At 35.8% G+C, this 115,522-nt stretch overlaps 2 protein-coding genes across 9 annotated transcripts; one reads left to right on the forward strand and one right to left on the reverse strand.

Annotated features, from left to right (window-relative positions):
• Nucleotides 1-21,041: 21,041 nt before the first annotated feature.
• On the forward strand, nucleotides 21,042-31,123 carry LOC120329567 (lathosterol oxidase-like). Its single transcript, XM_039396220.2, has 6 exons — nucleotides 21,042-21,495; nucleotides 22,300-22,372; nucleotides 23,319-23,521; nucleotides 29,779-29,893; nucleotides 30,552-30,651; nucleotides 30,895-31,123. Exons 1-6 carry the CDS (start codon nucleotides 21,089-21,091, stop codon nucleotides 31,107-31,109), a joined length of 1,113 nt encoding a protein of 370 aa, XP_039252154.2. The 5' UTR covers nucleotides 21,042-21,088; the 3' UTR covers nucleotides 31,110-31,123.
• A 10,002-nt stretch (nucleotides 31,124-41,125) lies between these two features.
• Nucleotides 41,126-115,295, reverse strand: LOC120330485 (uncharacterized). Of its 8 annotated transcripts, none has more exons than XM_078118832.1 (28): nucleotides 115,138-115,295; nucleotides 114,214-114,329; nucleotides 94,121-94,268; nucleotides 91,725-91,890; nucleotides 90,169-90,240; nucleotides 89,559-89,693; nucleotides 88,732-89,360; nucleotides 87,761-87,858; nucleotides 86,680-87,049; nucleotides 86,415-86,511; nucleotides 85,246-85,409; nucleotides 76,601-76,733; nucleotides 75,825-75,945; nucleotides 74,355-74,553; nucleotides 74,156-74,233; nucleotides 73,202-73,513; nucleotides 62,299-62,376; nucleotides 60,722-60,871; nucleotides 59,928-60,052; nucleotides 58,059-58,155; nucleotides 57,392-57,497; nucleotides 56,385-56,533; nucleotides 54,358-54,480; nucleotides 52,459-52,556; nucleotides 50,853-50,958; nucleotides 47,918-47,995; nucleotides 46,419-46,598; nucleotides 41,126-45,736 (listed from the first exon to the last, which is right to left on the reverse strand). In XM_078118832.1, exons 2-28 carry the CDS (start codon nucleotides 114,312-114,314, stop codon nucleotides 45,578-45,580), a joined length of 4,272 nt encoding a protein of 1,423 aa, XP_077974958.1. In that variant the 5' UTR covers nucleotides 114,315-114,329; nucleotides 115,138-115,295; the 3' UTR covers nucleotides 41,126-45,577. The 8 variants fall into 8 exon arrangements, with proteins under 8 accessions (XP_077974958.1, XP_077974957.1, XP_077974959.1 ...); XM_078118831.1 differs by having other exon boundaries at nucleotides 59,895-60,052; XM_078118833.1 differs by lacking the exon at nucleotides 90,169-90,240 and having other exon boundaries at nucleotides 59,895-60,052.
• Nucleotides 115,296-115,522: the final 227 nt, after the last annotated feature.

A 115,522-nucleotide genomic window follows, 5' to 3' on the forward strand; every position in this document is an offset into this window, starting at 1 on the left:
CACCCAAGTTTGTTCAACTTAAGTGAAAAAATTACTGATAGAAGCGTTTTACTGAAATCTAAAAAATTATTTACATGTTTGCTTCCCAACTAATTCCCCGAGTACAATACAGACCTATTTTAGCAAAACAAATGAGGTCCGGACCCGACGACTAATAGCGGAAAAATACCAAGTTCTCGAGTATAAGAAGCGACAAAGTACTGACAGTCGAGTTGCAAGTTTGCCAGAGCTAGTAGAATAGTGAGAATTGAATATTGACGCGACAAAACAGCCTCCTCGTTGAAGGGCTATTATAAATATTGGGTTAGAAATAGGTATGTATATAGGTTCCATTACATTTGAACCCACGTACATTTATACCCGTGGCAATTGCACCTGCATATTATTGCACCTATGGATTTTTTTTGTTATACGAATATTTGAACCCATACCAAACCTAACCCATGGGTTTTAGCACCCGCATATAGATTGAACCCGCGGATATACACATGGGTTCAAATGTACGTTGGTTCAAATGTACGGTCACCATGTATATACGGTCCCATCTACCATTTCAATGGACTCTTTCGCAGAAAACTATTCTATATAAACAGCCAATCAAATACGTTCAATTGTTGAACTATTTTGACTAAACCAAATCAAATCGGTGGGACAAGGAACTTACAGTTAGGACTAGATTAGTAGTGAGAAGTATGGTACCTGTATATCTGAAAGCCTCATTTTACGTCCAGTGCTGGAGATTATGAATTTCGTAAGCTTGACAAGCGACGTCGATATCCGCTTTCCTGGGTTCATATCTCGCGGCACGAATTTTTACGTTCACGCGCCTTTTCTCAATTCCACGTCAGAAATGTTTATATCAACGTCCGGGTTATGAAAAATAATTGGTTTACTACGGTATAAGAGAAATTGGGCTCGTTTATAAAGCGTAAGGTATAGGTTTTTATTCTACAACATATGGAGCCAGACCTTATTTTGAGTTCGACATTCCCTTGTTGTGTATTTATTTAAGTACACTAGAGATATTCAGTCGACTTTTGGCGCAAAGCGATCTCTCAAGGACATAAATAACAATTATCGGAAAGCAGATATTTTTGATTGATTTTGGCGCAATATTATATTTTAGGATACAATAAAAGCATGTGTTTGAAAAGCATTTTTATTAGCTGCTCACACGCTTTGAGCAAGGCTATAGACAAGCAGATATTTTTTCGATAAAACACAGATATCGCAGATAAGAAATCTCGGATGTCCCCACCTTAACCGGGGTTTGATAAATTGAGTAGGCATGGCCTGGAGGGTTCTTCTCCTTCCAAATAAAAGAAACTCCTTACTTATCGTTGGATATGAGTGGCTGTGCAAGCCATATTACCTTGTTTTGAGCGAAAGGCGGCGTAAATAAAAAAAAAATCCTAAACTTGCCATCAAATCCAATTTTATCGTCTAAATGAACTCCGCTTTGAATTAACTTGGCGCGCAAAAGCGCTGTTAAAAGTAGCCAAAAACTAAAATTTATTTTAAATGTTCATAGCTGAGGCTGGGCTTTGAGAAGTGAGCAATTTACTGATAACAGGATATAGGCACGTTTAAGATTTATCTTAGAATTATTCGAACTACGGTACTCACGTAGTGCGTTTACCAGGTTAGGGTATATTTTAATTCCGATTTTCCTTATTTTAGTTCTATTACTAGTTCGCGGCCTGTCTGTGGTAGCCAAGTGAATTTACCCCCTGCCCATAGGTTTCATTCCCATTACCTAACTTGATGTAAAGTGGGCGGACAAAATTTTTCACCTCCTTATTGGTACACACACACTTCTGGATCGCCCAAACTACTACATATGACTACGCGTTTCTCGCGTAAATTTAATATTTAAAAACAAAGATATATCATGTGTAGACGAAATTTCGTTAAAAACATTCCTCACGCTTGAGTAGTTATCAGATTAGTCCAAGTTCTATGACGACACAATAAATTATAGCGTCACAATTCGTTGAAACAGTAATAATAGGTTTCAGCAGAAGATAAATAATCTCTGTCTCATGGTGTCAGAATTCGCGTATAACGCTGATGCATCTGAAAACAACTGGTTAACTGATCTCATACGCAACATGAATTGGAAACCGGACGAGAGACCGTGATTCGCCATACGATTCAACCGCACAATCAGCTTTCCTCTCCCACAGAATAAATATGTAAATCCTATCCTTTAGCCAGCAAAATAAGCCTTAATCTGATTCAACAGCTTTAAGCGCACTTGAATAGTTCCATCCATGACGTCAGAAATAAAAAAAAAATTTCCGAAACTATTCAACCTTGAAATAAAAACAATCAAAGACAATACAGGGTTGAAGCAAACTTATTTTTGCATTTTCGTTTAGCAGAAAAGCAGTTTCGATAACATGATGATAGTTCAAGATTAGCGAGTTGTATTGTAGAACATGCGCAATCGCTAAGACGCAAACGATATGGATTAGCCCACGTTTCAGGTGTCCATACTAGCCAGGAATTTTCAAAGAGGGAGGGGGGGGGGGGTTGAAATGTCCAATTTGTAGGTGCCAAGTTAGACCGCATCAGCTAGTGGAGAGTGCTGACGATCAAAAAAGCGTTTCAATCTACGAAAGATTGCTATTCATATTTCACAAAAAAGGGGGCTCCCGAAGTATGCGAACCAAGATGGCGGACATCGGAATGTAATATGTGTACTAGGTTAGGGTTAGGCCATAATTTTAGGTATAAATACTACGGGAGGCTCTTGGCTAGTCTTCGAACTGATAATAGGACTAGAATAAAAATTGGAAAAAAATGATCGCCTAACCCTAACCTGTTACCCATGTTACGTTCCGATGTCCGCCATCTTGGTTCGCATACTTCGGGAGCACCCATAAAAGTTTTATTAACCACGGAATATCCCAAGAAACGTACAGTTGACAGAGAGTGTCGAGCAGTTAACAAAGATTGGATACCGAAGTATTTTTTTGTAATAATCCGGCCCACCGAGGACTTCATTTTCTCACATCTCGCCCGCCGACTAGAGAAGTTGCCCACCCTTGTCTTTTTGTGATACTTGTACCAGTGCACAATAGCCTCGTCCGGTCAGCCTTGTCAGCTGGGCATGTTTTACCATAACACTTTCACTAGTGCGCAATAATAGCCTTTGGTGAACTTATCAAAATACTCTAAATTTTGCCGTTTCACGAGAAAGCGTGATACTTCTCAAGTTAGCATAATAGATATGTTTACAACATTGAGAGGGATGTGTTCCATATTATGTTTGTCGGAAAATAGGCGCTGTATAATGGTTATTTTCCGCATTAAAAAAAGGTGCTTACAGCAAAATAGTTTATAACAGTGGTTTCCAAACGGTGGGGCGCCCCCACAAGGGGGGCGTTTATTAAAAACAATAAATATTTGTTAGATTTGATTTTGCCCGCCTTATTTTAGATATTTACATTTCTATATTGTTTAGATACAGGTTGTAGAGAGCTGTTGTGCTTGTTGTTATTTCGGGGCTCCCGAAGTATGCGAACCAAGATGGCGGATATCGGAATGTAATATGTGTACTAGGTTAGGGATAGGCCATAATTTTAGGTATAAATACTACGGGAGGCTCTTGGCTAGTCTTCGAACTGATAATAGGACTAAAATAAGGAAAATTGGAAAAAAATTATCGCCTAACCCTAACCTGTTACCCATGTTACGTTCCGATGTCCGCCATCTTGGTTCGCATACTCCGGGAGCCACGTATAGTGTAATGTATAGAGCTGGCAACATTTATAATATCGGATCAGGTAAAGATTCTCTCTCCATAACGTACTTGGGGGAGGGGGATTGGTGTCGTGTGGAGAGTGAGGGAAGATATTCATACGACCCAATATTATATATTATATTCCAAAGTTCCTATTATAAGTTTTCAGAGAGTATACGAGATTGTAATGATTATATTTTTTGCATTATGGAAACGTGTTTCCAGCAAAATATTTTGTGATATTAGGAAGATTATACTACTGTTATGATACCGTTAGATATGTTCCCAATGAAGTTATCAAAAAATAGGCGCTGTATAATAGTTATTTTTGTGATGTTCACAATATCTAAAGAATTGTATTCGGTATTGAATATTGTCGACATATATGTATAGTGGGTGCTCCCGAAGTATGCGAACCAAGATGGCGGACATCGGAACGTAACATGGGTAACAGGTTAGGGTTAGGCGATAATTTTTTTCCAATTTTCCTTATTTTAGTCCTATTATCAGTTAGAAGACTAGCCAAGAGCCTCCCGTAGTATTTATACCCAAAATTATGGCCTAACCCTAACCTAGTACACATATTACATTCCGATGTCCGCCATCTTGGTTCGCTTACTCCGGGAGCCCCCTATAGTGTGATGTATAGAGCTGGCAATATTTATAATATCGGATCAGATAAAGATTCTCTCTTCATAACGTACTTGTGGGAAGGGGATTGGTGTCGTGTGGAGAGTGAGGGAGGATCTTCATATGACCCAATATTATAATCGCGTTGGGTATGCTTCGGGGGCGTGGGGTGAGGGAGTTCATATGATCCCTAATGGGGCAGGACCTTCATATGCTTTGAAAATGATTCTTTTTCTTGGAAGTTATGATATTATGATCACGCCTATCATAACATGTTTACAACTTCTAAAGTTTCCATTCCCCGGCGGGTAATCGCTGTGTAATTGTTATATTTTTATGCATTATGTAAATGTGTCTTCAGCAAAAGAATTTGTGATATTAGAAACCCTCCTACCTGACTATGATATTATAATCATGTTTGCATAACATGTTCACAGCATCTAACACTCTTACATCAAGGTTTTGGAGAGTATACGAAGTGAAATGGTCATATTTTTTGCATTATGGAAATGCGTTTCCAACAAAATAATTTGTGATATTAGGAACATTATACAACTGTTCTGATACAGCGATCACGCAATTTGTTGCAATTATTATTAAAGCTGATACTTGTTATCATGATTATCTTAGACAGGGGTGTGCTACCTTTAATACAAGAGCGCCATATATTAATAACTCGATGAAACCACGGGCCGCAAGCTGATACTCGTTATTATGGTTATCTAAGAGGTGGTATAATTTGAGGTTGTTAAACTTTCCGAATTTTTCCTACGTGTTGTATTGACGGAAATTAATTTTAATCTTGTGTTTGTCTTGTGTATTGTTATTTTTTTATCAATTTTATATAAGGCGGGGTCCAAAATATCTTTGTCGACGAAAAAAAAATTTTTTTTTCTTCTGGAAAGTGTGTGTCGTATGATACTATTCTCCAGCTTTTCATTTTAAAGTGTTCTCCAATTTTTGTTGATAGTTTGCGTTAAAAACTATTTGCAACACTGCTATTTCTAGATGTGGATTGTTGAATTCAACCACTATAACTTAAAATCATGTATAGGCATTGCGTTCAAATTAAATTTGCTTTAATCTTGACTTTGTACCTGCTAAAAAGTAATAAAAAGTAAAAAAGACTTCGTTTTCTATTACAAAATCTTAATTTTCAGTTATTTTCCTCATGTATATGCAGACCAGGGCCAGCGCAATCTGCATAGGGACCCGCAATGCTGGCAAAGGCCGGCGCTCGCAATAATATTTTACTTAGATTGAATGAGAATAGCGAAGTACGTTGTAGGATTAGCCGCGCAAAGCAAGCTTATTGATTTTGAAGTTTTGTTTACATTCAATGTCAGTCACTTTTACATCGGCATTTTTGCACTGTTAGAAAAAAGGTAAAGTTTATCTAAAAATTAGCGTATATCGGTAATTTCTTACGCATATCTCGCTAATATATTATCTAGTACTTCAGCATTGTCTACTTAGCATAAGCGTAATACAGCCATCTGCAGGGATGCTATTCAAATGACGGCCATATTTAAACTATATTATACTAATTTATTTGTTGTTCATTTGGGACATTAAAATTCAAGTTACTTTAGCATTTTTTATTACAGTAATATTAATTATGTACGAACGTGCCACACAGAAATCGGGCTATTGGAAAAATCGTTAAATATTTTGAATTTTGATGTACTTGTCGAATCACCTGAAATTCAATATACAGGGGGTACTCAGAGGGGTGGTTTTGTGGGTCGGAACCCTCCCCCTTCTGAAATGTAAAAAAATGAAAAAGCATTTTTCTGTATCATACATAGCTCCTGAAGTACGCGCACCAAGATGTCGCACAACCTGAACCCTAACCTGGTACACAACCTGAGTTCAGGTTGTGCGCCATCTTGGTGCGTATAGTTCAGGAGGTCCTAGCAATTTCCCGTAGCCTAAAACGCTGTTTAAATCCTCGAACCTCTTTAAACCCGCGTTTTTCGGACCCGCTAGGTGTTACGGCCTAGCTCACGTCTACGCGTCTTGGACGACAGTTCGCATACTTTGAAGGGCTCTATTACGTCACTGTGACGTCGTAGTGACGTAATTTTTGGATGGTGTAGTCAGGTGGGGGTTAGGATTGACACGTGAAAAAATTGTTATGCTACGCCTACTAGAAGTACGTTAGGTACGAAGCTACCTGAAACCCGAAATTCCAGTCCCCTTTTTTGAAAGGTCGACGCCCCTGTTCTTGTAGCGCGGGTCAGATTGTTTTCAGGTTGGTATTCGTGTAACCTGCATGTAGCCTTTTCTTGTAATAGTCGCGATATGGGTACTGCTAAATCGGATCTTTAGTACAAAGCCATCGTCACGTTCTGAAATAAAAAACTAGAATTCGGTTGGACTTATCGATCGGTTTAGACTTATCGATCGAAGGTTAGGGGATCCCCCAAAACAGTGGTCTTACTCCATAGTGACGCCGTGTGTCCCATCACTAATTAATAAATAACTCGCTAATTATACGACATAATCCATCCAAAATCAATGGGCTTCTGATCCGAGCTAAGATGGATGCACATGCAAAATTTGGAGCAGATTGAACCTCGCTTTCGTGAGATATCGCGTGCATTTAACACACAGACATACAGACAAATACCTATCAACATACTTACCGATCAAGATCGATAAGTAATTAGCAATTACGTTACATAAAAGTATTTGTGTTAGTGTGCAGCAAAACTCTTAAATCACTTGGGATACTAATATTTATCTATTCACTTACACATTAAGGCGATCTATTCAAAAACAAGGTAATAAAGAAAGATAGATTACACTCTCGAATAACTACAACATATAACGGAAAAGTTAATTTCACTGTTTTTTTAATATTAATTTTCCGTGTAATTACAAGGCACGTCAAAGCGTGTTCTACGAGCCTAAGTCTTAGATTGAAAAAAGTACAAGGACGAGGCTGTCAGTTTGCAGAAAGCTTGTAAACTGTTGCTGTAGGGGTCTGAAGCATCTGCATCAAGCAATTGTTAGGTGCGATTGTTATTTACAGACTAGGGCAGGAGTGGGCAACCTTTATCACAGGAGGGCCAGATAGAAATAACTGGATGAAACCGCGGGCCGCACTTTCATTTAACATAGGTTTTTAGTAGTAGCAAGCACAAACAATTTGGTTATTGATCTTACGACTAGGGATGGCGGAATCGAGTCCGGATTCGATTACAGAATCGATTCTTCGCGGAATCGACTAGAATCGAGTAAAGCGATCGGCAACTTTCAGGAATGATGCGTCGGACCACATTACAAAGTGTGGTTGGATACAGTCAGCGGGCCGGTCAAAATCTCGTCGCGGGCCGTATGTTGCCCACCCCGGCTTAGCGTCGTATGCCTTAGCGTTATTTGATCCGTATGCGTATATTGCAAGAGTGCTGTAACAAGAGTAAAGATGACTAATCTATTTGAATTGTCGATGATGCACACTAACCAAAATGTATATCTTTCTTTTCCTATAGTTGAGTTATGTTAGTGTTAGGAAGTCTAACTCAGTCCATACAATATGTTAGAGAAATACATTTGTATAATGTGTTCGGCTAGACTCTTGAATTGCTTAGACCAGGGGTTCTCAAACTTTTGGTGTTGAGGAGCCTTTGGAAAGGTTGACTATCATTCACGGAGCCCCAAAATAAACGTTAAAATTGTTAATTTCCGATTAATATTCCTGAGTAAGTTAAACGTACTTTACTCAATTGAAATACTAAACCCTTCCAATGGGGGTTAATACAAGTAATAAATAAATCTAAATTTCAAAGATAAATTGTATATATTAAGGCTGTAAATTAGGGGTCGAATCTTTTCTCTTCTTGACATTTTTGGAAGACTTAAAAGGTCTCTAATAACGTGAGCGATTGCATTTTGTTACAATCGCCGATTGTTTTCGACAGCATGGCGTGTTTTTAAACCTCAAACATCTTTACGCCGGTGTTTATTCTCCCTAAATCAAAAATTTCCCTCGGCATATACATGTATTGTTCCACAATGACGACGATAAATGCTTTTTCGTTCTCGTGGGGAATTATGAGTTCAATGTGAAAAACATGTTACCATAATATAATCATCGGCGACGAACTACTACAAAATAATAGTTAATAAAGAGGTAAATCCGCAATTCAAAGTTCTTGATTGAAAAGCGGCGTTCTAAAATATTAGAACTAAAACTTAAAATGGAAGATAACACTATAAGTTTTGTTGCAGCAGACTCACATCAGAATAAAAACGCTTTTATAGACATTGTAAATCACAAAATTTGGTGTTATGTTAGGTTTTCTTCAGTTATTCATCGTAGTGACTGCGAAATTGAAACACAGTCAATTAATTATGCGCACGATGTACCATTTTTCCATTCTAAAACTACCGACGGAGCCGCATGCACCAAAATTAATTTTGCCAAGACCTTGTGATTTTTCAAACGGCGATATCTTGCTTAAAAATAATCTCGAGTGCGAAAGAACAAATCAAATTTAACAAATCCCAAGATCGCAAAAATACGACTCCAATTTATTTATAGTTGGCAGTTTATCACGCAGTTTATGTTATTTTACAATAGTATTTTTTCATTTCAGTAATCTTAATAGTAGTCTCGAACGTGAGTAACGATGAGCACAATTAAATTATTGCGACAAGACACTTTAAATGGTCGCATCGGTCATGAATTTTACGCAACAGAAATCTCGTTATCCGTTTTTTTTTAATCGCAAAGAATGTTGCGCGGAAATTTCCGATTCCAATTGTGAATCTCCTCCCTCTTAAAAATTCTGGCTGCGCTCCTGCTTATAAATAATGTCATTTTAATTCCGCCACTTTGCCATATTTCGAGGCTATATTGTTGTCAAATTTTATCAAAGCTGTCACTGCTTCTTTGAACAGTTACAAAATTAGCCAAGTCAGTATTCTGAAAAGTAATCGAATAGTTCGCGGAGCCCCTGGTTTTCTCTCGCGGAGCCCTGGGGCTCCGTACGGAGCACTTTGAGAACCTATGGCTTAGACCACTAGTTCTCAACCAATGGGCCATGGCCCACTGCTGGGCCATAGAGGCATTTTAGAGTGGGCCACGAACGTATTATAATTACTGTAGTTATTGAAAAGTTTAGTTTCATTTGTGTCACTATAATCAAATTTTTATGGTAGTAGCAATAAATGATGCTGCCGCTTTTTATTTCTCCCTTGCATGAGAAAGTTAGTGGGCCAAGGAATTTTTATGCAACGAAAGTGGGCCATGAAAGAAAAAAGGTTGAGAACCACTGGAGCCTTGAGTACATTGAGTCTGGATATAATTTACCGAATTGTAGTAATTCAGATTTCACAAGGCCGCACAATAGCAATATATTTGTGTTAGTGTGCAGCAAAACTCATGAATTGAGGATAATTTATTAGACTCGTCTCGTCTCTCGTCTCGTCTATTAGTCTCGTGCCCCACCCTGAAAATAACTAGCTAACAATATGCTACGAATAACAGGTAGTAAGGCGAAAGTATGTTTTATTCAAAAAACACCCTGAAAATACGTGTACATAATAAAGAAATGTGAAAAATAAAGAAATGTAAATATCCGAAATAAGGCGAGCAAGATCGAAGCTATGGGTCTTTCCCCGAGCATCGACTTCCTTGTTTACTTCGTGACATTGGCCAATGAGCGAGATGCAAAAAGTGAAGTAACAATGCTCCCTTTCTGCATCCGCTCAGACACTTTTTTCACTCAGACAGATTTTCAAGCGTGGTCGTAAACATTATCTCGTTTTCGCGTTTTGAACTCTATTCGTTAGTTTGCTGTTGTGTTTCGGAAACTTAAATATAAATCAGATAATTCAATGATCACTCTGTCTTCCTAGGAGTTTTAATTCAATTGCAGTAATAAAAAATTGTTGTAGAAATAGCTGTGATAGACTAGGCTGAAATTCTTTACCGCTTCTTTTAAAAAACAGATTGTTGTATTCGATGAGTTATAATGATGGTTTGAAACACATACCCCATTTTACAGGCGCCAACTCGCAAAAGCACTTTTAAAATACGCCCGCAAATTTTGCAATGGTGAAGTATAGTATAGGAAGAATTTTTCGAGGGTCAAAGGTCGGGGAATGGTCCATCAAATATTTTTATTTTTAATTCACGCCCCCTCTAGAATTGCCCCCCCCCCCCCCCCTTGTGTGGCTCGCCCCACCGTTTGAAAACCAATCCTTGAGATGGAACGTTTTGCGCGCTTCGACGCCAATTACGTGTAGATTTGCCCTTTGACACACTTTCCTCAGATTTCCTTGTTTCCGCTGATCTGGTTTGACACATAGATAAAAAACGTAGCTTGAATGTTCGTTGTATACTATGCCCATGCGTGGCATGGTGTAACGTGAAACGGTATAATCAGGAAACAATTAAAGTGCAGATGCGGCATCTGGCAGTTCAGAAACGTTTAAAAGATAGCATCAATGTATTGATAAACGTTTCTACGTTATGTCGATTTGAAAGCCGCCTTTTTAGGATACAAAATGATGAATACTGTTTGAGTATTCTTCGTGCAGCAGGCGTCTCAGATTGAGACTTTTTGAGGTCCAAAATTAAGGAGAGTTGGCTGTTTTTATGCCTTAAAATACGATTGTACTGTTTGAGTGGAATCATTTTGGCAAGGATTTATATACAGAGGTGTTAGGACGCAGAATGGCGGACACTACTTGAGTATTCTTCATGAAGTTTGTTGTAGTTTTGTACCTTTTTGGACACAAAATGGAGAGTTGGTTGCGGCATTGTAAGACATAAAATGAGGGGCATTTTATGAGCATAGCATACTTATTTATCCATGTAAACGTTGTATATTTAGGTATTTTAGGAAAACGCGTACGGTATCGTTTGAGTATATTCATGTAGGGATTGTATAGGCAGAGCTTTATGCGCGTTTTCTAGCATGTCGCTCAGTACTTAATATCAATGATTCCAACTAATATAAAAGTTCTCAAGATGTAACCCGTGAAACGCTTGTTTAAAAAATGACATACTGCTCAAAGACACTCGTATGTCAGCGTTAATGAGTTTTATTTTTCATGTGGTATAGCCGGGCCAATCATGTCATTCCATTCAGACAATCGAAACAACGACTCGCCTATTTTGGCAAATAGAATTGAATTGTCATATTTATCAAGTCCATGCATCTGAAAACAAATAACTGGCTAACTAATCCCATACCCGACATTGACTGGTAACCGGACGAGAAAGAGGCTGTGGCTCGCCATATGGTTAAGCCGTCTTATCGGCCTCTTTTCCGGGATAAAATGTCAATCCTAATCCCAAGAGGCCCATAACACGGTTTAATGATATGGCCGACCAGTTATCAGTCCAAGGCGGGTATGCGAATAGGAATTGGTTTCAGTTGTATGGACGGTAAAGGAAGCTCCAACCTAGGGTTGCCATACCGTCCGGAAAATTCCGGACATGTCCGGAATTTAGGGTTAAATTTTGCGTCCGGGAAGAATTTAAAAAATGCTCAAATGTCTGGAATCCGTAATTTTACTCCATCTACAATCGTACTGTGCACACTGCTAATAAAGAACATTGTTATTTCGTACCGTGCGCATATTTTTTACTACGAGGTCATGAAAATAGTCATGAACTGTCCGGAATTTTGCTTTTTCAAATATGGTGACCCTACTCTAACCGACTAGAACTTACCCGAACTGCCAGCTATGGCGAGGAGTCCATCAATTCTCGCGCACTTAGTTACCCCTGTGAGTTTGCTTAGCAGACCATAGTAGTTAACTAGCTTACAGGACTTTGACGAATGAGGAACCCGTGACTTGTGATTACATAAACCAACCTAGAGCCATCAACTCTCTCGCGCATAATTATCTCCCGTAAGATTCGAACTAGCTAGCTATGCGACGTCGAGTTTTGGATTTTTTGTACGACCTCCCCCCCCCCCCAAAAAAAAAAAACGTTAACAAAAAACGTCAAGCAAATTAGTAATTATCGAGTTAGGGTGAGGAATACAGTTTGCGCGGGAAATTCAAATTAATTTTCAAATCCTCTGTAATCGAAACATAACTCTAACCTGATAATTATTAATGTTTTTAATGGCCTTTTTTTCCCAAATCCCGCCTCGTACAAAAGATCCCGAGCTCGTATTTAAAGCTTAGCATGCGCCGCCCACGAACCGAGACAAAGTTGGTGTAATCCCACGTAAGATTACCGCATTTTTTTTATCAGCATTCTATAATGCCCCTGGCGCACGATGAATGAGAAAGACGTGGCAGTCAATATATTATTTTAAATAATGCCAAAATCTAACAACCGGCGTTTAAGTTATTTTTGCGACTTTATAATTTGTCGTAACTAAAAATTAGATTTTGATAATTTTTTTTTTTGGTTGTTCATTGTATGCTTAGAAAATGATTACGGGCAAGGCGATTTATTTAGGTTAGAAATCCGGATGCACGTACAGATAACATAACAGTCTTTGTTGTTAATTCAATTTTAGTGATATTCAGTTTTCAGTTTGGGATGGTTATATGGCAAATAAACATGTTTCTCAATTTTTCCCAGCTTTCAGGCACTTAAGACTTTCGGAAACCGACGTTTCTTGCTTACACAATAGTATGTCTCATGATAATTTCGGTTGGGTCAGCGAATGCCAATCTATGTCCCAAAAATCTATTTCCTACAAGTCTACATTTAGAACTTGTTATAAAATTATCAGATTTATTAAAATTGACACTGAGATATAGAAGTGCAGCTGCCATGCTTTACGATAGTTGAGGCTTAGTAGTCGAAAGAATTGTACTTATTAAACACTATGATTTTTTTCATAATTGAAAGAGTAGTTCTTGCTGGTGAATTTGTGTTTTTAGTTAGGATAGATATAAAAACTTTGATCAAATTGTTGGAGCAGTATCCAAACTGCAGAAAAATGTACTTACAGAGCACTAAGATTTTTTTCTTTGTTAAATATACGTACTCTTATACTTTTCGATGTTGTTTGAATATAGTCTCACAGATTATCTGGGAAATGTTAAAGTTAGCTTAGTGGTTAAAATAATCGATTTCTATTTCACCCGGTGTTTGCGTTCAAGGTGTTACCTCGTCTAGACGGGCGGCGGCCTTTTGTTAGAAAACATGTTGAATTGAATGTCAGACTTTGAACTTGCTTAAAAACCTTGATCGGCGACATTCTTTTGATTTTGTTGGCGGGGAAGTGGTTAAACCATCCGACTTTGTTGAGTCGCGGTTTGAAAGTTTTGAATTTAAAATCCCATCAAAGACTTTATTTATATGTTGTTAGAAAAGTTGAATGAACATGTCGAATTGAATGTCAGATTTTGAACTTACTTAAAAACCTTGATCGGCGACATTCTTATGATTCTTTTGTTTTTTTGGTTAAAGCATTAGATTTAGTTGAATAGCAGGTTAAAAGATTTGAATTTAAAATCCCACAAGGGGGGATTAGTAGCCCTACTATGCGTGGCCTTACCTCAGTACTAATTAACGTACTTTAGCTAAGCAAACCCCAACCTAACTCCTTTAGTTAGATAGTAGTATAAGCACACGATAGATTGTAATATCAAATGTTCGTATATTGTGAAGTTGCACAATCGAATTAATCCAGATAACGAAATATACTTAAAACATTAACGCAAGTGTATGTAATGAAATTTTGTAATTTACCAAAAATGATAAAATATGACGAATTGAATGTCAGATTTTGAACTTGCTTAAGATTCTTGAGAACTTGATCGGCGACATTTCTTTGATTTTGTTGGAGGGGTGGCTTAACTAGTGGTTAAACCATCAGACTTTGTTGAGTCGCGGTTTAAAAGTTTGAGATTTGAAATTCGATCAAATTTGTAACTAGCTAAAATGATAAAACAAAGCGAGGGTGTGGAATATGTCATCAACTTTTTCAATTAAACGTTACATAAAAATATGCAGGGAAATGAAATCGGGATAAGATATAGCCGCAGGAGATAAAATAGAATCGTAATACTGTACCTCGCTTTTTAACCGACATCATAGGATTTTCATAGTTATCCCGGGAGAGAGGAAAGCCGAAAAGACGGCTTAATCATATGGCGAACCACAGCATCTTGCCCGATTACCAGTCCATGCCGAGTAAGGGATTAGTTAACCAGTTAATCGTTCCCAGATTTATGGACTTGGAGGTGGAGGAAGCCGTAGCCAGCCAGAGATTACGTGAAATACTCTACGACGGCGTGGAACCTAGTAATCTGAGGGATTCGAACCTTCGCAGGGTAATCAAAAATGCGGTATCGAAGATAGTCCCAACGCTTAGCACGATGCGTCACCGCCACTGAGCATAATTTTGCCCAGCACGCCAACTGCTACGTTCCGAGCATCTATAAACAATTCGAACACACAGACACGCTAACCGACCTCGTGCGGCCTTCCGATTATAAAACGTGTACTCTGACCGACTTTAGTCATCACATCCGGCAAAGGGAACATAGTAATATGACAAAGCTGTTTTATGCAGTATATACCAGAGGATTAGCTAGGGATAAATGTACATGAAAATATAGCGTGTGGATTTTAAAGTATAAACGGAAGGGAAAAGGTACTCCCGTATTATGTGTAACCAGGTTAGGGTTAGGCCATAATATTTTTCCGATTTTCCTTACTTTAGTTATATTACGAGTTCGATTACTGTCTGTGTTAGCGAAGTGAATATATACCCTGACCATAGGTTTCGGTCCCTTTACACAACTTAATGTAAAGTAGGCGAACAAAATTAGTTACCACTATATTGGTACGTACGCTTATGGAGCGCCGGAGAAACAACATAACGGCAAGAATAACTTCATAGGACAAAGTTATGTGTTAGTCAATCAATCTACGCTAAAATCGCGGATAAAGCGCAAGATGGTAAACTAACTTATTTTGTGATAAGGTACAGATTTATGGGGGTAGGGAAAAATCCGAGTGTTGACCACTCTAAATGGCTTGGCGGGCCGCGGGTCGTTGCAAGCGGCCCGCCCGTTGCACACCCCTTTTCTAGACGAACAGCTAGCTACTCTCATACGCACTATAAGCTATAATTTTCGAAAGCATTGGAATTTTTCAAGTCCGGAATTGCCCACGTAATTTTCCGCATATTGACTTTTGCTAACTAGAAGAATAGTTCTATCAATATATGTACAAAATAGCAAGATTGCTATTATGCTGTCGATGCCATCATATTTCAATCTAGCGCTTTCATTAATGTCCATTCTTTATGGCGGAAGCAATAATGCTAACAGCGAAAGGCTAGACTGCTGAGATGGGCCACATAAGTGTGGCGTGAAAAATTACATTTTATGAACAATATTTGCAAGGTTACAAAAGTGGAAAACAAGACTAAATTCGAATGTAAATCGTGTCAAGACTAACTTTAATCGCAATATCAGCATTTTGAGCTATTTTTCAGCTAAAACATCGAAATTTGGTTTTAGTTTAGTTGTAGCAGCATCAGGCGGGCCAGCTTGAATTACCCAACGGGCCGGATTTGGCCTGCGGGCCGTAGTTTGCTCATGTTAGGGCTAGGGCCTAGAGGGCAAGGACTGTTGAATTTTTTGGCATGACTGTAGTAGTGAAGTATTGGAATTTATACGATGTTAGTTTGTCCTTGTTTATCGTTATTTATTGCGGTACATATTCATCTGAGGGCTATGGTGGCCTGGCAATTTTGACACTTATGGCCTTGCCAATTATCCTTCACTTTTTCAACGAAATGTCACTTCAAATTACAAAATATGACTCATATGTATGAGGACGAATAGATCGCTTTTTCGATGCGCAACTTTGAAAAAATCGATCCCAGCTTTACGCCAATACTTGTCGAAACAATTACAACAGCCGTTTTAAATCGATATTTCAATATGATTGATCGGTCATTTGTATTGTTCAGTTTGTTTGAATTGATTCCGCATTCGAGAAGTTGCATTAGAGAAGAGCCGAGCTATTCTTCAGTCGAGTGTTTCTCTAACACAGGGTGGTCCAAATACAGGCCCGCGGGCCACATGTGGCCGGCCACTTCATTATCTGTGGCCCGCGTCACATTCGGAGAGAAATAAAAAAAATAGCATTTTGTGTTGTTTTGTAATAAAATTATTCAGAAAAAAATCTTTTCACTGATTGTTACATCACTAATGTCACTGAATTGACTAGTGTTATGGCTAGTTGAGGCAACTAGCAAAGTTGAATGATGTGCTTGACAGTCTAAATTATTATCTGGCTTTCTATCTTTTTGGTCGGGAATATATGCTAACAATAGAAAACTAAAAATATAATGCGGATTCTATTAGCCTTGGATGGCTATGTCTGATAACTATGTGTTTGCACAATGGAAGCGTTTGTTTTGTATTGCACTGTTTACCTATTCTTGGCACTATTGTGGCCCGCGGTGCTGACAACCTTGGACCACCCTGCTCTAACATATAGGCCGCAAAGAAAAAAGGTTGAGAACCACTAGTCTAGAAAGACGCTAGTTTGCGAGTAGGGCTGGATTTTTTTCGAATACTTGATGATTTCAGAATCAGTTCTAGTCACCGATTACTCAGTTCAGACCGATGGCTCCAAGATCAGTGGTTCATGACCAGCGGGCCATGTCCCACTACTGGGCCACATAAACGTTTTCAGATGGGCCATAAACCTGATTGCTAAAATTGTTAATACATTAAGTTAAATTAGATGGTAGTAATAAGGATTGATAATGCTGTTTTTTACAACAGGGAGGCAATTTTCATTCTAATTATCGAAGTGAAATTGTCTGTTTTTGGGGAATGAATATTTTGTTTTTCTTGTATTTTATCCATTATATGAAAAACCTAAGCCTAAGAGACCACAAAATTTTTGCGCAACGAAATTGGGCCACGTAAGAAAAAAGGTTGAGAACGACGGCTCTCGATTGTTCGCCGAATAAGTAAACAGTCTTGTTGAGATTTCTTCCCCACTTGCTAAATTCGGAAACAAGCTATTTTAGTGTCACAATATGCAAGATTATGCGTAATAATGAAAATTATTTTTCCTGATTGCTTGGTGCAGATGTAGGTAGTTCACTATCTTTATCCCAATGGATAAATACTATCTAAATTGCACATTTGACTGACAATTGTATAAATCAGGAATTTATACTTACAAACGTACTTTGTTTGACAACTAACGGATTGTGTGTTTAGCATTCTTTGTATTAGTGTCTGATAATATTGGATAAGCGCTTGGCTTCGACGACCTTGAAATGCTTCAGATTTAGATATTTATTTTTACGTGCTAGGGTTAGGCATTAATTTTATTCCGATTTTCCTTATTATTTCCTAGCCAAGTGAATATGCCCCCTGCCCATATAGGTTTCAGTCCTTTACACAACTTGATGTAAAATGGGCGAACAAAATTAGTTACCTCCATATTGGTACACATACTCCTGGAGCGCCGGAAATTGTACTTTCAAATATACTCTGTTCGGCGTTTGTGTATTTAACATTCTTTGTGTCAGCGTCGTATTTGCAGACACGCTCGAGGACACGGCGCAGATCAGCTGACGTGGATTCGCAGACATTGTGACGAGGATGAGTTCTTATTGGAAAATTTTTAAGTAAAGCCGTATCGTTTTAATATATTTGTATAAAGTAATCACCCTGAAATGTTCGTAGTCGTTAAAATACGTTTTTATTTGAGTTTATTTCTGAGAAATAAGACTTATCTTTGTGTATTTGAGTCTTTTTGATATGTTTAGTCGTGATCATTCTTAAAAAAAATTGCGGAAAAACTAAAATAGTATTGAAACATAGATGAAGCCGCCAAATGCGTTTTTTAATTACGTATTTGTTGTAATTATGAGAAACGAGCACTGTTCTATTCTATATTCTCGATGTTTTATTGAATCTGAAAAGAGTCGTACTAAAATATGTGCGGGGGAATCTGAATGGCAGTCGCTGAATGCTTTTTATAATTGTGTCTTTAGAAGTTTAGGTGAAAAATTGCCTATATATTTGTAAACCTAAATAGTCTAAAAGCATAATGGAAGCCGTCGAATGCGTTTTTGATTGGGTTTTTATTGCATTTGTGTGGAATGAGCATTATTCTTTCGTTTATTCGCGAAATTTCATTAAATTTGAAAAGAGCCGTACTAAAATATGTGTGGGGGAAACTGAATTGCAGTCGCTAAATGCTTTTTATAATTGTGTCTTTAGAAGTTTAGGTGAAAAATTGCCTATATATTTGTAAACCTAAATAGTCTAAAAGCATAATGGAAGCCGTCGAATGCGTTTTTGATTGGGTTTTTATTGCATTTGTGTGGAATGAGCATTATTCTTTCGTTTATTCGCGAAATTTCATTAAATTTGAAAAGAGCCGTACTAAAATATGTGTGGGGGAAACTGAATTGCAGTCGCTAAATGCTTTTTAGGATTGTGTCTTTAGTGGTTTTGGTGAGAAATCGCCCACAGAATGTTGCAGGAAGTCGGTCAGTGTAGTATATTTTTTACATACCGAAAATACGAAAGTCGCACAAAATGTGAGTTAAAATGAAAATATTGTATTTCGGCGTGAATGGAGACGCGATAGATAAAATATTCGAAAAGGTATTAGGCCAGTGGGTCCGAAAGTGGGGTGTGTGATGCACTTTCATGGACCGTGATGGCTTATAGATTGATAATACAGTAAGAAGTGCTTAAATTTGCAATTACACATTTGTCGCCATTTGCTGCTTCGCAATCACTGCTAGGGACACTGATTCCTCACTTTCTGTTTCGATCACGCTGCCCAATTGTGATGTCACAAGTTGTGGACCTGTGATATCACAGAGAGAGTTCAGTTCCTGTCATTACAAGTTAACTAACTGCAGAGGTGTAGCTGACGCTGTCTTTTTGCATGTTTGTTGGTATAGGGAAGAGTTACAGTAGGCAGTTTATAAAGTTATGCCAGTTCGCTTTTAAATACTTTCTTACAAGAAACAAGTGCACCCATGTCATTCAACTTCGTCATAATATATACCGTACTTCGTTTTAATGTTTTTCACTATACGGCGCATCGATATTTTGCTGTGATCTTTTAAAGTTTTGTTTTAGTGCACAAAGCCAAAAAAATTGCAAGGGCTCCGTCATAGAATTTTTTCAAAAAGTCTGGGACCCACTGTATAAGACAATGTTTGTATTAACATCTGATATATTTGTAGATGCTCTCAAGGACACGATGCTAACGCGCGTGGGTATGTAGGTAATAACGTGGGTACGGGCTTACAGACTTTGTGACGAAAAAAGGATGGGTCAGAATTTTACTCCCGAAGTGTTTGAACCAAGATGGTGGACACCTGGACGTTGTATGTGTACCAGGTTAGGCCATAATTTCAGGTACAAATACTACGGAGTCACTTGGCTAGTCGCCGAACTCGTAATATAACTCGTAATAAGGAAAATTGGAATAAAATTATGTCCTAACCCGAACTAGGTACACATACTACGTTCGGGTGTCCGCCATCTTGGTTCACATACTTTGGGGAGTACCGAATTTCCATATTTATCACGGGTAGAAGGAAGTCTTTAAGACAGCTCAACCATTTGGCTAACCACGGCCTCTTGTCCGATAACCAGTCGTGATTTCGTAACAAGGGTATTTAATCTGTTATGAAACCTATAACAAGCCCGGTGTGACGTGTCTCCTATCCAAAGTACATTCAGACATGTGATATAGATAACAGATCAGCTGACGTGGGTGCATGAAAAAGGTAAACAGAATAGAAAATTGTGTTTTACCTGTAATAAAATGGCGGTCAGCAAAGCCATATAAATTCGCGTGCGTTTGATGCATTTGTCTCTTCTGGTAACAGTTAGGAACGCGGATGAGTATGTGGTCCTAACCACCTGAATGACTTATGTTTATTTTAAAAATCGTTAAATCCGCGGCTTACTTTTATATGCGTGTTAACAGGCAGTTCGAGTTTTTCTTCAGGTCTTTTAATTTTATCTGCGGAATTTTACCGCATCTGCAATCGTACTGTGCACACCATTAATACAGAACATTGTTATTTCGTACCGTGCGCATATTTTTACTACGAGGTCATGAAAATAGTCATGCACTGTTCGGAATTTTGCTTCTACAAATATGGTGACCCCACTTTAGGGTCCAAAAAGCGTTCCAAGCTACGAAAATATGCTATAAATGATTCAGAAGAGGGCATTGTTTTACATTTCGAAATAACAGGGGGTACGATAGCATTTCCCTGTAGATAGCTATTGAATTTTGATATAGAACAGTGGTTCTCAACCTTCTTTTTTTCATGGCCCATTTTCGTTGCACAAAAATTTTGTGGCCCACTAACATTTTCATGCGGGGGAAAAACTTCAAAAAAAAAACATAGTTTTCTTTCTGCAAAAATCGACGAAAAATTACCACCCTGTAACAAAAGAATGCATCATCTACTACCATCAAATTTAACTAACTTTATTGACAACTCTAGCGATTTTTAATAGGGTTGTGGCCCACTTGAGAATGTTCCTGTGGGCCATGGCCCACTGGTTGAGAACCGGTGATATAGGCATACGGAACATAGTTTAAAGCCGATCCCGTCATAATTTACGTTTAAAGATGTAAAATCGTATTATAAATGCATAAGTTCATCATTTTCAGCATTTCAAAATAAAATTTTCAGTTTTACGTTACAGATGATACTGCGATAGAGTATATCAATTTTACCTAACAAAAAAATGGCGAATACCGGCAAAGATACCGAAGTGTTGTACAAACTCGGCACTTTCAAATGGAACATCCCAAGCTTAAATCCCAAATCTCTCGCTCTTATACTAAGTCCCTTAATTGTCGCCCTACTCGGGGCTTCATCCCGTGGCGATATTTTAGTATATTTCGTCCTCGCTTGGATGAATTGGGATAAGTTTTCGATCACTGGAAACAACACGGAGACGAACGTAACTGATTCGTCGTCAGATGGTTTATTACAAAACAATCAGAAGACGACAATTGAGTCTGACGTCATAAGAAGCCCGGTAGATGATTTTCTTCATCAGTACAAGTTGGATAACGTTTACTACGTCGTTCCAGCGGCAATTTTGTTGTCCTATGTCATATTTTTTGGACTGGGAGGATATTTACAATGGTAAGACATTAGTCTAAGTATTTAATTTAAATCCCATCTCATTATTATGCATTTTTTCACGAATTCGTTATGAAAAAAGCTCTAGCAGCAAACTATTCTGGCATGACCACGTCGTTAATTGTCTGTTCATTTTTCTTCGATTCTGTTTATCTAAGGTTTGTGAGATTCCTAATTACCAAGTTAGACGGTATCAGCTAATGGTTCCGGAAAACGTAGATTTTTGAGGGTCTTAAAACCGTTTCCAGTTACGATAATTGTCAATGCATGGTACTGAAGAATGCTTTTTCGTGTTTCGACCCTCAACCACCTCTAGTACGGAGCAATATATTTTCAGACGGATCGGCCTAGCTCACCTACCCAGTTTAATTACATAGTTGGTGTTTCGAGGGAAGCTAATGTTGGTTTGAGTATACTGCACCTATAAAATAATAACATTAGTTTTGTATTTTCATATGGGAATTCTTTGATGACTTTTTATGATGTGTGTTAATGCTTTCTCTCCGAACCCGACAATAGGCACTAATCTACAGCCAAATTATTTAATTAACCTTCAAGGCAACAGGGGCGTATCCTTTGGGATTGGGGGTCGTAACCCTCACTCCTCCCTCCCCGTTTTCAAAAGTAAATAAAGCATTTTCTTGTGTCATAGCCTTTTTTCGTAGTATGAAACGTTTTTTTAGACATCAAGATTCTTGAAAACCCATGTAAAACCCAAGTACATGCCGGACCCGCTAGCTGATAAAGTCTTGTTTGGCAAGAAAAACGACTCATGGTTTCGACTTCTTTAATTTCTTTCATTTACAGGTATTATTACATCCAACGTAGGGACATTCCAGAAACATGGAAATGCCAACCGAAGAGATTCCTCTCTAAAAAGGTTTGTGTTCATGGTTAACTGGGTGATTCAGGAACGCCATTGTATGGGCCACTACCTCAACTGTTTCATTGGAGGGTTCGCATATTCGAATCCCGCTGGAGCTGACTAATTGCGACGCGATTATTGGAATCCTGGCCGTCGTAGGTTGATTCACGTAACCGCTGTTCAGTTACAATATTCTCCACCACCAAGTCCACAAATAACAGGCTAACTAACAACATACCCGAGACTGGTAACCGGACAAGAGGACGTGGTTCATCAGATGGATAGGTTACATTGTCGACTTTCATCTTTTAAGGGAGAAATAGGAAAATCCTACTATCTTGTTCAAGTCCATTCATCTGATACCTCAAAATAGATAAATATAGTCCCATACCCCCACCCCTTGTAACCAGGCCAAAGACTGTAGTGCGTGTCATAATAATTGGCTAACTAATCCCATAACAGGACGAGAGGCCGTGGATTATCATAGAAATAAGCCGTCATATCGGCTTTCCTCTCCTCCAGGATAAATATGTAAATCTTATTTTGTAACTGCTGGTCAGTTTCTCCGCCATCAAGTTCATTCATCTGATACTTTAAAATAGATAAATATATGACGTTCCAGAAGTGTGTGTACCAATACGGAGGTAACTAATTTTGTTCGCCTCGTTTACATCAAGTTGTGTAAAGGGACTTAAACCTACGGGCAGGGATATTCACTTAGCTAACACAGACAGTCCCCGAACTCGTAATAGAACTAAAATAAGGAAAATCGGAAACAAAAATTATGACCTAACCTTGTACACACACTACAGTAGTACCAAATATATTACCACACACCGACCCTGACTGATGACTGGGCCAGAGGCAGTAGCTTGTCATATGTTCAAGTCTTCTTATCTCCCGGGGTAAATACAAAAAACATATTCTAACATACGAAAATTATTCTTATTTTCTCATCCAGGATGAAAGACATGAAATTCTTCTTGGTGCTAGCAATCTTGTTCTTGGGGCGACATTATCCGGATTTCTGGCAACCCTGATCACCAACGGAGCAAATATATCTACTTTATACTTCTCCATCGCTGAACATGGATGGATGTATTTCATCGTCTCGACCGCTCTGACTTTCCTATTTCAAGATGCCGCAGCGTATTATGTGCACAGGTAGGTGTAGTTGAATTCTAAACTGGGGGAACGTTACGGGTTACGACACGTTAAAACAATTTATGCTGGTAGTGGTAATTCCTCTAAATAAACGATTTTTTGTTGGATTTAGTACCGAGTATTTGATTTATGCTTCAAAAGACGATATTATCTTCAACTTTTCTCAATATTGGGGAGTATCTTTGTAATTATCCCCCTAACAAAACAAAATAACTGTTCTTGATCAATATTTGTTGAATGGTTTTATTTTTTACATGCAACGCCCATAGTGATAAAATAATCATTTATAAATTTGACATATCTCCCACATAGATGTAAATGGCGTGTGTTTACGATTATAAAACTGTTTTCATCCAAGCGTACCCAGTTTACGTCACCCAGATTAAGTATCTATCTATGAATCAGTTTTCCAAGCCAGGCTGTAGATTCCCATTAATGTGACCCATTTTATGCGTTTATCGTTTGAAATAGCATTTTTTATGTGAAATAGTGAAATTCCTTGCGATTTGCTAGATTTTGACACTCTTGATACGCCATCAATACGGGATATCTCTAAAAGTAACCAATATATACCATACCCAGCGCGCGTCATCAGTTCCCATCAATATGACCAATTGTATGCGTTTATTATTTGAAATAGCAGTTTTTTTGCGTATTTTTTTGCGATTTGCTAGATTTTGGTGACATCATCGATCGATACGGGATATCTCTAAAAGTAACCAACATAGGTATACCATACCCACTTTACGTCATCCTGTTTGACTATCTCTCTATGATTCAGTTTGTCAAGCCAGTCTGTAGGTTCTCATCAATATGATGATTTGCTAGGTTTTTGTGACACTCCTGATCGTCATCGTCAAGGCAAGATTCCCACCAATATGACCCATTTTAAGCTTTTATCGTTTAAAAAAAGCAATTTTTCGTGAAATTCTTTGTGATTGGCTAGATTTTGATGACACTCTTGATACGCCATCGATACGAGATATCTCTAAAAGTAACCAATATATACCATACCCACTTTACGTCATCCTGATTAACTACCTCTCTATGATTCAATTCGACAAGCCAGTCGGCTGTCAGTTCCTATCAATATGACCAATTGTATGCGTTTATTATTTGAAATATCATTTTTTGTGGATTTTTTTGCGATTTGCTAGAATTTGGTGACATCATCGACCGATACGGGATATCTCTAAAGGTAACCAACATATATGTACCACACCCACTTTACGTCATCCTGATTTGATATCTGTCTATGATTCAGTTTGCCGCGCCAGTCTGTAGGTTCTCATCAATAAAGCCCATTTTGTGCGTTTTTCGTTTGAGATATCAATTTTCCACAGATATTTTATTGTAAAACCTGGATGGTATATTGAACGCCTTCAGTTGTGTGTTTTAGGTAAATAACATTGTTTACAAAAACGTCATCCTAAATGAATATCTGTGATTAAATAAAAGTCAGACTGCATGTTTCCATCATAATCGTCGATTTCATTGATAGATATATATCATAATTAATTGTTTTAATCATTAAGAGTTACATTTATCAGACGAGCTGATTTGCTGGAATTTCTTGACACTCTGTAATACGTCATCGATAGAGGATATCTCTAAAAGGGGCGCAACCTATTTACGATAATAAAGTATTTACGTCACTGTAAACCGCTATCTGTCATATTTTACACATATGTTATATGCGGGTCCCAACCGCAACAACCTATTTTATGCGTGTGTAATTAAAATTTTCTTTACTTTACCACGATATTTTCATCGCGGAGATACGTTCTTGGGACAAGATTACTTGCCAGATTTCATGTAATTTTTTACGCATAAGTCAAGCTGCGGGTTCTCATCGTAAAGACTTATTTTATGCGCGTATCATTTTAAACATCTCCCATTTTTGTCACTGATATATACGTGCTTGGGACGAGATTTTTTTTTAGCCATTCAAGGCTAATTCAATTTTAACACACAATTTCTATTGAGTTATTGATGAAACATGTTTTATATTGTGTGTGAACGCTCTCGAAAACTGTCTGGGTGATTGATTCTATGTTTTCAGTAATTTATGACAATATTCAATCCATCACAACAAAAAAGTCACATATAATTGAACATCTTCCAAGTATTCGAGATTCGATTTGAAAATAATTTTCAAAAAAAAAAAAATGAATAAAATGGATAATCAGGCTTTCAAGAATGTCCCTATCTAACCACGACGTATTTGAGACACCGTCGTTTGTTTCCGTTTCTCCAATACTTCACTTTACTTGGAATACTTTTTGATGATTTCGATTTTGATTTGAACTAAGATGTTCAACATTCCTAGCAGTAATAACTAACGTTCCTTTTACCGTTAAATTCAGTTTGAAGTTGAATTCGGTTTACCGTTAAATTCGGTTTGAAGTTAAATTTGGTTTGAAGTTAAATTCGGTTTGACGTTCAATTCGGTTTACCGTTTAATTCGGTTTGACGTTGAATTCGGTTTGACGTTAAATTCGGTTTGATTTCAAATTCGGTTTGAAGTTAAATTCGGTTTACCGTTAAATTCGGTTTGACATTCCATTTTTGAACAACCTTTTCTTACGACTGCACAAGCTTTCAGTGTTGTGTTGTGTACAAATAGGACAAGTTATGAACAAGTGCAACACCACGTTTTGAGACGCCGTCGATTTCATAGGATTCCATTCTCTTTAATGCTGAAACTAATGCTTTACGACCCGCTGAAAACGACTTTCGGTATTCAAGGCAAACATTGTGGCTGCAAACGTGCTGAATTGCTTGTCAAGGATATTCTAAATGTTTTATCAAATTTTGATGACGCAGTTCGGGTCCTTGGGAAAATGTCTGTGTACACTGTAAAAAATATGCGGAAATTTAACTGGTATTTAGTGGTATTGTAAAAGACGGTTTCAGGCGACGTTGTGAGAAGCTAATTTCGTATGCAAGTTTGCTGGACATGAGCTACCGACTAAAAGTTAAGCGATTGACATTCCAATCGATAAATACATTTTTATAAATATCCACTCGAGGGAAGGTTCTGAACCATTACCTAAAAGTGGAAAGATTACTGATAGAGGAGATCCATGCTACATATGGCTCGTTATGATCTATATGTTTTTGTTTAAGTTGACTTAAAGCAATTTCCCAAGCCCTCAACTGACAGAGTACTGATAGAAGAGTTGCAAGTTTGCTCAAAGAATCGTCACCATTGGATTTAAATTCATGATAGGAGGGTTGTAGTCTGCCACTGGTACTCTAAAATGCATATGTAGGGTTTATCCTAATATATAAATTAGCTCTGCATTCGAATGCAATCTATTATGCGGAATTGATCGAACCCGTTTGTTTTATTGATCGTCTCAAATCAGTCGGCATTTGGTGTTGCGAAATGGGTGCTTAACTTTGCTCTCAGAGAAGAGTCTTATTTACTTCTGAGTAAGTTTTGAGTGATCCTACATCGAGCAAATAAACTCCTATGTGAGGTTACTTTAAGCAAACTCAATTTACCTGATCATTTTTAAAAGTGTATTCAATTGCGCCGTCGGTCTCAGTTTTATCATTTGGCCTTGTCCTAATATTTACCAAACTATAATAATCGCAAACACAACGATAAAATTGAGCAAACAATTCACAGATGTGGAACTTTAAGCTACTAACCTTTGTCTTACTTTTAGGCGGTTTTCACTGTTTTTGCTCGTTTTGGCAAGGTTTCTAGTACTTTTTGACGGTTTTTCACTGTCTTTGCACTTTTTGGCAAGGTTTTTAGTACTTTTTGACGGTTTTTACTGCTTTTTACTCATGGCCATATGTTTATCATTTCAGTGGTATTTATAGTGTTATTTTGTTTAGTAGATTTCAAATCACATTATGTTCAAACAATTCATGCTCAGCAAAGTGAAAACGCCCTGTGAATAACCTTTTTAAGAAATGAAACTGCGAAGAGGGTTAAAAAAGTAGAATCAGTTTTGCAGCTAGCTTTGTGGCCCCCTTAAACTGCTCTAGATGGCCCGCCGTTGATAAAGGCGCTAACATAAGTTTTTTTGGCGCTCCCGAAGTATGTGCACAAAGATGGCGCACAGCCTGAACACTAACCTGGTACACATACTATGTTCAGGTTAGATATGTGCACCAAGATGGCGCACAACCTGAATCCTAACCTGGTACACATACTATGTTCAGGTTAAGTATGTGCATCAAGATGACGCACAACCTGAACCCTAACCTGGTACTTATACTATGTTCAGGTTAAGTATGTGCACCAAGATGGCGCACAACCTGAACACTAACCTGGTACACATACTATGTTCAGGTTAGATATGTGCACCAAGATGGCGCACAACCTGAATCCTAACCTGGTACACATACTATGTTCAGGTTAAGTATGTGCACCAAGATGGCGCACAACCTAAACACTAACCTGGTACACATACTATGTTCAGGTTAGATATGTGCACCAAGATGGCGCACAACCTGAATCCTAACCTGGTACACATACTATGTTCAGGTTAAGTATGTGCACCAAGATGACGCACAACCTGAATTCTGACCTGGCACACATAATATGTTCAGGTTGTGCGCCATCTTGGTACACATACTTCTGAAGCTCCATTTTTTTTTGCTGCGAACAAGACACTTAAATTAAATAGAATATTCATCTTTATCCTTGCACAGCGGCCTTGCAATATACGCATGCGGATCCACTTGCGCAAAGGAATAGAGTACATAGTGATTTCCAACCGTAGGCCCGTGAAGGTAGTCCACCATGCTAGGCGCTGATCTTATTTTTACTAGAAAACTCCCCGTTCTTCTTAGTTTCATTGCGTAATAAGGTTTTTCTATAGGTTGTTACTTATCGATTTTAATCGGTAAGTATGTTGATAGGTATTTGGGTGCTCCCGAAGTATGCGAATCAAGATGGCGGACATCGGAACGTAACAGGTTAGGGTTAGGCGATAATTTTTTTCCAATTTTCCTTATTTTAGTCCTATTATCAGTTCGAAGACTAGCCAAGAGCCTCCCGTAGTATTTATACCTAAAATTATGGCCTAACCCTAACCTAGTACACATATTACATTCCGATGTCCGCCATCTTGGTTCGCATACTTCGGGAGCCCCGGTATTTGTCTGTTTGTCTGTCTGTCTGTTAGATGCACGTTATATCTCACGAAAGCGAGATTAAATCTGCTCCAGATTTTGCATATGCATTCATCATATGTCGGACCAGAAGCCTATTGATTTTGGACAAATTATGTCTTAGAGTTAGCGAGTTATTAATTAATTAGTGGTGGGACACAAGGTGTCACTATGGAGTAAGAGCGCTGTTTTGGGGGATCCCCTAACTTTCGATCGATAAGTCTTCGGTCTCTGACCAATATTCTCGTTTTCTCTTTGTTTTGGAATCTACAAATCAAATTAACACTATAAATACCACTGGAATGATATTAGGGCTGGGCATTTCGAATCGAATAGCAAATTATTCGAATCGGTTGAGAGCAAAATTCCGAATCGCCGCCATCTTGTTTTTTCTTTCCGCCATTGGTCGAGGTGAATTCCCCCAATTTTTTTTCCATTGAAGTCATATTTTTTTAACACAATTCTAACATATGACTATTTTCTGTAGTGAGTTATTGATAAAACGTATTTGTTATTGTGTGTGAACGCTCAGTAATCGATCTGAGTGATGTATTCTATGTCTTCAGTAATTCATTTGTTGAGAGGACCAATTACAATAAAAAAGTCGCTTACAATTATATATTTTCAAGTATTCGAGATTCGATTCGAAAAAAATATTCGATTTGATTCTGAAATCACAAGATATTCGAAAATGCCCAGCCCTAAATGATATACGAGAATACCGGTCGGAGACCGAAGACTTATCGATCGAAACTGCGGTTTCGATTTGTGACTCTATGGGGACACCGCGTCTCCCATCACTAATTAATTAATACCTCGCTAATTATACGACATAATTCATCCAAAATCAATAGGCTTCTGGTCCGAGATATGATGAATGCACATGCAAAATTTGGAGCAGATTCAACCACGCCTTCGTGAGATATCGCGTGCATCTAACAGCCAAACAGACAATTAATCACCTATCAACATACTTACCGATTTAAAGATCGATAAGTAACAAGGGGGGCATATCGGGTCACGGGATATAGAAGATTGGGAATACTGGAATAGAGCAAGGGACGGTCATTAACTGATAGTAATATTTCGTTGAATACCAAGTAAAAGCCTTTTCATTTCAGGACTCTTCACTGGCCTTATTTCTACAAGAAATTCCACAAGTATCATCACAGATATCATTCACCCACGGCCTTCAGTGCAGTAGCGATGCATCCTGTGGAATTCCTAACTCTTCAGGTATTTTAGTTTATTGGAAACGAAACGGACTTTTGGATCGGATCGTCTTTGTTAATTATTGTTTTCCATGCACTCAACGAATTAAAAAATTCTTACAATGCAAAATTATTTTAGTGCTCCGTTTTGTAAATTTGTTGTATTTTCGTTTTTCACGGCAACACCTACATGTCCGGTACACTTCTGCGTATGACATTCGGTAAAGGGCTATTCCTTCTTTTTTTTTACAAATTCCTGCCGAGTTCTACACGGCGCGATAATATGTCACCCAAATTTGTTGTATTTTTGTACCTACGGGAACACCTTTGAATGACATCCGGTACGCTTTTTCATGTGACTTTCGGCACAAATCTTTAAAAATAGCGTCCAGTTACCAATTTAAGTGAAGTATTGGGATTTTTTATTATTCCATGCAATGTGGAACTTTTTTAGGACAGCTGTTAAGACAATTTTTCTGCCCCATGTGCATGGAATTTTCCAAAGGATTTGCCCCGATCAATGCTTTTGGCTGTTTTAGTAGGAATTTTCAACTTATTTTGTAACTATGACTCTGATCCATCAAAAACATGGTAAACTCGGACTTCACGGTTCTCCTTTGGATTATGTAAAATCGTACACAGTAAGTGTATAATATTTTAATCTGCAAGAATTTTCTTTTCAGTTCTCACTCATTATACCGATGTTCACTGTTCCTGTCCATTTCGTTGGTTTCCTCGGATGCATTTTCTACAATTACTATTACGGGATGATAGACCATTCAGGTAATGAATTGGAATTTTGTTTTATGACGCTTGTTCACGTCTAGGGCATACCCCCCCCCTGAAAACAGAGAGTTTGAAGTTTAGATGAGATCACGAATAAAATGCGTGCTTACGTATTTTTCTATAATATTTCATTTCTTTTAGGTTTCAGGTTGTTTTAGGTTGATACCCTTTAGGAGTTTAGGTTCTATTTGATTTATGTAATATTCTGTGTAGTATAACAAAATCAAATTTCAATTTCAGGTATTGACTTCGAAGCAATCTGGCCTTGGCAACCACCAGTGCGTTTCCATGACGACCACCATCGATATTTTCACGTCAATTTCGGCTTCAACACTCTGATTTTTGATCGTTTCCATGACACCTTGAGAAAGAGGTCGAGAGCGTACTCCGAGTCTATTTTCGGCGGCAAAGGGCAAGAAAAGGGGACGGAGAGTAGCAGTAATAAAATCGATTGAAGGGATTTTGGGGGTTAGAGTCGGGGGGGGGGGGGGATGGGAGTGGTTGTGTGTGTTTATAAATGCGACATATAGATATGACTTGAGGATACTGATTGTCAAAATGTCGACGCGAAGATATTATGACGTATGTCTCAATGATTTATATGTTGCATTGTTCTTTGTATTATTACGTGTATTTTAGGCGTCACTGACTAGGGTATTGCGTCACAATGCAATTTATATTTCTCTTGGGGTAGAGAAATTTAAAGTCAATGCAGGGTCCCACTTTTTGGTACTCTCGTAGATGTGTACCAGGTTAGGGTTAGGCAATAATTTATTTTGCGATTTTCCTTATTTTAGTTCAATTATGAGTTCGGGGACTGTTTGTGTTAGAGAATTGAATACACCCCCTGTCCATAGGTTTCAGTCCCTTTACACAACTTGATGTAAAATGAGAAAACAAAATTAGTTACCTCCTTCTGGACGTACGCTTAGATAGACGTACGCTTAGAGAAGTAATTTTTGGCAAAATTTTTTTTTTTTAATAAATACTTGGTTAACGTGTAACACACAAATCCATAATTTTTTACTCTAATCGTATTGCTGTCGCATGCAACATGAAGGTGAATCAGTTATTCGCGCTAAACGTTTTTCCCAAAAAGCATTCGTTTCTCCAAAATCTCGTATAGATATGACTTGAGCATACTGAACGTCTTTCGCGTCAATGGTTCCAGAATGAGTTTCACGAATGTATCTTTCCATATTCCGGCAAGCAAATTAAAATGTCAAAATCAAATTTTTGAACAGCTAAAATTATTTCGAATTGGACTAAATTCTAATTTGAAGTTTGATTTGAGTAAATGCTTCTTTTTAGTTTATTTTGCACTTATTTGCTCATAATTAGGCTGTTGACAATCAAATTTGCCGAAATTCCATTCAGCGCCAAGATGTTATGACGTATGTCTCAATGATTTATATGTTTCATCGTTCTTTATATTTTATGTTTTTACGTATTTTATGCTTCACTGATTAAGTTATTGCGTAACAATGCAATTTGTATCCTATAGATCAAGTTTACTTTCGCAATTTTAATGATGTTCTCATAAGTTCCAGATGTAACAATATTGTGCAAATGCAGACAATAGGGACCTCCAGAGGTATGCGCACCAAGATGGCGCACAACCTGAACATAGTATGTGTGTACCGGTTAGGATTCAGGTTGTGCGACATCTTGATGCGCATACTTCTGGAGCACCGACAATAGTTTATCCCAGTGGGGCGCACAGACAATTTGAAGGCGCGTCGGGCTAATTGTTAAGTTTGATCTTGCCGCTTTGTTTTGGATATTACCATTCCTATATTTTGAATATTTACGTTCCATTCACTTTAAAAAAAAAAAAAATTTTCGCCGTACTAACTGTTATTTGTAGCTAGTTATTTTCGAGGTGGGGCACGAGACTTGACAAATTCTAAAAAAGGGGGCGCGGCTCAAAAAGTTTGAGAACAACTGTACTCTATCATATACAACCAACCGGTGTTTGTTGCAAAAAAGTGTATTTAATGAATTTTCCATTTAATTTATTTCAAATAGTTCATATTAAAATCGACATTTTTATCTCAATTTTTTATTGTTTGTTACGTCATCTATTTTGTAACAAAGGATAGCATTTTTTGAAATTATACAAGCAATCTGACATTTGAACGTTATTTGCAAAAAAGTTCAAATTTTAGTTGAAAAATCATATTTCCACCATAATTCGTAATCTTCTGTTACGTCATCTATTACGTAACAAAGGATAGCAATTTTTGAATTTATGCAATCAATCTGACTTGCGAACGTTTACTACCTTTAAAACTTGATAAACAGTTTTAAAGTTCTTGGACAATTGCCCACCTGTCCAAATTCTTATGATCTAATTTAGACTTTTTCTACACAAAACGAAAAATTTGACCAAGAAAACCAAAATTTGGCAAGTTTAACAAAGAACCGTGTTCATTGCGATAGAGTCCTCGCCTGACTTTCCGTCGTAAAATAGTAGGGTGTCCATAATTCCCTTCACGATATAAATTTTGTTATGAAGTCCGTTCTCAATACATCTTAACCAAGTTTTTTTTTTTTTATTCAGTAAATGTTTAGGTACTTTTACCTCATTTAATATATCTGTGAGGGCCAAGACAATATATGGTATCGATTAATTCCCTTTGCAATTTGTATTTTATTTAAAGACCTCATGGACACCCTATATTATTACGTCCCATTTCATGTCAATTTTTTTCTCCATATACTCCCGCGCGTATCTATACCCACTAATTGAGTTCTTCCCCACCTTGAACAAAATAATTTGCGCAGTTGGCTAAGACGCGAAATTTTGATCCGCCAACTTAAAGCAAATAACTAATAAAGATTTTATCAAAATATCTTATAATGACGACTGAGTAATTTACTACTCCCAACGGTTTTTGTGCAAAAAAAGATAATTGTTTTGAAGATTTTCCTAATTAATTACAAAAGTTCAAATCCAAGTTCAAAATGTCATTTTTACCCTAATTTTTCATTTTTTGCTACGTCATCTATTTCGTAACAAAGATGAGCATTTTTCAAAATTATAGAATCAATCTGACTTGCGAACGTTTACTACTTATGAAATTTCAAGCCATCAACAGTTTTGAAGTGCTCGCACAATTGCCCGCCCGTCCCAATTCTGGTATTCTAATTTTGACTCTTTCTAGAAAAAACAAAAAATCCGACCCAGAAAACCAAAATCTGACAAGTTTAACAAAGAACCGTATTCATTGCGAGAGAGTTCTTGCCTGACTTTCCGTCGTAAAATAGTAGGATATCCATAAACTCCCTTCACAATTTTGCTATGAAAACAGTTCTTAATATACCTCAACCAGGTTTGTTGTATTTTAATCAGTAAATGTTCAAGTATTTTTACTTCATTTAATACATCTTTAAAGGCAAAAACAATATATGGTATCGATATAAGTTTGAGACTTTATGGATACCCTATCATATTACGTCCCATTTCACGTCAATTTTCTCTTCCATATACTCCCGCGCGTGCTTTTACCCCCTAATTGAGTTCTTCCCCACTATGAACAAAATAATTTGCGCAGTTGGCTAAGACGAGAAATTTTGATTCGCCAACTTAAAGCAAATAACTAATCAAGATTTTATCAAAATATCTTACAATGACGACTGTATAGTCTGAGTAATTTACGACAACCAACGGTTTTTGTGCAAAAAAAGATATTTTTTTGAAGATTTTTATAATTAATTGCAAAACGAGTTCAAATCCAAGTTCAAAATGTCATTTTTACCCTATTTTTTTATTCTTTGTTACGAATGGTTGTTACGTCATCTATTTCGTAACAAATGAGAGCATTTTTTGAAATCATACAATCAATCTGACATGAGAAGCTTGACGCCGCGAACAGTAATTAATTCATCGGAAAATTCCATCAAAATATCTTGCAATGACGACTGTTTAGTCTGAGTAATTGACCACATATTTCCAGTGTGCTATTTATTCAATGAAATAAATTATTAATTTAAAATTTTGGTCCTTATTTGGAGTTGCTTGTCGAACAGGGAGCTTTCTCTATACGTCCTGAGAACTGCGGATTATGGGAGTCGGAGTTAGGCATGCTCTGATACTTACTAGCATAGGTTCTCAGAAAACTAGGCCTTCAACGATCTATTGTGATAAATATTATCTTGGCTGATTGAGTAACTGTTCAAAAAAGCAATCACGGCAATAATAAATTTGATAAGGACCTTACTTGAGCCGCAATTTTTAAATACAAGGCAGCAAACCCCCGTCATTAAACGAGAATATCGGTCGGAGACCGGAGACTTATCGATCGAAACTGCGGTTTTGATTCATGACTCTATAGTGATACCGCATATCCCATCACTAATTAATTAATAACTCGCTAATTATACGACATAATTCATCCAAAATCAATAGGCTTTTGGTCCGAGATATAATGAATGCACATGCAAAATTTTGAGCAGTTTAACCTCGTCTTCTTGAGATATCGCGTTCATCTAACAGACAGACAGACAGACAACCTATCAACATACTTACCGATTTTAAGATCGATAAGTAATAAAGTAATTTTATTTTACTCAGGAACATGAATCGCTAAGTAACAATGTGGGGAATAAATTATAAATAATAGTCAATCTGCCTCCTCGCGGCCTCCTTAACAGCAAGAGTTTGAGAACTCATGCCTTGTAGATATTGTAGTAGAAGTATTATTGGACTCTACTGAGGAGAGAATAAAGCTTTGTGCAGTTTGGGAAAGCCTATAGGGATAATCTTGTAATTTTGTTAAGTTTTGACTGTTGTTTTTGATAGTAATATTATTAATCGTATCAAAACCAGATAATTCAAAATTTCCTGAAATCATAAACCGTCAAAACAAGTTTTTCCCTGGACATAATTGAGTTAAATAGCCTCAAGCCATATCACAATGACGAACCAGTTTTAATATAATTTATCTGTGTTCCATACTTGATTAGTACATTTTTATCTATTGGTAATTAGTATATAATCTACTAAATATAACTGATTTTTATCCTATCCGGTTGGATCATTTTATTGTATCGCTGACAATAAAGAGATTGCCTCGTTTAAGTGTGTCTAACAGACTGGGGATCGTTGCAGACGTTAGAGTGGTATTCGTCCTCTGACAACAGAGGAAACATTCTCTCTACCAACAAACAAAACATTAGCCAGAATATACTATCTTGGCTATAAGCCTTCCACTAACAAAGTATTCTAATAGTCAAAACCAGGAGCGTAGCGCAGGAACCTTTCCCCGTTTAAAATGCAAAGAAAGACATTTCCCGGACAAGATAGCCGTTACGGTCTAACTTAACAATTAGCATTTTCCATTCGTGTCTTCAAAAATTACGACTACAGCTTTTACGCATATGATTCCCGTTGAAAATATCGATGAAAAAACGTCATAATGACCCTGATTGTTACATTGTGCTTTTTATCATTATAAAAACGTTAGCCTAGCTGTTGTAAATGAACTGTTTTTTATTCATAGCTTTTCATATTGAGTCCTAAGTCTCCGGCTCAGTAACCAAATCTATTATCTGAAACTGGCCCACTCAAAACAGTATCCCTTCTCTACTGCGAGAGATACGCCGAGTTTACTTCGGAAATATGGAATTTCTTTTATTTCCAACTCGCGACACAATCATATTCATTAATACAAATCAGTGAAAAGAAAATCCAACTTTAATACCGCACTTAAATAATTTTTGACATTTTCGTGTTGCTTAATAATACAGTTAGTGATGTTCATTTGAATTAAACGCCACGAGAGATAAATTTGCAATAAACTAATCATTTTTGAAAAAATGAGATGTCAGTTGACGGTCAGAATAAATCGTAACCGTTAACCATGTAAAATCGGTAGACAGATTAACAATCCCAACCCTAGTGATTACATGAGTCATAAACTGCCTAAATTAACCAATACATTTAGTCAGGCTAAAAGCAATTTTCAGAATACGTTTCCTTGAACCCTATTTATAAAGCTAGTAGCGGAGTTACAATTTCGCCAATCATGCCCAAACGTATGGTTCCAAAGCGAAACTAACCATGATCAAATATATCACTCTGGTGCTGTGTTTCTCAACCCGAGTCCGCGGAACGTTTGAATGAGTCCGCAACGAGCCAGAAATTCACTGCGGACTGCAAACGTTTTTGCGAAACCTAACTATCAGCCAAGTTACGATTTTTAAGGTAAAATTTACATAAAACATAAAAGGCAAGTTTATTCACATAACAATATTCGAGACAATAATTACTGGTTAATGAGTAGGACTGGGCGGTGACCGTACATTTGAACCCACGTACATTTGAACCCATGTCTATATCCGCGGGTTCAATCAATATGCGGGTGCTGAAACCCATGGGTTAGGGTTAGTATGGGTTCAACTATCCGTACAACAAAAAAAATTCCATAGGTGCAATAGTATGCAGGTGAAATTGTCATGGGTTCAAATGTGCGTGGGTTTAAATGTAATGGAACCGGACTGGGCATATATTCGAATACTCAACTATCAGAATAGCAATTTACTATTCGAAAATTTGGTAACAGGTGACGCGTCGCTTAATCAAGCGATTGGATTTCACAACTCGCAGATTTCCGACGAATACACGAGTCTGCACACACTTGATGGATACTTTATAGTGGTGTTTCTCGCCATTTCGAACAACGAGGAATGGTTCTGGTAGGTGTCAACCCAAATTTTCTAAATTGAAAAGCGGCAATACAAAATATTAAAAATAAAACGGAGAACACCATAAGTTTTATTTTATGATGGTCCGCGACCGATTAAAAACGCTTTTTTAGACATTGCAAATCGCAAAATGCCGGGTGCTTTTCCTTAGGATTCCTTAGGATACGAATCAAAACAAAATACAATCGAGCACTTTACCACGCGTTGCTTTTATTTCGTCAACACAACTGCAGATTAAAATCATCACAATTAAATTAATAATGAAGCAAGGTTAATATGTATTTTTGATTTACTAATATACTTTAAATATATTTTTAATAAGTGCTAAATCAAGTTGTACTTTCTGGAACTTTATAGCAAATAGTAGAATTTTTCTAACGGCGATAACAAATTCGGAATATCGCAAAAAATATTTATCAAAACTAAATATAATCGGGCAATATTATTCTCACATTATTATGTTGGCAGATTGTCGTGGCATTTTAAAGAAGTAATGCTTTCATATTGTCGTAAGTCGACGCAACCGCGAGTTGAACACAATCGCGACCATGAACACAATTAAATTAAAATAGAAAGACATTTTAAATTCTCGTCGTTGTCATGGATTGAATATTGTGCGACGGAAACGACCATTATACACTAAAAAAGTCGGCTCTTTTAACGAGCGCGCAATTGCTTTAATTGCTTCTTCTCACAGAGTACGGTTGCAATGAAGGCACCTGGAGTCCGCAAAGATTTTCGCCGGTGAGAAAATAGTCCGCGACCAAAAAAGGTTGGGAAACGCTGCTCTGGTGACATGTTTATAATCCTTTCTACGTGGGAATTCTGCTAGTTACCGAAGTTCAAATAGTTTGATTACCAGATTTCCGGAGATGATGATCTTTGATTCCGATAAAGAAAACCTCGCAGAACTGCATATTCAGTGGCGTATCTACGTGAAATGGTGCCCATGGCAAAATTAAAGCTATCTCACTGCGCATATTATGAAGGCGCATACTGGACGGGGACCAGTCTACATACATTGCTTACAAATCATCGTTGAGTGTTTATTAGCATAATATTTTCGTATTTCCTTTTTATGAGAACTTTTTTGATCCAACTATGAATTTTCACTTTAATTGATTTCCTGTGTCGTAATAATGAAAAGCATCTTTTAAAATTCAAGTAATGAGATTCTAAGATTTGTTATCCTCTTAAAAATAGGCATTGGCGTGTATAAAATTGGGGAGGATTTTCATATGCTCATTGATTTTAATAATCTACTTGGGGGACGATCTTTGTGTGATATAGTATAGGTCCTATAGAAGGTCTTCATACGATCCTGTTCATCTGGTTGGACCAAAATTTCGCCAAACATAAGGTCCACTGAGCTTTTTACACAATTATAAATTCTAGGGTGTCATTCTTACTCGAGGGACCACTGGGCGCAGTTTAACGTCGTGTCCAGGACAGTAAATGCAACTATATGTTACAAATTCTTCGTGGATATGCTATATATACACTTGAGAACTCAGGTTTACGTTATTTTACACTACGTTGGTTTAACATTTGCCCCGAACAAATTTCTAGACTAGTGATTTTTGACGGGGGTTCTGCCAGTATTGTCCATGGGTCTCTCAAGTTTTCATTCAAATCCATCCATTCAAGTCTATAGTCCACATCAATATATGTGTATTGTTTAAATATAATACTATTAGTTTTGTCACTTTGTCGCTACAATTTGAAGATTATTTTGTTTTGCCAGTTTCAGGCTTTCATTGCACAACGGTTCCGTGATCCCCGGAAGGTTTCATAAGAGTTCCGCTCTACCAGGAAAGTTTGAAATCACTTATCTAGATACTAGACAGCCGTACACCTAATTATTGCTGATATTCTGATTTTCATTATTTTAGTTCTATTACGAGTTCGGGGATTGTCTGTGTTAGCCAAGTGAAATTGCAAAAGTGAACTTGATATATATATGGGATACAAATAGCATTGTTACGCAATAACTTAATCAGTGAAGCATAAAATACGTAATAAGATAAAATATAAAGAACAATGCAACATATAAATCATTGAGACATACGTCATAACATCTTCGCGCCAAATCGAAAGCGACGCTCCGGAAAGAGCGGTTATATAAAAATCACCAATTCCTGGTATATGTTGCACACTTTTATTTGACTCGAAATGCATATATGGATCAATATGTTGTTTGTATTTTTCTTCTTGTTGTCACTGTATAAAAAAAATTCGCTTTTCTCATTCAATAATGGACCAACCAATCGCTTTGAAATGTTCAGTGGTTAACGATTGTATTTTATTTGTTGGGGGGGGGGGAGGCACAGCGCAAAGGGCCCAAGCGGTTAGAATTTAGAAATTTAAGCCGCAAAACCAAAAGCTGCATTGCAAAACCAGTAATGCACATCTCATAACGTTGATGTTAGTTCTGCTCAAATCGTTTTGTTGCGTAACAATGCCAGGGAGTCGTCGATTTTTGGCGTCTTGTGGTTTGATCGCACCGGCAAAATTACGAAGGCTGTCAAAATGATGTCGAAAGTAAAAACTCTCAGTGGCGCACAGAAACGCAGAAGAGAAAGCACGTATGAAAAAATTAAAGTAACCAAGATAAACGGCAAATTTTAGGTTACCACTGCCTTTTAATAGCGTCATGTTATGCTTTTTGACGAAACAAAAAAAAAACGTTGTTTTAGCTCATGTCCGAGAGTTTTTAAGGTCATTTCCACAAAATATTTTTGCGGGGGGGCCCACGAGAGTCTTGCTACGCCACTGCATAAGGCTATTACTTATATTCAATCTCAAGTATTTCTGTGCGCTGTATGGGATTCGTGTTTGTGTGTACTGTGACGTCATCAAAATTTGCGCATCTTGTGGCGGTTCCGCAAAAGCATATCAGCGGATCTCAAGCTCCGTTAAATTCACGTTGAAACTGAATCATGAAGAATGTATCATCGTCATGGGACCTGAGAAAGCTATGACAGTCCCTGTGCCGATGCCGCATATGATTTTCGAGGAATTGGTAATGAAATATTTCGTTTTGCTCTCCTCGTCCAAAACTTCAAATACTTGAGCATAATGAAAAACTCTCTCATTAGCTACTGGACCAATCGCTTGGAATTTTTTAGTTTTCTAGAATTATATATTTCGCTAATTGTTCTCGAGACTTGTTGCAATCCCATTCGCTCCATGGTTTCTGACTAGCCTGTGAAGTTCGGCCACGAATGTTTTTTTTTAGAATAGCATCACTTATCCCGCAACAGAGGCGGTCATACGCGTTGTGTTTTGTAACAAAACTAACGCAGAAGTAACGACAGGTCAAAGGGTATGAATGTCGGTGATTGCAAAGGGAGATCACCACATTCGCTCTAAAAACGGAGCCTAACAAATCTGCGAAGTTTGACTATTCACAGCAAGGCATTTTTGTCGGTTGGCCAAATACCAACTTTAGACATCAAGCTGGACAACATGAAAAATTTTCGAGGGAAAGACAATGAAATGCCGCTATTGCTTAGCCTTACAGTAACAAATATACCAGGCAAACGACGAAAGATTCAAAAGCGACAGAGCAAAAAACATTGTGTATTTTTTCTCGAATGAGCGCCTTTTTAAACAAACTGTCAGATTAGGATTTTATGCTTAGTGGAAAAAATGGAAGTGTTGACAAGGGACACACCAAACGGGTTGGCGGGCCAAGTTCTGGCCCGCGGGCCGCCTGTTGCACAACCCTGATTCACAACGACCAATCAATAAAAACTCTAACTCAAGATATTTTCGTTTATTTCGACCAGTAATCTGGTTCTTAACTTATTTCTAATATTGATAATTAATCAAAACTTTAACAAAATAATAATACTCAACGAAAACTGGCAAAAATCATGGAATTAGTAGAAGATATGCTAATAAGCTGAATAATAAAATGAATGCAGAGAAAAATTTAACCCAGCAAAGAAGATTTTCGATTTTGAGTAAGATTTGAAAATTAAACGAATTAAGATTTTTTCTGGGGAGTATTATATGTTATTGCTGGAGTATAAAGATTCATATTCATCCAGGGGGAGGAACAGTCTGTGGCATCGATGAAAAATTAAACTCTGCATGGGAAAAATTTGATTCTGAGTAAAATTTGAAAATGATCGCTAGGGGTTGCTTAAATCTGATTTTCTAGGGATAAATAATATTTGTTCCATTAGCCATGGAAGACGCCATTTTTTTTTTCTGATCCTGAGGGGTTGGCGAAGTTGGGAAGGCTTATAGCATTGCGATTTCATCCACATATTTTCAACGTGTTTTTCGAATAAAACATACTTTCGCCTTTCTATCTGTTATTTGTAGCTTATTGTTAGCTAGTTATTTTTGAGGTGGGACTTGACAAATTCTAAAAAAGCGGCGCAGTTCAAAAAGCTTGAAAACCATGCCCTATAGAGTCAGCTTAAATCAGTTACTGTACGGATTCTAGTGAAAATAGAAACACTATAAAAAGAGCAAATCAAGAGTACTTTGGAATGCCATTTACAATCTCTCTGCTTGCAAAGCATTGGAATGATTGAATGAAATACAGTACGTCATGGGGAACGAATGTTACGATTTATAAAAGTAAATTTGAGGTTTGGAATGCCTATATGCGGAATAGTTGGAATTCAGCCTTGCAATTGATTTAAATGAAATGTAAATTATTTTTGAAAAAATAAAACATAAAATTTGTGTTGGTCCATACGATCATCTTTTTCGATGTCATAATTTGAAAAAAGGTCAAAACATAGAATGCGCCTTCATAAGCACTTTGAAAGCCTGACACACATTTTATGTGGTAATATACCCCAATTGCCCCCCCCCACCCTTTGAAAAAAAAATAATATACTAGTGGATGGATTAGTTCCTTTAAATAAACTTCTATCACAACCTTTTATAATTAACAAAGTACCAATAACACTCATTAAACATTCAAACTTTGATAATCTCAGTTGAAAAGTAGACTGAAGCAAGACAGGACAATAGAATTGGCAAAGATTGGAAATTTGGATGATGTCCAAAATCGTGGGCACAGATTTGAGACATCTCCACTAACTTACACAACACAACGTATGAAGATTATATACTGTCATCTCATCAAATACAATTTGATTTATTTTTTTCATATTAAAAGGGAAGATTACAGAACACATTGTGTGTACGTTTTTTTGGCGTACGTTTTTCATCTCCATCTGATAAAATTATGATATTTTTATACTAAAGGTCCTGAATTTGGGAGTGCCAAGTGGGTCGTGATTAGCATCCACAACGATACCAATTCAATTGTCCAGTTTCACAGTCGAGCAAAACATACTTATATCAACAAACGTTTATATTAAACTCTCTCTAACAATTATAAACTCTCTCATATGCATTTTTCTTGAGGAAAACCACCTCAAATAAGGTTTTGGTCGATTTCGCATTTAAATCAGAAAACATCTAAAGATCAAAAATGATCTCTAAACGAACAAAAAAAAATAATGCCCAAAATTCCTACATTTTGGTTCATCTCTTGAGGATGTTATCACATATACAGTCATTATCAAATAACTATAATCTTTGTTTAAACATTGCCTACTTAATTCAAATTTCCTGAGTGAGGCGATTGGTATGGGGTTCAATTTATAAAAAAATTCCGCGTGTCGAGTCAAGCCTTCAATATTCATAAAAAAGGAAAAAATATTGGATTTTTGAGCCCACAAGATAAATATATATATCGCTCATGGCATTATAAATAATTTTATAAATTTTTCCATATTTTTAAAAATACCTTAAACCATTTAGTTCACATATTTAAAAAAGACTACAAAATGAAGCCCTTTTCAATTTAGGCACATTGTAGGCTTTAAAAAGTACATGCCAGATTTTATAAAATGGAAGACCATATGCAAGGTCACTTTGGTAAACATTTGTATAACATGAATTGAGTTTCTACATCCAAATTGGCTTAAACCATATCGAAAGACTTTTGAAAAATTTGGCTAAGGGAGAGAAAAGAAGCCGCATTGAAGGGTAAACAAGCCTATTTTGAGCCTGGAAACTCCTCAATTTGGCTAAATAATGTCAAATTAAAGTTTAAAAGCCTCTATAAAGATCATTTGTGTAACATGAATTGGGTTTTTTTCATCTAATTTCAAATTGGCTTGAACCATATTGATAAACTGTAGAATACTTTAAGACAATTTGAATTCCAAAATTTGGATTAGGGAAAAACCGAGCCAAATTGAAGAGTAAACAGCCTCTATCAAGGCGGAAGGACTCCCCACTATATCCAATCTAGCTCAAACATCTTTGTGTTTCAAGACAGTTTGAAATTATACAGTTTAGTTTAAACCAAAAAGAGTCTGAGAAACATGAAAACCAATTCCGAATCCAAAATCTGACTGCTTGAAGCCGAATTACTGTGTATTCAATTTGGCTTGAACCAAGATTGGAGAATTAAGCCAGTTTTAAATTTAAATTCCAAATTAACAAACAGATAATAGTAGAAGACATTTCTGAATCCAACAAATGGATTCAGTACATATAATAAATGGCTAAATTTGGCGTGATGAGGTCAAATAAATGCGTATAAAGCTTTAAGACAGGGGTTTAGACAAAATTAACAGTCATATAATTGCAGAAGTCAGTTCGAATCCAAAACTTGGCTATGGGTAATATGTATAAAGCCTCTTTACAGCTCAAGACACTCTTTAGTTTATTCAATATGGTTTCAAGTCACCGGTAAAGCCAAAATAACAGCAGAATATCCCATAAAACAATCTAAATCCAAAACTCAGCCTCAATTTGGTTTAGAGACAAAATGTAAGCCAAAATAATTCAGAAAATCAGTCATTAAGCCTGAACTTGTCTCAATTTGGCTGAATGAAATCAGATTAAAGTGTAGAAAGACACTACATGGCTTTACTTTATATAATTTGCTTTGAAATAAACCAGTAAAGCCAAATTAACAGCAGAGTGTCCCATAAATCAGCTATAAATCCAAAACCTGGCTGCCAGAGGCCAAATTAAAGTGTAAACAGTATAGAGTTTTAACAGAATCAATCAAATCTTAGACAAATACAAGTACAATATTAGATCCTTGGTATAAAATGAAAAAAAATTACAAAGATAGTAAGGATGTAGGAGAATTACCTAAATCAACGATATAAAACTTTGATCAAAAATGATAAAATTAGAATATTAACTATCAAAGAATGACACTGAATACAGGGGGGAAGTCGAGATGACAGGCGAAGAGCAAGAGAGATCCAGTGGTCATTTGTCTGTTGTTATGCTCACTCACAATAAGTGGCAACATGCGAATGCGTCACATAGCTGAGTGAACCTAATCGATGCCGTATCTTTAACATGAAATTTTGACTCTTGTCGATAAAGCAAGAGACAGTTTATGACTGAAACGTTGCTGTTCTTGTCCTATTGCTGTTTGGAGGGATGAAGAATAAGTAGCAATGGAGAATAAGGAGCATGGTCAATCATATAACTGAGTGGCGCTAGAGAGCTAATTTTCATGAAGAATTTGGAACACTCTAAAGCAGGGGTGCACGAATCAAATGAGGACAAGCGCCAAATTTTTCAAAATAATCTTGTCACGTGCCATGTACAATCGTTGGTATTATAAATTAACTCCCGTAAAACACACATCAAACAAATTTCAATGATAATACATAATAACGAATATCCATTTATTGAAACAATTTAATGTCCTGAAAAACTGCTGATTTTGATAGAAACGTGATATTTCAATGCATATCATAAATACAATTTTTATTTTTTACAAAATCATTCGTGTGCGACGCTTTTGACGCAAATTTGACACGCGTGCCCTGTGTTGTGCACCCCTGCTCTAAAGACATGAGAGGCACCAGATTCAGTACCTCTGATTCAGACAAAGTATCCAAACACTGCATTAGAAAAATAACTGTTATTGTTTCGTATATCGCTGACTAATATCAAATAAATAGTTTGAGGCCTCTGTCATGCAAGCATAATCAAATTGATAAATGACACTAGAGAGATTTCATAGCTTAAGGTTTGTTATTACTGATATCAAAACTCAATTAATTTATTGGGTGTTTGCTGCCTCTACTTGGATTTATTATTCAAATCAAATTCGTCAAGTATTTCAATGGATTGCATATTGTCCTTGCGCACTCTTATCTCTACCGCCCCCTGCTCCCCCATTTCAGTGTTTTTCTTATTTTCAACCGAACATAGATTTCAGTTTTCCCCCTTTCTTTGTTTTTTGTCCTGATTTTGCTGATTTTTCAGCGATTTTCTTCACTTTTTCATGCTTAGTTTTCAGTTCTTTCAAACGTTTTTTCAGCAGTTTTACTTGCCCTTTGTCAACGATTCCCATTTCCTGGAAAATTAGTAAACATTTTTATAATTTATAAGGTTATGCCCAAGTAATTAACACAAAAGCGCTTTGTACCAATGTTCACCATTTATTTTATTCTTCTGTATTGAGAAGGGCAGAAAAAATTAATGACATCATAGTATTAAAATTGTGATGTCATAAACTGTTCAGTGGCTATAATCAGAAATAAACAAAGAATATGACATCATAATGCAAAAGTTGTTATGTCATAAACTGTTCAGTGGCTATAATTCTTAATAAACAAAAATATGACATAATACCAAAACTGTGATGAGATAAACTGTTAGAGGCTCGAGAGAGAGCTACATTATCTGGCCTTGAACTATGTATTCCTGACATGGGCAAACTACAGCTAACAGGCCAAATCCGGCCCGTTGAGTAATTCAATCTGGCTTACCTGATGCTGCCACAACCAAACTGAAACCAAAGTTTGATGTTTTAGCTTAAAAACAGCTCAAGGAATTTGTTGAGATTGCGATTAAATTTGGTTCTGGCACGAGGCTTATTTTTTTTCACTTTTGCTCTTGTAACACTACGATTTTGTTCATAAAATATAACTTTTTATGTCACACTCACACAGCCCGCCAGTCCAGGTCAGTAAAATTTTTGGCCTCCAGTCTAAAAACCTTGCACCTGATGTATTCTATATCCGTATCAAACTTACCTTAAACTTATCATTATCAATGCCCAGAATTTTCTGTCCATCTATTTGATGACTGGCAAAAACCTGTACAAACTGGTTCAAACCGGAATTTTCCATCCAAGATGAAACTTCCTCACATGACCAAACTGGAACATTGGCAAATTGAATTTGTTCGTCTTTTTTGAGAATGTCTAGTGACCCCTAGTGATGATGGAAATATAATAATCAATGCCTGTATAGTCCGCAATCTTGTATTCAAGTATGCTGGGAAACATGGCCCAGATACTCAAATACGATTGAAATCATTACATTAAATATAGCAAGATGAGCCAGTTGGGAGACGTCTCACTTGGATGTTTGAGCACTGAAAAATTGTTGGCTCATCGTGAAGTCTAAATTTTGCTGCGATACATGTTGTATATCTTAAACGGTGTGAGGATTAAGTAATATGATTGGACAAACAGAAGGGTCTAAATTTTAAGTTTGAATAATGGAACTTCACGGCGAACTTTGACCTCTTTTATGGCCAGGCCAACTAGACTATGATTTAGCAAAAGCTTTGTTAAACTTGTATTCTGCGTAATTATATTCCGTTCTTTTGTTGCTATAAACTCTCATTCATGCATCCTTGTTACACGGGACACATACGCTCCAGTGGTACAAAAACTTGGATGAATAAGCAATTTGTCACACAATATATAGTAACGTATTTGAAATTGATTTTTCAAACAATCCAAGCCCATGAAATAAATACACGTAACGCATGCAGTCAGTAAGAACACCAAGACATCACAAAGACACAAATAGCGTACACAAACCAAATGTATATCCCAAAGGTTAAATTCACCCATTCAAAACTAAAGTTATATTATATTGTACAAAGTCCAAGCTCAGACACATATTTAGTTTGTTATTGGAGTTAGCGTCATAACATGCATATAAAAACATTAAATGTTGTCAGAATTGCCTTAAACCAGCATATCATTCACAAATTCACAACCAATTTACTTATTACTATTACAAATCATGTCACAGGAAATAATTTGACCTCATTCACGTTAATTATATTATTCTAAAATTTATAATTGCCAAGTTAGGCTGGAATTGCCAAGGGGAGAACATGGGTTTTCAAGGATCTTGAGGAAATAAAGTGTTACAAGTCACAAAAATTTCTCTGCATTATACGGAACTATATATATTTTTTAATTTCAAAAGGGGGTGTAGTGTTCCGACCCCCAGAACCACCCCCAGGGTTCATCCCCAATATTAGATAAAACAATTTATTTGAGTTTAGAATAATTAAAACTTATTGCACAAATATGAAATATTAGGATTTTCAAGGTAGACGTGTTTTTTATATAACTGGGTAGTATGATGTAAATTCATAAGTTAAAATTCTATCTTTCTAAATTATACTCTATAAAGCTTGTGTATCAATTTCAATTTTCACCACTAGGAGAATCAAGGGTGCGACATCGCTCCCAAAGCAGCCGTTCTACAAGCCTATATGATATACCCACCTCAGAGACTGCTTCTGACATCTGAGACACAGTGGATGCCGCAGAAGGAGGGCGTGGCAGAGGTTCGGTATTAGAAATCTTTAAAGTAAAGAAAGAAACATGCAACAATGGATAGTTAGTACAAACATTGTTAGCAAACAATATATAACAATGACACCATTATTTTACAACAATAGACAATATATATAGAAGCTAAGAAGCTATGATTCTGAAAATGGCCTCTTCCATAGAGTGTTTTCGGGTTGCCATATTGCTCAGCAGACTAGTATAGGGACGGATATACGGCCCAATCTATATTTAAATGGCCTCCCTTTGCAGAGGACATATTTAGCTACCATATCGATATCAAGTTTGAAGAACTGAACAACATGTTCATTTGAAGTTTGGGTGCTCCCGAAGTATGCGAACCAAGATGGCGGACATCGGAACGTAACGTGGTTAACAGGTTAGGGTTAGGCGATAATTTTTTTCCAATTTTCCTTATTTTAGTCCTATTATCAGTTCGAAGACTAGCCAAGAGCCTCCCGTAGTATTTATACCTAAAATTATGGCCTAACCCTAACCTAGTACACATATTACATTCTGATGTCCGCCATCTTGGTTCGCATACTTCGGGAGCCCCAAAGTTTGTTTTATTACCACACACACTAGAAAAACAAGCAAGGCTCAATTCTTCAGACTGTGCAATAATATTTGGAAATCGGTTACACAAATATGACTTCGGCCCTTAGGTTGGAAAAAAGTTGACCCTACATCTGCTTAACTTTGACAAAAAAAGGTTTTCATTCTTGAAAATTTGATCCAAACTCCTAAGATTTAAGTTCAATATATATGAAAGCTTCCATTGTTTCAAAATTTAACTCAAAACTACCACACCCTTACAGTTTTAAGAATAAGGTAGGTATAGCGTGGCCAATAACATATTATTAATCAGTTTTAAACTTTAGTATAATGTCAATAACACCATCCGGTTTTGGGCAGTTATGACCGGTTATTACCAGTTTTAATCTTTCTCTTTGAGAAGAAACACATAGAAGATACTTTGATGGTGAATGAAGGCTCTAGATATTGGTTTTCATGAAAACAAAAGAAATTTTGAAAAAATTATGCAAAATGCATGATTTTTTAGGAGAATAAAAGAATTTAAAAACTATAACAGCAACATATGCTCAAGATGTTGCTCTGAACATTCTGCTAGAAATATGGAAATAATTACTCAACCATAAACTTGGCTGATTGAAAAAAACTTAAACAGCAACAAATGTTAGATAGGTCATCCTGAATATTGAACTAAAATTATGGAATTAATCACTCAAGCTTGACATTTTAGATTTGTACTAAGTAAGACTAATGAATAGCATTTAAAAAATCTTCAATGAACCGAGGGAAATACTCTGTGAGGTGAGAAAAGTTGACAAGGTTGACTTATTTGTATGATGAACTGCTTGCTGTTTCTCATCTGGTAACCAGTCCAGGTTAAGTATGGGAATGGATAGCCAGTTGAAGTATGGATGTAGATTGTGAGAATATATAAACGGTTAAATTACCACCCTGTGGGAGCAAGGATTCTAACAATCCTTGCCCAGGGTAAGTAGTACGAAAATAAGAATCAAAAGTACGAAAATAAGAATCAAAAACTAATTGTATTCGGCACAATATCACGGCAATCTGTGGACATAAATTGGGTGGCAAACTCGCGATTAATATTAATTTTTGATTCCTATTTTCGTATCTACAAAATACAACGGCGATCTGTAGACTTAGAATGTTTGGCAAAACTACTCGATTATAAATAGTTTTTGATTCCTATTTTGATATTTATAAAATGATAAAAGTATTATTACTCAAACATACAACGGCGATCTGCGAACTTAAATTGTGTGGTAAAGTTCCCGAATAGAATTAATTTTTGATTCGTATTTTTGTACTCATGAAAAAATTGTCACGAGTCGGAAAAATAACTCATACTTTATCCTGCTTTTTGGCAAATAATTTGGATAATGGTTGGTAGTTAAAAGTATGGACGTTTTACAAGGATGATTTTGTGTTGTACAAATATTCAAATCCATCATCGATACCACTATTGCCTATCAATTTAATTCTGTTAACATGACTTATGGTATATAAAATATATACTGCAATAATCTGCAAATATGAAATGCCTGCATATAACTAGTCGTCGCGATCGTGACATTTAAATAATAGATAGATTCCCCATCCTGGGTAGTATCGAGTATATTCCTAACAGAAAGCATGATTAACAATCAAAATCTTCTTGTTTAAAAATCTTTGAAAAGCTTCAATGCTATTATTTTATAATTCGGAAATACCTGGATGAATGAATGTGAAAAAGTAAAAACAATAAAATCGTTCAAGCAGAAAAAAATGCAGAGGTAGAAATGAGAAATCAAGACATGCATGACAGCAAAAACAACATGCTTGAAATTCATTGAATTTTATTTTCTGCAAAATTCTGAGCACGACAGCCACTAGGTTGCAGCAGATAGAATTTACTTTTAAATTAAAACTTGAGTTGGATTTAATATCTATCCCAGTAAAAATAAAAAACGATTCGGGTTACCACTCCAGACCGAGAGAAGGAATATTTAACCAGGTAATTAGTTCAGATGCACAAAATTTTCCCCAAATTTTTCAGTTGGAATATTCCAAGGCAGAAATTTTCTGGGTAGATAATTCCTAGTTTATCTTTGAAAGGAAAAAGTGGATTCTAACCATTAAAGAATCTAATTGAAGATTTCATAAGCTTTGATGAAAGAAATCCTCTAAAACCTTGCTTTTTGCATGATCTTTCACAGCCTTAATGATGTTGAATATGAAGTTAAACATGGACATATCGAACAAAGGAAATCAACGTAATTTCAAGACACCCAAGAAACCATGACAAAGCAAATAAATGATGGCATCAGCAACTTACATTCTGTTTTCTCATCTTTGCTTTTGGTGGATTATTACGTCCATTTGGTGGCAGTAGAGGTAGAACTTGGACTCCTCCCGATACTTTGGAATGGTTTATAGATCGACTGAAATAAATTAGGAATTTAAAGTTATTTATCTGAGCATACAGTGGAACTTAATGTGGTTGGGTTCGAGTATAATCACATGAGAGGAATATCTATTAGTGTCTGTGATCATGTCCGTGAAATCACAATTTTTCACTTTATTATTCCTCGATAAATTTGTTGAGGAATTACTTATTTAGCATGTTCACTATAATCACGGTGTTTAAGGATTTACATATTTATCCGGGGGGAGAGGGGGGAGAGGAGGACATTTGAAGTTAGATCGCACCTAAAAATAAAACCACTAAATTCGCTCACTTTTAATGGTTCAACTGAAATAAATTGAGAATATAAAGTTATTATTCTGAACATACAGCGACCCTCAATAAGACAGGGTTTGAGGATTTACATATTTATCCAGGGGAGAGGAAAGCCGATAAGATGGCTTTACCTTATGGCAAACCACGGCCATTCCATGTCGGGTATGGGATTAGTTAGCCAGTTATTTGTTTTCGGAAGCATGGACTTGATGGTGGAGGAAGCCGTAACCTCTCCAATGGTTATGTACCTCTCGTACATAACCATCTTGCATGAATTCGAACCTGCGAACCCACGAAGAGTCATTGAAGGTGCGGTGGCGAGCGTATTCCTAACGCTTAGCACGATGAGCCGCATCGCCACGCCAGTTTCAGTATAATCATAGGAGAGGGGAGCTGATAAGACGACTAAATCATTATCCTTCTTATCTAAAATTGGTTTGAGAACTACCAGGCTAAAAAATCCAATTTAAACTAACACAAAACTAGTTTCAGAGAATGGTCTGGCCTGGAGCGTGGTTAGAACCAGAGGCGAACCCTGGGTTTTGAAAGTTTGAACTCTACCATTTTGAAATGTAAAAAATTACATAGCATAGCATGTATCATTCACAGTAATTTTTCATTGCTTGAAACCAGTGATGAGCTGGAAAAATCGTAACAACCGGAACGCACCAAATTCGTGAAAATGTAATATATATTTACGACAGGACACTACCAGTAATTTTTGTCTGTTGTAAAATAGAGCCGAAGAACTACAATGGAATATGAAAAAATTATCTGAAATATGACTGTTTGAAATTGAAAGAATATTCATACTAATTCAATACAAATGTTATTATTAGATAGATATTCACGGGGGTCAAAGGTCGGCGAAAAATCCATTACACGTTACTGCTGTGCACCAATTATTTGCCAGCTGTAATGTAAAAAGAATTATGATGCAACAAAACATCAATTAATAACTAAGTTTCACGCAGAAACTAGACTTTTCGAACCATAATATTATTTTAACAACAGGAACGCAAACGCGATAAAACGTCCAACAACCGGAACGCCGTTCCGGTTCGTTACGGCTACAGCTCATCACTGCTTGAAACGCTTTTCAAACCCTCAGAACTCCTGAAAACCCATGTTTCCCATCATAGATATATTATCTCATTTACTAAAAATCAGTAATAGCATTTTAATAAATGTTTTAACTCACCTGACATCTTCTCCATTTTCCTTTCCAATACTTGTTTGGGATCTGGAACTTTCTGGCTGCTCACTGTGAGGATCTGTCGCTTGCTCACTTATTGATGTCTGAAAAGTAATTCTTGATGTTCATCGAGGAAGAGAGGAAAGTAAACAAGATGGGCATTATGTTAGTCGTAACAAACACACATGCCATTGTAATTTTGATTGGCCTGTGCGTGTTCGCAGGTTCATTTGAAATGCATGAAAATGAGAAGGATTCTTGTGTTCAATCAATGGAGGAAATATGACAATACGACACAGCCTTTCGACTGGCTAATATTCCAAGTTGGGCATGCACTGATCATAATTTTTATATAGTATATGGAGGGTTTAGGCGATTCTGTATTGAGAGGGAAGTAGATAAGACTAAATGTATGCGGTTTTGTCTCCATAAGTTATTAAAGTCAATAAGTTGACTCTGTCATTCAGTTAAATCAAGGTCTCTCTTCCGTAAAGCTGTTCGAGTCAAATTTAAGAGTAGCAGTATAGTCCATTTGTCATTTAAATGTTTCAGATTCAAGGGCTTGTATAGTAAAGGAAGATGTCAACTGACCAGCGGTGCATGAACCATACTGCAACAGCAAGAAGTCAGCTTCATTGACAAAATTCGAACCCGGGTTAATCAGCAGTGCAATTTTGCTAGCACTTAGCACATTATGCATGAAAATTGATGAAGACTTTCAACAAGCCAACATAGAATATAACAGAAGCAAAGGATTACTTAGCATGCAGCAAGCAACATAACAGATAAAACCAAAGACAAAATACAGCAGGATCACATTAGTAATTCATGAAGCAAATCCCTCAATCGCAGGGAATCCAACATAAAAGACTTATGAGGAGGTAGAAACAGAAATCAGGGCCTGCAAATTTTATGACATTTCTTAGCTTTTTGTCATGATTTCATAAACTGTTTCTGCATTTTTTACACAAGAAAAGCGCTACATTCGGCATCCGAATAAATTTGACAATTCCAGAAATATAAGTGTATTACTTTTTCTTAATAGCAAGGTCGCAGAAATAGGTTTATCAAAGATAAAAGAATGTATCGCCGCTATGAACCCCCCCTCCCCCCTTGAAACAAAAAAAAATCTTCAATAAAAAAGAACCCCAGTAAAAACTTAGTCTTTTGAGATGAAAAAATTCCACCACATAAAATCCCCTAAGTAAAAATTTCCCTCACCCATCCTTTTTACCCCCCAAATTTCGCATCCCATTGTAAAATCTATCCTATATGAAATCTCATGTTTCGTAGAAAAAGTACCACCAATCCCTCATAACAAATTCCCAAATCCCATTCATAAGTAGGGCTGTCCAAAATGGAATATTTTTTTGATTCGAATCGAACCGAATATTTTTCTCGAATCGAACCGAATAACCGAATATTATTGCGCAATCCTAAATTTGTCTCTAATGTACAATAAAAACTTCGGTGCTCCCGAAGTATGCGAACCAAGATGGCGGACATCGGAACGTAACATGGGTAACAGGTTAGGGTTAGGTGATAATTTTTTTCCAATTTTCCTTATTTTAGTCCTATTATCAGTTCGAAGACTAGCCAAGAGCCTCCCGTAGTATTTATACCTAAAATTATGGCCTAACCCTAACCTAGTACACATATTACATTCCGATGTCCGCCATCTTGGTTCGCATACTTCGGGAGCCCCAAAACTTCCTCTTCAATATTGTAATAACGTATGTGCAGTTATATCTAAATTATTGCAAATATTCTATGTTTTCAGAGTTATAAAAAGAGATCACAAGCCTCCTTGAACTGGTCAAAAAATCAGGGTTTCGAAAACTATCAAGAGTTGAAAATTGCACAGACTCAAATATTTCAATAAAATTAGTTGTTAATCATGCACACCTCAGACTTAGAGCTGTTATGCTTCTGTCTTCTCGGTCCCTGTAGCTTAGCTCTGGCTTTCAACGCAGAATTGTCAAGAATTCGAGAACTTTGGGTCACAGAATCGAATACTTCACCAACGTCCTGGGGAGGAAATGGATCAACAAATTGTAGTCTAGCAGAGATTTGGGAGGGGGATTCCCAGGTGGGGGAGGATTCTTGTGGGTCAGAACCCTGAATTTATAATGTGAAAAATGCATTTTTCGGACCTCCAGAAGTATGTGCACCAGGATAGCGCACAACCTGAACATAGTATGTGTGTACCGGTTAGGATTCAGGCTGTGCGACATCTTGGTGCACATACTTTTGGAGCACCCTTTTTTCTGTGTGATACATATCAAATTTTCATAGCTTGAAACTTATAAAAACCCAGGACCCGCTTCTTTTTACGGTCTAACTTGGCGATAAGAAAATGTCAAAACCCCTTGTTTAAAAGTTCCTGTCTCCTGTAATACAATAATAATATGCAGTGGCACTTTTACAACCACAGGAAAGGCACTGATTAAGTTGTTTTATGTGGGCAAGAATTTGGGAACATTGAGGTCGAACGATTATTTGAGACGAACTGCTACAAAAATGTTTTGAAAAGATAAGTTTTCCATTTTGGATTTATTTAATGATGAATTATATTATTATGCACCGGTTGCATGTTCCTCATCAAAAAGTTGGGCTATAGCCTATAATGCTAATAGACAATTACAGCTTACAGGAAAATGTAACTTTGATATTACGACTAATAATGTCAAATCAGTTGCCAATTATAAGGGATGGAGAAAATAGGTATAATTACTAAGTCATTTACGCAAAAAAAATTCTGAAATTTATGAATGAATGGGGGAAAACGACTGAATGGGGGGAAACGACTGAATGGAGGGAAAGCGACTAAAACATGGGAACTGCAGCTAAATAGAGGTAAACTGTATAAACCAGCAGTCAAAGTTCACTTATCATTACCCCACATACTTAGTAGCGTAGTAGACAATGATTTGTTGATCCATTTCACAAAGTTAGTAGAGAAATGAAATATTAATAAAATGAAGCCATGCAGAACAGACAGCAGGATTAAAATGAAACATTCATATGCAAAAAAGAATGAATGCAGGCTCTTTAGAGTAATGGTAACAAAATAATTTTAGCTGTATTATGAGGTATGTATTATGTATTATTATGTATGTATTATGTAATGAAATTCCCTCTTCGAAATTTCAATTCTTTTTGATAAATGTTTTGTATGATGTCATAATTTTTATACTAGTTTAGGAATTTTCTGAACACCTGTAGATGGATCATTAAATCTTCAAAAAAAAAATTGATTTAAAAATTGTATTCAGAGTAATCTCCAAAAAAAGAACTTATAATCATTCAGAAACAAAAAGATACATAGATATGATTAAAACTTAATAAAATAAAAATATAATTTTTCAACATATCTTTTAATTTATATTGCAATGATCATATGAAAACACGAGTATCAGGTCTGATCAGACGGACAATGCACAACTTTTTCATGCAGATCACACAGATACAGTCATCATCACGATAAAAAAAATAGCTGAAATATATTGGGTCAGGACAATGGCCCAACCGCAAGAAATAAGAAACCTATCGCAATCTTATCTTTTCTGTAGTGTCCTTAGCGAAGTATTTGGGCCGTTCACCCCAGCAGAGGAAAAGACACAAAAACAATTTTTGTTACCAGTCAAAGTTGTGCATGTATATATCTTGTGAATGTTTTGTTATGAACACTGATTATCACACACGTAGAAGCATGTAATTCGTATAATACTTAGCTATATCAAGTGCATGTATATATCCTGTGAATGTTTTGTTATGATTACTGATTATCACACAAGTAGCAGCATGTAATTCGTATAATTCTTAGCTCGGGGCTGAGTGTTCTTTACTTCTGAGCAAATGTAAGCAAACTTGCTAGGGGTGAATAATCCATGAAAAAACCTAAGGTAACAACGTCTATTTCCCAATTTTACCTCTTCTCTAGTGTCCTGGGCGTCAGTCTTCGTTTCAAGCATGTCATCGAGACTTGCAATCAGATCATCGAACGTCGTGTGTGAATTTCCACGAGCCGACTTTGATTGCGGAAGAGGAACAGCTGGACTGGAAGACAGGTTTTCGTCTTCTGAAAGAGAGATAAAAGTCGATGAATTAAATTTTAATATTTATCCCGGAGAGAAGAAAGCTGATAAGACAGCATAAGCATATGGCGAATTTCAGTCTCATGTCCAGATAATAATTCATGTCGGGTAACCAGTTATTTGTTTCAGATGCATAGAGGTGAATGATTGTCGAATAACCTCCATAAATGATTTGATGAATGTCTTTCCATAAATGATGGTTGGACATATCACTAGCAAATGACCCATTAAACATTGAAAAACGAGAATATCGGTCTCGAAGACTTATTGATCGAAAGTTAGGGAATCCCCAAAACAGCGCTCTTACTCCATACTGACACCTTGTGTCCCATCACTAATTAATTAATAATTCGCTAATTATACGACATAATTCGCCCAAAATCAATAGGCTTCTGGTCTGAGATAAGATGAATGCACATGCAAAATCTGGAACAGATTCAATCTCGCTTTCGTGAGATATCGCGTGCATCTAACAGACAAACAAACAAACAAACAGACAAATACCTATCAACATACTTACCGATTAAAATCGAAAAGTAATAACGGTAACAAGAGTTGTATGTGTATTGAGGGAGAAATAAAGAGTTACAAAATAGGCAAAGCAGGGAACCACTGCCCTATCATATCCAAGTTACAAGTCAGGCCGATGCCTTATGACATGTGTCACAGACATTGAGTCAGCGTTTCGTTTACTGAAACAAATTTCATCAAACACAAAGTGGTACACAAGAATGGCTTTGTTAAATTGTTGTTATTCTTGTTGGGCTGTTTTTATGGTCGTTGTTTTCCCTCGAAAATTCTGAACCAATTTATATCTCAAATTTGAACTTTAAACAACTTACTTAATAAAGGAGTAAAAAATTTCTTTGCCGGTTCCAAGTTCGCTACGTTGCTGTTGTTGCTATTCTTTATTGTGGCTACTTCCAGACGATCCTCCAAGTCTGTGATCTAATTGAAAAAAAGATATGTATTATTGAAGAGCGGGCAGAAGATAAAATCCTTAAAACTTCAAGTTGATTTTCCTTACTCCTGTCTCGGGCCGAGTGGGAAACCAGTGTCCAACATATAGTGGATGTTTCCCCGAGCATAGACTCCCTCGTTAATTTCCGTAACAATTACAAATTAGCAATAAGTTAACAATGACGTAACAATTGGAATTTATCTCACACTTCATTTGCTCTAACAGATATTCAAGCGCAGTTGCAAACATTGCCTCTTTTTCTGTGTTATTTTTCGGTTTTTAGTCGCATTTTTCAAACCTACTGCAAGGTAAGGGGCAATCATACTTTGTGAAGACCCGCATATTACCTTTTTCAGTATTACCTATTTAGCAAACCCAGAGTAAAGGACCCGCATATTACCTTTTTCAATCGCACCTAACATATTTAGCACACCCCGAGTAAAGTATGGGATAAGGACATGTGATGCCCTCATGATTCAAGTTTAATGTTTATGTTTAACCACATACGCCAGCCCTTGGAACGAAAACAATAAAAATCCGTATCTTACTTGTCTGTGTAGCAATTGCTTCTCAGCCTCGTTCTCCTGCTCAATAGTTGATATTTGTTTCCGAAGATTCGAGTCACGCTCAATGAATTCCGCCTCCCTGAAAGAAAAATTTATGAGGCGTTTTCATAAATCCACTCCAGACAATTTATAAATACCTTCCAACAAGCATTTCAGGCTGAGAAAAAATGCTATGTATGATACAGGAAACTGTTTTTTTTTTTAATTTTCAAAATGGGGGGGAAAGGGGGGGTTCAACCCCAAGATTGAGTAGTTTGGGGCGCTCCATACCAGGGGTTCCCAAGCTTTTTTCAGGACGACCCCAAAGACAACTTTCAAGTGTCCATTGCGACCCCAGGTCAATTAATATATGTTTCATGAAACTTTAGAGCTTCTTTCACTGAACTTTTGAGTTTGGTCATGTGGTGGTATTAAGTAAAATAAGCTAAAACCAAACAGTGATGTCACAATAAGCACCTACATTTTCTATAGCATAAGCATATAGCGATGCCTATGAACCTGTTTTATAGTAAGCCATGGTACAAACTGCTAAATTTAACATGGTTTGTCAAATCTTAGATGATTTGTACATCCATCCTCTACCATACCTCAGCGACCCCATGTCCTGTTTGCGACCCTACCTACTTATCACTCCGACCCAATTTGGGGTCGCGACCCCTGGTTTGTGAACCCCTGCTTTATACAAAAGTTGTTCTTTTTGAATTATGTTCCAAATGACCTGATTTGCTACAGGGTCACCCGTTAGGTCGATCTTATTGACTTCGCAATCCACTCTCTTTCAATTATAATTTAAGATCATTGATTTTTATACAACAATTGGTGCTCCCGAAGTATGCGAACCAAGATGGCGGACATCGGAACGTAACATGGGTAACAGGTTAGAGTTAGGCGATAATTTTTTTCCATTTTCCTTATTTTAGTCCTATTATCAGTTCGAAAGCTAGCCAAGAGCCTCCCGTAGTATTCATACCTAAAATTATGGCCTAACCCTAACCTAGTACACATATTACATTCCGATGTCCGCCATCTTGGTTCGCATACTTCGGGAGCCCCCAACAATTTGTACTTTAGTGATAGTTAATCATTATCATAATAAATCATTATCTATGTAATCACAGTGGTTCTTAATAGGTGGGCGTAAACAATTTTCTGAGGGGCGTGAAGCTGATTAAAAATAAAAATATTTGTTAGACTCCATCTTGCCCGCTATATTTTGGATATTTATGTGACATCCACATATTTTCAAAGTGTTTTTAGGGTGCTCCCGAAGTATGCGAACCAAGATGGCGGACATCGGAACGTAACATGGGTAACAGGTTAGGGTTAGGCGATAATTTTTTTCCAATTTTCCTTATTTTAGTTCTATTATCAGTTCGAAGACTAGCCAAGAGCCTACCAAAGTATTTATACCTAAAATTATGGTCTAACCCTAACCTAGTACACATATTACATTCCAATGTCCGCCATCTTGGTTCGCATACTTCGGGAGCCCCCAAAAATTTGTACTTTAGTGATAGTTGAAAATAAATCATTATCTATGTAACACAGTGGTTCTTAATAGGTGGGCGTAAACAATTTTCTGAGGGGCGTGAAGCTGATTGAAAATAAAAATATTTGTTAGACTCCATCTTGCCCGCTATATTTTGGATATTTATGTGCCATCCACATATTTTCAAAGTGTTTTTAGAATAAAGCATACTTTCGCCTTACTATCTGTTATTTGTACCTCATTGTTAGCTGGTTATTTTTGAGGTGGACTTTTGAGGTGAACAAATTCTAAAAAGGGGGGCTGGCTCAAAAAGTTTGAGACCCACTGACCTATCAGTGTTTGATATATACAACAATGAACACCTGTGCTGAAATTCTTTTATCAATTTCTTCGCTTTATTATATTTTTTATCCAACAAAGCAGTTTGTTCCCTGACTTCATGCAATTGCTGTTTCATAAGTTCTTGTTCTGCTTGGAGTTCATCGAACTAAAAATAATAATTTGAGTGTTGCCAGATTTACCTCAACTGAAGAATTGAAATTTGAAGGTCGCCAGAATTTAGTTTAGCTTAAAAATGTAAATTTAATGGTTGCCAGATTTTACTTTCTTTCAAGAATCATGATTTCCGATATTGGAAGCATGGTATTTTGAGTATTTTTTGTGTTATTCTCGAAAGTGTAGAAAACTCTAAGCTACTACACTGACCAGCAGGGGCGCAGCCAGGATATTTGAAAAACAGGGGGATACACTGAAATCAAACAGTGCGCCAAAGGTGCAATGCGCGATGTCATAAAGCGCTTGAAAACTGAAAATTGCGATACGCCACTGAATAAATTCCTGTGTTGTGTGAAGCTTGCCTCTCTTTGTCAATCGAAATTCGGAGAATTCTCTAAATACTCAATTTCGAAAATTCATTAATCATCGACTGTTCTCTCTAGCGCTTGATTGCCATCAGGTTATGACCAGGCGGTCGAAATTGAATGTTTTCAAATATGGAATATTAAAATGAGGCACGAGGCGCTATATGAAGTACTTTTGTCTAGCCACCAGACTTTGAAATGAAACTATTTTAAATTGAGAATCTACTTCATCACATATAACATGTTTCAAATTAATTTATGAATAGTATAAATTGAATAATTGCAGCATAAATTACCTTTATTTTCCATTGCTTGGATTCCGCTTCTGCGACTTGTCTCAGAACCATCATTTCTTTCAACTTTTCTCTGTAATTCTCCGAACTCCATTCGACAGGGATATCAGCCAATAACTGTTCTGGGTCAGTTCCCTCTTGAAGATCAAACACCTTAATTTTTTATAATAAGTTTTACAATTTTACTCTTGAATTCAACACTAAGTCCGAGAGCTTAATTTCACAAAGGTTGACATAAATAAAGGTTTCCTACAGAGAGACAGAAATCTTAGGATAGGATTTACATATTTATCCCGGGAGAAAAAGTCGATAAGACGGCTTAATCATGTGGTAAACCACGGCCTCTCGTCCGGTTACCAGTCTGTATTGGATACGGGATTAGATAGGCAGTTATATGTTTCAGATGCATGATTTACTTAATGGTGGAAATAGCCGTATCCTACCAGCAGCGACAAGGAGTTCAGCAATCCTCTTACACATGATTAATATTCCTCCACAGGATGCGAGTGTGCAAACCAACACACCGTGATCTGAGGTGTGATTGCAAGTATGTTCCAAACGTTTAGCAAGCTGCACCAGCCTCCAAGCCAAATTTGGAAGAAAGGGGACAGGCACCGCCTGTAATTTTGGGAAAAACTCTCTAGATAATTTGGAAGAAGGGTGTGGCTCACCACATAATTAAATCATTTCTGTAACCCCCTCCCCCCCCCCTCTCTGTGATAAATACAAAATTCTATTCTATTTACCTCAATATGTGACGGTGTATCTGAAGTTTCCAGAATATATTTATGAAAAAAGATATGGCACCAGTGTTCACCCTAAGGAAATTACAAGTGCAAAGGTGCCTCGCAGTTCACGCAATAAATTGCACTAATAGTGAACACTGTATTGCACATTATAAAACTATGGTAAAATGTCATAACTTTCATCCAAACTACCTCAATATGTGACGGTGTCTCTGAAGTTTCCAACATCAGATTTGTTTCATGTTGGATTGGTTAGCCAGTTATTTGTTTCAGAGGGACGGAGGAAGCCGTAACTGACCAGTGGTTACGTGAACCACCCTACGACAGAGAAGAGTCCAGCAATCCTCTCGCATATTTATATTACAATTTTTCTCCACTGGATTCCGAGAATCCAAGGTCTGATTGCAAGCATGTTTTAAATGCTTGATAAACTGCGTTAACCTCCGAGCCGAATTTAGAAAAAAGGGACACGCTACCTTGTAATTTTTGTAACCCCAATCATTTTAGAAACCCCCTCCATCTCGATATAAATACATTATTAATAATTCTATTCTATTCAACTCAATATGTGACGGTGTCTCTGAAGTTTCCAACATATATTAATGGAAGAAGTCTACCAAATAGGTCCCTTGAACCCCCCCGAAATAAAATTTCTGTCCTATCTACCTCAAGAATTGACAGTGTATCTGAACTTTCCAACTTATTTATGGAGAAAGATATGGCACCAGTGTTCACTCTAAGGAAATTATGAGTGCAAAGGGCCTCGCAGTTCACGCAATAGCTGTATTGCACACTAAAACTATGGAAAAATGCCTTAACTTTTATCCAACTTACCTCAATATGCGACGGTGTCTCTGAAATTTCCAACGTCTGGTTCGTTTCATGCTCAGGTATTTCATCATCTTCTTCCATCTGTGAGAACGAGATTGTGTGTGATTAAATTTATACTTATTTATAAATTAAAAAAGTTAGCTAGGGATGTCCAAAATGAATTTAGATATTCGAAACATTGCAGCAGTAATTGTATTTTCATTTATAATTATAGAATGTAGATAATTTTATTTAGAAAATTGTCATTTTTGGGAAATTCGTGAGACCAAATAGGTTTCTGTTATTATTTAAACCAGGGGTGTGCAACATTTTTAGTCAGTGGGCCACATAACCAACTTCAGACATCTGGCCGATTTGGATTCTATTTATTATTTGAAATTTGAAAATATTAATTTAAAATGTATTAGGAATGCTAGATTATTACACGGTTTTGGACATCCCTGTCTATATAATATTTAAAACCATTATACATAAATAAATGTATATCGTAACAACAGCTAAAATGCGGTCATTTTTCAAACCTTTCACACTCAAAAATCAAAACATTCAAAATATTTTGGTTAATATAGGGTGTCCATGAAGTCTTAAAATTTTTTCAAATTGCAAAGGGAATTTATCGATACCATATATTGTTTTGGATCTCACAGATGTATTAAATGAAAAAAAAATACAACAATTACTGATTAAAAAACAACAAACATGGTAAGATATATTGAGAAATGACTTCATAGCAAAATTGAAATTGTAAAGGGACTTTATGGACACTCATATTAGAACAAAAAAAATCATAAAAAACATGTTAATTTCACTTCAATTCAAAATGATTAAGTATAATATAAATATCAATACCCATGCGATAACACAAGATTGTGTCAATACTGTTAGTATATTATTAAATAACATCAAAACAAAGCGAGGCAGTTTAGTAAGAAAAAGAAAATCATTTCAGATGCTAAATCAAAAGAGAAACGCTCTAATACAACGATTTCCTAAGGGGCCGCTAGTGCACTAATTGTGCCACTGTAATCTGCTAAGTGTGCCCCGAAAACTAATAGAATGCTAAAACAAGAGAGAAATGCTCTAAGACAGGGGTTCGTGATGACTCGGGGTTCGTGATGACCACACAGGAGGTCCACAACAATATGAGCAGAGCCTGATTGATCTTTAATGATTGATTTCAATCAAAAAGTCATTGCATCTTTTTAGTTGAGCGTTCGGGGCAAATATTCATTGCTATCAAAAAAGACAATTAAAATTTTATTGCCTACAGCATAGAATATGGGGTGCTCCCGAAGTATGCGAACCAAGATGGCGGACATCGGAACGTAACATGGGTAACAGGTTAGGGTTAGGCGATAATTTTTTTCCAATTTTCCTTATTTTAGTCCTATTATCAGTTCGAAGACTAGCCAAGAGCCTCTCGTAGTATTTATACCTAAAATTATAGCCTAACCCTAACCTAGTACACATATTACATTCCGATGTCCGCCATCTTGGTTCGCATACTTCGGGAGCCCCGAATATGGAGATGATACGGCATAGGGGTCCGTCAGAACTAAGATTCACAAATAGAGGTCGGAGACTCAAAAAGTTTGGAAAACCCTGCTCTAATTTATACTTCAAAGGTGTGAGTAGAACACACCCACCAAAATTAATTGATGGGTACCCCACATTGTGGTGCAACTACTTAAAATCAGTAGAATTTTGGCAAATAAAAAGCTCTAATAGTTCCAGAGAAAATATGAAGAAGAGATGTCTAAGAGACACTATCATCTTTGACTACTGATGATTTAAAACAGGTTGTGAAGTGGATAAAGAATATAGTAGATAACTACAATCTAAAGAATAAGGGAATCGGATATGATCCGTAAATTGCAGACAACTTTTAACAGTAATTCTTCAGGAATGTAGCCAGGAACTTAGGGAAAGGTCCTGAAATTTCTAGTTGCTAAGTTAGACAGTATCGCTGGAAAACATGGAGTTTCCAAAAATCTCGAGAATCTGGAAAAGTGCTATAAAAAATTGTTATGCATGATACAGAAATGGGGGTCTCACCCTCAAGCGCCACCACCTCAATAAAGGCTATCTAAAACGCACTTTCATCTTCTACTGTATGTTCAATAGTCAAGAGTAAGGATGTGCATAAACTCAGTATCAAAAATAAATCTAATAACAACAATATCAAAAATCTACATCAAGCCCAAACAAAAACTTCTTTATTCGAGAAACCAAAAAGCTGCTAGAAAAAATAATAGGTAAGTTAATCACTAGAAGAGATTCTAGCACTTTTTCAGACCCAAAGTTCAGTTAAAACAAAAATAATATTAAAAATTTCAAACAAAGCAGAAAGTAGCAAACATAAATCTGACACAATTAGTTAAAACAACATACCGTCATTATGTCTGAAGATTTTATATCTAATGTACGCTATCAGCTAAATATTGCGCTGACTGACAGTAAACAAGATTTCCTCTTCAAAAATCAAACACAAAACAGAAAACAGCATACCGGTACATAAATCTAGTGGTCGATACAGAAATTACAGGAAAAACGAGAAGTTTGGTTTTAGTCCGTCGCGGCGAAGTTGGAACCACATACCGTCATTATGCCCGAGGGTTTCATATGTAATATACGTTATCACTTATCAGTAATGTACTAAAGTAAGTAAAGTACTAAAATGACAGAAAACAACACTTCCTCAGACTTTCCTTTTCAAAAATTTCAAACAAAACGCAAAGTAGCAAACAGAAACATAAAGGCACAGAAACTACAGAAAAAAGACAAGTCTGATTCTAGTCTGACACAGCAAAGTTAAAATCACATACTGCCATGTCTGCCATTATGACTAAGCCTTTAATATGTAATGTACGTTATCAACTAAATATTGCACTAGATTGACAGTAAACAAGACCCTCTCTTCAAAAATTCAACACAAAACAAAAAGTAGCAAACATAAATCTAGTGGTCGATACAGTAATTACAGGAAAAACGAGAAGTTTGAGTCCGACACAGCAAAGTTGGAACCACATACCGTCATTATGCCCGAGGCTCTCATATGTAATATACGTTATCAGCTGTACTTGATTGGCAACAAACAAGACTCCCTCAGACTTCGCTTCTCAAAAATTTCAAACAAAGCAGAGTAGAAGGATAAATTCATGGGAAGGGACAGAAATTACAGAAAAACTAGTTTGAGCTCGCCACCGCACCTCTGATTACTCTGCATGGGTTCGCAGGTTCATCCCATGCAGGGATGGTTATGTGCGAGAGGATTGCTGGACTCCTCGCCGTCGTTGGGTGGTTCACGTAACCGCTGGTCGGTTACGGCTTCCTCCACCACCAAGTCCATGCTTCCGAAAACAAACAATATAACTAATCCCATACCCGACTTGGAATGGTAACCGGACGAGAGGCCGTGGTTCGCCATATGGATAAGCCGTCTTATCAGCTTTCCTCTCCCCCGGGATAAATATGTAAATCCTATCCTACATTCAGTCTGGGGATTTCATATATAATGTGCGATATCAGCTAAATGGTTTGCTAGATAAGCACTAAGCAGACTCTCAAATACTTTCCTTTCCAAAAATTTCAAACAAAACAGAAAGTAGCAAACATAAATCAAATAAAAAAGATACAAAAACTACTATAAGTTTGACTACCGTAATTATGCCCAAAGCCTTTATATGTAATGTAGTTATCAGCTAAGCTGTGTGCAAGTTTGGCAGAAAACAAGACTTCGCAAAACTTTCCTTTTATTTCTTAAAGGCTGCTGTAGCAAGAGATAAGATAACTATCCTAAGTGATTCAAGAGTCCTGCTGCACACTAACACAAATATATTTCTGTAACGTTTCGTCTGACCAAGGTTAGACTTCCTCAGACATATAGTTCTAGTTCAAGTATATATAGTTCAACTAGTGACGTAACATAGTATGCGAGTTAGTTGAAACTCGGGAATTTAGTGTTAAGGCCGCCATAAGGTTCAATTAACATATTTGCTATCTGATAATTATATGTTTAAAACCAGTTAAATGATTACTGCACAACTCTGGAATTTTTTGATTAAATTTTTGACAGAAATGAAGAATCCTAGATAAAATAAATTGACTGAAAACACAAAACAGGATGGCCCGACCAATATCAATATTTGATTATGCCTCAGCTTACATGAACAACCAAACTTTCGAAGCCATGCGGCCATAATTGAAGAGAATTCTTGACATTCCATGATGCACTGTTTATACCAGGGCTACTCAACTGGCGGACAGCGGTCTGAATCCGGACCTTGCGAGTATTTGATTTGGACCGCACCTAATTCATTATTTTAGATCATTAGCCCCATATTTGAAGTTTACTTTTATAAAATCCCTTTTATAATTCAAATATATATGAAAAGAGCTATAACACCATAATAAACAATCTTGATTAGCTAATACTCATTAGTCAGTCGAGAAATTGCGTGTTTAAGGATGCGGAAATTTCTGGAAAGACCGGACCCAAATATTTTTGAAGTTTTGTATGCGGATCTTCGGTAAAAATAATTCAGTAGCAATATTGGTATGTGCGCACTTTTTTGGAATTGACTAATATTTGTGCAAAAACGAATGAAAAAATTTTGGCGCTCTAACCGGGTAATAAGTGGGCCAACAACTAACTTTCTCAACCTGCCAACCGAGCACATTGTTACATTACATCGAAATACGTCTGTGTGCAGTAAATATATGCGTGTGCGCAGCCTCTGAAAGCTGTGTGGGGGCGCACACGTGCACACGCGCACACCTTAGAGGGAACACTGTTCAGTAGCCCTGGTTTATACCATAAAATACTCAGAAAAGCACACCTTATTTAAAATACAGCAAATATGGAAAACAAACAAAGCCAAAATGAATCATTCTAAAAAAATACCGCAATCAAATTCAAACCAAATCTAAAACAAGAACAATTTAATTTCAACAACCACAATATATCCAGATATCATAAAAAAGTTTAACAAATAAACTACTCAAAAACAGGCATTCTGAATCAGAAAAGAAAAGCCAACCCGATAATATATCTTCAAAATTCACAAACACTACGCCAAGACCATCTGAGCCAGGGGTGGGCAATTACTTTCCTTAGTGGGCCGGTTCCAGATAATAAACTTGCTTACTAGGCCGGGGGCTCAATATGAAACTTCCGTTATTTTCATATATAAACTATAGTCATAATTTCAACAGGCCAAAAAGGGCCGGATAGAACACTTCGGTGGCAGACGTAACTTGCCAACTCCTGAGCTAAGCACTTCGGAAAAAATACTCCAGCTACCTTAAACGAGAATATCGGTCGGAGACCGAAGACTTATCGATTGAAAGTTAGGGGATCCCAAAACAGCGCTCTTACTCCATAGTGACACTTTGTGTCCCATCACTAATTAATTAATAACCCGCTAATTATACGACATAATTCGCCCAAAATCAATAGGCTTGTGGTCCGAAATATAATAAATGCAAAATCTGGAGCAGATTCAATCTCGCTTTTGTGAGATATCGCGTGCATCAATCAGACAGACAGACATATACCTATCAACATACTTACCACCTTCCACCAAGTAACAACAATAACTTCTTCCCAGACTAAGAATAGTCGGCACACAACAAATTTCAAAAACACATCTCCTTTGAGCAGGAATATATTTTCCTCTGAGCTAAAAGCTATTCAACACCCAGAATTACACTCCGAATTTCAAAACCATAGCAATACTGACATCCCACGCATTTTTTCAACATTTTAACCCTAAATGCAGCAGAAATAGCAGAAAAACAAGCTTCAAACATATTGTTAATATTGACTAACATAGGCTAGACCCACGGCTAGAATCCTCAGAAATCAGAATCTACATAAAACAGTAATTCTATTGAATTTCAAAATTTTCATCACCCTAGAACACTGCAAATTTCGAAAAACAGAGCATTATTCAACTCCCACACTCCACCTACATTTTCGTCCCATCTCTTTATTCTTTCCTTGACAGTTTCTGAAGTGAAAAACCTCTTAGAGGACTCAGATCTCCAGGTGAATTTATTAGGTTTTGCATCCTTTTGACCGGGTTTGACGTCCCCAATTTTGGGCGCAAATTTTTTGTCTTTTTTGTTTTGCATGAGTTGTAGTGAGAGATACTCTGTGTCTTCAATTGATTTGAAACTTGATTTAACCTTTAACCCCACTGATCTAACTTTAGCATCATCAAAATCGGAATTTTGCTTTATGCGTGGCGTCGTTTTCTGCGAAATAAAGGAGTCGTTGGAATCTTCAAATAGATTGTTCACTGAAGTGTGATCGTCATTAATATTTGACTTTGTTTTTAATCGAGGGAGTGTGTTCGATGACCCATATCCTCCCACTTCTGGAGTTATTTTAGGTAAAATCTTTGGCATCGTGGAATAACTGCCACTTGCATCATCTTCAAGTGAGAGAGTTTTCATTAGTTTTCGGTTCTTCCTTCTAGCATGCTTGTACTGTTTCCAAAAACTTCTCCGCAACTGGGGATCGTTACGTCCCCCTGATGTTAAAAAACGCTTTGATACTTCTAATGAATTTGCAAGTCGAACTTCAACAGGGCTCATAAAATGTGACGACGCTCCTAGTTCTTCATCACTCCAAGTGTCCAAATCTTCAGAAATAATCTTAACGCCTAATTCTGAGTCGGATTTGTACCTTTTATGCTGTACATTTTCGGATGAGGTAAAGTTCTGTTCAATCCAGTTTTTCGTATAAACTGTCTTATTTTCGAATCCTATTTCTGGTAACTTTTCTCGACTCGGACCCAAAATAAGATCCATAATTTCTTGTCGTTTTGAGTCCAATTCTTCGTTAGTATACACACACCCTATATCCTTAGCTTTGGTCTCTTTCTTGTTCAAATCTTCACTTTGTAGGACGTCTCTGTCACTGTTTAATTGAAAATCATATTCGAAATGATCATCAAATGCAAAACCTCCATTTCTCGACATCTCTATATTGTCTTGCAACCTATCATCCAAGTTTTCAAAATCATTTGCTGACTCAGTGAAATCGTTTTCAATTTCTTTCGCTGGCTGGATAGACTGTTCAGATTCTAAGTCATCTTGAACATCGAAATTTTGTGTGTCAATCTCCAGACCACTATATTTTTGAACCGAGTTTTCAACCAATTCTCCAAATGAGGAATCTTCTCTTGAGTGGATGGGAGCCTCATATATTAAGTCATCTTCAATATCATCATATGTCAAGTCTTGCTCTGGAATTTCCAAATCAGTCTTTACTAGGGATAGTTGAGGTTCGTTTCTTGGGCTTGTTGCAAGTTTTCCTACGTTTTGCCAAAGTTCTCTTTTTTGTGAGACTATCCCCATAGGGATACGATTACGGTCTTTCAGTACTAGCATTTGTTCGCGGTCAATCGTATGTTCCCATAATTTTATGTGTTTATTTCCACTTGAAGTGCTGTTCGAGTCCCTGATTTTATTGTTATTGTTAGGAATACCATGTTTTCTAGTATCATCCAAATTCTCAAGTATAGATTCTGTATTATTTTTTCTTATGTAATCAGGGTTGCCAGAAATGGGCCTATATTGCTCTTCACCCTTCGAGGCTCCATTTTGTTTCTCTTCGCAGTTTCTTGGGCTTTTTCTTGGTGAATACAATGCAAATGGTCGACGTTCTTCTTTCGCTAACCTATAGTCATCCATGATGGTTAGCTGTTCGGGAAATTTTGATAACAAAACCAGATTAGATAAGTTGTTATCAGAAGTTTTTCTTACTAGATTACATTTGATTATTATCAGTGAGTTGTTCTATACTAGATTACTTTTTAGATAAGTTGTTATCCCTACTAGAGAAAATTTGTTATCTGAGGCGTTCTTTAGTCATGTATCCCAAGATTCAGTATTACAAATGGCTCTAAATATTCTTAATTATAGAACTAGGAAAGCTGCATTGAATCCAGCAAAGGGATGATGAATGCCTATAATTTGCACAGATTACACACTTACAAATCCAATATTAAATATAACAAGATAAACACTAACTCAACATTTCTAGTTCTTTAAAAAAAATCTAATCTGGCAAATCAGCTGCTTCTAACCCAGGGGTTTCAAAACCAGGGGTCGCGACCCCAAAATAGGTCGGAGTGATAAGTAGGTGGGGTCGCAAACAGGTCATAGGGTCGATGGGGTCGCTGAGGTATGATGGAGGATGAATGTACAAAACATCTAAGATTTGATAAATTATGTTAAATTTAGCAGCTTGTACCATGGCTTACTGTAAAACAGGCCCATAGGCATCGCTCTATGCTTATGCCATAGAAAATGTAGGTGCTTATTGCGACATCACTGTTTGGTTTTAGCTTATTTTACTTAATATCACCACATGACCAAACTCAAAAGTCCAGCGAAAGAAGATCCGAAGTTTCATGAAAAATATATATATTGACCTGGGGTCGCACTGGACACTTGAAAATTGTCTTTGGGGTCGTCCTAAAAAAAGCTTGGGAACCCCTGGTTTAACCAATGCCCTAAATAACATAGAAAAATGGGTTTCGATGGTATTAAAAAAGCATATTCAACATGACCATCACCCACATGATTCATAACTGCACTCACACGAACATACAGAGGCTGCTAATTAGTGACGTCGCAATCATTTAAAAATTTGAACGACTTAGATAATAGCATTTAAAATATATATTTACACTTGAGCTGAGTTACTCGTAATGCTATTATTAGAATATTTAAAACACAATAACAAAATTTATTCTCTGCAATGAGTGCCTCATGAGACAGGAAAATTAGCGCTGTGGTACTCATCATATTCTTAACGATAAGCGAAAGTTAACTGCCTGATGAAATCAACCCAAAACGAAAATATTGCCAATGCAAACAATTACATTGGCTCTATATAACAGGTACAAAAATATGGCGAAAAGAGATGGGGGGTACCCATCATATTCTTAATAGTTTAGTAACAAAAAACGCCAACTCCAATTGACCCAAAAAATAAAAAATAAAAAGGAAAAAATAGTAAAATATACATTATACTTGCGCAGAGTGACTTGTTATGCTATTATTTAAGTATTCCAAACAAATGCATTTGAAGACGGGAGCTTTACTTGGAGCAATGAGAGCCTTATGCGACAGGATAATTCGCGCTGTCGCATTCATCATATTCCTAACACAAGCGTCAACTACAATTAACCCTAAATTAAAAACAGCAAGGCAAACACTGATACTGTTCTTCAAAAGTAATGCGTGTGCGTTTATCAGGTCTCTGCATTAACAATGTTACATCTGCCATATTCGTAATCAGTCAACTTTGTCAATTATTTGGTCAAATTGGATTAAATATTAAAAACGAGAATATCGATCGAAAGTTAGGGGATCGATCCCCCATTCATTCTGACTCTATAGTGACATCGCGTGTCCCATCACTAATTAATTAATACCTCGCTAATTATACAACATAATTCATCCAAAATCAATAGGCTTCTGGTACGACATATGATGAATGAACATGCAAAATCTGGAGCAGATTCAATCTCGCTTTCGTGAGATATCGCGTGCATCTAACAGACAGACAGACAAATACCTATCGACATACTTATCAACATACATGAGTAATAATAGGACAAGCAGTAATACTAAATTTCTGGCACTACTGATTCACATGTATAGTTGTAAAGTAAGACAACCTATAGAGAATTACATACACAAGGCAAAAATCAATAAAAAATATTGGTGCTCCCGAAGTATGCGAACCAAGATGGCGGACATCGGAACGTAACATGGGTAACAGGTTAGGGTTAGGCGATAATTTTTTTCCAATTTTCCTTATTTCAGTCCTATTATCAGTTCGAAGACTAGCCAAGAGCCTCCCGTAGTATTTATACCTAAAATTATGGCCTAACCCTAACATAGTACACATATTACATTCCGATGTCCGCCATCTTGGTTCGCATACTTCAGGAGCCCCAAAATATTAGTAAATTATCCCTGCATATCAAGCCAATATTTCTTCATATAATCTTCATGCTGCAGGCAATCTGTTAGTAGTTTATAGGAATCAAACTTGCCAGAAATTTGAAGGAAAACACCAGGAGGAAAAAAGAAATTTTAACTAATAAGGACGAAAAAGACTTCAAAAGCATAATGGAGTATGCAGAAAAATTTGGTAAAGATGAAGAATAGATTTTGCCTATTTGGAGAGTAGGATAGGAATTACATATTCACTCCATGAAAGAGGAAAGCCGATAAGGCCTAATTTTATGGCATACCACGGCCTCTCGTTAGGTTACCGGTCTGCCAAGGAAAAATAGGCACCGCAGTAGACAGATAGGATTGATGGAAAGGAAGAGACTTAAATATAAGAATCATGCAGAGATGGAACAAAATGTGGACACAGCAACACCACCTAACCCAGGGTTTAATATGATTGGCAGATTATATTTCAAATCTCCCACCAGCCTGTATATCACACTCTGAAAGTCTTGAGTTTTGTTTTTGGTGACTTGAAGCGCTTATTTGAACAAAGAGTTAAGAAAAAAGATAGTTGAAACAGAATCGAAGCAGATAACAGGGCGCTCCAGAAATGTGTGTACCAATATGAAGTTAACTAATTTTGTTCATCTACGTTACATTAAGTTGTGTAAAGAGACTGGAACATATGGGCAGGCGGATATTCACTTGGCCAACGCAGACAGTCCACAAGCTCGTAATAGAACTAAAATAAGACAAATCGGAATAAAATTATGGCCTAATCTGGTACACATACTACGGGAGTACCGATAACAGATGTTGAGAAGTACATGGAGGGTTAAGGTAAGTACAAGATACTGTTAGGCAGGCAGATCTCTGAGTGCAGTCTCCACCAAACAGTGCGAGTTGCGACCAACTGACAAACCTTTTCCGGTTTCGCAAGAACATTCATATAAATCGGCTCTTCGCTGCTGTTAGTGGTATCAACAACGCCCTCTAGTTGCGCTTCTACATTCTCATGACCTTCGACCTCCATTCTCAAACCATCTTGTTCATTGTCACCATCGAGTGGTGGTTCATCATCCACTGCTTCGAGATCCCCAGATTTCATTTTCATGTATTCCATACTGTCCAAGCGGCGCATGGACGCAAGATTTTGGGGCTTGGGGGGTGGGGGTGGTCTCCCCCCACCTATCGCTTTGTTTATGGCCTCGGCAAAGGAATCTGTCTGCCATGGCTATAGATTGAAAAAATGATTAACAAAAAGAAACGAAGCAACTTAAAAATAAATAAAAAATAAGAATAATGATCATTTTTGGTTCAAATTACCGAATTGTTTAGCAAAATGTATTTTACCACAAACAGATATGCAAACACAATTTTTTTTCAGATGGAAAAATAACATATGCACAATGCTTGAAATAAAAATATGAGAAAAAGGTATACATAAAAAACAAAGAATCAATTTAGCTCAAAACTGAAATTTAACTAAAGTGAAAAAAAAATGAAATAATTTTTAAATATAAAAATTCGACTAAAAAATGCATCAACATAAATTCCACATACAGTGATACCTCCGTAGTCGAACATAATTCGTTCCGGATTGGTGTTAAGGCTATCGAAACTTTTTTTGCAAAAAGGAACAATTTGTTTCGATATATATTGAGCATCGCTTTTTTGTTGAATGGCCAAGAGGCAACTGAGATGCGCAGTTCGGGTAACAGAATCTGACTTGCTGGCGCACTGTGTAGTGAAGCACGAATTTATGTTCGAGTATCAAGTCACTCGACAAGCGAGGTAGCACTGTATATTAGAGGGAGAAAAGCAGATAGAGTTCGTATATTAACTCATTAATCGCAATAGAGCAATCATAGCTTACCCTTGTATTGTCATCTTCATGGTAAACAGATGAAGGTTCATCAGTTGAAGCCAGTTCATCATCTGTTGAGTTCATTGTCTGGAATAAAAAGTCAGATTATTTTTTTATACAACAAGGGCGGCTTAAAAAATTTGAAAACCACTGTTCTGGAACACTCTGATGCATGTTTATACCCCTATTAAAAGAGAGAAGTTCATACCTGTCTTTCCATTTCTTCTTGTTCCAGAGACTGTCTTATCAATCTTGCAACTTCTGAATCTTCTACGTTTCCACGTTCTCGTCCAATTTTGAAATTGACTGTCCCACTGGTATTGCGCAATACATCCCCTGCATAGGCTTGCGTAACTCCGACTAAAGATTTGCCGTCAACTTCAATAATCTGATCGTTAACTCTGATGCTGTAAAGAGAAGAACAATGTTTAATTTGACTCAGTATCAGTAGAGGATTACGCGAGACTAACTCCCAATCATTTCTCAATGCCTTTGCACTGGTAGATTTGTATGTGTATAATGTAAGAATGATGTAGCAGGAATAAACAGACCATATGCTATGCAATTCAAGAGCTCTTCTGCGCACTAGACCGAAGTCAGACTACCTCAGACGAGCTGTTTTTGCGACATTTTTATTTTTTACCCCGATGAAAACACGCAAAGACATACAAATTATAATAGTTTATAAAAAACGCATTTCAGGGTGAGGAATAAGCGTGAAAACCTATACTGGTTACTGAGTAGCATCCTTAAAAAAAGTCTTAACGAAAATGTTTATCTGCTAATTGCAGAGAATACTGAACTGAATGTGATATGACGTAATATACCCTATAGCGCCACCTGTGTTTAACCCTTACCGTGCCGTGGGCACGTATACGTACCAATGACAAAAGTCGCTAGATTGCGGCGGGTACGTTGATGTACTCCACTGTTTTATTTAGCAATCGGTCATTAACATAAGCGACGGTAAATCTCGCTTTCGTTTATGACGGGAATTTTATTTGAGGCGGAACGAGGGAGTGTTTTTGAAATTTATGCGTGTTTTTTGGGTGGTAATAGAAGACATATTATCCGTTCCATCTACCAAAGTATTTTGAGTTAGATCACGAAATTGCTACAGCAATATTATGCTATTGTTTGCCAACCACGAAGCGGTAACAGTAAAGGATTTAGCGAATATTTCTATTTTTCATCACAGTTTGATGTTTCAACTCCCAAGAAAAAAAAATGCCTTTTTTCTATCTGGTTTGTGACTCAGATCATCACTTTTAAAAAACTTTTTTATAATCGCCAATTGCAAGCTCTTTAAATAAGCTTTCCAACGAGCCGTCAGTGGGCAGCAGAGGATCATTAGTTTTTCGTTAGTCGATCGATTAGTTGTGGGGGTACAAATGCATAAAATCGGCCTAGCAAATACGATTACTTACTTAAAAATAAAAATCGCATGGAAAGGGTTAATGTTCTTGATTGTGCTTGTAAAACGTGGTATTTGGTTTGTAACTGTTCTACTGTGTGGAGTGTTTCTCATGTTTACTGATAATATAGGTTGGTGATGTCGAGTCAAGTATGAGAACCTGTAAGGCTAGATAGAGAATGAAACCCTGTACCGGCGCATAACATGATTACACCATATTATCAGCTTCCCTTCTCCTCAAATAAATACAAAACTTAACCATACCTCCCATCTATATCTGCAGCACCACCAGGAGTTATTGTCTTGATGAATATTCCGAGTTTTTCGACACCGGCATCAGCCCCTACTCCCATTCCTATGATGCTGAGACCAAGTCCTCCAGAAGCTGAAATAATATGATAATAATGAGTAAGTTTGTCTCACAGAAAGTTTTGGATTCAGTGATGTTGAAAACAGATCAAACATGTTATACTTGACTCTTTTTCGTTGAAATGATGCATCTCTCCTTCATCTTTTTTCAAACTATTTATTACTCCTTCATTCCCCATTAAAATACTTTATTGATGTAAAATGTGGAGTATTTTGTCTTACAGAAAAATTTGAATTCAGGGATTATGAAAACGAATTACTTTAAATTATTTTGAAACTTTTATTCCTCCCTATGTTTAATAAGTACTTTATTTATTTAATCTTCAATGGACCCTTAGCTGGTATAATGCGCAAGTGCTTTTTTATACTGTTGAAGTAGTTCATAATGTATTAATAAGTATTCAATCCTCAAGAACAACAAAATTCCTCCCTGGAGAATCTAATCATGGCACTCCAGAAGTGCGTGTACCAATATGGAGGTAAATAATTTTGTTCGCCTATTTTACATCAAGTTGTGTAAAGGGACTGAAACCTATGGGCTGGGAGTATACAGTCAGTCAACACAGACAGTCTCCAAACTCGTAATAGAACTAAGAAAAAGGAAAATCGGAATAAAATTATGTCATAACCCTAACCTGGTACACACACTACGGGAGTACCCTAATTTTTACCTTTTGTAAGAACGACAGGGAACACATCCATCTGTTCAACTCTTTTTTCCAACTCATACTCGGCCGATGCTGACACAGGATCAATGTCATCGTTCCTTCGATTGTAATCTTCTGTGGAGTGGGTGAGGAATACCTGAAAAAAAAATTGAATATGAAATTGATGATTCTTATTCAACCTGGATAAGGCAAACCACTCGAATGTAAAAAAAACTCATTTTTTGCCTTGCTATATTTACTCAGAAAAGTACTTGATTAAATTTTAAATATCAAAATGAATCTTTTTAAGATTTACTCGGTTAGCACTAATTCAGTTTACAGTTTACAATTAACTGATATATCATTTTTTTGAAAGACTAATTTTTTTTCAATTAAGCATTTTTTAGCCAATTCGTAACCCCGCAGGGAAGTGATAGGCACAGGGCAGGCAAAGAATTTTGAAGTCTAACTACAGTAATATGTTCAAAATGAATAAAAATCCAATTTTTATTACTATTCTTCCCAAGAACACCAATTTAAATTCCTTCATGTAATATTATTATGTCAATACATTGTTCCATCACACATAAATATAAAATATTCTATTGTTCCTTTGTTATGACATAACAATAGGTTTAATAATTTGCTTTGTGTGCTTCGTTGTGTAACAAATATTTCATGAATAGGATTGTGACACCACAATGTAAAAAAGATACAAAGCTATTGACCTATCTTATAAAAACACTCCCAAAATCAGATCACAAAGATTGCATATCGAACGTATTTTCTGTTTCACAAAATATGTTATTCTTACAAATATATTATCATACACGTGTCGGCGCTCCAGAGTATGTGCACCAATATAAGGGTAACTAATTTTGTTTGCCTACTTTACATTGAGTTTTGTTAAGGGACTGAAACCTATGGGCAGGGGGTGTATTCGCTTGGCTAACACAGACAGTCCCCGAATTTGTAATAGAACTAAAATAGGAAAATCGGAATAAAACTATGGCCTAAGCTGGTACACATACTAAGGTAGTACCCCAATTTCAAACTCGGTAAACTTCAGAATGTGTTCAGAATTGCAAATTGTTCTGTTTTAGTCATCTTTTGACTATAATTATAGTCGACAATGACATATTCCCATTTCCAATCATTTTTCAAAAGTGGTCTAAGCCTACATGGAATCACCACTTTGGACAACACAAACGATTTTTGTTACAACTTTGTAACACGGGTCACTGAATTCTAAGCCTCAAATGATAGATGAGAGCTTTCCACTGTGTTTGTGTTGTTATAAGATAAGATAGATGTGGTTATTTTGAACATGATAGTATCTAGTCACTGCGCACGAAAAGAAATGAAACAGAAAAAATAAAAATTTTGGTGAAAAATGCTAACCTCAATAGACAGTGTATAGTGAAAACTGTTTATACTTATCTTCAAATCTTTCAAAAATTTTATAACCTTGCATTATAAGTTTTACAAATGCACTGTCACCTAGGCTTTAGACCAGTGGTTCCCAAACTGCGAATTTTTAGGGGGTAATTCATATATTCACTGTTATAACAATATCTTTTGTAATTCCTGTACTTTCGACTAGTATGTGGAAAAGCTGGGTATTCTATGCTCGCGTCTATTCAATGAGCCTGGTCATCTAGTCACGCACTTCGTGGGGATATAGTAACAGCACTACACCATACAGATTGTAGGCAAAAAAGCTGAGCTCAAGCAAATAAAAAGTGATACCGAAACGACCACATTTCAATGGATTAGTTCAAATTTTACTGTTACATACAATCCAATTCAGAATATATTCTATATCACACATAGAAAAATATTATCCAAAATGTATTCAGAGTAGTGAATTATTTAGTGTCAGCCATTTTTGGAAGAAGATACTCAAGTAGTAACAATCACAGTTGTAACAACATTAAGCCATTACTCATTTTACGTGGGCGTTGTGAACCTCCTATTATGATGTAACATAACATACTTTACACATTACAGTCAGTGGGTATTGAATTACACTAAGTAGGTGCCAAGAAATTTGCGGGTTAGACACGATGACTTCATTGGCGATGGAACAGGGGAGCGTGCATTGAATTTTAGGGGGCCAAAGAGCAAACCAATTTCACTCAAGTACTATGTATATTCATTGTATTTTTTTAGACTTTGGATTCAAAACACAATTATTAAAACCAACATAAATCTCACGATTTCGAGATAATACATAGGATCAGAGAAGTGGCGCGCTTGCTTGAGAATGTCAACTTTGGCTGCAACACCTGAGAAGAGGCACTTTTAGCAACAAGGGGTCGCAAAAAAGTGGGAGACCTGAACCTCCAGTAACGAAGTAACTGAGCATACATATCTAAGTCAATGAGTATCAAATTACACTAAGTAGGTGCCAAGAATGTGTGGCTTAGACACGATGACTTCATCAGCAATGTTTTTTTATGACGATTACGCTTTTGCTTGTACAAGACTGATATATTACCATATATATTATATCGGAGGGATAAATATATCTGTTTCAGTATTGCCTAAACTAAGGCTTCCCAAACTAGGGGTCACGAACCCCACAGGGAGGCGTGCAACAAATTTTAGAGTTGACAAAAAGTACATCGATTTCACACAAAGTAGTATATTTATTGCACTTTTTTTTACTTTTAATTCGAAACAATTTTTGAAAGTAGTGCAAAACATGAACAAAGTTTATGGGTTGGCAAAGAATATACTAATTTCACACAAAGTACTGAATCTATTGTACCGTTTTAGACTTTTGATTCGAATACACAACTATTAAAACTTGTGCAAAACATAAATCTCATGATTTCAAGAGAATCGAAGAAGTGCCACGCTTGCTTAAGAATGCCAACTTTGGCTGCAACACCTGAGAAGCGGCGCTTTTGGGAACAAGGGGTCGCAAAAAAGTGGGAGACCTGAACCTCCAGTAAGGACGTAACTGAGCATACATATCTAAGTCAGTAAGTATTGAATTACACTAAGTAGGTGCTAAGAATATGTGGCTTAGACACGATGACTTAATCAGCAATGTTTTTTTTTTAATGACGATTACGCTTTTGCTTGTACAAGACTGATATATTACGATATATATTTTATCGGAGGGATAAATATATCTGTTTCTGTATTGCCTAATCTAAGGCTTCCCGAACTAGGGGTCACGAACCCCACAGGGAGACATGCAACAAATTTTAGAGTTGGCAAAAAGTACATCGATTTCCCACAAAGTAGTCTATCTATTGCACTTTTTTTTACTTTTAATTCGAAACAATTTTTAAAAGTAGTGCAAAACATGAATGAGTTTTATGGGTTGGCAAAGAATATACTAATTTCACACGAAGTACTATATCTATTGTACCGTTTTAGACTTTTGATTCGAATACAAAACTATTAAAACTAGTGCAAAACATAAATTTCGAACACAGGGGGCCGAAAAAAAAGGGCAATGTGAACCTCCAGTAATGACTGAATTGAGCATAAATATTCCAGTCAGTGGGTATTGAATTACACTAGGTAGGTGCCAAGACTTTTGTGGTTTAGACACGATAACTTTATTTGGCAGTGGCATATGGGGGGCGGGTATCAAATTTTAGGAGTCGCAAAAAGCAAACCAATTTCACACAAAGTACTATATCTATTGTACTTTTTTTACTTTTGATTCGAAACAATTATTAAAGTGGTGCAAAACATAAACGAAATATAGGAGTCGCAAAGAGTTCATACACTTTCAGAGTGAAAGAACATGAGATGACATCACATAAAAAATCGTCATCCTTTATGTCTGAAAGCGATGTTTTTAATATTGTTGGTAGTAAACCCGCCCTTTATATAAACGATGCAGCAACAGTATGTCAGCAATGGTATGACAAGAAATTATTTTTTTCCATTTATTCGGGAATTCTGAGTATTATATTTGTTAACAACTTTAGGATATTTTAAAAATAGAATTGTTTTCTTAAAAAGCTTAAAACACCATGGCGTCTCTTCAAATCGCATTTGTGCTTCTAAGGAGAGAAAACGACAACTTTGTGGTATTTGGAACACTTTGACATGCTCCATTAAACATTTGAGTTGCCGTAAACAAATGCTCGATTGAGTTAGAGACAATCTGCTTGTTTGTGGTAAATTTTGGCAACAGATTCCATTTCCAAATGCATTTCAGGTTCGATGTGGGCCTATGGAATGACTTGCTGTTTCTGTTGCCTAAACGACATAATCAAATGTCAAATTATAGTCCACTATTCAGTTACAGTGCATGGCCATATACAGTTGACTATTTTTATAAAGGTTCCGCCATAATTGGACTGAAGTGAGCCTACGGACAATTTCATAAAACAGTCAATTTTCAGTTTCACCCAAATTTTGAGAAATATGCTTTCACAGCAACAGTTTTTACAACAACAAAACTTTTACAACAAAATGATAAGTCCAATATTTTTAAAGTTTGCTTTTGAAACACGATATCCCTGTTCTTACATTATATTTCCTATCCATTGGCCGATAGGAAGGAAGTTCATATTAAACCTATTTCCTGAATGTTCGATAAGTAAGAAAGGAATTTCCTTAAATCAGTGGAAAAAAATCAGATACAGACGTCCGACGGTTACCAAAATAAAATGATAATACTCATACAAACAATGTTTCGAATGATTCGAATACATTTAAATTTAAAAGACATCTTCAGAATATATTCCAAATTATTATTTCTTCCCCGTTTTCTAATCCAATATAATATACGATTCTTTGAAATAGTAACAAATGACGCCACATTCCTACGCGCCCAAATTAATGATTAACTTTGATGAACTAACTCTGGGCAGTACAGGAATGTGTGACATGGCGGTAATAAGGACATATGATGTCAATGACAACAAAACAACTAAAGTATATAAATCTGATTGGATCGGCAATTATGAAACGGCAAGATTCTGGCTCATCCAAAACTAATAGTAGCGTTGGACCATTCCAAGCAACTGTGGAATTTCATAGATTTTTTAAAAGTGTAGTGAAAGTAATTGTTTTTTGTTTTCATGACAAATAATGCTCGAAAATTGGGGTCCGATCCTCAACCCTAGGTCCCTCCGAAATCAGGCCGACATATTGGGTCCAGAAAAGCGAATTTATAGTCAGATAATACGGTAACGCATTGACATCCTGATAATGATATCGGTAGAAATGGTTTTGCTTCAACGTTTTAAGTCCTAAAATTTAACATATAACATACTATCGTATATGATCGCGAATAGACCGAGTTTAAAACTCAAAAAAAAAAAGTTGCCAAACTAAGAGACCGTCTTATTCGCGCATAACTCAGATAGCACCAGAGTATTCTGGGATGTATTCCAGTTCGCCCTCCACTACCACACCACGTTTGAAAATAACAAATAAGTAATCATCCAGTTAGGGTTGGAAATGATTTAAAATTTGAAAATCCAGAGCAATCTGCATTCTTAACCCTAACCCAAAACCCTAACTGGACAATGTGAGTATTCATATATTAGTGGGAGCCATAACTGGAAAAGATCCAATTTCTGATTCAGATGCAAAAACTTTAAACCCCATACAATATATATTTGAGTTTGGATTCAAATTTTGGTGCTCCCGAAGTATGCGAACCAAGATGGCGGACATCGGAACGTAACATGGGTAACAGGTTAGGCGATAATTTTTTTTCCAGTTTTCGTTATTTTAGTCCTATTATCAGTTCGAAGACTAGCCAAGAGCCTCCCGTAGTATTTATACCTAAAATTATGGCCTAACCCTAACCTAGTACACATATTACATTCCGATGTCCGCCATCTTGGTTCGCATACTTCGGGAGCCCCCAAATTTTAAATCAGAAGTTGGCATTGTCCTAAAGATATTTAGAGAGATAGTTTTGGGGATAGTATAGAATTTTTATATTTATCCCCTAATGGGGGAAAGACGATGAGGCCGCTCAATATTATGGCAAACCACCGGTGATCGTACATTTGAACTCACGTACATTTGAACCCATGTGTATATCCGCGGGTTCAATCTATATGCGGGTGCTGAAACCCATGGGTTAGGGTTAGTATGTTTTTAAATATCCGTGAAACAAAAAAAAATTTTCATAGATGCAATAGCATGCAGGTGCAATTGTCGTGGGTTCAAATGTAATGGAACCCGACCCACCACCTCTTGTACGATTACAAGTCCATGTTGGGTATGAGATTGGCTAGCCAGTTATTTGTTTCAAATGCATGGACTTGATGGTGGACCGACCAGTTGTAACGTGAACAACCCTGCGACGACGAGGAAGCTAGCAATCCCTGTTTTAACCTTCAAGTTGCTACAACATTAAAAAACTTGACACATGGTATTATAGAGGGCAGATGGCAAATCCCGACTGACATAGCAGTAATTCAATTTACTTGATACCAATACCCAGTAAATGTCGGGCCTTATCTTATTATAAACTTGAAACGGTTTTTAACTAAAATCAATACTTGTGAATTTCAAGCTCTGTTTGAATGAAGATTTCTGTTAAACAATCATGATCACGTTTTTAATAACTTTAGTCAAAAACTAAATTTATTATCTCAATAAAAAAATCATAATGGGCTGTATACCTAGAATTAATACTTTCGAGCACTGCTTAAATCATGATTTATAAACCACACCATGACCAAGTTTAAATTTTTATCTTACTGGAATATGAATTTGATATCTATAAATTTGAACTACTTTTGTTTCAAATGATTTTGAGTTTTGCTAAAATCATGATATTCGAACTCTGGAATTAAGTGTCAGCCAACCATGACTAAGTTTGAATAATTAAACTTGATTTGCTATTCTATCTAGGATTAATACTTGAATATTAAGTTCTAATTAAATCAAGATTTAATTTCTCAACCATGACAAGTTACCTAGTAAATTACAAGCTCTGGTAAATCAAGTCCTTATTCGATTACGAGAATTAGAATTTATTGCCCCAACATAAACAGGAAACACTGTATAACTAGAATTTAGTTTCAAATTATTTTCAAGGTCATAGAGAAAGTTCAAGGTCATTTACCAATGTCAAATTGTTGACATGGCAACTAATCTCTAAATCTGTGATTACATGAACTTTGAATTCTAAACGTGAAAATATTTTAATCTTAAACCGATAATAGTAAGAAATGGCAAATATTTTCAAAATCGAAGCCAGAGAAATCCAGCTAATTAAAAAGGTGGGCTTTGCATAAAAACTAAACCAAAAGCCCAAAACATACTTTCTGAGTTTTATTAATGGCCAAATTATCTCTAAATATGTAAATGTAGTTGTTTGTTTAAGAGCATGGCTCTGCTCATGGCAATTCGGTAGAGGGTATCTTCAAAGGGTGTCCATAAAGTCCTTTTACAATTTTAATTTTGTTATGAAGTCAGTTCGCAATATATCTTAACCAGGTTTGTTGTTTTTTAATCATTAACTGTTCAAGTATTTTTACTTCATTTAATACATCTGTGAGGGCCAAACAATATATGGTATCGATAAACTCTCTTCGCCAATTATAAAAAATTTCAAACCCTATGGACACCCTGTTCTATAAACATAGAACTTTATGTAACATTTCACAAAAATACAAAGTGATAAATCATATCATTCTATGAAGAAATATATCTGTTTACCGAAGCAATATAGCCTTGGGGTTTGAAAGATATAAATATACACCATATCTGAGTTCATATCAAAACTAATAACTTAATGGTTTTATTTCAGAGTAAAATTGGTTTCGTTTTACTTTTTCGGCTCAAATTTCCTATTTGGAAATGTTTTTTTATCTGATATTTTTTACTTTATTATCCAAAATTTTCAGATGGAAATTCTCGATGAAGCCAGCATTTTTGTTCTATATGAGATTTTCACGCCCATTCTACAAACAAGGTAGCTAGTTTGAGCAAAACTCATTTTAGATAATTTTAATCTGCGTTTTCAAAAATATTAATTGCATTTTGCCTAATTTTCACATAGAGATAAATTTAGCTATGTGGTTCTATATTCTCATATCTTTACTCCAAAGAAGGCTGTTCAATATGCCACTGATATCAAATTTTGAGTAAGCAAAATGAGTTTACATTAAGAATTATTTTTGTGAAATTCGCCATTCCTGAGTGAAATCGTATCTCATTCGCTACTTCCAAAATCAAAACTTAGTTACATCATTATTAACATTATTTTTTTTTGTTAAATACTTTCTTTAAAAGTAATCAAATATTAAACGAATTGTAGGATAGGAATTCCAGGACAGGGGTTCTCAAACATTTGGTGTTATGGAGCCCGTGAAAAGGTTGACTATCATTTACAAAGCCCCCCCAATAAATTTATAAAGCAAAAAAAAAACATATTGTTACGGTAGTAATAGTCGAAAAGTACTTCCCGATTAATGTTACTTGGTAAATTAAAAATACTTTATTTAATGACTCGAATGTATTCATTGTTGCTTTGAACAGTTACTAAATAAGCTAATGTCAGTATTTTAATAAGTAAACGAATAGCTCGGAGCCCCTTGGTTTCTATCACGAAGCCTCGGAACTTCATGTGGAACACTTTCCAGGGTACAATAACATTTGGTCAACATCCATATTGACAGGCATAAGTGCCATATTAATTTTAGATGAATACAATATAAACTTACCGGTATCGGAGCATAACTGAACGATATCCTTGAAGCTTTTTTTGTTTCGTATTCTGTAGACTTTTCTTCTGTTTCATCATCAGACGAGTCATGCTCTGGTAATCCCGATATTTCGTAATAATAAAGACCTTTGTCATCTGTGAGAATTGGTCCCGTATCTTTGTCTAAAAGATTTTTTTACTTTTATTTACTGAATTAGAAATAATTTATTTCTTAGGTCAGGGTGGGGGGGGGGGGGAACCTTTAACACAGGAGGGCCGATACAAATAACTGGTTGGAACTGTGAGCCGCACATTCATATTACACAGGCTTTCTAGTAGTTGCACAATACTTAAGGTTTTGAACTTGCGACATACGTTGTTCGCTTCGCACAAGCTCAGATAAGGGGAATTACTCGCACATACTAGATTAAAGTTAATTAAAAACTTCGTGGCCCGCATACCATTCAAAATTGACACTTATCCATGGGCCGCACAAGTTTTCGCTGTGGATCGCATCTAGCCCGAGAACTGCAGGTTGCATACCCCTGTCTCACTCTTAGGTAATCAAAAATCAGATAATATGAACTAGTGAACGCTGTCCCTGATTTTGGGTGAGGAAGTCTGACTATTATCAAAAAATGTTACAGAAATATATTTGTGGTTTAATAACGTGCAATGAGACATCTGACTGAATCCCATAAGAATGTCTTTAATATTAACCTTGTTCGAACATTCTGAACTTCATCATACACCAAAAACAGGAATATAGGGAGAGGTAATTGTTTTAAAATTAAGCAAAAGAAAGTACGCTTTAAATAGGAATCTCTACCTATGTCACTTGGTATGTATGTATATACATACTCGTAATTCTACAATATAATTCATTACTGTACAGTTTTGAGCGATTTCTTTTGCGCTTTTGCGCTTCAAGCGACTATTTTTCTGAAAAAGTAATCCCACCCACGGCCCCCTACAAAGAACAGGTTTGGCAATAAATGATTTTTGTTTTAAAATTTAGTCAAAATAGCTGGATGTCCTGCTAATGATGAGGCAAACCATTTTTTTTGGCTAATGTATGAGTTTTACTAATTATGATTTTTCTTAATATTAGTCGAGTTTTAACCAGAAAAATCCAAAAAGTTAGTTAGTCCTGAGTAACCCGAATTGATATAAAAACACATCTCATACCTTCCTTTTCATTATCACTCTCAGAATCTTCCCCGTCTGTGTCAGGTTCTCCCGGCATTGTAGAAGCCATGGGTTGTTCATATAATGCTTCGTTAACCTGGGAAAAATATAAGAGATAAGAATTGAAAGCAGACATTTTAGGTTGGAATTTCAGGATTCAGGATTTTTCATATATGTCTTCGGGGAGAAGAAAACAATGAGACAGCTAACAAATATGACGTACCAGGACATCTCCTACCCCTTATCGAGAACTAAGTCATCTTACCTGATAACTAGTTGGTCCATCATCATCAGATTCAGCATCAGTGTATCTGATTTCATCATCTAAATCCTGTTTTGGTTCTTGGTCATGGATGAACGGACTTTCTTTTACAGGGCTTGAAATGAGCCTCAAATCATCACTTGGTGTTTCGATCGATTCATTCAATGATGCTTGTTGAATATAAATCGAAGTTTCTGAAGCGTCACCTGCGTTTTGACGGTTTTTCTCATTCTCTATTTGTTCGCGGCGTTTTTGTTCGCTGTCGTCAGTGCTTTGTTTGTTTATTATATCATTCTTTTGGTTCGCTTCTTCCCCGAGACCAAGAGCCTTGAATACGCTGGTTCCGAGAGGTGATTGTTGCGACATTTCTGATCTGTAAAAAGTCAACATATGGCTTACAATCCTGGTTGTTTGGATCGGGGATGTTCAAAACAAAAATCAAAAACTTGAAGTAGAGTGAAGTTTTTTTTTCTAACCAGTAAAAAAATTAATTGAGCATAAATTAGGAGAAAATGATAATGTACACAATTTACTGGGGACGGAAAGTCACAGGGGAACCAAAGCTGGTTGTCGAGCAGACATTCATCAATCTGAATCGGTTTTGACATTTGATTGAAACAAACTTTGGTATATGCGAATCTATTTTAATTTATTAGGCAAATCCGTTTTTTTCTTTTTAGAAGTATAAAGTTGGGCACCAGGGGGGCGTAACCTTTAATACAAGAGGGCCAGATACAAATAACTAGGTGAAACCGCGGCCACACCTTAATTTAACATAGGCTTTCTAGCCGTTTACAGGCACAAAAATTTTGATTCTTAATCCTATGACATGTGATGTTCGATTCGCACGAGGTCAGCTTTGCAACGCAAAAGAATTGGTATTACTTTCATGTACCAGATTAAACTAAATTGAATTGAAAACTTGTTTGTGGGCCACAAACAATTTGAAATGGGTACTTCTCTGCGGATCACACAATTTTTTTCTGTGAAGCGCATTTGGCCCGCAGGTTGGACCACCCTGTTTCACATATTAATTTAAACTGCTAATGCAAATCAAAGCCATGGAAATGGAGACGAATCTCACTTATCGAACAGTGAATCAGATCCTGCTGAAAGTCCTGATGGCCTTGATGTCCGTTGTCTCTGATTCTCATCAATATGTTGGGCTGGCATTCTTGGAACCTGGAATATGTGAGGATAGGGTTTTAAAGCTACCAGGGCGTGCGTATAAGGGGAGTGTCGTACCGGCCGCTCATTTTTGAAATGTATAAAAAAAAAGTATTTTTTGTATCGTACATCGCAATTTTCGCAGCTTGAAATGCTTTTTAGACTCTCAAGACTGATAAAAACTCATGCTTGCTGGACCTGCTAGCTGTTCTAACTTGGTAATTAGAAATTTCAGAAACTCCCCTGCTTCTGAAAATTACTTGATTCGTCCTTGATGTTTTCCCTGGGAGAGAGGAAAACCTAGGCTTTATCCTTTTAGAAATATGAGGACCCTGTGAGGTTTAGCAAGGTTTATAATATAACAAAATATGCTTTTTGTGGTTATCATTCACAGACCAAATATTCCAAACCTGAAAATCCCATATTAAATTTCCAAGATACGACAAATTAGAAAGATCCCAGTTCTCTTAGGGAAAAATATAACAGCCCCTTACAAAAACATGTCTGCTTGCCCAGAGCTTTGCCTGGAGCTCAAAAGCGTGAAAAAAACTGAGCAAAAACCAAAAACAGTCTTCATAAAGATACAAAAGCCCCGTATTCTTGACTAGAGCCTTTTTTGGAGTAATAGTAAAACAAAAGTCTCACCATATAGGTGATTAAAGAGCCTTTCTGCATACTAACACCGAAGTCAAGACTTCTTCAGACAAAATGTTCCAGAAATATATTTGTGTTAGACTATTATAGACTATTGTAATACTTAGAATAGTTATCTTCACTTTTTCTACGGCATCCTTGCATTATAGCCTACATACAAATCCACAGGCACAAAGGAATAGAACAAGGATAAGTAGTTAGTTTCGCAGAAACCAAATCATTATCACAACTTACCATATAATGTGGCTCTTCTTCTTCTTCTGCCGTTTTCTCAGCTTTAGTTTCTTCTGTTTTAGAAGTCGGCGCTAATTCCACAGTAGAGTAAGGAGAAGGTTTCTTACTATTTCCGTGAAGTTGGTCCTCGTCGCTAATTTCCACTTTTTTATTTCCCTTTTTAGTTTTATCCGATGGAATTGTATCCTTTTTGGGTGTGGAGTTAGCGCTACTATTCGCTAAATTTTTCAACGTCTCAAAAACAGAGTCAGTGCTTTCTGAGAGTAAACTGCTGTTTTCTGGGGATAATGTACGTTCTTTTGGTGATATTTTAGCATTTTCTTCAACTGTTTTTTTGTCGTTTTGGGCTCTTTTGGGTTCGTTTTTGACAACTTTCGTGCTGTTAGTATTGCTTGCAAATATAGGTCCAGAATTAGACTTGTCTCTGTCTAAGTTAGGTGATCCCATTGCGTCCATTAGGACCATTGAGTTGGGTCTAGGGTGCCTCAAAACGGGGGTAGCAGGCCTTTTGAAAATTCCTGAAGACGGCCCGTTGAATTTATTGCTCTTAGAAACAGTCTTATTTATTCCTTCTGTTGATTTGGACTTTTCTTCGAATGTTGAAATGATGTCACTAATGTGACGACGGTCTGTTTTGAAAATAATTAATCATATGAATGACAATCGCAAGGTAAAAAAGGGGTGCAGTATATATGCTTTTAAGCAGCGAAATTTTTTATAATAGGGCCAGCGTTCATCATGAAAAAGGGATGTGGGTCATGGATTTACTGACAGATTCTTTTTGAAGTACAACCCTGCAATGTAATGTAAAACAGTAAATTTCTTACTAGAAGGTGTGGTGGGGGCGTGTTCACTCGCCTCTGAATTGATGTTCAAGCTAGCCTGTGACGGAGTGCGCTCCACAACTATCACATCTTTGTCTAAGATGGTGTGAGCGTTCGGTATGGAATCGACTGACACACCTGGTATTAGAGATAAAAAGATGCTGGTTAGGTCACAACATGCAATGGTTAGGACACCGGCTTTTAACCAGTGGGCATTGACCCAAAACTAGATCAACTAAAAATTTACTTGAGTCATTTGCTTTTTCCAGAGAAACATAAAAGTTACTCTTTCTATTTTCTAGTCAATTTTATGCAGCATCCATTTTGATAAGACAAGTCATGTCACAATTTCAAAAACTTACTTGGTATTTGAACATATCTTGGAGTAAATTTGGCAATTTATTTTCTAGATTTTAGTCACTCGAAATAAATTTGGAACAGCTGCGCTATGACATCACAGATAAAAACCTCCCAAATAAATCTTCACTCACAAACCACCGCAATACCTTGTTAGTCCAATGCCTCATTCAAAAAATTTTTTCAAATTATTAATAAAAATTTGAAAACGAAAGATGCAAAATCTCGCAAAATAAGAGAAATAAAATAAGCAAACCTCGTGCTAAATAATGGTTTTGCCCTCTTCTAGGCTTTCTTCCCATACGATCGTATTTTGGAGAGAATTCACCTGAGAGTGAAGATTGAATTTCACCACAAATAGTAGCATAAACATGCAAGAAGAACTATAAATACGCATAGAGCCTATTTACTGTTCGTATTTTTTTGGCTAGCAGGAGAGGATTTTTGAATTTATCTCGAAAGTGAGGAAGGCTGATAGGCAGCTTGTGGACAGAAACCTTTGTCAAAGGTCTAATTGCCGGTACCAGTCTAAATTGGGTGTGAGAATAGTTAACCGATTCATCATTTCAGATAAACTTGGGTGACGAAAAAAGCTGTGACTGACCAGTCTTTATGTAAATCACTCTATGACAGCGAGCAGTCTCCTAAAACATTATTTCCCAATCTCCGGAACCGGAAACCCACACAGGAAAATCAGCGTTATAACAGAAAGTGTATTTCCAGCGATCAGCGAACCAAGCAAATTAAGTATTAGAGTAGGTGCAAAAATTTACAAATTTGAATTTTTTGCACCGATGTACACCTAGTCTTATACCTATCAGTTTCCAACTTGAACTGAATCAATTCAGATTATGCATAGGATTTCTAGATCTTATCTGGCAACCCTGACATAATGAATAGAATTATTGAGAAATTAGCTATGACAGCATTTAAGATATCCTTGAGCATATTAGGCATAAAAGGTTACCCGTCACTTCGAGCGACCCTAACTTATCTACTGAGCCAGAACACTCTTCCAATTTGAAAGTGAAAACAAGCATGAGAAGCAAATGAGTAAAATTTTTAAACAAAGCAATTCAACTTATTTTAATTACAAAAATAAGAAGCCTCAAAAAATATTCACCAATAAACAACAGAAACAAAGCAGAAATAAACCGAAAAGAAAACTAGTATTCACTAGGGCTTTGAAGTCAATTGAGTTCAGAATGTTTTATTGATACTGGATTCGTAATAGTATCTTTAAATGTCTGGAATCTGAATTTTATTTTTGATAATCAAATTCAAAATTTTCAGAAAAAACACTAAAACTTTAAGGTCAAAGTCAAGTTTTCAGTCACCTAAAGAGAAGTCTCATTAAAGCAGGAGGGTGCAACCTGGGTGCGGTGCACCTTTATCTGACATAGGCTTTCTAGGAGTTGCAGCAGACACAATTTTAGTTATTGATCTTGTGACATGCATTGTTCGCACAAGCTTAGTATAAGACTCATTATGTGCTTTGCAAGGCCAAAGGATTAAAATTACTTGCACATGCCAGATTGAACTAAATTATGAACTTGTTTCGGGGACCGTAAACCATTCCAAATTGGAATTTCTCCGCAGGTCGCACAATTATTTCTTGTGGACCGCATTTGGCCCGCAGACTGTAGGTTGCACACCCCTGTATTAGAGGCAGGACAATCATCAGTGGAATAATGAACACATCCATAACATGAGGCACCGTTGAAATGAGTAGAGAAATGAAAATTAAATCCTATTTCAAGCGTAAAACAGTGAAACAAAGAGGCACCCGAAAAATATAAATATAAAACTTACTACTCTCTGTAACACTAGATACAGATGATTCAGAGACTTTTCTTTCTCGACTTGTTGACACCCATGGTGGTGACGAACCCACTGGGCTCGTAGGAGAGGTTGTGACTGCATTTGAACGCTGTGATTTTTGGTGCGATGCTTTAGTGCCCCCCGCAGATTCAAATATCTAAAAAATCATAAAATTAGTAAAATGCGGGAACACTAACATTTATTGAAAGTCAACTGCAATATCAGCAAAATTTATTCAAAAAGTATGGAAAGTACAGAATAACGAGTAAAGCAAAATAGTTGAGATAAAGATTGTTTCGATTCATTTTCTATTTTACTTCAGATAGTATCCGTAGCTGAAATGATGTCCGACCATCAGATGTAAAATGTTCAAAGCATAAAATTTATAAATGAAAATAATAATAACACCACCAAGCAACTGTCACTTTTATTCTATGTATATTGACTTGTATTAAACTAAATTTGTTGTATATTAATATGCTAAAAAAACATTACTATATTAAAAGTTTGAGACTACTTGAAATACACACTCAAGATATATTTGAGAACAAAAGTATGGCCCTTCAGGACAATGAGGTTGTAAGTCGGGATACCATACATAGATAAATTGATATTCCTTCCTATATCCTTCTAAATTATTTTGAATATTCGATGTAGCTTTTTGAAGCAAAAATCAAGATATGTAAATTTTAATTTAGTTTACAAAAATAACAGCTGCTTATTCAGAGCTTTGTTCAAGTGAAAATATGAAAAAAAAACTTCATAAACGAATTCCGGTTTGGTATTTGGCTTTTCATGTAACATTATTAAGTATTTGGAGAAACGCCCTTTCCCTCAGCAACAACAACAGTACTCCTAGAATAATGGGTACTCCCGAAGAATGTCAACCAAGATGACAGACACCGGAACGTAGTATGTGTATCAGGTAAGGGGTACGCCATAATTTTATTCCAATTTTTCTTATTTCAGTTCTATTATGAGTTTGGGGACTAGCCAAGTGACACCCATAGTATTTGTACCTGCAATTATGGCCTAACCCTAACCTGGTACACATACTATGGGAGTACCCTAAAATCCAAGAAATGGAAAAACAAAGTTTCATATGGTGATAAATTTTCACACTAGATTAAAACACAAAGGGACCATTCCAAATCAAGTTATTGAATATAAGGAGAAAGCGTAGAATTTTCCATGATAATAGAAGTCTACGTGAAATATAAACAATCCAACAATTGGACAATGTTTTATCCCTTCATAAATTTATTATCACACAAGATTAAAATCATGGACATTCGGAATCAAATTATTAAATATAAAGGGAAAGAGTTAAATATTCCATAATAATAGAAGTATATGTAAAATAAAAATAACTCAACAAATGGACAAACAAAGTCTTATCCCTTTCATGAATATTTTCTCACACCAGATTAAAATAAGATTTGACCTTAGGGCAAAAGATTATTGTTACATATAAAGCCTAATTTCACGGATAAAATGAGGCAACTTTGGTTAAAAAAAATATGTGAAGAGTAAGTAATAGAGGCAGAGACCTTTTTGAATATATTTTATAAATTGGATTTTAATACAGTTTGTCTATAATAGCAAAGATTATCTTATCACTGATTCAATTTTTATTTTTATTTTTTCAGTCGACATCGTTGAAAATTAGGAATGAGCCTATCCTGAAATACCTTATTGAATAGTTTATATTATAAATGTTGATTTTTAATACCATTTTCTTACATAAATCTGCATTTTTTGGCATTATTTCCAATCAATCGAAAATTTCCCTACCATTGATATTGTTACCCATTCAAAAGCAGCTTACAGACATGTTAATTAATTAATATTAAAGAATATGCCAAGGTTAATAAAAAATAAAAAACGAACTTTCCAGATATTGTAATTCAGTTCAATTTTATATTTCAACATATTTTTTTATGGATTAAATGAAAAATTAGAAATATTCGAAAGGTCCACATTAGGGATCTGAAAGCACCATCTAACCCTTGAACCCTTATTGAACAAATTTCAAATATTAAATTTAAATACTATTTTCCCACATTAAAAGATTTATGCAATATTTTTCTCAAAATTATACCTGTTTTGATCAAAATTTTGTATTCCATCGAAAATGCCTACCATTCAACAGATGAAATAACGTTAAGCTTAATTAATAAAGCCACTCAAATTTAGAAGATGTTTGAATATATTTAATGGAGTAAGTATTACTCCATGTAATATCAAAATCTTAGTCACCCTAACTGGGATAGCAATGCTTTTCATAAACCTATCATAAACCGATAGAACAATACAACTTAACTGACAGAATTTGGCCACCGCAATAAGGTAGGCATTATTCTGGCAATTTGCAATTAAACACGCACCTTTTTTGCAGATGAAAACTTTGCCCTTCTGGCTTGAATATCAGCTAATCCATTACTAGTTCGTCCAGAATGTGTTGCCGGTCCGTCCTGCTCAGCCATGTGGAGAAATTTAGATTTAATTCGAGAGACGTGAGAACCAAATGAATCGCTGTAAAATAGAAAAAAAAGTTTTTGTTTTTGGTGAAAATATTGAGAAAAGTTGACACTATTGTGTTACAGTGATATCGGTATAGAATGCCGGTCCTCGACCAGTAGCCAGGGCCCACTGCTAGGCCACAGGAACATTTTCAGGTGGGCCGTGACTTATTAAAATTGCAAGAGTTGTTGATAAATTTAGTTTCGCTTGTGTGATGCGTCACTATAGTTTAAATTTTGATTCCAGTAGCAATAAACGATGCTGCTGTTGTTGTTTTCTGCAGATTAGTAATTTCTCATTCAAATTAATAAAGTGAAAGTATCTTTATTGCGGGAAGAATTTTTTGTTTTCCTTGTTGTTTTAGCCTGGCAAGGAAAAGTTAATTGGTCACAAAATGTGGGCCATAAAAAAATTATTTGATAAATAGATATAATTTGATTTGTGTAGCAATGAATGATGCTGTTTTTGAAAACTGAGTGGTAATTTTCGTTTTCTCTTTGCCCACTGCCTTGCACAGGGTGTACGAAATTACGTAGACAATGATAAAATGGATTGATTCTCGTCCTTTCATGAATGGAAGCTCTGTACATATCAGAGGCAGTATTTAGTTAAAAAAAATTGAAAGCCTATACCAGCCTTGTGGCTTGATAATTAACATTATTATTGGCATTGCATGATCAAGTCTAAAAAACACTATTCCAACATGCGCCTAATACCACCAATTATCAGCGTCAAAGTAAGCTAGCATTTGAAAACAATGCCATGAAACACGATACTGCACAAGTCATTAACCACAAGGAATGTTACATTAGGAAGATGACTCCACTTGACCTATTTTTCAAAGATGCTTTTTTTGTTCAAAGAGAGACCCACAACTAAAAGTGGAAAAGTGCTGATGAAAGGGTTGCAAGTTTGTTCAAAGAAAAGACCTGTGCCCTAATAAACTAAAGGCGGAAAGTACTAGCAGTTTTTTATTACTAATTACACTATAATACTATGGCATGAGCTACATATAGTTGCTTTTTATATAAAATAAAATAAGTTTGACCAAACAAAGTCCCCGGCCCTCAACTAAAAGTGGGAAGAGTACTGGAGGATGAGTTGCAAGTTTGCTCAAATGAGCTGCAAGTTTGCTCAAAACAAGGTCCCAGGTTCTCAACTAAAAATGAAAAGAGTAGATAGGTGGCAAGTTTGCTCAAAGCAAGGTCCTGACCCCTCGACCAAAAGTAGAAAGAGTACTAGTAGTTACTGCAAAGGTTTGAATAGACAGATTAGTTTTTCTTTCCCTATATTTTAAGAATTAGTAACAAGATATTATATCGCATAAGACAATGAACTACGATGGAACGCGAGCAGACACAAGTAATTACTCACCCCTGTATACAGTATACACATGTATATTTCTCAGTCAGCTAAGGCCAACTGCTTTCAAAACAAATGCACAAAACACTGTTCCTAAGGTAAATGCCTTACTAAACAATGATAAGGAAATCTGGGCCTATAATTTGAATATAAAGATATTATGTCCCATAAGACGATGAACTATGAATGAACAACAACTTGAAATCTCAGTAATAAGCCCACACAAGATGGAAGGAAGTGATCATGTCAACACTATAATAGCAAAGGCTCTCAACGCAATGTTTTCACAAAACAATACTGTGTCTTGTAAAGTATGAAGGTGGGTTGCGATCAGAAAGAAGTCAAAACAAAAAAGTGAACAAACGCACAGCATTTGACAAAAATTCAAAAATATTTTTGTGTAAATTTATGATCATATCGAATTTTTAAATAACTACTCTAAATAAAAGGAAATGGGAAATATTATATGTGAGTGTTAAATTAGAAATGTTTCCAGATTAAAGAATTGTATTGTTAATTGTTCTTTGGCTGAGAGCTATATACTCTACATAGCAGTCGTATATCAATGAACTGATACTACAACGAGAATATCGATCGGAGACCGAAGATCGATTGAAACTGCAGTTTCGATTCATGACTCTATAGTGACACTGCGTGTCCCATCACTAATTAATTAATAACTCGCTTATTATACGATATAATTCATCCAAAATCAATAGGCTTCTGGTCCAAGATATGATGAATGCACATGCAAAATTTGGAGCAGATTCAACCACACCTTCGTGAGATATCGCGTGCATCTAACAGACAAACAGACAAATTCCTGTCAACATACTTACCGATCTAAAGATCGATAAGTAATGAACTAATACTACACTTGTCCCGCAAGTACATGTTGCACAACCGAGTCTTTAGCCTATAAGATTTGATACATGTATCACTTTTTTCTACTACGCTTATTTATTGCACTGATGCTAACTATCAGAGACAAGTAAACATATAATGCAAGTGGCTTCTACTTAGCTTCTTCATAGAAAAGTCTGTAGCTAATAAGATTTGGTAAATGTATCATGTATCTTTTGCCATTTTAATTTTTTATTGCATTGGTGCTGTAACTATCAGAAAAAAATAAAAGTTCATAGCAAGTTCATAGGTTTCTATTCATAGAAAAAACAGCCCAAGTAAAGGCAACATAATATCAATTATTAGCAATGCTTCAATATTCTATACAGGACACAATTTATACGGGGTTTGAGGAAATGAAAAATTTATTTTCATCCATGGCCCAGATGAAGTATGTCTATGTAGACATTTGGTATGTTGAATTACCTATATCGTTCGATTCTTACCAGTTTTTGCAATATACAAATTAGGTTCCATTACATTTGAACCCACGTACATTTGAACCCATGACAATTGCACCTGTATGCTATTGCACCTATGGAATTTTTTTTTGTTTCACGGATAGTTAAACCCATACTAACCCTAACCCATGGGTTTTAGCACCCGCATATATATACGCATGGGTTCAAATGTACGGTCACCCACAAATTACACATATATTTCTACGTCAGGTAAGGCCAACTATCTTCACAACAAAGCACACAACACTGCTTCCAAGAAAAATGTCTCACCAAACAAACTAAAACTAGTAGCCAAAATGACAGCATCCCTTCCAGAGCCTCATTCCAAATAATAAAAAAAACTGGTCAAAAAATTAGGCTGTCCTTACAGCAAATGCACACAGCACTGTACACTGTCTACTAGCATTGTAGCTAAAATGGCAACTTCCCCTTTGCTAGGAACCCTTTTTTTCAACACAATTATCCAAGGCTAAATAACATGTTCGGGCCATATTAAATCAGATTATATTTCCCTTATTTATACACAAAACAAGCTTGGTAATTTATGACAAAAATTTTTCCAACATGTCATTAAGTTTAACTATCCATCATAAAACATGGTTTTCAAAGTGTTACATTTCCTCCTAATTTGTTGTAAAAACTGTTGTAAAACCGTAAATCTTGTCCAATTAAAACCTAACTTGTTTGAACAGATGTAAAACTTATACGATCTATAATTAGTAGGATGAAATAAGTACGACAGCTATTCCAACCTGCTTGTTGCTGTAGGTGTAAAAGTCAGAAATACTGAAACAGTACGTATTGTGCTAAAAACTATTAGACATTCACATGCAGATGCATGTACTACATGCAAACCACACATGCCAGTATTACACCAAAAAAAGACCTTTTTTTGGAAAATGCAAGTGCAAAGATGACCAAGAGATTCAAAGGTGTACACTAACGCTAATTTACTTCGTAAAACAGAAAAAAAGGAACAAATGAACAGGTTTCAAAACGAGTATATTTTTAATTTCATTTTCAAAAGGTTAGGGTTAGGACATAATTTTATTCCGATTTTCCTTATTTTTGTTCTATTACAAGTTTGGGACTGTCTTTGTTAGCCAGGTGAATATACCCCCTGCTCATAGGTTTCAGTCCTATTATACAACCTCCATATTGGTACACACACTTCTGGAGCGGCCAAATTGGGACATCCCCCCTCATCAACATGCAAATGGTCACATTCAAAAGATTCAAAATTTCATTTAAGAATATTTTGATTAATCATAAAATCAAAAAAATTTACCATATTTACAACTAATTTAAAACGCATCCATTTTTGACATCACTGGCCACTAACACACAAATGCTCACATGCAAAAGTTAATACAGGGTGTCCAAAGGATTTTGCCAAATTTTATAGAAATAACAATTGCGAGTTTGAATAAATTTTATTGTATGATAAATGAGAACTATGAGCACAATAGGAACTTTTATAAATAAAGTCAAATTTTTTTTTTAATTATTACTACTATAAAATCAAAGAATATATTTGGACACCATGTATATAATATAGCTATTGAACAAATTAAATTATTTCAGAAATTATGAATTCAATATATCTAGTATTATTTCTGTCTATCGTATTACAGATTTCAACTCAGGTATTCCTGACACACAAATGCTTTTATTCACAAGAATATATATACTGTACCAAACCCATAGTGTATATTCATTAACATACCTACCCTACCTTTCCCAAATTAAGATCAAAAATCTAAACAAACATACAAATAAGTCTCTTCTGTATTTGTGAGCTTGGAATGTGAGCAAACATCCTTAAGATAAACAAGCTATGTATTCACATTCGTTTCATATATAGAATATAAAAAGTGGTCACTAAAAAAACAAAAAATTTGTCAAACATCTACTTATTTTTATAAAGAATAACTTTAACAAAGTATTTTAAGGCGTAATGTTATGCTACACTCATAGATGCTAAAAACGTTGTCCGTGTACTTTAGAGCAGTGTCATAACCTAGCAAAATAGAAATGGTATCACCCCAAAACTTAACAGAAATAAAAGCTATCGAAAAAGAAACGAGTAAGCATTTAATTCATGATCTCTTCTGACTTTCATATTTTCTGCTTTTCTAGCGACCATCTTGTATATCCAAAAATTACTTTATGTAAGACCCTACTCACTGGATTATATGCTATACATGTAATATAAATTGAATGGTATCTCTGTGATCCATTGACGGCCTATTATATGTCTGGATTTACAACATTACATCATCAAAGCAAATAGATAAATAAAAAAATGAGAAATTGCCTTGGGCGGAGAACTGAAACTGAAGAAGAAATGGAAAAAATTGTTAAAAAACAAAAATTATTGGTGGAACTAACCCTTGCTCTGGGCAAATAAAAAAACCTGTTATCCTCAGTAATTTTTTTCCCTTTTTAAATTAAAATCCAAATTTCGTTCAACTATAGCTACGCTGTAAAATTAGACCAACACTGCTTCTACCTCCAGCAAGTATCTTCAAATCTTGTAACCGACAATAAACAATGAAGTATCAAGACCACTACCGGTATATAGGAGGTCACTTTCGCAAATTTTCTTCTCTAGAAATTAGTGCGCCCAAAATTTCAGACTTCCTCAGACAAACAGTTTACAATGGTATAAAAATAACATCCTTGACATTTGGTGGTCTGACTTTGGCATAAGTGTGAATCACTAAATATAAACTCAAAATTTTACCCCATGTAATGTGAGTAATTTGAAATACAATTTGTTTTGGATATTTCTGGTCTCAAATGACAAATCTTTATATAAAACCATCTAAATTATTTTTTAAATCAAAAATTTACTTTAACAAATATTAATATTTCTAAAGATATTCAAATACTGATGGCCCAAAAAGAACAGATTTCAAATATTTTCATATAAGTGTTCTGAAATACCTGAAAATGAGCAATAAATAATCACCGTTTACCTATCTTATATGGAAATTTTCACGTGCTGTGCCCCGGAAGTCTAAACCACTAAACATAGGCTTAGTCTCAAATTGTATCATATAATTAGAGTCGAATAAATATAAGTTATGTAGGGAAGTTACTTTTATATTAAGCTACATTTTGTTTGGCTAAATTTCTCATACGTCATCTCAATAGAAATTCAAATTCAAGGGTATATACCAGGTAATCATTTCTTATTATGGTCATTGGTCACCAAGGACGCAATCGAAGAAGTCTAAAAAGTATGGTTTATTATTGACTTTTTGGTCAACGGACTTGCATGAAGAAAAATAGATTGTTTTTCAGTTAAGCCACATTTTGTATGGCTAAATTTCTCATACGTCATCTCAATAGAAATTCAAATTCAAGGGTGTACACCAGGTAATCATTTCTTATTAATGATGGCTAAGGAAACGATGAAAGGAAGTCTCAAAAAATATGGTTATTATTGACTTTTTGATCAACGGACTTGCATGAAGATAAATAGATTGTTTTTCAGAAAAAAAATGCCTTATTCCCCAGTTACCGAACCCATCACATTAAAATTTTAGTTGCTGGGAATATGGGGTGTCCATAAAATCTTTAAATTTTTTCAAAATTGCAAAAGAAATTTATCGATACCATAAACTGTTTTGGCCCTCACAGATGTATTAAATGAAGTGAGAACACTTACTGATTAATTAACAACAAACCTGGTTAATTAAGATATATTGAGAACTGACTACACATCAAAATTGAAATTGTAAATGGACTTTATTGACAACTTGTATATTCTGTGATTAAATTTATCATACATGGTCTTCAGAAACTCAAGTTCGAAATTATAATCCTAATTCTTATTATTGATTGCTTCAAAGGCAAAAATATTCTCACAAAGATAAGGGCTATCGCTACTAGACTATAAATTATTTAGTAAATTATTAAAAAAAACTTTTCATTTACTTTCCATTTACTTGAAATTAACATTACTCAAAGATGGACGACTGATAGCCTGAGCAACACTCTGAGTGAAACCATTTGCTTTATAATTTGCAGCAGTTTTGGATTAAAATAAATCTCAAAAGTCTAATACCTTATCTTTTTCAAACACATTAAATTTTATCTAATTTCCCTGCCCAGAGTTGCATGCAAACACTCGATGCCACATGAATAAGTGTAGTAGAGATAGTTGGAAAAAAATGAGGAATCGCAATACTCCAGACAACACCCTCATTGAAACCATTTAATTTGAAATTCGCAGCAGTTTTAGGTGAAAATATCTCTCAAAAGGCTAGTACTCCATATTTTTCAAATTCTGACACCATGATCTGCATGCAAGCACGCTGGTACTGCATAAATAACAGTAGAAGTTTGTTAAAAGAAGAATTGCAATCACTGCTAACAAAATCTGAGTGAAACAGTTTGGTAGAAAGTTGAGCCATCGGCCTATCTTCACATATACACACAAATTACTTTATTACACGGCTCACAGGAAGGTCAGGGGCGAACATTTTGAAGGTGAAAAGGTCATCAAGAGAACAGTCACTGGCTACAACAATGATGTTTGTTCTTGTCTACTAGACCAGTTTATGCGCGTATAAGCCAAATTTTAGTGCAATCAGCGCTATGAGAGTATAGGCCAGTGGTTCTTAAACTGAGGGGCACGCGTCGTAAACGTATATGCAGAAAATACCTTAAAGCGCAAAGAGCATACGTTTAGTGCGTGTTTAATTTTACGTAAAACTTAAGATGACTTCACCAGCTATTGCAAACTGAGCGGAAAAAAGTATGATGTATGATGACCAGTATTTGTGTATGGCTTTATACATACGACAGTGAAAGGCGAAATTGAACCCTGATGCGTTTTATGCCTAAGCAATCTGAGCAATGACGCTATGAGACCAACACTCTTACAGCGCCATCTTATAATAAAGCAACCTGCCCATTACAAAAGCATTTTTCCAAAGAAAAAAAAAGGGGGGAGCGCGAAGTTCATAAAATTTTTCAAAGAGGGGCGCGGCTCAAAAAGTTTAATAACCACTGGTATAGGCCAATAACCCATTAGTTTGGCCACCTTTTTTAGGTTTTAAACTTGACTTATATGCGAGAAAATATAGTAAAAATCTTATTAAAAAAAATTAAAACTGAAAGACTAAATACCTGACCTGGCCCAGTAACAAATAAAATCCTCTGTTAATCTGTATATGGGCTTTCCTCTCCACATAGAGAAATTTTACACTAATACATTGTTAAAGACTATTTCTGCCACCACATCTTTCTCTACCTCTGACATGGGCAAACTACGCCCTGCGGTCCAAATCCAGCTCGTTCGGTACTGCAATCTAACTGTTTCAGCTAAAATATAACTCAAGGAATTTGTTGAGATTGTGATTAAATCAAATTTTGGGACAAGGTTTATTGCTTTCCACCTTTGCTTTTGTAACACTGTAAATATTGTTCATAAAATGTACCTTTTTACTTCACACTTAGGTGGGCCAGTCTAGGTGGGCCCCTGGCCCAAAAACCCAACCCCTGCTCTAGCTGGACTAAGAATTGAATAAATCTGCCACACAGAAAGCCTTATCAACAGTGAGAACAATGTGTTGCCAAATTTAAAATATCACGACTTACTGTGGGTAATCAGTATTACAGGCAATTTTTTCTTCCTGTAAGAGACTAACTAGAAAACATGCATCGTTATTAAAGCCATTCTGACACTATGATTAAAACAAAACTGCTATACAGAAAGCCATTGCCTTATGAATGAATATGAACAGTGTAAATAGAAAGCAAACAACAAAAACAAATAAATTGAATCGCTTTCGCTTTATTAAAATCTCTGTAAACATATGTTCTAATGCCTGATTATTTTGACGTAATCATAGAAAATAATAGTTTCATTTGAGTCATATTTGAATATCAATGCTTTTTTATACCTCATGTCAGCTAAAATCTCTTGAAAATCTAGGAAAGGATAAGACGGTATAAGATGAAAAGGCATAGAAAAGTAGACAAAATGGATTAATTAATTAATTATAAGAAACCATGGCCCCTTTAGCACCCAAAATTGCATCTTATGCTTCGGTCTTGTTCAGAATTAATTTGTGAAAATCTTCCATACAAAAAGTATAGCATTTGTCTTTCCCCACTTAACATAAAAAACTTTATACCAGACTATCTCGCTCAACACTCAAAAAACAACTAAACAGCCAACTAACAAATTTAACTTTGTTTAGCATCAAAACTTTCAGAAAAAGTTAAATGAAGCAACTAATTATATACGAGTTGGAACCAATTTTAGCGTTTCCGTAAGCTGTAATTATACACTCTACAGTCTTAAGTTACGTCGCCTGTTTGAGGCTGAGACTGTTAATTATTAGAATTCCCACATTTTTCTCTTTTTCAGTTAAAAGAAAGAGTGAACCAAAAACAAAGTGCTCAAGTGTTTAGAATAGTATGTTCAAAATGTTAGTATATGTAAAAGGGTGGTATCTTTTGTGAGAAAAGTAAAGCATAGATCAAATTTTGCCATGAATCTATTTGACTTTCAAAGCTTACTCTTGACTAAAAAAAATAGCTGTATCAATCTGCTCAAGGATTCATATCTTTCCCAAACCTGATCATACCATGGAACCCATATGCTTACACTAACAATTTGTCTAATAACAGAACATACCAAGGGTTGAAATAAATTTTGGTCTTTCTACAGTTCCAAAAATGAGAAAACAGGTTTTTAGTTCCATTGTGAAACTTTAATTGCTCAAAATACCCATTATACTGAATAAAATATTTTACAGTATTCCCTAATTCAAAAATTACCACATTAAATAAAAAACTATGACTAATGCTGAATTGATTCGAATATTCCGTTAGTTTTGAGCATCATTCCTGCTACACACGTCTACGGTATTCATTTAAATTCTAACCTGACAACTCACAATTAAACTTCTACAAAATGTACTTGTTGGTATATCTAATTTAATAATACATCTAATAAATGGCTGAAGGGCATAAATGTGGTGCCATGAGAACAGGTATTATACGTGATGCTTCTTGAATGTTTATAATACAGAAGGAGGGAAGGTAACCACAGGAATTTGATAGAGTAGGTACATGGCATGGCAAAGTGATTTCTATTGAAGTCCCCAGGGTTAGCTGAAACTGAACTGATGAGAATTACCGGTATTACAAATACAGGGAGTCCTCGACTTACGACGTTGTTCCGTTCTTGAGAAGCGGTGTAACCCGAATTTCAGTGTAAGTCAGAACATTATACTGTACAGTACATAAGTTACTCTATACATATCGAACTGTATTGTAAAGTATGGTACAGTAATAAAATACACAAATAATGCAAAAAGTACGATGTAAATGACGAAAACCAATGAGCCCAAAGCACTGATTTTCTTGATCACAATGATCCAGTTTAAGGGCTTAGATATTACAGTACAGTATTATCTTTTATATTTTCATGCGTTCGTAACCTCGGAACAGCGTTATGGAGTTCGCGTTCGTAACTTCGAAACAGCGTAAGTCGCGACCGCCGTAACCCGAGGATTCCCTGTAACCAGTTGTTCTCAACCCTTTTTCTTTCATGGCCCACTTTGAAATGTAAAACGACATTTTTCTGTATCATACAATCCAATGTTTCGTAATTTGAAACACTTTTTAGACTCTCAAGAGTAAGACTCTCGGAAAACTAAGACTCTAACCCCAAACCCACTAGTTGTTATCGTCTTGACAATTACAAATTTCAGAACACACCTTAGAAAATTCCTGCTACACCCCTGTTCCGGAAGCTGAGGGAACCCCTGTGTAAAAGTATATACTAAAAATATATAGAAAAGCAAATGACAATAATACTATACTGACAAAACAAAAGTACTATGAAAAGTTTAATAATAGTGGCTAAACCTAATTTGGTTATATTTAAAAAATATACATACAATATTGTAGACTCTAGCATTTCAATGTAAACTTGTGGAACTTGGCTGAAAATAACTGCTTTAATTCCTGCATAGGATGTTATTCTTTTTACAACTAGAATCTGAATTCTTATAGAGAATTTCATTGAATTATTTACCGGTATTATTAATTTCAAAATGAAAAATATAAATAAAATCATGTGGCCTATTGAAAGTTTCATTTAATAAACTCGATTAATTGGTCATTCATATCTTCAATACTGTTACTAAAAGAAACATTTCTCACAAATCAGTTCTTTTAATGTTATTTCCTCAACGAGCAGGTTCACTGGGCAATATCCAAATTTTGTGTCTACAAAGCCAATACTCTACCAGAAGCACTTTGATAAAATCTGAATCATCGATATCCATCCTAATTCAATTTTCTACCAAACTGCAACCGTTCAATAAAGAGAAAATCTTTGCCGGCCTGCTAGTGATCATTCAATATTAATGACAAACCTTGCGAGGTAAATCTGGGTGGGATTTGTGATTGATAGGAAAAATCAAAGTTTAGATTCAAAGAAGCTGTCTAAAGAGGGTTTATGATCAGCTTGATGTTTGCGAGTATTCTATGCAAAAAAAAATTATAAAAGTTGAATATTTGCATGAAAGTTTACATGAATATTTTAGACAGTAGACTAAGTCGCTGCGGTATTACCAAATTATTTACCATTTTAACGTTTTAAAAAATTTCATATTTATAATAGTTTTGTTTTAATAAATTCTATTTCGAAATATATTGACTTGGTAAGCTGGCTGGTTTTGATTAACCCTGTATCAAAACCCTGAAATGAATTACTGTTAGTGCATGTTAACTTATTAACAGCTGAGCATCATTTGATGAACAATATGAATACTCATACTTCATAACTCATAATTCATATCAAGAACAGCAAAGGACATCAAATTGATTATACAGCAGCACTCCAAATCATAACAAAACATAGAAGTTAATATACAGAGAAAAATGGAATGTTACTCATAAGACTATATATTAAATTTATTTCTACAATACAGTTTAACCTCTGTCTAACTCTTTTACTTATTTTCATAAAATTGAGATAAAACGGCACCAAATCCTTTATTCCAGCGGGCAAATATAATCTTTTAGTAAAATTTTAAAAAGGTCCAAACTAAAATCTGAAAGGACACAAAATTCAGTATCACATCAGCACCTCAAATCATGATAAAACAGAGCTAATATACAGTAAAAAAGGAAGGTTACTAATAAGACTATTAGCTAACTGAACTTATAGAATACAATTTATAAAACAATTTACCCTGTCTAGATCTTTTACTCATTTTTTTAAATTGAGTTAAAACGCAGCCAAAATCCCAACAGCCAGACAAATTCTGTTGGTAAAATCTTAATTAAGGAGATTTACCGTGAACTAAAATCTGAGAGGCCACAGAATCCCAGTATCACAGCAGCCAAACAAAATCTTTTAGTAAAATCTTAAAAAGATTTAAACTAAAATCTGAAGGGACACAAAACTGCTGTAACAAAAGCCACTATATGTCTGTCTTAGTTTTTATGAAACGAAAAACTTGGCAAACAGCATACCAACTGTTTATAACAAAATCTTCTATTAAAACTATGAAACCATGAGCGACCTAAACTCAAATCATAACAAACACAAATTCTTGACTTTATAATTCAAGTCAACATAATATGTTTAAGTCTTTGATTAGTTATATACTTTGACTAGTCAACATTCAAGTCAACATAATATGTTTAAGTCTTTGATTAGTTATATACTTTGACTAGTCAACATTCAAGTCAACATAATATGTTTAAGTCTTTGATTAGTTATATACTTTGACAAGACACTAAAGGAAGCAAAATCAGCATTATTAAGGTAAATAAACTTTATAGAAACATAAGACATGACCAACAATATTACAACAAGTGCCTAACAAAACCTTTTAGTATTGGTATAACACCTGAAGAGACAAGAAAAAGAGACAAATCCTAGAACACACAAAACTCCTAAAATATAAGTAACCATTTTTTTTGTAGAATTCAATTAAGTTGAAAACGATAGAACACCACAACTGTCTACCAAAATCTTCTAATAAAACTATGAATCCTTAAGTGAACTAAACTCAAATCATAACAGGCGCCTCGCCCGATTGGTTCGGATGTAAATATAAACTCACAAAACCACAACCTATCAAGTATGGCAATTTAAATCTTTTATATAGGTATGATCGTGTTTTCTGCGGGCCATAATTGAGCTATTTATTGTACATTCAGGAAATATGATGTGACTAAGGTTTTTTGGAGTGAGACAGATGACTCACATCCAGATGAAATATGAATAGAGTTGCTGAATTGGAAAAAATAGAATAGTGTTCAGGTTAGACATGAACGAGACATTAAGAATAATTTGTGGGAAATTTGAAGTATGGTAGGACAAAATAGCTTTTCTTCTTGGTTTCAAGAATTTTATTAGTCATATTGCGAGACTTCATAAGCACATTTATGAATAGAGCTTAGTTGGGAATATCGAATGAAGAGTCACTAAGTTAGGCCTGCTCTCGACAGTCCATATTGAATTAACTTGTGTGTTATGTATATATTTTATTACCATTGCTTGTTTTCTGGTTGACTAAACAATGTCTCACTCTCATGAACGAGGCCATGAATGACAGTTTGTAAGTAGGTTGAGGTATTGTGACATCATAGCATTTTATTTTTAAGATTTTCCCTTTAGTTTAAAGAGAAAAACATGTGATGAGACACCTTAAGTAGATGATAAATAAAACCTCTTTTGTGGTTACTATCAGAATTTAGTAAGTTGGGAAAATGGGAGAGAGGAGTGAAAGTGGGTGAACATAACATGAGACCAGAGGAAATTACCGTATATCCGCGCAAATAAGCCAAGTTTAAAACTCAAAAGAAAAGCTGGCAAACTGAGGTGTCGGCTTTTATGCACATAACTCTGAAGGGACATAATCGAAATGACATTATGCTAACTTATGTTGATTCCAACAGCTACAACTCGATCCATGCTAAGTTCTTATGACAATGTTCTTATATGCGAATTTTTATAAATTCACCGTTTTAGGGTCATTTTAGGGAGTCTTAAATGAGAGGATATACTGTAACTACAGTTTATCAGGTGTATCCAAAATGGATTCAAAATAAGTTTGAAAGATCACCCTATTTCATAGAAAGAAAATATGTTATTCTATCTTCAACTAGAATAAATCAGTAATATTGACTTCCTGAATTCTTAATAAAGACCCATTTATTGATGCTAATGATCTGGTTTCTGCGGAATAACTACTTATCCTCCTTTATGCCTTGCGGATCCATATGCATAAGATGCAAGGATGCTGTAGTAGCAAGAGTAAAGATAACTTAAGACCCTTGAATTGGCACTCCCGTAGTATGCGAACTAGGATGGCGGACACCAGAACGTAGTCTGTGTACCAGGTTATGATTAGGCCATAATTTCAAGTACAAATACTACGGGAGTCACTTGGCTAGTCCCCGAACTCGTAACAGAACTACAATAAGGAAAATTGGAATAAAATTATGGCTTAACTGCGGGAGTACCCTTGAATCACTTTTTACACATTTGTTTATTTTTAATTGTAAAACTAAAAATATAAATAAAATCACTGTGATTTATTCAAAATCCCATTTAAACTGGATTAATTGTTCATTCCCACCCTCAATACTAACTGCTACTAAATGAAATATTTCTCACAAATCAGCTCCTTTAAAGTTATTTCATTTAATAAGCAGGTTCTAAAGGAAATGAGAAATGAGTTTAAATTATTAGTTTGAACAAATTTCAATTCATTTCTACCCTGTAATAAACTCAATAGGGCGTGGAACAAATTGCCTATTACAATATGAATAGGAACAGTGATTTCTCACGGCTAAGTTATTTTTAGGTTAGTTCACAGAATATTCATGGCCAGTGTCTACAAAATAAATAAAATACTTTTGACCAGAGATGCGATGCCTATAACTGAATACTTCGGTGTCATCAGATTCTCAAAATGAATTTGTATATTGTATATTGATTAAATTAATAAGATACTTTTGATCGAGAATAAAAATTTTACATTTTAAAAAAAAGTTGAAAGTTCTTGATTAGATGAAATTTTCATTGGCATTAATTCTCTGGACTTCTCTAATAATGGCAGATTCCTCTGTTTCATATGTATAGCAATAAAAATTTCATAAAATCAAATATGGATTCGGACATCGTTTGGACAGGATAAAAATTAAATGCATCGTTAACTAGTCGTCAAGGGTTTACTGTATATCCTCGCATATAAGTCGAGTTTAATAAAACTTGAAAAAAAAAAATTTGTCAAACTAATAGGGCGACTTTAACGCACATAACTCTGATCGAACTCACACGAAATGGCATAAATCTAACTTAATCTTGTATCATAAAAGACTTTAAAAGAATACATAATGCAACAAAAAAAGTAGAAAAATACCTTTGTTCAGTAATGTTGTCAGACATTGTTATTATTTCGATCTGTAATCCACTCTGATTATTTATCCAATAATAGTTAATAATATTTATCTATTGAGGTATATTTAACACAAATATATATTTATAAAAATACTCTGGAATACAGAACACAAAATGTCTTTTTAGTGACCGAAACCAAAATATACCAATCATATCTAAAGTTAAACTAAAAACTAAAAATACTTCTGCTGGACATCCAAAGACTTTTTATTATTTATCCAATATTAATAATATTCTGAGGTCTACAGTCTAGTTAACACAATATATACAAATATGAGACTTTTTTAAGAATTTAAAAAATATCCTCTAACTATATATCCAAAACAAAAACAACTCAACATTTCAGCTGGTATCTAATCTAATAAAATATTGAAGCAAAATTCATCCAATTATTTCAATAAAGAGTTTAGTTATAGGAGTTTAAAATCAAAACAACATGTTTTCCTGATCTACTCAAAAGAGCTTTTTCAAATTTTGCCCTTTCGGATGAATAGATAACTTTAATTGAAGACTTATATTTCAATCTAATGAGCTAAAAATATGACAACTCTTCCCACAAAATCCCAATCGATATATCTGAATAAAAACCTCCAAAGACTTGATGAAATTTATGAAAAATATCTTTTCATGCAAAACATGCCAATCTAATCCTACTTTGAAGCAATATTAACCAAAGTTTTTATATCAAAAGTCAAACGAATTTAAAATCAAAAATATTCGCTCTCCTAATCTCATGAAAACAGCTTTTTTTTTAACCCTTTGGGTTAAAGTTATCTATGCTTGATAACTCTAATCAAAAAAGAAAATTAAAAATTAAACATAAAAGAGCAAAAAATATCACTACCAAGCCCAAATTTCAATCAATATACCTAAAACAGAACATGTTAACACTACAAGCATTTGATACAAAAGAAATCTCACAACAAAACGTCCTGCGTTTCCTGTGCTGATTGATCAATATGATAAAAAGTAATGACGCACTTATGGAATGATGTTATATGTGTTGGAAGAAGTTTAGTAATTAACGTAGATAACGTGTTGTCTGTATTGTGCGAGTGTAGACTATTTTTTAGACGTCAATTGTGACTTGTTAGACACTAATTATCATAGGATAGAATTCATATATTTATTCCGAACCACGCCATGTCCATGTCGGATATGGGATTAGGCAGCCAGTTATTTGTTTCAGATGCATGAACTTGATGGTGAAGGAATCAGTAACAAACCAGCGGTTATGTAAACCACTATTAGCGTGATGCGCCACACTGCCAAGCTAATTCACTAATTATATGCTTCCACTCAGAATAAGACTCCACCACAAGAGTGAACCACTCCCAAAAGGGTATATTGACAATAGAAAAGTGTGCAAAGTGCAGACAGTTCTTAGTTTTAGTTAGCAAGAAATTTTCATTCTTATTAGTTGAACATGAGGTATTTTTATGCCTTCATCTGCCTTCAGCATAAGTATATGAATTCCATATATCACTTTGGCCCTCACAGATGTATTAAATGAAGTAAAAATACTTATACAAATTGCCGACTACAAACCTGGTTAAAATATATTGAGAACTGACTTCATAACAAAATTGAAATTGTAAAGGAACTTCATGGACACCCTGTATTACAGACTAGACCCAACTTATCAGAATCGGCTTAGCTATTTTAGTTTACCCCGATCTCCTCTGAAATCCCCATTATTTCCCTGCTTATCAGAATCCGGTAATCTAGCGTTTTAGTAAAAACAAAAAGTACAGAGGCCGTAAAACAGAACAGTATACTTAACTAGGCAGCCTGATAGCATATGATATTTTAATAGCTGTGTACTTCATAGACTGTTAATTATTAAATAGGTAACTTGAATCATTTACTAGTTTTGTAGGAGTCATTTCATAGCATTCTGCAAACTATTACGTTTGAGCAAACAGAAAAAGGGGATTTCTGTCATCACTAAAAATAGCCAAGTATAACAAAGTCCAATATAAAAAGATAAGATAGATCTAATGGAAAAATATTTTAATAGTTGCGTATGAAATTAATTTAGAAATAAGTTTTTTAACCTCGCAATAACCTTAATCAGTTTTGGTAGCTACTAAAAATAGCAAAACGACAAAGTCAAATATGAATGAGTAGATAGTTAACTATGAAAGTTTGCATAATCTTGCTGCAAACTTTCATTAGGAAACAAGGTAGGGGCTTTCGGTAATCACTAAAAATAACCAAAACTGCAAAGTCCAATATAGGAGTAGTAAGAAGATCGAGTTTATTAAGCATGCTTTTACTATCGGGTTTAAAATGTTATATATTGCAGTATCAATGATTATAATTTTTCCAGTGAAATTATTTTATTATCAGTAAAAGTTGCGTGAGACTAACTCCCAATTCTTCCTCAATGCCTTTGCCCCAGTGCAGGGTGGTCCAAGATTGGCAGCTCCGCGGGCCACAAAAATACTTTTGAATTGTTCGCGGGCCACAATAGTGTCAAGAACTTTGCTCGTTTAACTTCGCTAGTTGCCTCAGCAAGCCATAACACTAGTCAATTCAGTGACATTAGTGATGCAACAATAAGTCAAAAGATTTTTTGGTTAATTTTATGACAAAACAACACGAAATATGATTTTTTGATTCATCTCCGAATGCGACGCGGGCCACAGATAATGATGTGGCGGGCCGCATGTGGCCCGCGTTTGGACCACCCTGCCCTAGTGGATGCATATAATGCAAGAATACTGTAGCAGGAATAACATGGCCATACCATGCAATTCAAGAGTCCTGCTGCACACTAATACAAATGTATTTCTGTAACGTTTGACCAAAATCAGACTTCCTCAGACCATTGTTGAAAACTCTCAGGAAGTCTGAATTCAGTCAGACGAAACGTTACAGAAATACATTTGTATCAGTGTGCAGCAGGACTTTTGAATTGCATAAAATTATTTTAAATTGAACTTGAATATATATTTTATTTGAATCAATTATGCCTTTTTCTACGACAATTGGTTATAGACCTCGTGCTATTAAAGTGGACTTACAAAACCTCCATCTCTCTCTCTCAAACTTTCCCAACCACAGTATTTCATTTCAAAGATAACATCACAGTAATTGCTATCAGTTTACAAAACTTGAGGCACAAAGAGCTGTTGTTCAACTCCCAGGAGGTCTAGTGTGGTCTCATAATAACATGACCACATGTTCTTATTTTTAATGGAAGTCGACAGTATGACAGAAATCTGGCTTAGTAGTTGGCAAGTGTTTGAAACCTGCTTCCCATTGTACATTGATTAGCATGACAGGGCTAGGAATGGAATTCCTGTGGGGAGATGGATTGTTGGACTTCTTTCTGTTGAAGGATAGTTGTTGTAACTGCTGGGCATCTGGTGTTAAAGCCTGCACATTTTTTTTTTAATTTACCACGAACTCTTTGGGACCGTTTTACACAAAAATAAAAAAAAATTCACCACCAAAAGCATTTCTCGATTTTTTTGGAGAACTCGTGCAAGCAAACTAGCCAGTATCTATCTATGGTAACAATACCCTGTGACCACATACGTGTCCAATATAAGCTCTTATATAACAGAAGAGTACGGAAAGGAATGTGCAAATCAAATAATTGATCCAAAATATTTTAAATCAATGAAATTTGAAATAATTTGAAATGTTGGGCCTATTGGTGAATTGGATAACTCAAATAGACACTAATTTAGACAAACTTGGTTAAGATATATTCAGAAATAACTAGAATTGTAACAGAACGGTAATGGACATTTTATTTATAAAATATAAAACCAATTAAATCACTGTTCATCTTCATTTTCCTGCATTTCTAAGTATAGACTCATTGAATATTCATTAACATCTTTGCGCTTTTGGCGAAACAAGACTCGTTTTATAAAATATTCAATGATCTGTATCAAAAATATTCTGTATTTATAATAATTGATTTTTCACTTTTGGCCGTCATATTAGAGTTCAAGTCAAGTCACGGATTCCAGATTTTACTAGAACCTGTGTATCCAATTATATTCCTGTGGGATGAGTGGACATTAATATTTAATGCTAAAGTGCATAAAGCAGAGATTATCTTATTAATCATGCATCGAAGACTTGAGATTTCGACAAAACAATTTTTTCAATTTTCAAAGCAATGCAAGGTCATCCGAAGTCACTCGGAAATAAATAATATCGGTCTCTGAGTGTGATGACGAGCAACCACTAGGGGGGTCTACTGAGCTACTGAGACCATAGAGAATTTTATGTAAGAAAACAACCCCACTAAAGCTGGTAAGATATTATTGAATTTGAAAAACAACTTCTTGCTCAATTTCAATACAAAGTCATGCAGGCTCACTCAGAAGTAAAAAAAAAAAGATTGAGACCATAAGATATTGTGCTACTATGAGCACAAGTAAATGTCGACAGATTCAAAAATTAATACTACAATCCTAGTGTACAAAACTAACGCAAGAGCAGAGAGATAGGAACTGCTACCAGGTATATTCCAATTGTCTGCAGAATTGATGCTAAAATTTTTTTTTGTTGGGAGGGTGTTCCCAATGTTAATAAAAATAAATCGATCTAAAATATTCAAAATTAATTCCGGAATATATTCTAAAATACTTAATCACTCTGGTATGGACTTTCCTGCTTATAAGACTGCTACAAACCACATTTCACCAAACCCAACATAACAAACGAACAACATAAGTAAATCTCCCACACACACTATCCTAAATTAATAAAGAAACAAAGAATCTATCATAATAAAGAAACAAAAACTCACCCATCTCCCACTCCAATTTCTTTGACAAGGCTTTCCTGCAAAGCACTGAATCTTTTGGAGTATTTCTTATGTGGAGGTGAGTGAATAACGGAAGTGGCCATTTCCTCGATTGCAAACTGGAAATGAAATGACTAAAATTTTTTAGAACTCAAATTTCAACAATAATAAACATGTGAGTCAATCATTAAGCAACAATTGTTATGCAGAAAGCTATTCACTGGTCCATAATGATTTTTGTTGCATCCTTCCTTGTACATATTTCGTAACACTCTGGAAATGCATGAAAACTGTTTTCATTCGTTTTTTAATATTTAATAATGGATTATTACCTGGTGGTGCATAACGCACACTCAGGCTTTTGTACAGTGTAAAAAAACTAAATTAGCAAAGAATATTAGAAATACTGCATGCACATAGAAATTTAAAATTCAACTAAAAATATTAAATTCCTTCCCAATTGGGAAACACTTTTCCAAAACACCAGAAACTTTTTAGTTTGGCACTTAGACAACCAAATTAACTAGGCTGAGGTAAGGGTTGGGCCGTGGTATTAAACTAGTTATTTGAACTTGGTTAGACCAAGTTGCTAATCACTATGCCAGTGGTTCCCAAACTTTTTTGCTACATTCTTCCCTCTACCTGATTTGAAGATGGGAAAAATATTCAAAACCTATTTTAAATATGTGAAAAATTACTTATGATATGACATACGTATGTCTAACTCAGTAACCGTACAGTTGAACCCATGCGTATATATCCACGGGTTCAATCTATATGCGGGTGCTGAAACCCATGGGTTAGGGTTAGTATGGGTTCAACTATCCGTGAAACAAAAAAAATTCCATAGGTGCAATAGCATACAGGTGCAATTGTCATGGGTTCAAATGTACGTGGGTTCAAATGTAATGGAACCGTCTAACTCACCTTTATGAAAGATAAAGAAGCTCAAAATGAAGTATTTTGATGTGAGATTGCGAATAGCTAGCTTGTTGACATTATAGCAGCAACAGAACAATGTTAGTTTATATACAGTTTATAGTAGTAATTAAAGCATTATATATTTATAATATAGTGCAGGATAGCCTGAAATATAAAAAAAATTAATTTTTATTTTACGGTGTTTATGTCACTCTGAACACGGCTCTGCACAAGATAGACAAGGTCCTTGTTCATTTACTTTGCATATTTTTGAAAGATAATTCAGATTTCTTCTCTAAATAAGACTCAGTGGTTGCCAACCTTTCATGGATCGTAACCAGTGATGAGCTGTAGCCGGAACGCACCGGAACGGTGTTCGGGTTGTTAGACA

This window comes from Styela clava, chromosome 12, assembly GCF_964204865.1.
Source record: "Styela clava chromosome 12, kaStyClav1.hap1.2, whole genome shotgun sequence".
Taxonomy (NCBI): domain Eukaryota; kingdom Metazoa; phylum Chordata; class Ascidiacea; order Stolidobranchia; family Styelidae; genus Styela; species Styela clava.

Coding starts and splice junctions, on each gene's coding strand:
- LOC120329567 (XM_039396220.2), top strand. CDS start 21,089: ATGGCGAATACCGGCAAAGATACCGAAGTGTTGTACAAACTCGGCACT. Junction 23,522..29,778: donor GCAGCGTATTATGTGCACAG/GTAGGTGTAGTT, acceptor TTTTCATTTCAG/GACTCTTCACTGGCCTTATT. Junction 30,652..30,894: donor CGGGATGATAGACCATTCAG/GTAATGAATTGG, acceptor TTTCAATTTCAG/GTATTGACTTCGAAGCAATC.
- LOC120330485 (XM_078118831.1), bottom strand. CDS start 114,314: ATGGCCACTTCCGTTATTCACTCACCTCCACATAAGAAATACTCCAAA. Junction 91,891..94,120: donor AGTTTTCATCTGCAAAAAAG/GTGCGTGTTTAA, acceptor ATGATTTTTTAG/ATATTTGAATCTGCGGGGGG. Junction 74,554..75,824: donor GCTGCAGATATAGATGGGAG/GTATGGTTAAGT, acceptor TTCTCTTTACAG/CATCAGAGTTAACGATCAGA.